Below are 139,073 nucleotides of genomic sequence, written 5' to 3' on the forward strand. Positions count from 1 at the left end.
AGCTTTTGAAGATTAACTTTTTTCCAATGTTATGATTGTGAAAAACCTTAAGGTTCCACGAAATCTTGGCTGGTTGCCATCAGAAGTTTATGGGTATGCTTTTGAAGCATTTGGGATGATTCGGGTTACAAAGGATTACCCACCTTTTACCGTGCCGACAGCAAACAACGAAATTGTGCCGCCGTCAGCCATCGTTCCCCCTAAGCCTGGCTTGGTGACTTTGGTTGAGTGTAATAAAAGTATTGTTTATTTTCAAACAGTAGTTTGTGACTTTCAACCGCACCGCGATACTTTTATTAACAGTAAGCCAGTCATTTTAGATTATTCTTTAACACAATTTTTTGGTGATCTTTGGACGAAGGATTCTTTACACGATTTTATCATAGTTGTATCAGACCGCAAACGATTCCAATGATAATGATGACCCTAAGTTCCTCCAGTGGCATACTAATAAATTTTCGATTTTGTTATTGGTCCGGGTTGCGGTTTAGGCGAACATGGAAGCTTTATGACTCCTCATAATAATTGATGGTGCTATAAATGTTCGACCCACATGTGGCAAAGGTAAGCGAACAGCTGGGCACACAGGGCACGCAAACCCGTTTTATGTGCCCCCGTGAAACACCGAAGGTAGGTCCCATCTGTCGCCGGCAATGGGAAGCTGTAGGATATTAAAGTGCATCTGCGGTGCACTTCAGGTCCGATGAATGATGCCTACGTTTATTACTATTATATGATTGTTTAATAATTGAACATATTTGATGCCCAGATTGAAACAACTTTATTGGCTGATAAGCATGTCATTTCATAGATAAGCACAAGAGACTAACATTTTTTCATTAACAATGTTGCCGGACAACTAAACGCACTTATACACAGGTTGATTAAATGTTATCCATCACCACGGAGCGCTTCCCGTGTTGCAATTTCATCATCATGATAAAAATGAAAACATTATTTCCCATAATCATCCCCATCTTTAACCGGATGAGGCGGATCAACGGGGGCAAGCGGTGCCAAACGTCAGGCACTGAACCCCACATACCGTAGATCAATAAGCCGTACGCTGCAATCCTCCTACTGACCATTCCGGACGCAGCGGGCAAAGCTCAACCGATGGCCGATGCAATTGAAACCTAGCAAGCCGGATAGCCGACCCACCGATGTCTACCGTGTTTATGGATTCTCTTCGTTACTGGGTCGCCTGGGAGCTCCGGCACGGCGCTCCGGATAGAATTACTATAAAAAGAACCCCCACGGTGTAAAGTTGTGAAAGGATTCTCCTGGGGAGAGGCTCACTCCGTTCCGTATGCTTCAATCGGAGGATATAAATAACTTCCTTCCCACGAGGGATTCCGGGACGGGTTCCGTTTGTCCGACGTACGGAAGCTAATACCGTGCCTGTGCCTTTGTCTAGGGCTTATTTTTTTCTTATTGATTCTTTATTGAAGAACCAAACCGGCGATTGAGTCTCTATTTCCACTTCCACTGTATTCCACAGGCTGCCCATCAGAGAATATCGTTACGCATCACCGTCCTTGCTGCCGTCATCAACTGATGATTTGTTCAAAATTAAATTTGAAAAGAAATGTCAATTGCGGCCTGTGACGACACATCCATCACCCGAAGAGGTTGAAAGCGGAGAGCCTCAATGTTGAGGCTAATTATATTTATTGAACGTCGTATTGCTGATTATGCTGTCTTCTCACTTTCCATCACTCTTCTGTGTGTTATCCGATTGAATTCTGTCAGCTGTACTAACTTATTTGTTTAGCTAGACATGTTTGAACTTCAGTTTTTAAGACACATTATTGCAACACTGGAAAAGGCTTAAAGCAACTCCAACACAAGTCCTTTAGCTAATTAAATTTAAACAGAAACTTTGAGAAAATGTTAAGATAAACTTAAGAAAGCGATGCTCCGGGCCAGATGAACTGTAAGATGAACTAGTTAGAGAAAAAATACTTTAATTAAAAATGCAGTAACGCCTTTCGTGATAAGCTTAACAATGGACTTCGGTAGCATAAAAACATATGCCTTACACGATGGCGAGAAAATACCACCCAGAGAGCATAGAACGCAAATAGCTCATACCGCCCGCGGCAAAAGTTATTATGCAAATGGTGGCCCTTCTCGAAAAGGGAAATGGCCAATCGCTTCTGTTGGTATAAAAAGAGGCAACGAAAGCAGAAAATGAACGCGCCCATTTACACGGAGGAAAAACTAATTTGAAGTTGCGCGAACGGTAACGTTGTGGAGTATTAAAAGCACCAGAATCGCTGGGAACGATCCGCAACTCAATCTCCGTAAATCCAATAAGCAGAGTTGTAAAATGAGAGCAACTAATTCGCAGTCCTGCTCCATCCGCTTCTGTGGGATGACTTTGGGGCTTAAGTAAACGGTTCTTATGAGCATTTTTTCACCGAATCGTAGAACTGGCCTCTACTGCATGACTCGAATGGGTACGTGCGGTTCTTGGAACAGCCCCACACACTTTAAGCTGACCTACACCATCACGATACGCGTAACACTTGGAAACAATTTCAACCAGCAACAACTAATAGCTTAGGGAGAAACCAAAGCCGCTGTCAGCAAGGCAGGTCATCAATCATCATAATGGTGGTGGGGCTCTGCTCCGTTGCACTTGACTTCCCGGGGTTGCACCAGGCTCCGGAGCACCGACCGAACTGAATTCACACACAGTCCAAGAATGGGTTGGCAAGGATTAAGACGTCGGGTCGTGAAAACGGTTCGCTCTTCAGTCTCACCGAGGCTCGGTAAGGACTTTCGCACTGATTTGCTGCCCCGGAGCACGGTTTGGCTCGATATCGATTGTTGATACCATGCTTCAGCTGGCAAAGACAAGCTTCAAGTAGGTGCGTATGGTCGTGAGACTCCAACCATCTGCCAACCCCGGGCCGAAGGTCCGCCGCGGTTCTATTTACGTTTCCCTTCCGGGGGCTACGATACGAACGCAAGATAAGCAGGAAGGCGAAAAGGTAAATGTTGGTTGGTCCTCCGATGACTGTTCCCGGGACGTGCACCACCAACAAAACGTTTCCTCGGACAAATTAGTTGCTAATTAGTACCTCTTTTATACGTTGACGCTGCGGTCATCCCTGTCTGTGGCAGCCCCCTTTCGCCAGCCGAGCCTTGATATCTTAGCCTGACAGTGGCAGCACCCCCGTTATCTAAGGATGTAACTTCACACACACACACAGGACGGCGCGCGGCTATGTGCGTCTGCCAATCTTGGCGCAAGGAGCCCACGACGCAACATTTCTCACTGTCGTCGGCACGTCTTTCTACGGTCTTGGTCACCACCACACCGCGTCACTACCTCGCCCCACAGCGGGAGGTTCCAGAGCAGCGCAAAACAGGGATCCAAGAACTCCACACAGGGTCTTCAGGGGCTTCGAAAGGAAAATCCACTCACGGAACACGGCACTTCCGGCGACGAGCACGGTTAAACTCATACTGGTTTCGGAAAATGGGAAAATGTAACAGCCACACGTTGCTCGTAATGTTTTGATCCTGTCTCTCACGCGTAGGAGAGAAAACCCAAAGAGGAGCTCGTTATCATCTGTTCGGTTTGGGGCCACGGGCTTTCTCTCTCGAGAGAGAGCTAGAGTTCTCTGTTGAATACGAAGCTTGGTCGGAATACTTTGGTAGTTCCGCTACCGTGCAATAGGTCGAGCCAGGCAGTGCTGAACTTTAAGCGACATTTCAAATTCGTCCCATATCCGTTAGATTTACTTTCAAATGAAACAACAATTTACAGGACACACGCCACACGCGGCGCGAACCGCAAGATGTAAAAGTGTTCGTGAAGGAACTCAGTTGGCATGCGATGCCACGCGATCTTCTTATCAGCGCAACTTGGCGCCGGGATCGACTGCGGAGTTAGTTGAGCCAGTATTTGACCGATACTTGCCGAGTGATGATGAGTGCGCTGGTTGTGCTATTGTGCCTCACGTTGGTGTCCTGCTCAACGGAGAGCGAGCCGCAGAACGAATCGGAGCCTTTCCAGGAGATCAAAACCACACTGATGCTACAGTAGGTATAGCGCGATCCAAAATCGTCGCGTCCTCAATCTGGTAAAGGGTTTAATCGGCTCGACCTTCGGGTGGTAGGGTACTGAGGCGTCTGGACGAGATTGATCACCGAATAAGTCACCTGGAGCGCAGGTCTGTGTTGATGGGTGTCCGCTGGCTAGGCACGTCATTAACTTCTCATCATCCGTAGGATACAACAGAACCACCTTGTGGCGACCGCGACGATCAGCAAAACATTAGAAGGGATCGGCGGTAAGAGAGAACGTTTTGCGTAGCCGATGAAATGAACTCACATTTTGTGCGTTTTTTTTCCATTTTTTGCCCCACAGATAAGCTCGAGAGCATCAACAAAACATTGCGTCAGAATGGTAAACAGAGCGTTTGGCGGCCCGCGTGAGTCGGAAGTGATTATTTTGCATTTACGCTCCCACCATTCCAGTGGGCACTTATTACGGTTCCTGCCAGGAGGCGCCGGCCATGGTGAGCGACGTGTACACGATCCGGCCACCGGCTTCGAGTCTGGCACCGTTCCAGGTTTACTGCGAGCAGAGCTACCGCCAGGGAGGCTGGATTGTGCTACTCCGACGGTTCGATGGGTCCCTGAACTTCACCCGCAGCTGGACCGACTATCGCGACGGGTTCGGTTCGGTTGAGGGAGAGCACTGGCTGGGACTAGAGCGTATCCACCGGATCACCTCGTCGGACTACTATCAACTCCTGGTGTACATGAAGGACTTCGAAGGAACGGTCAAAACGGCACTCTACGATGAGTTCGAGATCGGCAATGAGGCCACCGGCTACCGGTTACACCTCGGGGCGTACGTGGAAGGAGCCGCAAACGATTCGCTACGAGCCAGCGTCGGGTCCAAGTTTTCAACCATCGATCGCGATAACGATCAGCATCCCGGATCATGTGCGGCGTTTTACGCGAGCGGTTGGTGGTACTGCAACTGTATGAACGCGTAAGTGCCGCCGTAACCTCTACCGTACGGGGTAGCATTTCACTTATTACTTTTCCGCAACAATCGACAGCAATTTGAATGGACTCTATCGAGAGAACGACCCAAACAATGCGACTATGAACTGGTACGGCTTTCACAACGATCTTCAAGGACTGAAGCAGGCAACGATGATGATAAGAGCAGTGTCCTCGAGGTAGTTTAGTCACACTTTGGAGGCCCTTCTCTGAGTTTTGGAACAACTCGGCTGATGGGCTTAGTGTAGGCTGTAAACACGTGCAACTTACCATTCTGTTGTGCTGGTGGTGTTTGTGAATCGCCATTTTGACGGATGCACGTGAATCGATCGCATAAATTTTTACGGTAAGAATATTAATAAACCATTAAAGTACTACGCATCGTTTGGCACCTCGATCTACTGCATCTGACAACGGTGAGTTACTTCAACACTTTATTTTTCTGCACATTTGAGACTTTTCGGTTGCCAAATCACAATCTCACCGGAATCCATCCATTATCAGGCGAGAAGTTCAAGGTACTCCGCGTGTTTCTGACCGGCACCGCGCGCTACGCAACACTGAGCACGCGAGTCCTTGAGCATGACGTTGCGCGCCGGCCTAGCGTGTGTGTCGTTAGCAACGGTTGCCAGGGTCCGGAGCCGCACGCTTAGCCGAAGAACCAGGCAACGCAAACATAAACAAAGCAATACAAACTCGTACTCGGCAATCCGTGGTGGTCCCGTTACAGAACCGCCGTAAGGACCATGTGTCCTTTTGGACCCACGAGGGGGGTGACAATCACGTACTGTGCTGATGTATCAGGTGGGTCAATAAGTGGTTAAGCAAGCATACAAATTTATGCTTTAGTTTCACTGGAATACGTTGAAGGTAGATTATGGTTCAGTTTTCATGTTTTCACCATCCAATAGAATTGGGCTTCGTTGGGTATTGCTTAAAAATGTTACGGAAATAAATTTAGGATATTTACTTCATTACTCATTGCAACACAAACGAGGAATCAGGTTGAATTCACCCCTCCATATGGGCTAATTATTACAGGATGCTTTACCCTGGGCGCTTCGCTTCGGAACGTGCAGCGTTTCTGATGGGCAACATGGTAAACCCCTCGTTAATCCAACTACCGTTCGCTGCCTTCATTGTGTTTTTAAAATAGTTTTTGAAACAATGGCAAAAGCTAAATCATGCACCGTAAATGCTGTGCCGTAGGCTAATTCGCGAGGTTGAGGAAATTCAATAAAACCCATTCTGGTTGATCAAACAATGTTTACATAGTCACCGGCCGATGTTTTATAACCATAACAAATTCATCATGCGCACTTGCACATCCAAATTTTCCGGTTCCGGTCGGAACGAGCCGAAAAAATCACGACATCGCGACCTATATTTGGCAGTAGTTCCCGCAAGTCACCAAATTGTGATGTTCAGTTGCAACTTTTCCACCGACCGACTAACGAGCAAGGTGTGTGCGTGTGAAATGGATGAGAACAAAACGAAATTGATTTGACGCCACTTTTGAACCATTCTTCTTCGAGTTGTGACGCCGGAGTGACGCGATAGTGTTACACAGGATGCGAGCAAATTACAGGGGCTAATTTTATTTACTTTCAACTTTAGTGTTTCCGTTTACAATTTATTTGTCCATTCTCACGTGCCTTTTTGGGGCCGCGTCAGTTCCGTATCATAAAGCATACGCCTCTTTCTCGCGCCGTGGGAAATGTTGTAGTAAACGATCTCGTGCCAGTTGCCAGGACTTTTATACATTCTGCTCGTAGATCGTACGTCGTAGAACTTGAAACGGTGATCCTATTTTCGGTAATACTCAGCTCGTAACGAAACCCTTCGATTAAGGTTGGATTCGGCATTCGGGGTTGGGTATAGGGATGTTTTATACATTTCTTTTCGCTTGTTGCGTTTTTTTTTGCAGATTTACATAGTTTTCAACAACGATTTGTTCTTTGCCTTGGTGGCACAGAATATATTTGTGGGGGCCTACTTCGTTAAACTATGAATGAATTATGCTTCTGTTTAATAACTATTCTTAGAACGATGTAGCGTTCGACATTGAGTAGAATTAGCGCAATTTACGTAACTAGAAATGGTGTTTTACTTTCGGCATAAACGGTCATGTTCTCCGCGAACCATGGGTGTGAAAATTAATAGCTGGAGCTGACTAGTAATGTCTTTCAAAATTATTTTTATCAAACTTAATAGCTTTACGGCACGGGTCTGCAACCTGTAATTTTCCCCTCCATTTTGGCACCGATCGAAATCGAAAACAATTCGGAAACCAATTTACTTTGAACGAATCGGCGACAACTTTCCATATTTTGTTTTTCACATGTTATAAGAAGAGAATAGATTTCATATCAACACACTAATGCACACCAACATTCACGTATACACATACATTTTAGATATTCTCTTTCAAATTTAGCGGTATTTTGTTTTGATGATGTTGGATTTTCGGGTTTCCTCATTTTTTCGATTCGATAAAGTATGTGTATCCTGTTTTTTTTAAATGTAATGTCGAAAATTGCGAAACGCAAAGCGAAAACCAAAACAATTATGATGGGGACATTATTATTGCAACACACGTAATATTGTTATATTGATCTCTCGCACATGTACACTTGTTTTGCTGAACCAATATATGCTGTTTTCCTTTTCCTTTTTCTCTCTCTCTCCCAATTCTCCTTTTGAAAACTCTATGTCTCGTTCCTTCCCTTATTTACCCGTAATTTTCCACTTCAATACTTTACATATTGTTTTCGTACATTGTTATGTTTCGAGTGAGCAAACTAAAGACCAAACTTCGAATGAAAGAAGAAAGCACGAGTCACAAGTCTAAATTGTTTTACAGTTATTCGAATAATTAGAGCGGATTTCGCAAGGTGTATAAAAAACACGTAAAGATGGTCTGTAGACCCCTGTTGTTTTAGCAGTTTGAAGGAAACGAAAAATGGAGGAATGTTTTTAAGTTAGTTTCAAGTTTGTCTCCATTTTGCACAACTTAAGAAGCAACAGTTATTAGCGATACGTTTGTGTTTTGGTTAGATAAAATCTGATGTCGCAACAGACAAGTACACACCGATCGTTATCATATTTATTGCGCGATGTTAGTTATATTTCCAAGGTCCAATATGTATTTTAAAAAATTCCTCACCATCTCACTATCTCACAATCGGTTTTTGAATGAAATTTTCCGGTAACGTCGAACAAGAGCGGTTTGATTACGACAGAATGCACGAATTACGCTTTCCGCCCAAACTTTTGTCCTGAATCTGCTGCAGGTGCTGTAGTTGTGCGACGGATGGAACGTGGACACTCGGTGACGCTTGGGGTGTTGCTGGTGCCGGTGAACTTCCGGTGCTGGTTTGCTGCGGAAGCGACTGGCGTCTCCGGCGTCGCAGCGCAGGACTAAGGTTGTACGTTATCTTCGCCTGCACCAGTAGCTCCTTGAAGATCTGTGGCGGAGAAAGACAAACACAGATCCGCGGATTAGGACGAAACGAGTGGAAAGTAGGGTAGAAAGCTACCAACCTGCGATACGTTTCGGTTAAGTTTGGCGGAAGCTTCGACGAAACCGTTTTCCCAGTCCACTGTTACCATGGATTCCGTTGTGTCACGTGCTATCTGTTGAATGCAGGGTCATGAAATATTTCAACATGAAATGTTGCGCGTGCTATAAAACAGATTTGAATCGACCTTTCGAGGAACCGTTTAACGCTGTTTCCTTTCGGTGTAACAATCCACAATCAAAACTTATGTTAACTATTTCCAAATAGTTTGTTCAGTTAAATGAAATTAGCATAATTTGCCAACCTTACTCTGATGACTAGTAACCAGATAAAACAACGACTAAAATCATCAAGGGTGCAAATGATCATGCAACATCTCCAAACAATCAATTTGATCCAGTCTAGAGTCAACCAGACTGAAATATCAGCTTCTTCGAAACAATTCACTCCGTTCGTTCAGCTCCATCAAGATCCCCGTTGATAAGGACCTTATATTGGACACTCAACACTCAAGAGCCCAGCCGCCGTCGTCAATGATACTACAGAACGAATCGTCGAATGATCCGGAAAACAACTCGACTTGCCACACTTAACGAAACTTTGGAATTTCCGATTACAGCGAGCCTTCGCGGGGCACAAAACCATTATCTGCGAACAACGAAACACTCGCGAGAGGCGCCTTCGAGAGCAGTTCGAGCATTTGTCAGAAAGAACCCCGCGGTCACAATTGAATCTATCGGAGAATTAAATCAATCAGATAAATTCAAAGAAGAGTTTTTCTCGAGAAAAATCCGGTCCAAAGAAATATCGGTCCACCGTCAACATGCGGCCGTAGTCCTGCTTCTTACCTGCCGCAGGTCTTCATCATCGTCGCTGAGATCGGTTTTGTTGCCGACGACCACAATCGGTACCGCCGTGGTCGATTTGATCTCGTGAATCTGCTCACGTATCGCTTTCACCTCCTCGAACGTGACGCTGTCCGTGATGTCGTACACCAGGATAAACGCATCGGCGGACGAGATGGAGAGCGCCCTCATGGCCGGAAACTGTACGAAAAAGAATGAAGCGGGATAAGAGAAGCAACGACGTATTAGATATTGAAAAGGGTAATTACGAAACAGATTAATGTAAGTCGGCGTGCGCTTTTGGGAGGGCATCGTTGCTTGTAATTTAACCATTAAATGGATTCCGGCTTAGATTGTTTGCTTGTAGCGAAACGAAGAAACTTAACCATGAAAGAAACTTCGCAAAATAAACGGACGCTTCTAGACAAAGACCCGACACAAGGGCCCTGTGCCCTGGATGGGCCTGTCACACGTGTTGTTTCGCAATTTGCACGCATTTTGGGCGAAACTTTTATGTAACCCCATTAATCTAGCAGAGCGTCTGGGCACACCAGGCCAGCTGTACGTTCCCAGGCCTGCTGAAACATTCACCGGGCCCGAGCAGGGCATTAAGAAGGTGTCCTTAAATCATGCCACCGGAACCTGTGGCCCGGACGATAAACGGCGACTTAGATTAGGGCTAAATTTTTAATAGCTTCGTAAAGCCAACAGCCAAACTTCATTCATCCCCAGCAAAGGAAGGACATGGGCACACACACACGCGGGGAGTGGCGGCCCGTTGACCAAGGGTTGGTGTCCGTTCGTAAAAATCGATTGCGTCATCGTGGTACCATTTTTCCCGCGGCGAAAACCTCCCTCAAGGAGCGCCCCGGTGTGCGGTCCCTTGTTTCGGGACGTAATTTTGCGGATTACAAATTACATCGCACCTTTTTCTCTGGCTTATTACCTTTTTTTGTAAGGAAGCGAGTGATTTATCTGCTGGTCGCCGGTGGGTTCACTTGCAAGGTGGGTCTGCGTCCATTTTCCGAATTCACGCGCTATGACCCAGGGCTTAGGCTAGGCGCTTTGATACGCCGGGAGCGACATCAAAGATATAACTTCGAGGATAATATTTTTCCCTCCGTAATGTGGGCTCCCAGCATAACCTGAGCCGCCCGAGAAGCGCCCTCTCCAAAACATGATCCTTTAAGGTCCGGCGCCTAGGCAAAGTTGCTCGAGACTTTGTTGCATCCACCGTTCCCTCGGCTCGGCTAGAGGAAAGCTTAGTCACAGCAGGGCTGGATCGTAAAAATAGTAAAACGAAAGTACATCAAATATGAACCCGACAGCTTCTCTCGGACAGCCGGCCCGGTACGCACAAATGGGCGCTGGAGTGGAAAAGAAAAGTTAACACCAGCGGACACCAGCAAGCAGGCTAGGAACAAATCGCGACGGCAACGGCTGTCACGGGATGGGGCAAATATTGGTTTTTCTGTTCCGGTTCCGCTCGTAAGCGCGGCCAAAGTTTCCGCGCAGAAAGCGCCCCGAAGTGACGGACCGAGAGGCGGGAAAAGTGTTAACCAGCGTGGCCGGACTATCACTTTTTACGCACCAAGCCGTGTTTTGCGTCGTGCACACGGGCCCCGGGCTAACGGCTCGGCTCGGCTCCGGGCACTGGACGTTGGTTTCGCTTTCGTTTTTCTTTTTTCATCATTTTCACAAAAAGCACTCACCGGGCAGAAATTGGAGCGGTTTTTGCTCGACCGGGCTCGAGCCATTGTTTCGCGCCTGGGTTGCGTGTCAGATGCTATGGCTATTGCGAAGGCGGTGCCCGGGAAAGGTGATAATCGTATCTGATGCTACGACTGCGCCAGAAAAATTGAACGATTTTACCGCGAAAGGATCAGCTTTCGAGCAGTTGCTTCTACGGAAGGGTGCGGCACGCTCCGACTTTGTGCAGTCACTGGTAAACAGTAAGCACCTCCATAGTCAAATCGGCGGCTGAACACGTCAATCAATGACGTCCCTTATAAGCCGGTAACAAACTTTCGTGAGGAACCAGCGCTTTCACATGAGAATTCAACACTCTTTATAGGATGGAACACTCTTTATTGTTTTCACACTTTCGAGAAGAGGACACTCTTTATTGCATGTTATATTCGATGCCTCTTATGCCTCTAATTCGATTCGAATGTTTACAGCATATATACCTCAACTCAATTAACATTCTACAGTGCTCATAACACGAACGTTTAGTTTAGATATTTAAATTCCATTGTATCTTTTATTCGAAGAAGTTTGTGAACTTTATTCAAATAATGGCGTTATCAACACATACAATTAACTGCATAAACAAGTTGGACAAACATCACGGTGAAACATCAAATTGACGACCGCTTCCATTTGCACCGAACTCTCAACGTTGGGCGCCTAGGGACTAGAACTAGTCCCTAATTAAACTGGCAAACAGATTTTAATGAAATTCCATAGGGTAATGCTACAGCGATGGCCACGCTCCGTATTGGAATACACTCGCATTCTGTTCGAATGTCTCTCTCTTTTTCTCTCTTTCTCTCCTACTTTCTATCCCTTTCCGGTATTCAGTTTGAACTCCGTTCAATACACATCCATTCTAAGGAGGAGGGCAAGATCAAAGACCGACTCCCGGCGGACACAACGGAGACAACCCCCCGTCGGCGAGGTGAGGTGAACGTTACAGTGGCTTAAAAGGGAGCAGACTGCACGAATCGGTACTTACCTCGTAGGATCCGGAGGTGTCCAGGATGTCGAGTGTGAGATTTACGCCATTCACCGAGAAGTGGCCATGGTGCATCTCCTCGACCGTGCGCTTGTACTTCGGCGAAAAGCTGCTGTACAGGAACTGCGTGATGACGGAGCTTTTGCCCACCTTTGCCGCACCCATCATCACGATCTTGTGACGCACGTTGGAGTTGATCGAATTTTCATCGTTCTTGATGGGTCTGGAATGCGAGATGAAAGAAATGTTACGGTGAAGAGCTACAGAGTCCAAATTTTGGCCGACCATCGAGGATTTCAACGCCACGATTAAGCAAACAACGGTGAAATCTTCGCCAAGGACTCGCGTAAATCCAGCGTCTTACCGGCGGTCCAAAGCTCACGTCAACCTTTTCATTACTGACACTGATTTAATATGAATTTTAAAATATTAATGGACGACGTCATGGCGGAAAATGAGGTTTTCGAATCTGAAATAATTCCCTCGAAAAGGAAAATGAATTAACGTTGCTTAATGCCTCAAAGAGGATAATACGAGCCGGAATGGAAGACAAAAGTAATGTTGCTGATCTTTTAATCAAACGAAACACCAAAGAAAGCAAACTCAGACATTCTTAAGCGATTTTTTGGAAATGATTGATGGAAAAACTCCTATCAATCACTCGGTGGGATTCGATCATTTGGCGACAACTGCTTCCGAGCGCGCTTTGGGGAACGTCCTGCAGTTGCTCTCTTAACAAACGGGAGAGCGAGTGTAAATGACGAACTTCTGCTCCGCACACAGACACACACAAGCACAGGCAAAATAAAGGACAGGAAGTATAAATAAAGGCTATTCATGTCCCAGGCGAGTTCCGACGAAAAATGCCGACGAGCGTTCATTCGCACGATTTTCTTTTCGCATTTCAACAACGTCATCATCGGAAGAAGCGACAAACATGCGTTTAAAAAAGATCCATCCATTCCCTGTGGGGCCTCGCAATTGCTTCTAATGGCAATCAGAGCCAAGTGAGAGAAAAAGCGGCACAAAGATGACTCGGCCAAGTATCCCGTGGGAACATGGCCAGCACCGGATTCGGTGTTTGCGCGATAAGTTCGATCGGCCAATCGATAAAAACGGAATCATGCCCCTCCCGTGGGTGAGATCTCCATAACTGAAGCGTAGAATAAGTAAATTCCAAAATCAGAACACTATGGCCACCGACTAGAAACTGGCCTGTAAAGTAAATAACATTACGTGAAACAAAATTGATTGGTTTCGGTTTACATAACTGCCCACGATTTTCCATTTCTCCGTAGCTAATTGTAACAACACGCCATCAGTTTGTTTCGTGGTGTCAAATTATTAATTTCCAAGTATCAATCAAAAGCGTAAGAAACGCCAATTTACATTTAAAATCAAACGACTAGCACCAAACGGTATTCGTTGTAATTTATCCACGATGGCGTTGGAAGTCCTTTGCAATACAAATAAATACGATTCGCTCTTTGGGAATGAATTACAGTCATTTATTTGACACCCGTCATTTGTGTCTCTCGGCTGACTATGATTTGATACGTTGAACGATACGTTGATACTTCTTCACACATCGAACTATCAAAATATCGTGTCAATATTTAACATGTTTTCTTCGACGATTAAAAGCTTTTGGTATATTGTGCTCCCATTTTCTGAGAGATTACGCAGTTTTTGGCTTTAGTCCCATCTACAGAAGCGACGAAGAGAAAACAGGATGCGGTTTCTTAAGCCGCATCACTTCATTGTATCCCATTTGCCACAGCTGCTCCGTGACGATGGGGCCGTAATCTACTTTCACCGACTTGTGGTTTAATTTCAAATTTTCGCGCAGAGCCACTTTACGTGAGCTACGTCGCGAAAAGCGAGCAAAAGCCCCCGGAAATAGGCAATATTTTTAATCCCACTTCCATCGCGATACACGACTCGTGGTTTGCCCTGCTCTCTGTGGCCCCGTCACCGAATTACACGAAATACACTTCGATCCTAATAAATAAAGCCCCTGGTTTGGCTGCCGGTGGTGTGCCACCAGAAATGTCACGTGACGTGACCGAGCGGGGACGTGGAAATATTGCTATAAATCCTGAAACTCCTCGACGATAACCTACGCCATGATTCATGTCACCCCCCAAAACGCGCCAGCCGCCTCGGCTTTCTTTGCGATTATTTATGTGTTTCCCGCTTCAAATGGCGTCGTTTCATTTAGATGATCTTGGGCGCTCCGAAGTCGGTCCTACAGTTACATGCGACCCCAACAGCCCACATCTTCCTGGCTGGACTGGACAACGGTTGATTTGCGATGGCCTTGATCGTCGGCTAGTCTGGGCTTCAATTTAGCAACCTGACACCAGCATTCCAGTGGTGGCCCAATGAGCCTAGGAAGCCCCGCGTGTACTTACTTTTCACGCTTTGGCCGATCCTCGGTGGAGTCATCTTTCATGAACGATGGCTGCAGGCTGAATCGCCGCCGAAGATGTCGGCCTTTCATTTTTCACGACTTGCGACCCGAAAAACAGTGGAGCTTTAAAGGACGAGGCGCGTCGCTTGGGCCGTGGAGCACTCCGTAAAAGTCCAATCAAGGCGGACCGAGGCGGACGCAGCCGTTCGCCTTGTGTAGGCTGTCTCGGTAATCGCGTCCGGCGCGCTTCAGATGGTTCGCGGAAAATCTGGAAAAGAAATACAAGAAAGAAACGGTAACCCATGAAACATTGAACCGCGCTGTGTCGTTTTGTCGGCACTTGAAAGTATCCTTGTGCCATTGCACCCACTCGCCGACAGCAGCAGCTGGCGTTAAGTGCTGCGAAGAGAAGGTGCTTGGCGATTGAGAGCGAAACGTGCCGGACGTGACGGTTGCCCGAGCACGACGGTGGACAGCCAAACATTCGTATTCAAGTGGCCGGGACCACATTTGGCTGCCGGGGACGTTTCGAAATTAATATTCATTCCAGGGCACCAGGGCGTCCAACCAGAGCACCGACGCGACGCATCAATGAAAAGACGCACGTCCCGGGAGAGATAATCCTTATAAGATATCCAGCCAGCCAGCCGTTGGTCAGTCGGGCTTAAGAAACGGTGCCAGACCTGGCACGGCCCAGGAAGTTATGGTGATGAAAAACTAATGACTAATTTTGCGCTTGAAAATTTGATTTGAAATCGCTTTCGGGAGTGTGCAACTATTTCTATTCGATTAAAATGTGGCGTACGCTGCTTGAGAATTCGGATTACGAGTTTTAGCAGCGGCAGCACCAGCCAACGAAGAAGGATTCAGCCATTCAGTGCCCGGTGGTTTTAATGAAATGGCTGAGGATTACAAGCGGAATTAAAAAATACTCAGCAAATGCTTCAGAATTATAGTATTAAAAATAACATTGCTTCACGTTTTTGAATCAAGACAATCGTCCTTCGGTCCTTCGTTTCCAGTGCCTGAGAAGGTACCGGCTCTCCGTGGTAACTCAACTAACAACCCCTGAGACTCCTGAAGTCTGCCTAATGCAAATCTATAATCAATAGCTCACCTTCAATCACAAACACCCCAACAACTAATGCGCCACATGTTGCATGATGAAAAGAAACGCGAACGGAGCGATTTGCACACATTTGCATAAGCCCGTTTGTCGATGGTTTTGCCGATTACGAGCCCACATTATGAATCAGTGCAACAAAGAACACCTCAAATGGCATAAATTACATTCCGAATCGCAGCCCCGTCGTAACCCGCTCGACAGGGCACTTGAGCCGACGAACCACAAAACACTCCACAAGCCGAGCAGCAATCAGTAACGATCAGGACGGCATCAGCGTCGAGGGTGCAGATAGTTGTCTAATTCCACACGGCTCCGACCGACCCAATCCGGCACTGCCAACCCCTGCAACACTCTAATCGAATTCGCCCGCACAGCTGTCGGGTATTAATTGTACATAATATTGCTACAGATCGGTGTGCTTTTTACGTGTCGCCCGTTCTAGGGCAATGCAATTTCATTACAACCGTTCCCTCGTTGAAGGAGACGAACCAACGGAACCGGGCAAAACGACAACGACAACGACGACGACGACGTGTTTCAATTATTCATCCTATTAAATTCTCATCATTCCGTAGCGCATTTCAAAGAGTGTGTTCACCTTCAAATTAGCTCCCACTAAGTATGCATCCACACATTGGCAAGCATTCCAGAGTTCTTGGGCCGGTGGAATGCTCCACAGTGGCATAATCGGATGCTGTTAATATGCACCACACTTTATGGAGCTGCCAACCGAATCGGAATCGGCCATCGTTATTGGTCTAAACTATCAAACTGGAAGAACAGTTTAAAATAACTAACAAGATGGAGGAACTAGTTAAGTGTAATTGGATAGATAAAGAATACATTTACTGCGAAAACCTTAGAAGAGTAAGTGCATACATTCTCTAGTTCCCAACTCAACGTTATAGCCGTCTACATGACGCATCCGCCCCGGGGGGAAACCAGACAAATTACACGCCCTACAACTGCTACTAAGTACCGAACACTTTTCGTCTTAATTTCGTGACCCAGCAAGTGGTGGCGTTGGCCAGTAAAAAAACGCAACGTCCCCCATCAAATATCCTTTCAGCCGCACAAACGGAAAAACCGATACCGCATTACCGTCATCAATGCACTCGGATTCCAATTTCCTGTCGGTAATTGCTTTCTTTTTTATGACCCTGTAACCTTCTTCGGACGGCCTCGTCCGGGTGATGAGCGCGCTTTCGAAAGCTCGTGCCCTCGTTAGGGTTTCCCTGTCTCTCTCTTTCTTTCTCTCCAGTGCCATGTCCAAAAAGGACACGCAGGACACTGGCGCAGGATGTTTCGCTGATCGTGCGTCGCTTGGCTTCGCCGGCGGTGACGGAATGAATTATTTGCTGAATTTTAATTAACCTTCCGAGTGACGATTTCGATGCGAGAGTGTTTCAAATACCAAAAGGACACCAGGATGGCCGTGACGCACGCTCCAGTGGCCAGGCCAGGATGGTGAACGGTTTCGACGAGAGACTGAACGAAGGGATTTTATAATTAATTTATGAATTATGCTGTCGTTTGATGCTTTATCGTTTCTGTCGTACCGCTTCCGGCGGCCGGGGCCGAAGCCGAGGGTCGTGAGCAGCGCTAATGAGGGGTAATGTTTGTGTTGGAATGTACGTGGCAATAAGCGGTGGTAGCGAGGTTCCCGATAGGTTCCGTTTGCAGTTCAATCATGAGAATGGCCCACTTTTCCGAATTGCAAAATCATTCTGAGGTCACCAACCACAACCGGACAGAGCTGGGACCAGATATTGCGTGTGGCCCCACCGGTGTCCCTACTGTCGGTGTGCCCGAGATGAACCCACGATAATTGAAACGGGTGCCGGAGCTAAAAATAAACGGCCCCGTGAAGCCCGCCAACAAATTAACATATTATGAAGCACAACTCGGTAAGCTGCAGAAAGCCACCCCGGAGATCAAGGCCGTGGGTTCTAATTTGGGGCACAAGTTTGTTTTATCATTGCCCATACCCTCCATCCCCGAACTAACCCCGCTGGAAGTCATTCAAACAAGAGACGAACGGCTTGGACCCTTTACGGGTCCCTTTTGAAAGCACGATTAAGATGTTTCCGGTACCGCTTTTGTGGTTTCTGAGGATGGATGTTCACGACTCCCGGGACACTGTCTTGTGTTCGCCAATTCGACTCAGAGCGTGTCAGGTAAAGAACTGGCACGCTTCAAAAAAGGTCTCCGGTTTGCGGATGGATAGTGGGGGCTTCGGAACGCTGTCGGCCGGCGGGTGGCCATGATTAATGAACGTAGCTTATGATCTTACTTTGCTCGGACCTATCGGACGTCATACACCATATCGTACTGTGGTCTTCGGGTTCACCGTGAAGGGCGCCCAGGAAAACGCTTTAACTCCACCCGGAAATACGCTTCCGCCACCGGATATTTGTTGGTCCAACGCCAATGTATCTCGGTCGAAACATTTTGCACTAAAACAGGATCAGTTGCGGTGGCACATCGCAGCCATTTAAGATGGATAAAAATCATAAGTTCTTGAGGTTTCTATTCTTTACGGTGGTTAGTCTTCAAATGAATGGTATCTTAATAACTTAAGACGACAAATTCACACGAAAAGCTGGCATTATTTTCTTCGCTTTTTTGCTTACAGTTTTTCTGTAATGCTGATTATAAAACAATGTTGCTGTCGAATATCAGTCAATTAAGAACAACACACGATTGGGTCTTACAATAGACCCAATCCAATCCACAGAAAAGGCACAGTCACAAGTACTGCACTTGAACCAAAATAGACTTTAAACAGCCCCAGACAGCCAGACATCCACCGCGCACGTGCGACAAGCAATCATCCGTGGCCGTGGATTGGCAATGAAACGTCCAACATTCAGCTATCGTGGTGCACTGCGGTGGGTTTATGGCGGGAGCCCCGTTCCCAGCCGGGCAATCCGATACGCAGCACGTTTCCAGCACCAAAGTCTCACGTGATTTGACGCCGAAAAGTGTCTACCATTTGTCGATCCAGGGCCTCGCGGCTCGCGTTTCCGCCAGTCACGAGTGATACGCGGGCGAATAAAATGTATCACGCCCCCCGATGATGGTGATGATGATGATGATGGATGACATGTGGGCCCGTGGGGTGGACCTCCCGAAACCAGATTATTGACAAATCCAAACAATCATCCCACGGTCGGTGGGTAATCGGACGTTCGGTACTACTGAGGGACGGGGCCGGCTTTTACGATCCGGTCCACAGACTATTTATGGTGCATTCCTCTTCAAAGGCCCGCTCAAGTGTCACACACTTGGCTCGCAGAACTGGGACGCTCAGTGTGCCAAGGGCTTCGGAACTTGAACAACGTTGCGCTCGCAGGCTCTTCCTATTACCAAGTACAGCGATGGGCCGGTTCTTCCTGTGCGTTGTGGTGGCTATCGTAAGTGTTGATGTGTCGCTCGCAAACGTGATCACTGCTGCTCGCCGCAGATTCGATGCCGATCAACGGCATCCCCGGTCGGACAGCCGCGCTTGGAACAGTGTGCCCGTGTACGATGGGCTCGAAGAAACGTCCGAGTATTGGCGCAACAAGGCCCAGAATACCCTGCAGGATCATGCATCCCGGGCCCGTGACGAACGAAAGGCGAAGAACGTGGTGTACTTCATCGGCGACGGGATGTCGCTACCGACGGTGGCCGCCACACGAATGTATCTGGGCAACGAAAATGTGTCGCTCTCGTTCGAGCAGTTCCCGTACTTTGGCCTCTCGAAGACGTACTGCGTGGATCGGCAAGTAGCGGACTCGGCCTGCACGGCCACGGCCTACATCTCGGGTGTTAAGACCAACTACGGCATGATCAACGTTGGTGCCAGTGTAAAGCGCAGTACCTGCGAGTACGACCACGAAGCGACCGAGTTTCTGGGACTGCTCCAGTGGGCCCAGAAGGCGGGCAAGGCCACGGGAGTCGTAACGAACACGCGCATCACTCACGCCACGCCGGCCGGAACCTACGCCAGCGTCACCGAACGGGACTGGGAAGATGACAGTAAGGTGAACGCCGACTGTTCAGGAACGCCCGCCGAACGCAGACCCCGTGACATTTCTCACCAGCTGGTGTATGGAGAGACTGCGAGCAACCTGAAGGTAGTGCTCGGCTGTGGACGACAAACGTTCCTACCGAAGGGTACGCTGGATGAGGACGGCGTGACGGGTAATCGGGCGGATGGTGTCAACTTGATCGAGGAATGGAAGCGGCTCCGGAGTGAGCGTGGCCGAGCGGAGTATGTGTACGACAAGAAGGGCCTACTGGCGGCCGCCCAAAGCAAGCAATCGGACTATCTACTGGGACTGTTCGACAGCAGCCACTGTCTGTACAATCTGGAGATCGACGAGCAGCAGGTGGGTGATCGGAAGCCAAAGCTGTCGGAGATGGTAGAGGCCGCCCTGGCGGTGCTGGAAGACAGTGCCCAAGGCTACGTGCTGTTCGTCGAAGGAGGCCTGATCGATATGGCGCATCACGGGAACCGTCCGCGCCTGTCACTGGAAGAAACGGCCGAGTTTCATCGAGCCATCGCGTTGGCAAGGCAACGGACGAACGTCAATGATACGCTGATCGTAGTATCCTCCGACCACAGCCACACACTGATGTACAACGGATACCCGGTAAGTACCAGCCCCCCGATAGCGTCTTCGGATCGCAGACCTCTAGACGGTGATTCTTTTGCTTCCAGACACGCGGTAACGATATCCTGGGTATCGCGGACGTCAGCGATATGGACGATTTGCCGTACACCACGCTGAGCTACGCCAACGGCCAGGGATTCTACCAAACGTACGAGGACGGCAACCCGACCAAACGTGCCAACATTAGCGACTACAATCTCCAGAACCACCGGCAGCTTTATTTGGCTACCGTGCCGCTCTCGTCCGAGACGCACGCCGGTGATGACGTCGGCATCTTCGCCAGCGGCCCGAGTGCTCATCTGTTCGAGGGCAGCATGGAGCAAAACGTGATTCCCCTGCTGATCGCCTATGTGGCCAACATCGGTCAGGACCTCGGCTGGGCGCCCGAAGATATTTCAGATCCTATCGATGACAGGGGTAGCGCCGTCCGGACGTCGCTATCATTCCTATTGGCGCTCGTCTCTAGTTTGTCTCTAGTGGTAGTCCCACTCATACAGCGGCTGTAAAGCTGAACGTGATATTCGATAATAAAGGTTAGGTTTACGTATGTAGCCCGTGTGTATGATTTTCTCCTACGGGGAGGCTCCTTGATTGGTCGTCCGAGATGAATTGTTCCATTGGGGTCATTTTATCTCCCGACAGTGCATTGATAACGGCTAATCGACGACCCCCAGCGCTGTCCAACGCCTTACATCATGCAGCGAAGACTAACCACGGTTGCGGCGACGCAACGATGGGTTCAGTTGACAATCGGACAATAGTGACACTGGCTGCGACAATACTGAGCTCGGTGCATCGATGGCTACCCTCGGGAGGTACTTTTACTATCTTCTGCTACTGACGGTGGTTTCCTGCGAACTTCTCCCCCACGGTGGTTAGTATTCTACGGGTGGGCCCTGTACTCCTCAGGGTGTCATAACATGCGCCATCCGCAGGTCGAGTTCGTGATGGACACTCGCGACAGGACAAGAAAGCCGGCCACTCGCCAACGAACCAGAAGCAAAGCTCCGAACCGGAGCAAGGGTTCGAGGAACGCGAACGGGAGAGTGCCTTCTGGCTCGAGCAGGCCCAGGAAACGTTGGTCGGGAAGCTGGAGGAAACACGAAACACTAACCACGCGAAGAACGTGATCTTCTTCATCGGCGACGGCTTGTCATCGCAAACGTTGGCCGCCACGCGCATGTACCTCGGTAACGAAGCAAACACCCTATCATTCGAACACTTCGAGGCCACCGGCACCGTGCGGACGTACTGCGTGGATCATCAAGTGGCGGACTCGGCCTGCAGCGCCACGGCCTTCTTCTCGGGTGTTAAGACCAACTACGGCATGATCAACGTTGGCCCCAGTGTAAAGCGCAGTAGTTGTGAGTACGACCACGAAGCGACCGAGTTTCTGGGGCTGCTCCAGTGGGCCCAGAAGGCGGGCAAGGCCACGGGAGTCGTAACCAACGCTCGCGTCACTCACGCTACTCCGGCCGGAACCTACGCCAGCGTTACCGAACGGAACTGGGAAGATGACAGTGACGTGAACGGCGATTGTTCCAGTACGCCAGCCGAACGCAGACCGCGTGACACTGGCCATCAACTGGTGTACGGAGAGACGGCCAGCAACCTGAAGGTGGTGCTCGGCTGTGGACGAAAAACTTTGCTACCGAAGGGTACGCTGGATGAAGATGGTGTGTCGGGTAATCGTGAGGATGGCGTCAACTTGATCGAGGAATGGAAGCGGCTCCGGAGTGAGCGTGGCCGAACGGAGTATGTGTACGATAAGAAGGGCCTACTGGCGGCCGCCCAAAGCAAGCAATCGGACTATCTACTGGGACTGTTCGACAGCAGCCACTGTCTGTACAATCTGGAGATTGACGATCAGCAGGTGGGTGATCGGAAGCCAAAGCTGTCGGAGATGGTAGAGGCCGCCCTGGCGGTGCTGGAAGACAGCGACCAAGGCTACGTGCTGTTCGTCGAAGGAGGCTTGATCGACATGGCGCATCACGGGAACCTTCCGCGTCTGTCGCTAGACGAGACGGCAGAGTTTCATCGAGCTATCGGGTTGGCAAGGCAACGGACGAACGTCAACGATACGCTAATCGTAGTATCCTCCGATCACAGTCACACGCTGGTGTACACCGGATTCGCGGTAAGTGACCGCCCTCCGAGAACGCCTTCGGATCGGAGACCTCTAGACGGTGATTCTTCTGCTTCCAGAAGCGCGGCAACGATATCTTGGGCATCGCGGACGTCAGCGATATGGACGATTTGCCGTACACCACGCTGAGCTACGCCAACGGCGAGAGTTTCTACGACACGTACGAGGACGGCAACCCGACCAAGCGTGTCAACATTAGCAACTACAATCTCCAGAACTACTACCAGCGTTATCCAGCCACCGTGCCGCGGGAAGACGAGACGCACGGCGGCGACGACGTCACCATCTACGCCAGCGGCCCGAGCGCTCACCTGTTCAACGGTAATATGGAGCAAAACGTGATTCCCCTGCTAATCGCCTATGTGGCCAACATCGGACAGGACTTCGGCTGGGTGCCCGAAGATATTTCAGATCCTATCGATGACAGGGGTAGAGCCGTCCGGACGTCGCTATCATTGCTGTTGGCGCTCTTCTCGAGTTTGCCCCTGGCGGTGGCCACACTCATACAGCGGCTGTAAGGCTGTACGTAAAATTCGATAATAAAGGTTAGGTTTATGTCTGCGGGTCCCGTGTGTGTCTTTCTTCTGCGGGGAGGCTCCTCGATTGGTAGTCTGAGGTGAATTGTTTCATTGGTGCCATTTTATCTTCCGCCGTTGATAACGCTAATCGACGGCACCCAGCGCTGACTAGCGTTTTACATCACGCAGCGAAGACTAACCACGGTTCCGGCGACGCAACGATGGGTTCAGTTGACAATCGGACAATAGTGACACTGGCTGCGACAATACAGAGCTCGGTGCGGTGATGGCTACCCTCGGGAGGTACTTTTACTATCTTCTGCTACTGACGGTGGTTTCCTGCGAACTCCTCCCCCACGGTGGTTAGTATTCTACGGGTGGGCCCTGTACTCCTCAGGGTGTCATAACATGCGCCATCCGCAGGTCGAGTTCGTGATGGACACTCGCGACAGGACAAGAAAGCCGGCCCTTCGCCACCGAACCCGAAGCAAAGCTCCGAACCGGAGCAAGGGTTCGAGGAGCGCGAACGGGAGAGTGTCTTCTGGTTCGAACAGGGCCAGGAAACGCTGGTCCGGAAGCTGGGCGAAACCCACAACACCAACCACGCGAAGAACGTGATCTTCTTCATCGGCGACGGCATGTCGTCACAAACGTCGGCCGCCACGCGCATGTACCTCGGTAACGAAGCGAACACCTTGTCGTTCGAACACTTCAAGGACACCGGCACCGTGCGGACGTACTGCGTCAACCGGCAGGTCCCGGATTCGTCGTGCACGGCCACCGCGTACCTGTCCGGGGTTAAGATTAACTACGGCATGGTGAACATAGCGGCCTCGGTGCAGAGGTACGCCTGTGACTACGATCAGAACGCGACCGAGTTCGAGGGACTACTCCGGTGGGCGCAGGACGCGGGCAAGAGCACCGGCATCGTGACGACGACGAAGATCACGCACGCGACCCCGGCCGGTGCGTACGCCAGCAGTACCAATCGGTACTGGGAGAACGACGTGGAGGTCGGCGATTCCGGGTGCAACCCCGAGGACGTGGAAGACATCGGCGAGCAGCTGGTGGGCAAGGAGCTGGCTCTGCGTTTCAACGTCGTGATGGGCGGTGGCCGCGGTAACCTGCTGCCGGAGGAAACACTGGACGAGGAAGGCCATCACGGGTACAGACGCGACGGTAAGAATCTGATCGAAGCGTGGAAGCAAGCGCATCAGTCGATGGGCAAGTGGGAGTACGTGTGGAACCGGGACCAGTTGCTGGGGGTCGACGTGAAGAACACCGATTATCTACTCGGGTTGTTCGAGACGGGCCACATGAAGTACAACCTGGAGGTTCAGGAAAGCGCCGAAGCGATGGCGCTCGAGCCAACGCTGGAGGAGATGACCCAGATGGCGATCCGGATGCTGGAAAAGAACCCGAAAGGGTACGTGCTGTTCGTGGAAGGTGGACTGATCGACGTGGCGCACCACGAAACCTGGTCCCGGTTGGCGCTGGACGAAACGGCCGAATACGCGAAAGCGATCGGCACGGCCAGAGCGGCGACCAACGAGCAGGACACACTGATCGTCGTCAGTGCGGATCATACCCACACGCTAACCTACAACGGTTACCCGGTAAGTATCCATCCGGAAGTGATCTCTGGACCGCATCCTCATCTTCTGCATGTTCTGTTGTTCCACCAGAAACGTGGTAACGACATTCTGGGCTTGGGAGACGTCAGCGACGAAGACTTCCTGCCGTTCACAACCCTGAGCTACGCCAACGGGGCCTCCTACTATTGGACGTACACTCCGGAGAACCATGGGGTTCGGGAAGACGTGTCCAAGTACGACTATCGGCAGATGAACCACCGATACATGGCCATGGTTCCGCTCGATGCCGAAACGCACGGTGGGGACGACGTAACCTTTTGGGCATCCGGTCCAATGTCGCACCTCTTCCGTGGAACCTACGAACAGAACACCATCCCGTTGCTGATCTCGTACATCGCCCAGATCGGTGATTACTTCGACGACGGCTCCAATGCCGGAACCGCGCCGTTGGCATCCGTGCCTATCTTACTCATTAGTGCCATCGTGGGAGTTTTGCGACGTTAATGGAGTGTCCGCGTTCATCCTTGGGAGGACCATTCAAGCAGCGTACTTTGATCCCATTCAACGGGTGATTGATTGATTTGCGCCGTGGCGCTCACGGACCGTAGTATCAACCTACTGATACTGTGGCTCGCATTTGCTAATAATAGTTTATCGTACGGAGGGGCCATGACGTTGTAAATACCGCCGGGGGAGAAGGGAGAAGTTAAACCGAATGCATAGTAAGTATGTGTCATATTGTTTTCGAACCAAGGGGCGCCACCAGGGGCACTCAATTAGCCAATAAATGTCAAACATTCGGTTTCGTTGTCTATCAACTGGTGTCTGCCTGATAAATCGCGCTCAAGATGTAGCCACCGACAGCGCTGGGGGCCATCTTTATCAACTCCAGTATCGTGGGGGATGTCATAAACAAACGACGAGCGAGCAAGTGGCTTCGTACCGCTTTTTACGAATAATGCCAACTAAATCAGGTAATCTCTTGGAAGCCATATAAATTCCAGAAGCGCCATAAAAGACTAATTCATTATCCGCGCAAGGCACACGTCTAGTTGTGTGATTGCGCCACCTTCGTCTCGAATCTGCTCGATCTCGCCCATTGTTTTTTCGGACCAATTCCAGGGTTATCAAAATGTCGACACCTCAATGGCGATCGTTTGGAGCCCTCTAAGCCCGGGCTGAGATACAATTTATTCTACGTTACTTTTTGTCACAAACTGTAAGACCTTTGCCGACGCACGAGGCGTACGCCATGATGTGCGGGATTACGTTCTGTTCGTAGGAACCGGAAAACAGGTGCGACCAGGGACCGGACGCGTAAACTCCGACGTCTTCGCCACCGTGTGTCTCCAGGTCCACCGGAAGCATGGCGGGAAACGGAAAGTTGTCCTCGTTGAAGTTGTCCAGTTCGCGCACGTCGGCCCGCGAGCCTTTCTCCGCGTCGACGTGCGTGTAGAACCCACGACCGTTGGCGTAGCTAATGGTCATGTACGGCAGGCCATCGCTGCCCGTTCCGCTGGTGCCAAATATGTCGTTCCCACGGTTCTACAAGGAAAAGTTTGGTACCCCACGACGATAAGATTTCCTGGGCCGGGAGCCACCTTCTCATGATCTCACCGGATATCCTGCGAAGCTCACACTGTGCGAGTGATCCGCCGTGACCACTATCAGGGTGTCCTCTTCGCTGAACTTGCTGCGCGCCAACTGAATCGCCTTATCAAACTCCACCGTCTCGTCGATGGCATATTTGGCCAGATTGTCATGGTGGCCATGATCAATGCGGCCACCCTCCACGAACAGGAAGAATCCGTTCGGGTTCGTGCTTAGAATGTCCGTCGCTTTGTCCACCATCTCGGACAGGGTTGGCTCTTCGTGCAGATTCTTATGAACCCGGTCCAAATTGTACGCACAGTGACCCGGTTCGAACATTCCCAGCAAACGATCCGTTCGGTGTGGATTCACCGCCAACAGATCCGAACGTTTCCACACAAACGTCCGGTTCTCCCCGACCGGCCCATTTTTCATCCATTCGTTGATCAAATTCCTCCCATCCGATCGGTACCCAGGTCCTCCGGTCTCGGGGTCTACACCCACGTTCCGATCTAGGAACTCTCGACGACCACAGCCCAAAATGACGCGAAGCTTCGGTGCGGTCTCACCGTATACCAGCTGCTCGGCGATATCGTCGACCGTATCCGGATTGCAGCCATCCTGCTTCACCCAGTAGTCGTCCTCCCAATCACGGAACGCAATGTGAGCGTACATACCCGCGGGAGACGCATGCGTGACCCGCGTGCTGGTCACGATGCCAGCGTCCTTTCCCGCATCCATAGCCCACTGCCCGATGGACGACGTGTGGGTCGAGCGGTTCCGCGCAGCTTCACAATCACGCACCGGGACGTGCGCGTTCACGCCGATAGTTTCGTAATTGCCCTTCACGCCCGTCAGATAAGCGGTTGCCGTGCAGGCCGAGTCCGCTACCTGATAATTGACACAATACGTCTTCGACATACCGACGAATGGGAATCCTTCGAAGAACAACGGTTTCTCCTCGCCCCCGGCGTACACTCGCGCCATGGCCACCGTCGCGATGGACATCCCGTCCCCGAGGAACATGATGACGTTCTTCGCGGTGTTCCTATTCTCCGTCTTGGTCCGCAGCCGCTCGACGGTGGCCTTCGCTTGGTCCCGCCAGTACTCGATGGTCTGCTCTTGATCTGCAAGCCTGTGCCTCGGCTTCGGGTCCAGCTCGTCCGGCAGCCGCGGATGTTGCCGTTTGTCGATGTCATAATCTAGGGAACCGAACCGAAAGGACACCCGTAACAAACCACCACACTCCGTCCCCTACAATCGGTCGCATACCACCGCTAAGAGATCCGCTCACCAACCCAAACACTGCTGCCGCTATGAAGAGCGGAACGGCCCAATGTCGGAGCATCTTTGTTACTGTTCGATTGTCAGCTAGGTACTGACGAGACTTGTCTGGTCGCCCTGCTCGGATCATTGCAGCAATCGTGTGGCATTACGATAACGGACCCGCTGGTCTCGTATGATGGACCCGCGACAGTCGATAGTGCTATCAAAAACCGGGCGACGCTAATCACCTTAAGTGGCACTAGATGAAACGATTCCAATGCACACTTGATCAATCGTTTACTGCTCCCTGGCTGCCGTCTGTCTGTCCGCGAAATACGCCGTGGCACGGACGAGTGGAGCAGTGTCTTACGGCGCGTAAGGAACCGTTATCGCGGGGGGACTTTTTGGGGGAGAACCAAATACAATGTTCCATTGACATCTGATAATCTCCGATACCGGTGGCACTGCTTTCTGTTTCTGAACCAAATAAACCAATTATCAGTCTGTCTGTAAAGTTGTATATTGATCGGCTTCCTTATATCTATCACTAATTGATTCGAAGTCTATAAAACCTTAATTATGTTCAAGGGCCGGCAGCTCGTGGAGCAAGGATCAAACGTAAATCCGATTGCCTTATGCTGACCGCAACAGCCCATCAACTTCCTAATCGCTATCCTTACGGTCTATACCAGTCAACTTCCCGGGCAAGCCTTCGCTCCCTGGCCTATGCAGGCGGCATAGCCCATAATGTGCGGGATAACGTTCTGCTCCAAGAAGCCAGTGAAGAGGTGTGCCCACGGCCCCGACGCATACATGACGACGTCGTCTCCGCCGTGCGTTTCCGAGTCCACCGGCAGCATGGCGGGAAAGTCGAAGTTGTTCTTATCAGTCTTCATATCACGCACGTCCATTCTTTTGCCGGTGGCCGCATCCACGTGCTTCTTGTAGCCCGGCCCGTTGGCGTAGCTGATTGTCATGTACGGCAAGCCATCGCTGGCCGTTCCGGCGTTGCCGAAGATATCGTTCCCACGAGTCTGCAACAATGATTCGAGCGAGACATTGATTGCTCGGTCCTATCGCAGCGCCCGCGCCAACCCACTTACCGGATATCCTGCGTAGCTCACACTGTGCGAGTGGTCCGCCGTGACCACTATCAGGGTGTCCTCCTCGCTAAACTTTCTGCGGGCCAACTCGATCGCTTTGTCAAACTCCACCGTCTCGTCCAGCGCGTACCGGGCCCGATTATCGTGATGGGCGTGATCGATGCGACCACCTTCGACAAACAGGAAGAACCCGTTCGGGTTCAGGCTCAGAATGTCTGTTGCCTTGTCCACCATCTCGGACAGGGTTGGTTCCTCCGCCAATCCGTCGCTGATTCGATCCAGGTTATAGGCACAGTGACTCGGTTCGAACATTCCCAGCAAACGATCCGTCCGGTGGGGGTCCACCGCCAACAGATCGGAGCGCTTCCACACAAAGGTCCGGTTCTCCCCGACCGGCCCATTCTTCAGCCATTCGTTGATCAGGTTCCTTCCATCCGTTCGCCGGCCAGCTTTACCCGTTTCGGGATCGGTGTCTACTTCGCTATCCAGAAACTCTCGCCGACCGCCACCCAATATGACGCGCAGCTTTGGAGCAGTCTCACCGTACACCAGCTGTTTGGCGATGTCGTCCACACGGTCCGGATTGCAACCATCTGCCTTCACGTCGTTGTCGTTTTCCCAATCCCGGAACGAGGTGTGCGCGTACACTCCAGCCGGTGAAGCATGCGTCACCCGCGTGGTGGTCACGATGCCAGCGTCCTTCCCCGCATCGATAGCCCACTGCCCGATGGAGGACGTGTGCGTCGAGCGATCCAGCCCAGCTTCACAATCGCGCACCGGGACGTGCGCATTCACGCCGATAGTTTCGTAATTGGCCTTCACACCCGTCAGATAAGCTGTTGCCGTGCAGGCCGAGTCAGGCACTTGATAGTTTACGCAGTACGTCTTGGACATGGCCAGGAACGGGAATCGTTCGAAGAAGAAAGACTTCTCCTCGCCTCCGGCGTACACTCGGGCCATCGATAGTGTGGCAATGGACATACCATCGCCCAGAAAGAGGATCACATTTTTGGCAATATTTTTGTTCTCCCTCTGGGCAATCCGATCCGCAACCGACGCCTTCGCTTGCTCCAGCCAGTACTCGATGGTCCGCTCCTGTTCAACCGTTTTGGAGCTAACGGTTAGGTTCGGCTCATCGGCCAACCTCGGATGATTACGTGTGTCATCGTCTGTGGAACACACGAAAGCGTTTGTCTCTTTGCAAACCAGGCGGTTCGATCAAAGTATGCTATACCTGTTGCTGTTGCTGCGACAATGCCGCAGGTTAACAAAACACAACTCAACCGGAAGAGTGTGGAACGCATTTTGGTGACCGCAGTGCTGTACTTCTGACACCTTTGGCACAACTGATGCAGTGTGCACCGAGGGTTCGCCTTATAATACTCCCAAATCGTAATAATCACTGTTCTACTATTCTCATTCCATCAGCGCCGATCACGGAGCAATCGCCGTATCAAACACGCCTACTCTGGTCTGCCGACAACGTGGTCAGCCGACGGCGTGAATTGCCGTTATTGCCCCAGTCAGACGAAACGTCACCTCACGCTTAATGACCGATTTGGGGGCCGGAGGCTAAAAGTGTGTGGACTTTGGCGTTATCGCCAGGCCCCGAAAAGGCAGACCCTTACGCTAAACGTACCGTATTGTGGCGCGATAAGTGCTGCGCGGCCATGGACGACGAATTGAAAATGGCACCGTAATGGCAATTGTACTAAAACAATATACCACACACAGGCTCGGTGCGAAAGCATGCCAGGACCTCGGGAGTTCCGTCCAGTAGTGCATGTGATGATGGGTTTTAGTACACGTGCCCATTTTATCATTTAATACACTCTGAAACAAACCCCAACATTGTATAGTGGGAATGATTACTTTGAAGGAATGATTAGTTTGCGTCGAATGATTAATCGATTAAATGTTTAAGTCAACAACTGACAACAAAACAATCCGGTTCTACGAAATCATTCAAAAGGAATCACGACTAAACAGAACCTATTAATAAGCACAACAGTTTGGTGGGTAACAACTTTTCGTGATTTATTAGGTATGTAAAATCCTCTGGCAAAGGGCCTCAAACTGTTTAAAATTCAAAATTAAACTTCTCTGCGGTACGTAGGCCAGGCAGTGCATAAATTAGGAATTGTATCTTCTTGCGTTCTAACTTCCAACTGACAGTCTAAGAACTTCACTTCGAGTAAACCCTTCACGGGCATCCTGAAAAATTCTGTTGTAAAATGGTAATGGTAATGGTCCCTTGTAGATTTGAGTATTTTTTTATTTATTTCTTTATATGTACGTTTTGGAGTTATAACCTGTTGTAAAATTCGAGTGTCACGCAATCAAGGGCATGTGTATAATTCTAAATCCTACAGTTCTAACGTCAGCATCAACAGCCAAACAAATTGCTGCGGGAACCCATTTAAAAAAGCCAACGACACCGAAATTGCCAGAAAATAATGTACTACCAGATTGGTACTAGACGCCCTAATCGCCGTAAAACCCTGTCGTGTTTGCGTCCGTGATGGCACACCACTTACGACAGTTACGGAGCAGCAACTTCCAGCAGATTCGAGTTAGCGCTTGCGAAAGAGCTTTCCCGGAGTCTCCGATTGCCGGGGTGTACGGTGTCGTTTCGTACACCGCATTGTTCTGACTTCTGTGCCGCTGTTTCTGTCCCCCCAAATCCCATCAGCCAGCCCCAATCCCGATGCTATGCTTGCCCGTTGCCCGTTCCGACCCTGCCACCACTGCTGCTGAGTGGCTTAATTTAATCTATTAAACAAACTGTGCCTGTGGAACACCACACCGACTCGGATTGGTGTTCCGACACGGTCGCCCACCTGATCCATGTAGTGCCTCCTTTGTAAGACGGGCTGTTGTCACGTCACGGCACTGTCACGACGATGATGTCGTAACGCCCAGCAATTTCCACATTCGGATTTGTGTCTCGCGGGTGTCCGCTGGTGAATATTCTCATTACCTTGATACAAATTGAATTATCCTGCATTATTGAAGCACTGGAACGTCGTAAAAATGGAGGTGGCGCGAGAAGCGCTTGCGAGCTTTGTTTGTTCGCAGCCCAAATCACTCAGGATACGGTCCCAGCTGAATATTTAAACCGCCAATATTAGCGGCGTGCGGCGAAAATATATTGCAAGAAGTAATAACCAAAGAACTAATTCACGATAATCGGCCGACTAGGAGCTTCTGGAGCAAATTCTGCTCAAATCAAAGTAATTGTTCCACAATCGTCCTCACCGACGGCAGACGTGGTCGAATTGGAGTGATTGATGGTGATATTAATGCACAGTCTGTTCCGTGAATAAGAAGCCTTCCCTAATTGCCTGTTCGATTAATCACTATCACCAATTCAACACTTTACCACGAAATTCCACTCTCTACTCCGTTTCTTTAACAACATCTAACATTAGATATATTTTACCTAAAACAACACTTGAGAATTTAGATGAATTTTCTTATTCGTATTTATATAAAAATGTTCGTGTTCGCTGACCGATTGTTTCATCGCAAAGGCATACATTGTGCCCATTGTGCGGGTTCAAATACTCTCCTTTCGAGCTAACCTCGTTCGTGTTTCACTAACTTTCTGCCCGAAACAAACTTATCCAGTGCCAGTCCTCCCAGAGGGTCACCAGCACCCTCCAGAGGTTAACCCAATTAATGACCCATTGCTCCTGGCAAAGTGAATTACAGTGATGTTAATGTCGTACGTTTGGCTTGCTGTCCGACACAGCGGACGGGCAATGTTTCCGCAAGTTCCCCACTGTTCCGGTGGGTGGATCTGATGCTAGTGAACCTGTTTAGTGACGCCCTTACACAGCCCTCAGTTTGCTCGCTGGTGATTGAATGCGTTTTTAGTCCAACCCAAAACATAACCTTATTTAAAAGAGCATGCAAACTTGAGCCATTTTGTGCCACAGCGCCCACCAATCTGGGTTCGTTTTCTGGGTTTCTGCAAACCAAAGTACTGTTTTTGTCGGAAATTTTGCCCTTTTTTAGTCCGACGGTGGTTGAATTAGTTTGAGTCGGTTGAGGGTACTGGGCAGAAACATGCGGGTGTGTACAGGTGAGTGTTACGGGTCACAGGCCAAACATTGTCGCTCCAGTTTGGTATTGTTTGCGGGCGATGGTTCACCTCCGCACGGATACCGCCCAGAAGTTAGTCGTCAGTCACCTTGCATCCTGGCAGTTTTCTATGGTACACACAATGCGGGCCATGGTGACTTTGTGTAGCCATGTTTTGCCCGAAACAACTTTCAATGGACAACTAGGCAGGCACAGGTGTAGCCCACGGAAGACCCTGAGGCGCGCTTTGCTAGACTTGTTTCCTTAGCCCTCGGTTGCAGTAGCTCGGAGACTTACTATGAATGCATCAGCTATTGTATGGCCCCCATTTGGTTGTCAAAAAATGACGAGACCAATAGAAAAAGTATGACGCACGCGACTGCCACCATTTCGATCGTAACGGTCTGTGTATGTGAATATGGAAAAAGCCGGTAGCCGGTACTTTGTAGCAATTCCTGTGCACGTCATCTTAATCCCCGTCGCCATGTTTGTTGTCGGGTCCGTCGCAACTCTCGCTCGAAGCAGGCTCTGACATCCTGACATACGATGCTATACGCCATCAAGTACTTGCACCACTTGGAAAGTGTACTTCGCTGCGAAGTGAGTGCAAGGTGCCCGGCGAACATTTAAATCTTGTAGTTCAACATCATGCCGAAGAGCATATGGGACCGAGTAATATTCCACTGCACACACACACTATTTGCATGAGCCCCAGTACTCGAACTGCTGCCGAAAGTGGTCGTCAGAAGCAAAATTAAATTTCATAAATCATACTCTACAGCAAGTGCAAATATCTTGTACCTTGCAAAAAAGCTGATACCCTGGAACGAACACCCGAGGCGGTAATTTAACTCGGCGTAAATTCTTTCACAAACTTGCTAACCAAAATTGAATGTCCCCTCCCCGGATTCTCTGGGGCGCTAACCGCACGCCCGAACCAACGCGCCGTAGCGATCCGGGAGCGATGAGTTAGTTGCAAATTAAACTACACGAAACTTTACCACCGTATCCTGCGGGATTCACCGTAAAGCTTTCCTCCCGGAACCGTCCACGGTATCTCACCTCACCACACACGCGCCGTCGTCGTCGCCTCCGTTGATTAAATATCGAGAGCTCATAGTTTGAATTTTAATCAACTTTGGTCCCGATAAGAAAACCGATAAACTTTCTTCCCCAGATCCTGGCGGATCCGGGCCAGCAACAAGGTTTCTTTTCTGGCCGCGCCCCTGCTTCCTGCTTTCCAAATTATAACACAAATTTCCTTTTGGCATGCAACCGACCCGGGGCCTGGGTCTTTTGCCTCGCCAGCACCAGGTCCGAGCACTTCCGCTTTCCCGTGCAGCGGAAGAAAAATCGGCTTCCCGTGAGCAGATTATACGATCGGAGTCGTGTAGCACTTGAAAAACCGGGCGCTTCCGGTGGAAAGCTTTAAAACAATTACCGTTTCTTTCGTCTTTTCGCCATCTACGAGCTTCGGCCTACGGCATTCGGCAACAGACTCAGCCGGCGGGACCATGACAAATGGGTAAGACATTATTTGGATTATCGTCTAGGATTTTCCACACTTTAGAAACGGTTCGGTCTGTACCTGTGTGTGTGATGAAGACATAATGGGAAAAAGACGCCCCATGTTGACCCCTTTTTCGGCTCCCTCGGCTTCTAATGGTCGTGTTAAGCAAAGCGTGTTTCGTTTTCGGATCACGGATTGTTATTAATGGTCTTCGGGTTCAGCGATAGGCTTCAGATAGCCTGAAAAGGAAGTGCAGGCTACAGGCATCGAATTGGAAGCCAATACATTAACGATCTTTCTCCGGTTGGGTCAATCGTCTTGAGGGTGAATAAATGTCCAAAAAACCCTGGCCCGCATAGTGCGGTGGCGACGGCAACCAACCTCAGCAAGTGAATAAATTATGCACCCGGCATTTAATTCCCGGCGAGATACGCTCGCGTCACGCAATTCTGAAAGGACCATACAACTTTAATGCCAGCGGGCCTCTTTTATGAAGGTGAAGTTAATTGGACGGTGCGTACTTTCTATTAATTGCCTCCGTAAACTGCGACGACCGTCTGCGACAATTGTTTACGACAGCAGTGTAGTGGCCACTTCTCAGACCGCCGGGTAATTAAACGAAACGTCCCATTGGACTAACATCGCTTGACTTATTCATCTTCAATTACGCGTATCGGCAGCAAAAGCGACGGTGATGGGTTACGTGATCGATAGGTTGAAGTGCCCCAATTCCGTGGTCCGTTTCGCTACGGTGCAGGAATGGCCGATCGGCTCCTTATCTACAAAACACACAAGTTTCCTTTAAGTGTTTGATTTATTTTTGAATAAGACATAACCAATTCATCAAACGTCCCGAATTGTGGGTCAAATTGTCGGTAGTTTATTTTGCGCCAACCGAGTAGGCCACGGAGCAATCTCCATCTCATCAGCCGCAATTACGGACAGCACCACAATTTGCCGTCCTAACGAGAGTTCCAATGAAATAATCTTCATCATCTGACGATTTCTATTTTTTATCGCAACGGTTTCTTCCTTTTTGTCCACTTGAACTCGTTTTTTCGCTTTATTGCGCACACTTTCCACCGGCAGTCCCACTGGGCCGGGCCAGGCACTTAAACCGCCCGGGGTCCATTATCCTGCTCATCTGCTGCTGCGGGGATTAGATTACCCCCATTAACCCATAGTTTTATCATTTGATTGCTGTCTGCTGTCTGCCTGCCTGCAGCTGGGGACGGAAAAGCTGAGCCAGCGCCACTCGACGGCGCACGTTTTTAATGTGTTTAATATTTGAAAAACATCACTCCAGCCGCAGCCACATAAGCCACACAGGCGCCCTGTGTTTAGTGGCGAATAGTGCGAATGTTTCATAAAAATGTCCATCAAAACCGTTGGCACCTCAAGCCTCGGGGAGCACCCATCATTCCCGGAGCATTTACGGTCCATCGATTCCCGGTTATGATTGAGTTTGGTACAATAGCAGGGCGTGCAAGTTATCCGTTTTCTCGCCCACCGACAGACGATAAACATTTAATAATCGCCCGAGGACACACGCCGTTGTTTGATGGGTTATTTATTTTCCTGCTTATGAATCACGCCCCGGGGGGGGCGCCTTTTGCCAATATATAGTCCTGCCGATGCCACGTCATCAAGCGGAACGCGGATTTCCAAAGAGAGCAATCAAGCATGGTGCCGCACCGCGGACGCTTTGTTGCGGTTAAGCTCAGTGCAAAAAGAAACGGCAATGGCAAGTCTCTCGGAAGGTCTCGCTTTTCCGGGCGCCAAATTCCCGCGATGCGGTTTCCGTGGGAAGTACTCAATTGCAGAACACTGCTAGTTATCTCATTCGCTACGCCATAAAGTAGACATTCGAAAAAACCGACCGACCGGCTGGCCATCCGTTCCGCAGTCTCGCTGGAGCATGGCTGAGTAGCGCCCTGGTTTTAATATCGTTTCCTTCTTCTTTGCCGCGCACAAATGAAAGTCTTGTCGGGATTTTTATGGCGATCGTGGAAACTGATATATTCTGCTTTAAATTAGAATCATCATCACTCTCTAGTGCCGGGTCCTGCAGCCCAGGGACCAGGAATCAAGGTTTATGTGCTTCTGCGCTGCTCGTAGAATATGCCAGAGGAGTCGCTTCGCTTTTCGCCCCACGCTCGTCCACCAGCAGGGGAACAGTTTTGCTGTGCTCTTTCAGTTTATCGCTGGTCCCTGATGTCTTAATTAATGTCTTACCGCTGAGTTGTTCACCACTCAGCACCACATGCACTCGACGGCGGGACCCCAAATAGGGACGAAACTTTCACCGTCTTGAAGTTATTAAAGCCCGAAAGTCAAATTAGTGCATCTTGTTGATTAGGCATTTTGTAATAATAGTCTTAAATACGTTTCGAAAGGGACATTGTCCTTCTGTTAGCCGTAATAACCGAAGAACTGGTGTGCGTGCCTTGATTACTGTCACAAATTTCTAATGACTTGGGTTTCCTGGAAACTCTTAAGTACCATGGCCAGAGGCCAACCGATTTACAGATGAAACTTCTCGGAAGGTATGTCTTATAGTACGGCTTGGAATATTCACGTTGATGAATATAATTATCCTTACGATTGCATTACTTTCAACGGAGGTTTTCGGAAGCGATGATCGCTAATCATCGGACAGTTAAAAGGACACAAAGGGTAAAAGTTAGGTCGAAAATTAATTTAAAACGATTTCAAATCAATTTCAAACACAAAATCATTCAGATACATAATTGCCTTAAAACTAAAACAAAAAAATCATAACTATCGACTAGGAAAGTCGTTAGACATATTAATGGCGTGGACTAATCGAATAAATTCATCAAGTTTCGTGTGGCGCGTCATATCGAGTTTCGCTTCGTGTTCCCACCTAACGAGAGCTACTCAAGCAGCTACTCACCCCGTTAAGTGGCCTTGGTGCAATAGTTTTCTGGCCGCCGGCTGTCTCCTGCAATAAAAAAAGAACGCGCAAACCAATATAAATGACGGATATTAATAACGAAGCCCAGCGATAGCGCGCCCATCGCCCTTGCCGCTCGCAAGGTGTCGGAAAACTGATATCAACAATAAAATATGATAGTCAAAGCCATTTACAACCATTAGCGCCCGCCATCGGTGTTTGGCGATGGTGATGGGCTGAAGCTGAAGTTTGCCGGGACTCGTTGCACAACGATCCATCTTTCTGCGACGTGCACCCGTGTGTGTGTGTGCAGATAGCAGCACCAGCAGCAGGATCATGGTGAAAAATTTACTGCAATTCATTCATCGCCGTGATCGTGATTCATCGAACGCAGTACGTTGCAGGTACGGTGGCCAACCCACCCACCGGAAGCTAACATTTTGGGGGCCAACATTCAGGAATATCACCCTGAATCGATGGCGATAAATCATCGCGCCCTACTTTCGAGGCTAATATCATCGGCGCAGCTTAGCTAATGCGATGCACCATTTCCCAGGCCGTATACTGAACGCACCCTTTTCAGTGGCCGATTACTGTGCCGATGAATTGGCGATTTAGCAATACGAAAGTCTGGTGCAGTCCCCTAGTGGCGGCTGTACGAATAAATCAATTCGCTTCCATTTTGGTCGTGCCCATGTTGTCTACCTATGAACTCGGAATGGCTTTATAATTTTACTGGCAAACACAACCGTTTCAATATGTGAAAAGTGTGCTTCAAACAAACACATCAACCCACCGCTGCCCACTGGTGAGGAGAGTGAAATGCTAATGCTAATGGAATGCCCCATGGGCGGACACTAATTTATGAATGGCTCAAATTTGCACACCAACCGAGAACTTTGTCGGGAACACACTGTTTACACGTATAAAATGTAGCAAACAGTTGTACATCGAACGATCGGTGGTACACCTATTTTCCCAACGACGAACGATGGTGTCGCAGATCGCTTGCTTCGGGGAATTTAAGCGAGCCAACTTTGATGCATCCAAAGTTTGTGGTGCCTGCTATTGCAGTTTGTGTTTTAACTACAAACACAGCATACTACGCAAAATGCAAATTCCACTGCACAGCGTGGTTTGTGCCGTGTTTAGAGTGTTCCTTTTTTATCTCCCCAGTGCCCAGTGTTTCGGAATTGTTGGCTCTCGTGAGTGAGCAATGTTTAAATTTTCACGGACCTCGGTTGTTTGTATCAATTGGATGGCATTCGGTGAGCAGTTCTACTTCTCACGCTGTTTGATTGATTTCTGCAAACTGCAGTATGAGAGTGTAACAAAACATATCCAAAAAGCATTTCATAGTAACAGTCCACAGGAACTAAAATAGGGTAGGCACGAGAAAAGAAAATAGGTTGAATCCACGATAGGGCACTACGTAATAAATGTCCCAATATAACATATCAGTGGACCATATGGTATGCCTACACTATAACAAGTTTTAATAATAGAACCAGGGTGCATAAAATGCATCCCATCCTTCATAATCTTTGAAGCTTCAATATCCATTACCACACGCATTGGGCAAATATTTTTTAATTATCAAAAAACGGTCAAATTGGCGAGGGTCGAGAGTTACTACATACTTCTCAAAACAATGCCAAATGCCGGAATTTGCGCGAATTTGCAAATCCCAAATGCCAGACTCGCAGATTGAAAATTGATGACCGATGGCATTCAGTTTTGGTATGCACTCCGATTCCAGCGAACTACACAACGCCCGTGAAAGTTATGTTTACTTTCACGAAATTCCAACTAGTGTACGAATTTCTGATTTAGATTTTCATTGACCGCCGTATTGTGGCGGCGCCTTTACTTCGAAATCATGTTACTAGCACCCAGGAAAGGTGTTTAATTAGTTGGCCCATATTGATCGATCTCTGTTTGCATGTGGATTGTAAGAGGGCTTGACGGAGCCCCACCCAGTCAATTGCGTAAAGGTAATTTTTGCGCAACTCAACTTTCAACATTTTTTGGGCGCTCAGTGTGCATTACGCTTGATCCCTCTTAGCGAGTACACAACTCTAAACTCAAATAAAAGCACCGTCGCCTTGACATTGTTATGATTAATTATTCACGGGCACATTACATCCACACGGCACAGCGCCCGGCGTACCTCGGATCCCATGAATCCCATCCCGCTTGTTGGCTTATCAAACACTTTATCACCGACGGGCTTCCGAGGGCTCCACCAGTTTACGGGTTACACGGTACAGTACAGCATTAAAGTTCAGCAGTAAAGCATTCGGTGGGCGGTTTAACTTTGTAACACTCATTAATCTTACTCTTCTTGTTCAGACTTTAAGCCGGGCTGTGCGGAGGCCCTTTACCACACAGAACAAAGTTACGTGAACGAAAAGAAAAAGTGCAGAAAATACGGAAAAAGAACAAACCCGACGTGAACATTGGCTACGCAATCCAAAATGGATATCCTTCACAGCCGTCAGCCGTTTTTTATTGCACCCGATACACGTACCCAAGCTGTCCTGCCAGTTTCCGGACACGAGACAGCGATGGAAGATGATGAGCTAAACTTTCCAGAATTGTGTTTTTCATTTCCGCTTTCAGTTAGCCCTCCCATCGGCTCCATATGGTCCCCTTTAGGTCCTCGTCCTTCGGTCAACTGTCCCCCTTTCGCGTTGGGGGGTTATAAGAAGAAAAATATGCTACAATCACTCTTCGGCGTTAAGCAAAACTGGAACTGGCGCGTCAAATGGGCTGTCATTTATCTTTGGCCGCAGCCATTTCGATTTCCCGAATAGCTTTCCACTACATTTTTTACAACCTCGTTCGAAACACCGTTCGGTTCCCTCGGGAATGCGAATGGAAAATGAGCGTTCGTTAGTGGAAAGCAGCAGAACCCGCAGCTCGTAGGATCCCGTCGTGGAGACCACCCTTTTGCATCGTTGCCGCGGGCGGTTGTTGAATTCTACGGTCGGACCCTTGTTGCCCCGCGAAAAGAACTGCTGTAATAATTTGCATTTTCGATGGTAAACTCTAAGCACTTCGATCAGCACTTTATGGTCAAGAGGTTTTTTCCTCCCTAGGCCACGGATCCGGTCCTGAGGTGGAAAATCATCATGCTGCCAGTACCTTTGAGGAATGGCAAGCAAGCTCCCGAGGATATTCATTGGGGTTTAAAAATTTAATTAATACAAGTATTATCTTAATAAAAAAAATTTAAAACAACAATTTTGAAAATACGATATCTGCTTATGCTTTTCCCTTGCTAGCCCATTCAATCGTAAGCCACTTTAAACAATCGTTTAGGACCATTTTTATTGTGCACATTTACTATCTACCGTTACAGCAGTCAGTTAGAGTGTTCCTCCTCGTTTCATTCGAGTCCGTGACTTTTTGTTGTCACGTCCGCGTCGCTATCACACGGTAACATTGCCATGCCATTTGGAGCATAATCCTTTCTGTGCTCTTGTTTGCGTTTTTCAACATGCACGTAAAATTGAAAACTTCACCCAAGCGCCATCCTTCGAAAGTGCTTGCCTTGCGCTTGCCTCTGAAGTGCGAGAGAGTCGTTCCGCTGGGAGTCCAGCCGGGAGAATCCATTCCACAGGGTGTCATTGGCATCCAAATATCATGGAAAAGATGAAGTTGCATCGTACCCGCTGCAGATAATTATGGTGGTGCCTGCAACGTGTCCGCCCAGTGCCGGCGCAGAATCATGCCGGATCGCCAAAAAGTGGCCATGAAAGCGCGAAGCAAATTTTGGGTAGCTAGCACGAAGTGGAAGTAAAAAAGCGGATCCGCTTCGAGAAGAGGTCCTTCGCCACCATCGGTAAAATCCAGCCGTTCACCCAACAGGGATCACGTACGAGGTTGTCTGTTACCTAGAATTTCGATGGTCCACTTGAATAAACTTAACTTTCAGCCGGGTGGAAGCAATAACGCTAGACTAATTTATTTCGGTTCTCGAACTACGGTTCTTTCCGCTCCGAAAAAGTTCCGGTCTGTAGCGGACCGGAAAAGGGCAAGACGTTTTTTTGTTAAAGATAAATCTGTTCTTCAATTTAATTTAAAGTTTTTTGTCCCACAATTTTTATATGCAATGGGGAGCGCAAGATTTCGTGAAGAGATTTAAAACTCCGGCGCACAATAAAACGTTTAACGGCTTCGAAGAATTTTTGTTCCTTTATCTCCGTTGTTGTCTGTAAACTTTACGCCCTATTATTGCCGCAAAAGTTGATCAGTTCCCGCACCGCAAGAACATATTCGGCGAAATCGATGCCATAACGATTGTGACGCGTTACGGCACGGAACGCTATATCGTTATCGCGCTCCGTTCTAAGAGCCAATAATGGCAAGTCGGAAGTCAGTGTGCAAGGTTAATATTAGGTGCAGTTACTGGCGGTATGGCAGTTTTGAAAGTGCTTACCAAAATTTGCTCTTAGCCGTGATGCTTCGAAAGCAGCTCATCGAAGGTAAGTTAAGAGGAAGCTCATAAAACTTTGGCCATATGTTCAATTCCCATCGTAATGACTGTTGGTACACTCACTTTCGAGGTGTTTCCGGTCCCGCTTTCCGGTTTGTTGCGGTGAAATTCTAGGTCATTTTGGTAGCGTTGTGCAGTATTACGAATTTCATACGAAAAATGACTATTCAAAGAATCCAAACATCGAATTTATTTTACTGTTTAAAAATGATACCTCCACGACTTCTAATTCTTCTGCCATGACACTTCATCATCGGCTTTTGGCTGTCCGCCGGCATTGAATACCCATAGCTATGGGCTCCATTAGTCTCGTTTAAGCACATAATAAATGTCGTTAGTTTAAACAGCTTCTGACGTTTAAGCTCGCATGCTTCCGGCGATAGTGACCACTACCATCATCAGCCACAGGATCTAACGGTTCCACTGTTCGCATATGCGAGAAAGCCACATGTCATTTCATCGCCTTCAGCAGTTGTGGCCAACTTTTGCTAACGGCTGCATGCATTCATTAGTCTTCTCGGAACCGGCGAAAGCTCCGTTTGAAACTAAAAGCCGTCGGCTGCAATGTAGAAGACTTCATGGTGAAAAATGGAGGGAATTATGCTTTGTCTCAGTTCGCTTCTTGCTGCCGGCAGATTCATAGGAACACTTTGTGTTCTTTGTATGCAAAGCAGTACTTACGTGTCAGGCTTGAAAGAACTTTCATGTCACGCTCAGCTAACTGCATTTTTAGTTGAGCTGCATGACAAACTCATAAACCTATTATTTCCATTGTTTTCTTAAGTAATTTATCACAACATTTGAAGCACTGCAGAAAGTCACCCGTTTACTGGGATCGAATTTAGTTTCGCCTTAACGAATATCAAAAGAGATTTAAATTAACTTCGCTTTAGTATAATGTCAAACGAAATCGTTTTTAATGTTGCTGGGTGTTGAGAACCACTTCAGTTCTTCGAACTTATCGAACTCTTTCAGTACATTCACTTATTTTGCATCTCCATCACGCGTCTACCTCGCGTGTCATGCATCTTTTTGTGCTCTTATTAAAACTCTACCCAGCCTCCAGTAGGCTGTGATTGGCATTGATCTATGCTGTCAGTCAATCCACCGGTGGCCGGAACATACGCTATACGCTGTCCAGTAACCACCAGCTTCCGGTATGTCTTGGCCACAACGTAAGCAAACAAACCTGAGTCCACAAATGACCGGCCTGCCAACCGGGCTGTTCGCCTTTTTGAGTGTATTTAAATGTTTCTCCATGTCCTTCGTAGCGCTCCACTTTCGAACCACGTGTAGCGTCACGGGCCACTTTCACGGTCGACGTTATCCGTGCATAAGTTTTTCAATCTCACCTCCATCCGCCGGTCTCCTTAACTTGTTTCGTTGTATTCAGTTTTCCTTTTTCTCCTCTTAACTGCCCGAATGGAACTGTTGCTCGAGTATGGCGCGCAGGTGGATATAAATAGAAGAGTAACGCTTGATGTCATTACGCTGCGCTTTTTCGGCCAAAGTGTGCTTCATAAATCCATTAAAAACTTGGTTTTATTCAATCCCATTGCATGTATCTGTTTTTGGCGGGAAAAAGTGATATTTTTTTCTAGCGCTCTCGTATCTTTGAACTCAGAATCAGATTATTCACGGTGTATCACAGTTAAACAAAAACATTACAATTATCTATTTATGCCTGTCAGTTAAGCGGCGAGAATATGGATCTGCCCGCTTAACTGTCGGAACGACTGCGCTACTGGCCACGGGAGAGCGATCTCGCTTCGAACGCCGCTACTAATACCACCAGGCCGACCGGGTGAATGTCCTTGCCCGATCGGCCTGCGCGCGAGAAATCGTCTCGGGACAAGCGCCTAAGTGCCAGCAACGAGCGGTCTTTTTGGATTCGCACGCGATAGCGGGAAGACACGAAACTTTTAACCTCTGTGAATAACTTCGTGAATAAAGCCTCAAAGTTATAACGTGTTATGCAAGACGTGTTCTTAATATTGAATTATCTCCCGAGCGAAAGAATCCAATAATGCCTTTTGCCTTTGTTGTATTTTATAGTATATCATCCATGGTTTCTTTAAAAATTAACTGTCCCTTACCAAGCCAACCTTCCTGGCATTACAGTTTTATCTATCCCGAAAGATTACTACAATCTGTCTGCCTCGGAGCTGGGAAATGATCCCAACAAACAACAACTCCCACTTCAAGTAGCACCCACTTCAAAGGGACAGAAGACAAACCTTAGTCGGACAAAAGAAAAATAACGGAGCTCAGCAACTGCCAACGTAACACACTCCCGAGAAATGAAAGGATATCCTTTTTCAAGTTTTTTTCCCTTCATTTAGTTTCAGTAAACAATTCATTCCGAAAATCACGTTTTCCATTTGACCCTTGATGCTGCCGGATAACAGGCCGCCGATCCCATCAATGAGCGCGTGTGTGTGTTGTAATCCACGTTTTTTGTGAATGTTTTCTCGAAATATCAGGAAAACATTTTCCGATTTCATTGTGTTTGTCAAAAATGTGGCGAAAAGGATAATGCCACACATGTTTTGGTTTAACAATAATAGGCACCATAGATAACGGACAATACAAATAGAGGTTCGGGATGACACACTGAATCGGAATGGAATGGACTTGAACACTTTTTAATACCATGATAAAATACGTATTCCAATGTTTATTCCTCCTTCAACAACACAGGAAAACTTAGCTAAGTTGGACTATTATTATATTTAATAACGTACAAAAGGTCCCAAGTGACAAAAAGATCTTGCTGAACCAATACTTTATTCTATAAAATGGTTTGTAAAAAATCTTGCACGTTTACTTAACTGTGCGCCATTAATCTATCGACGTCTGGCAACAGACGCTTTAGTCCTTGAGCATTATTTTTACTCTAATTACATCATCAATAACCAGCTCTTTTGTTTTAACGTGGCAACTGTCCTTTCGTACAATGCAGGATATTCCCGTTGCTGTTTTGCTTCGATCTCGATTGAAAAGGACGAGCAAACGTGGGACGAGAAACCAAACCCCATTAACTGTTGCCAAATTCCACCAGCAAACGATAACGGCGTAACAGTCCGGCATCACGCCACTATGGCTTAATTCTTTCATTTGCTGCCAATAGCGCGGTGATTTATAGAAAGCGATATTTTCTTTGATCACCGTACTTGTTGCCGGACGTCGACGGTACGTAGTGTGTACAGATGCTCCAAATTACGCTCCACACAAAGCGGACTGCAGCGAGGACTTATCGTTTTCCCGAAACTGGCTCCAGCCGCAGGACATTCGGCGCTGGTTCTGCCACGTGCACCAGCGGACCATAAATCTGTGTTGCGACCCTCCCCGCTGATGGTGGAGTTGCCATTTGCATAACAAAATCACAACTCCCGGCCAGCCCGGCGGCACCCAACATTCTATTGACAAAAAGAAATCAATTCATTCGAAATTGCGAAAAGCTCGGAACGAGGGGTTGTAAATTTACTTTTCATTACAAAAACCAACACCACTTTCTCTTTCTCGCTCTCTCTTTCTCTTCTTCTATCTCTCTCTCTCTCTCACACACTTTCTGTGAATTTTATGTTCCCGTCGGGTGTTTCTATTCACACCGTTTCGCCGAAATTCGCCGGAGAGTGCGAAAAAGCTAGTTCGAGCCGAACGCCCAAAGGTTTGGCTCGGTCCGCACGTTCTTTTCCTTTTTGGAGCTTGTAGCCCAACACAGTGATAGCATTAGAATCAGACACGCTTGAAGAGGTGCTCGTCAGGGCCCCCGCCGGTAATGGAACAGGGTGTGGCTTGAACGACGTCTCGCTTTATTTTGCCCCCGAAACCAGAAGCCGAAAAACAAAACCCCAAATAAATGAAACAGTACGCTCCGGGTACGTTGGTGGCCGACGGTCGGTGCCCTGAAGAACCTAGGCTTGCCTTGCGTGAAAAATCGAGCAAACTCGAAAGGTGTGGTGTGAAAGTCGATTCCGGTTCAAATAGGATCAACACGCCGATCCGGTGCTTCCCTTGCGTGCCAGCGCGCACGGAGCTGGGTGCGGCTCATGGATTGTTCATGATTTTTATGTTCGTGAAACCCAAGATAGCGCCACGCCGCGCCGCGCTGCTTCCCGTTTCCCCTATCTCGTCTCCGAAGCCCGGAGCCTTTCCCTATTTTTGTATTTCAATTTGTTCTCAACTTCTTTCGCTGGAAGCGAAAAACATCGGAGAACATTGGCTCTTCGGGCCCGATTCGCGCGCCACCGACTAACCGCGAGGTGAACCTGGGCGACTGGCGACCTGTAAGCGATATGCTGTAAGCCACGGTTCCGTTACAGGCGACTTATAACAAAGTGCGTTGATGCGGATGGAAGGCCACCAGCCAGCTTGTTGTAAGTTGGATTCACATTCAATCATCGATGTGTGTGGGCCGAAAAGTGGTCCCACCAAACCCAGCAAACAACTCCTGCCGCTGCTCCCGGCTTAAGGGGGGACATCCACGTGGCGCCCACGTAACGCTCCGGAAAAACCGCACCGCACGGTATTAGTGTGCCGGTGGAACAGTTTATCTAACAGCGCCCCGTGGTTCGATCCACGATTCCATTCACGTTCCATTCACGGCAAAAGGAGCGCAACCTTTCTTCACGCGCAACCTTTATGCAACATACACAGAGAGTAGTGGTAAATTTATTGACCTTTGATCGAACCGGTTCACCTCTGGGCGCTTTCGTGACGCTGCGACGACAAATGGTTGATTGGTTTCTGCTACACAACGATGCTGGAATGGTGGACCCATTACGAAGCACGACGCTACTCATGATGGCCCGAGGGAATAATAAATTAGAAATCATTGCCCATTGCTTTGAATGAAGTGAGCTGAATCCGAATCGGTTATAGAACATTATCTAAAATACATTAACTTCCAGCAGCGGACTATCGAACCAATTGATCTTAACAGGCTGCGGCTACTAGATGGACTTAACAACTATTACTTTACTGACTATGGAGCTGGCCCAACAAGTTGACAATATTTTTCATTGATTTGACAACAATTCCAATTTTATTGAGTTTACAACATTTTTCAACAATTTTAGACAATTTATGCTACAAAAGAATGCCAGATTTAAAATATGCCTATAAACCGTAAATAAGACTCAATTTGTTCGTTCAACGAATATGTTATGCAAAAAGCGTAGTTTTAAATAAAAATAAAAGATGAAACCACTTGTTGCTGTAAAATCAAGCCCAAAAAGGATTAAGTGACTGTATCGTCAATGTGTGTCGAAAGGTAACTTTTTCCTCATGAGAGAGCTCATTCTTATTCGGAACGCAAGTCACGGCCCGGCACTGGAAGTCTGGCCAGCGTCGGCAATGGGCAAAAAGCCATCAAACCGTGGGTGGGAAGTGAAAATCTGGCTCAGAAAATATTATTATAAAAGCCCACCGAAAAAATTGCATACCGTGCTTTCGCAAATCGCAACCACGATACTGCACGGCAGGCAAAACATCGAATTTCATATGCAGAATATTGGCCATGAATATTACTCTCGGACCAGATGCAGCTACCAGCTACCAGATGTGGACGTGGGAATATTCAAATATCGAGCGAGCCTCACAAACGGAATATTTGAATATTTTTTTTTTTCTTTGCGCCTACAAGTCGTCCGAAAATGGCTCTGGATAAGGTACCTACGGAAAGCGGTACCACTGCCAAACAGTGGCAAAGAACATTCGACGCATTGCCAAGCATCTCCATCGTCCTTTGATACTCCCGGTTGCTGCAGGATCGTTGATACTTGTGGGTTTCTTACGGCGAAAGCCATCCTGCCATCGGCTAAATCGTCTTTGAGGAACGTAAGCAGATCGCCGCTATCTCCCAGGTTAGTATTTTGTTAAAAGCGGTATCCAGCACCAGGCGTCTCCATCGGTCGGTAGGACCGAATGGCGGTCACCAGGCGCCTCCATCGAACCGAACGAACCAAGGCACCGAGCGTCTCCTTCATTATCTGACTTTTGTTTGATTATGCGCCGGGTCCTGCTCGTTTACCTTGAAGCCCTGTTTCCCTATTCCCTGGCATTCCGTGTGCGTTTCTTGGGGTTTACCTGTTTTTCCTAATATGTCAACAAAGAACATATTAAAAATACAAATTGGTCTATCGATCCAACGGAACGTTGCACGAGGTTTCTTGACGTCGTCGGTCAGTTTTCCCATTTGAACGAAACGGGATTGACTACCCGAGCGGAAGACTCAAATCCTCGGTCCAACGTCCACAGCCTGCGGCATCTCATGCTTGTGCTTGGCAGCTTTATTTGAAAAAGTTTATTTGGTCTGTATAATGATACTCTTCCATTCTTCGGAAGACATTTCAAACGCCTTCCCGTGTTCTAGTCTGACTATATTTGAGCCAACAACGGGTTCAGACATTGTCGATGTTTTCTATTGCTTTTGGTATGTATTAATGTTTAGAAACATAATAGACGACTTTCGTAACCTTCAACGCAACAGACGACTCTGCTGTGTATCACGAAACAATTGTATTTATAATCATTTAAAAGCTACTATCTTTCAGACAGACAGAGACAGAAAAGCAAATACTCCCGAACTAAGCTGCTTACGTACATTCGCGCCCCTTGTCACGTACCCAGTGTCTTTGAAGACGGAACATAAATGAAATCGTTTTTCGAAATAATGATAGACGAGCTTAATGCACGGGCTCAGTCGTCATCCGGCACAAGAACGTCCTCTCGCAGGAATCTGTCACAAGATAGCACGACCAAAGCTTGCGTAATAACCGTACCACCCATTAGTGGTGATTCATATTTAGTCGCGTGGCACACCGATGCCCGTACGGTGCCGGTGCTTGTCGAACAGAACGAGTTAGTCCCCGGGTGCTATGATACCACCACCGAATGTCACTCGGCGTGCCGGTACAAGAAAATACGGCATCGGCACGTAATCAACCACCGATGTCGACAACTTCCGCCGGCCAGCCCGACGCCCGGTGCGGCGCGAACGTCAGCGAAGATAACGAACGTCACGACCGGTGTCGGTCGGTCGGCCGACACTACTCAGCATGATTTGGCCCGCAGCACGGGCGATTATGATATTCCACGTGGCGCAATCATTTCTCAGCACTTCCTAGCCACCGCGAGCCTGACCCCGGGGACAGCATTAACGGTGCCCCATCGGAGCAGCTGCAGTTAAGCAAAAATTGTGTCGCCCCGAAAGAAAAACTGCCCAAACGGCCCAAAACCTCACATTGGGCCGCGCTGTTGCGATAGATTATTGTTACGGAACACGTTGACGATGCCGCATATCTGGTGCCCACCAACCAGTCCCAACCCCCTTTACCCACCGATAATCTGCTTAGTGAAGATCCGGTCTCCAAACGAAATGGCTGTCATCGCCGTCGTCGTTGCTTCTTCCATTTCGTGACCGTCGCCGTGTGTCGTCTGGCCTTTCGATACGCACTGACCATGTGAGTGACAACTGCGGGACCAACTGGATTTTCCCTCCCACACACACACGAGGACGCAACAGGTTTCGGCCCGCCTTTAGGCTTGGCCCCCAGTCGGTGAGTCAAGCCTCGAATCGTGTCAAACGAGAGCTGACGGCCCAATCAACGAGAAGATTACCGGGACAGATAGGGACAAAATTTCATTTGACACCCTTTCGGTCCGGGACGGAGAGACGCGGCCGCCACGCCACACGTTCGCCACCACTGATCGGTGGCCAGCCCGTCGGCGGACGTCGTGCAGCTCGTGTGGCTTGCGGTAAACCTGACGGACTCCGGTCTCGTTTGCGTTAGGCCCGTTACGACCGGTATGACCTCTGTCCATTGCGCCGTTTCAAGCTGGCCAAGCTGGACGTTGACAAATTGCTTTACACCCACCTCGTAGGGAAAGTAATTTTTACAAATAATTTATCTCCCATAGCCTGGTTCTGGCCTTAATTAACCACACACCTTTACCGGCGGCACTAAAACTTCGTAATCACTTAACACTTAGTATGGCAACAATTTTAGCTAACAAAGATAGTATACCAACGAAAGCTCTCTTACGGATTACGCACGAAATGAAACATGTTTTTATCAACCTTGATTACATTTTCTGATTGCCAAACCTCAGTGCTCAATCTGTACGAATTCATCAACAGAACCAGCGATTGGCGTCGTCATTGGGCGTAGGCCCGATAAGTAAACTGTTTGTGACAGCCCGAAGTTCGCAGGCAAACGAATGAAAGTTCATTCCAAATAATGTCCACGGGCGTTCCGGACGACCTACAAAATGTCAAAGTTGTCACAGATGCGCGCGTGGCAGTCGCAAAAATAATTTCAACGACCATCGTAACCCGACCAACGTTAATGGCCTTTGGCGGAAAAAAGGATGCCAACAACGATACCGGCCATTGGCCGACCGTTTGCCTGTTTGTGAATGTAATCTGTGTGAATGGTTGTTTTCGGAGAATTTTAAACAACATTTGGCAAACGTTTAACCTTTCTCCAGCAATCCAAAGATCCTGAGCGATCTGGATGACCCTTTCGCCTCCTGCAGACGCGTTTGATGAGCGCATAGTTGTTGTGGCAGTGTTTAGCATAGTTGTGCTTTTTGCCGCTTGTCCGATGTTCTTCGAAATTCTCCTGCTTACTTCTCCATGAAGTACTTCGCTTCCTTTTTGGCCATTCATTGATGTACACATTTGCAAAAATAGCATCGCGAAGAACCCGCAGCAAAGTCTGTTGTGGCGCGCTTCGCTGAATCAGATAACTCTTGTTTGTGCACGCGGAATTCTTCAGCAAACATTAGCCCCCCACCAAAAGATAACTCCGGCCTACGCCCGGTTCTGAGTGGAGTTTTTCATTACTTACCATAATCAACACAAAACGCCAACGGGCGGGAATGGAAGCAAAACACGATGAACGCAACACTACCACCTACGCAACTGCAGAACAGGAATATGGCCAAAAATGTGTGAACCTCTTCGCTACGTCAAGTGATGATGATGATAATTGGTAAACGATCACTTCATTTTGCGCCCAGCACCGGAAACTGTGTGCCCGCGCGTGTGTACGTGGGGCAATAACAACAATCGCGCATCGCCTAGCGCGAATCGATATCCGTTTCCGTTTCCAATTAATTTATCTAGCGCCGTTGCTCGAGAAACGGCGGCACTCTTGAAGGACTTTCGCTTCACCGAAAGGTACTGACTGATAATGATTAATGAAATTAATTCAACCTCTGTGTGAGCGAAAAGGCCATCTTCGCGGTGCGTAGCAGCGTGCCAATCAGCGTCCCTTCGAACCCAAACGTGGCTCCTTGCGCTGCCGGTTCCGATTTCTGGTAGACCAACGGCGGGGTATCGTCGTTAGCCGGAATAGCGAAATATGAGGGCACCCGTCCATTAACCGATTGTTTCCCGGCTTGTCTCTCTCTCGCTCTCCGGTGGATGGGTAGAGGTGAGGTGTCGAATTTCTTCACGCCCACTTACCATTTCCGTGCACAAACACAACAGCACCCGGAGCTATGCAACGTGACGGTATGTGAGAATGGCCACTTGCCACAATCGCGCCCATAGAACAGGTGATGCTTTTATTGGCATAGAACGCAGATATTACGCCAATCAATGGGTGAATTAGTCCAATTAGCTAGAGGCTTCCTCGACTAAGATGCTACGCATCAGCAGCATCAAATGAAATACGGCAACCGTAAAAGCCTATTTTAATTCCGAACAGTGTTTCGCCTCATCAGTGCGATAAGCAGAATAACTAGATACTCGAGCAAATTGAACGAACACATTTTCTATCCATTTTGTTCGCTGATTTTCAATGAATCGCGTGAAAAGTGCTATGCTATCTAAAATACGGCTTAGAACTGCTCGAAACTGTTCGAATCATAAAGTAGCGAATCTATTCCAAAGGAATGCCTAGTGTAGATGACTTTTAATCAAAGATGGCTTTTCTCCATTGAGCTGCTGAGACGTTTTCCGACTACTGTGCTCGAATTTTGGAGACAACTTCAACTGGTGCTTAACGCTGACATCTATTCACAATCTAAACCACGACGATTGAAGCTCATTTCTCAAGTGACTGTAAGCGACGGAAACACCCAACTCTGTTTCCGCTAAGCACTTGCGCTGCTTGGAATTGTAAAACGTTCACTTTTTAACCATTAGCTCCAACTCATTTGAAAGCAAACTTACTTTGACACTCCTGACACATCCTGAGGCGTAAAATCAACTTTGAGCCGAAGATTTATTCATTTCGGTTCCGCTCGCCACGCACTGGTACTGGCACTGCCGGCCTTCATAAAGTAGCAGCGCTCCCGCGATGGCCGTGGCAAATGAATCCAGTACCGGTCGCCACACAGACGGCGGTGGAACAGAACAAAGGATCACAACCGTCACGACCGCCGGCAGTAGCGTAGCATATTTCACACATAAATCAACGTCCACGGTTGACCCCGCTGGGAGTTGCTCCGCTACGCGACGCTCTCTGCTTCTCTGGCGAATGCTGATTGCAGTTTTTGACCAATGTCTTCGTAGACCGCACGCTGGCTCACTGCGACAAACAGTGCCCCGGTAAGTCCCCGCTGATCCCGAGTTGAGTGGAAAATAAAGATATTTAAATGGAAAATGCGGGGCAAGAACAAACACGACTCTTGGGCGCGCCCCGACCGCCATTGGTACTGTGGCTGACGACGACAACGACGACGACGGGAAATGAATGAATAATGGTAGAACGCACGGCACAAAAATGGCCAAGAAGTTGCTGGGTTTATAATAAATAAATGTCATGCTTTCTTGGCAAGCCAACGTGTCACTTGCACAGCCAACAACTGGCCGGCGGCTAGCGGCAGCAAAGAGGTGGAAGAGCGAGGTGTGGATCATTTCAGTCCACTCTAGCCACACAAACCGAAAGAATAGTCGGCTCTCGGTTTGGTTAACCGCAAAAGTTTACGCTAGCCCCAAATGTCCGTGGGCCGGACAAGGACCGACCGTGCGGTCAAGAGACAGAGCGAGAGAGGGAACGTGGAAGTGGGTGGAATGCAAACAAATGACCGTCGGTTGTGCAAATGGCCGCAGGAGGAAAAACTGCAACCGGATGCAGTGCGCCTGTTGCATCCACCTGTTGTGCGGTGGGTCCTTTCTGTGCTTTGGTCCTTGTTCGGTCGCTCCGGCTCTTTGTTGGCACTGTATGTGTGTATGTGTGTGTGTCTCTGTTTTTTATTTTACCGCAATTGGTTTGTTGGCACCGGCACCGAGGGAAATTTGTGCATCCAACAACAGGCCAACATAATCTTACTCCCTCAACGGCACGCAGGCATCGTTGCACACGGAAATTGGCAAACGGCCAAGAGGCGCCTTGACGAGGGTGAAAAATGTGCTGGGTGTTCCGACAACACAAGGCACAACGAAGTGATAACGGGCTCTGTCGAGAGCGGCATGCCCATAAGCGGAAGAAAAAAGATGGCCGCCTTTTGACCGAGTACACACTCTGTCAAAAGCAGTAGGTGGGTCCATAAGTTGCGAGCAGTGCGTTACTTTTGAAACGTTTTTATTGAAAACACCCCGACGGCTGAGTAAGCTGAGGAACCATTGATGTACTAGAGTCCCTTTGAAGAGTGGTACTAAAAATTGTACTAACAGCGTACAGCTACTTGGATGGGCTAAGACACAACAATGCGCTTACATTAGACGCAACAAATAGCCTGATGGGAATTCAGCATCGTGAAGGTTTTAGATGGCAATAACGTCATCTCCTTCAACACCGCAGAAACGGTAAAAATGGTTTCCATCTGTCACGACACTCCATTTAGAGTCAAACAAACTTACTCCTTTGCAACTGTTCCATCTTTTGTAGACGCCACATTGTGCTTTATAACTTCCCGCTTGACGTAATGCTGTTCGAGCGAGACGGCTCGAAGTACTTGACTAAACTTTAAGACTTTTTCTTCTCAGTTCGCTCGGAAAAAGCTGAAGTTTGTAGCAATGCAAGAAAAGAACGCAAAAACTCGCCTGGTGAACAACAAAGCCGCCGTGCCCCGCCATCGGAAATTAATTCCCAACAGTAATTTTCTTCGCCACCGATGCGCTTGCGACCCAACGGAGTCACCGACGGTTCTGCTGGCGCTGTGATTATCTGCGCTGCATATCGAGTGCTGCTGCTACTGGGGAAGTGTGCGTATTTTTTTGTTTTTCCCAAAAAAAATCCAGTGGCAAAGTTCTTAATATGGATCAACTCTGAATAATTAAACTGTGCCTAAAGGGGCGTATTAGAAGAAATACTAAGGCAAACTTGAAGCTAGTATTTTCGCTGTGCTAAAGTCGTCGTCCAGTACTAGTAAGATGACGTCTAGTAAAGATAAGCCTTTTTTTTAAGTCTAGTGCCTTTTACGATCTATCTAACTTTAGGGAAAATCTATAAACTCTCTGTCAAAAATAATGAATAGCCAGTGGCAATCAATTAAATGTCTTTTATGCTTATTACAAAACTAAACCATTAGTCAATAATATTCAAAGGCTTCAACGCATCTCGCAGGCATACCGAAGGTTTTCATCTCCCAAACATCAAACAGCATCTACCGGAATCGCTCCGGAGCTTACGCCCGACCGAAAGACCACTTCCACAGAAACAATCCCCACTCGACGTCACTTCTGGTGGCGTCGGAAAAGCTCCGAAACTAATTATTTTGTCTACCTCACCCCGGTGTCCATCCCCGGTTCGCCGTAACGTTTGCTTACCTTTACTCAGCTAGTTGGATTACGGAGACTCTGCGCGCATTAGCCTCTTCTGTGCAAACCAGGGTCGGCGGGGCGGAGAGGCGCACCACCGGAAGTTATGATCACACAATGAGAGAAAGTTGGTCCTACCACGTCACGACGTCGGCCGTGGTACTGGATGGTGGTGCTCCCGCTGGTCACTGATAATCGCACCAATCACCGGCACTGATTGGAATTCATCACCGCGCACCGCGGACCTACACAATATCGAATGGGAAATTACTCGCGTGCGCAAGAGGCTGAGGTGCCCTATCGTCTCCAACAGTGGCGTCAAACTCGTGCCGCGATGCCCGGTTCCAGTGGTTCGATCCCGCACACGCCGACCCCGTCCAAGTCGAAGTGTTTTGGAAATCTTTTTCCCAACTTCGAATTGACGCCGTCGAGTCGGAAGTTGCAGGGCAGCAAAAGTTTGCCGGCCCTACAAACGCCTGCGGGTGGGCTGCTTCGTGTCCGTGTGGCCGTGGGAAACGGCGCAACTGGCACCGCTGCCGATGGCAACATCAATCCTCAAACTTCACCCGAAACACAAGTCGAGCGGAATAAACGCGGAAAAAAACGCTAACGGAAAGTCCGGGCCCAACTCCCGACGGTTTGTCGAACGGCGGGAGATCAATATTTCACGAAGAACAATTGTCTCGGTTCTGTGTCCGCCCGTCATCCGAACAAAGCCGGGATGGGACGGGAAATGAATCTTTAAGGGACGCGTGCTCTAGACAACCAACGCTGAATCGAAAGATGTTTCCCGGATCTTTTACTTTCTTTTCCCACGTTTCCAGAAACGGTTTTGCTTCTACGTGCCGCCATCTTGCACGTTCAAAGTGTCCTCCCTTCTGTCTTAAAATTAGCTTCCTCTAAACTTTGCTGGGGAGTTTTTGCTTTCCCTGTCTTTTGCTTTTGTTACCAGCACCATAATCGAGCAAAAAGCTTCCCGGGTTTCGTCCCGGGAGGGTTTGAACAGAATGGACTAATGAAAGGACGCTTTCTGCAAGTGACTTAGGAAAGCGGACGCCGGTGAGCGGCAAGAGCGCTTATATTAAATTTCATTTTCGCACATTTATCGTACAGAAATGTCCCCAGGCTGGCCTTGTGTGAAGGGTGAGGCTAATTTCTGTGTGAAAAGCGTTTCTATAGCCGCGGGTCGCTGTTAGGCGGGCTTCCCAGACCCCGAGGGCCAATGATTTCAGACTTATCGCCGAGAACGGCACCCGCGCAGCTTCGCGATTGTCACTCACGGCAAGCCTTATCCGGCATCTGAAGTGCGTCAGCGGAGTTCGCATCGTACGGTGGCTTTCGGTGGGCCAAATCCTACCCAAGCCAGGACATTGTTCAGAAGACTTCTTCACTCTTCAAGTCTCGACGTAGCGAAACCACTTCTGCCGTACGCCCGGATAATGATTACCGATTTCGGCCCGAATCCCAACAAATTCAAACGCAAGGGATCCCCCACCAACACACACACACACACCGTTTACAATACAATCGATTGGATTTCCTGCTTGGGCCCGAAGAAGCGCACAACTTGACGGGATTCTTTTTTGTGGTTATCGGCCGGGTTCGGCCGATGCAGAGGCAAAAAATTGGCACCGTTCGGCTCCCGAGAACCGGAAGGCGTCCCTCTAGTTCCTCTGCCTTTTTTCTCCTACCCCCCACAGACGCCGCCGATCGTCGAAACTCTTGCCGGAACACAGGCACAGCACATCCGCTAACTTCACCGTCATCAAATTGAGGTTAGGTTGGGCACCCGAGCCTGCGTCGCTAGATCGGAGTGCCGGGTGCTCTCTAGCACCCTGACGAGCTTATCCCCCGCAGCCCAACCACCGTTCGCTCGCAGGGCCGCCTCAGACCTCGTCAAAATTTCAAACTACACACAATGGTGTCCGTTGATTGAACAATTGCGACGATAGTGTCACAGATACACACTTCTCTTTCACAAAACCCGGATGTACACCGTAACTCTGGAGAGAGAGACACAGAGGGTGGAACTTCCGGTGGGACCAAACCGCTGTCCAACCGCGAACCAGAAGACTTTCGCTGACCGCGCTCCGAAGCCCGAAGACGTCCAACTCAACGGGCGTCCCTGGAAAAACTGAACTGATTTCAACCAACCGGCACACCACTCGACATCGACTGTCTCGGGTACCGTGCCCGACCGAACGCCATGGCAATAGGCCAACGGACAGAGAGAGAGAAAGAGCGAGAAGACAAAGAAGTCCCGCTCGCCGTCGGGAAACCGAGCAAGGATGAAAAGCTCACTTGTTGACTCGTCCACGGTCCGGAGCTTCGGAGCTCGAAGAGCTTTCATGTTCGTGGCTATTTCGCGTCTACCGGCAAGGCTTCCGTGTCCGTGGAGCTGGTCGGCGTCACCCTAACCTACTACAAAACACCACCGGCATGCTGATAAACTAATCGAGCACGCACGGCAGCGACCAACGGCGGGTTCCGGTACATCTCGAGTTCGGGTGGGTCGGGGACTGCAAACGCAAGTGCGTGCCTGTCGCGCTGCATACCATCATCCAATTACGGTTGCGCCGCGAGTGGATTATTTTTAACTGGCATCCGTCCGATGTACGAGCATCAAACGTCCAACGTGAACCGTGTGTGCAGAAAATAAGCTTCGTATTGTTTCCTGGAAAATCATCAAGCATCAGCCGTTGTTGTTATCGGTGTCCACCACAGCGGCCATGTTAGGTGTAGGGAATTTTAAATACATTCATTCAAATAGTTTATATAGGGAGTCGCACGTGTGGACCCACTTACAATCGGAATTAATTTAGCCTATGCAAATAGCAGCAGGACATGAACAACAAATGAGTAATTAACAGTTCGCTGTAAATTGAAAATTAAACCCGAAGCTCTGTCGATAGCGATGGCGTTGTTTCCTAAATACTCTCAAAGGCACCTCTCCAATTGAGCTGAAATGGTCCAATTGACATTAACCGAAATCGTACAGCGTACAGCAATACTCTGCTAAGCGAATGTTCCATCAATGACTTCCTCAAACCAAAATACAACCTACGTAGTTACAGGCCCAAAAGAACAATCTGTCCAATTGTCAATCTAAAACGGGACACAAATTAAATTCTCGAGCATTGTTGTGAAAAGATATTTTGAAACTCCAATTTAAATTATCCATTTTGCGATTCACTTCCAACTCACCAATTTTAAGCGCCCACCAACAATTGCGTCATACGCAGGCTAATGAACGCAAAAACGAACGAAAGAGACACATTTCGTTGGCGTCTTCAAAGAACGGTGGCGCTTTCACGCGCCAATAAAAACCCAACCATGAACCATGGCAAAATGGCACCATTTCCTCGGAAACGAGATGAAACATTTTCCCCACTTCGGCGGGTGTCCCATGACCCATAAATCAGGGTAAAAAGTTTACCCTTTGGTGCCGAACCGGGGAAAACCTAGTCGGCTGTAGCCGTTCTATTAGCCACCAAAAAAAGAAGGAAACGAATCGTCTACGACAGCATATGTATCATCGGCCGGGTAAGGAAATTCCCTTTGATACCGGATACGTGGCGGTTTGCTAGCTGTCACTGTGTCACCAGTATGCTTTCTCATCGTAAATACATTTGCGGTCCAGCCATCTTCCATCGGTGGGAAAGGGGGGGGGGGGGGGGGGGGTGGATGCACAGCGGTAACCAGATTCGCTTATGACCACCCCCTTACTCCCGAACGATCCAGCTTTTCCTGATGCGGAACCGTACTGAAATGGGAGATTAATTTTCGAGCATATGATGAATCTACTTCACCAGTCCCAGCGTTGCGTTTACTTCGACGCTCGACTCTGCCAGCAACACTCATAAGGCTCACAGGACACAAGTGAATACCAATCGAACATGGGAGGATTTTAATTTTCATCCTCAAGACTCGTCCGTTTTGGGGGGTGCAATTGCGCGAAGCTATTACCTACTCCAATCATCTGCTTATTATGCATCCGGTTTGTGTATCCTTCACCAACGAGAGCTTAGAATCCAACGGAGGGCGGAGGGCGCTAAAAATAGTACGTGCATAAAAGATTGATTTTCTGTTTAAAACTTGAATCCGTGCTTCACATCCATCTCATCCGCACGGTGTAAAAGCAAGGTGTAGGGAGTACAGAAAAAAAACGAAATCGGAACACACTTTGGCGTTGGGATACTCCAATTGTAGCACCAACCAGGCCTCCTGCTCGAATCTGAAATCGATCCGAATTCTGATTTACCGAACACTCTGTGCTCATCTGTAGAACGGAGCTTTTTTTGCCCGCTCCAGCTCCATGCTGTCCCAATAAAATGTAAATTTAGTTCATTTCGTCTCGCCAACTTCATCTGAAGAGGAGCCGGTTTTCAAACTCCTGATCCATCTGCGGAAAGCGGCTGCCTCCACGGACACCAGGGAACATTGAGTGGACCAATGTGTAACAGAGCTAGTATACGTTTGGTTAACGTTTCTTTTAATACGAAGTGCCTATGAACCAAACTACCGAAGTAATAAGTACCAGCTCGCCTTCTGTTCGTCCGTATTAACCTGTCCCAGTTCCTAAACTTCCTAAATCTAAAAATTATATTCTGAAACGCAGCTTAACAACTTATTGTGCCTACGTAATACAAGTGTACCCTACGATTGGAAGTGAAGGCCGCGAAGCCTACAAATCTAAAACCGTTCCCTATCCGGTAATCACATCGCCATTTTATTTGCTCCCTCCGCCACGTTTCGCCAACGTCTACTACGCCAAGAGGCAATCAACCGTAACTCGCGTTGTTTCGCTAGGCTTGCTTTCTCTATCTCTCTGTCTCTCTGTCTCTCGATTCAATTTGACTGGCGCTTCAATCAGTAATGGTGACAAGTGGTAAGTTGTAAAATTTAAATCACTTTCGTGGATTTCACTTACTCACGCCAATCGCTGCAGAGGCCCAATTGTTTGTTCATCATTTTTGTGGTTCTTCTCCTTTTATTCGTTAGTGATCGTGTGGTATCGATTAATATTGGATCGATCTCACGATAACATTACGAGATGAATGCATTAATTTATCAATTAAATAATAACTACTGTTATCGAAGTTAGTAAAATTTGGAAAGCCATTGAAATGATTTCGTAGCTGCTCGTTTGACTGCTCATATTCATGAGCTTATTAACATACTTTAAGGTGACGATATCTTCTTCCAAGCAAATGGTGCACATTGAAGTGAGACTAAAGTGTGCAATTAACGTAATTGCTTAGGGTGGCTCACAGCACTACACTGTTTGCATTTACCATGCATGGTTTTCCTCCTTAATCTGCCAAAAACATGGACTCTGGGGAGAAAGTAATTTCCTCTTCGAAACTGGGCGGAGAAAACGAATAGATTAGCATATTTCCCAGTATTCGAACAAGCTAATAACCTTTAAGATTTCAAGAAACTTCTATTAGAATTCTTACTTACAAAAATATAATTGTCATGGATGTAGGAGTCAAAAGTTCTGTTAAAAATATAAGAAAAGTTGGAAAACTCTTAATAAAATATGTTATTCGTCCAAATAATACAGGAAAATTGCGAGAAGATTTTGTTGTTGCTTTCTTTGTGTGGAGCTTATAGCCAATGGACCCCAAATGACTACTCGGAGAGATAATCTCTTATGAATACGTCCTACTCCGCCCGGCTGCGGAATGTAACACACGTGTCTCTATAGTTGGCTGGACATCATCCCTAATCTGGTCTACTTCCAGATCGAGGAAACTCAATCAACAGGTATCACCACTAAAGCTGTCCTATATTTTGTTTTTCCTTGCCTCGGTTACCGATATTTCGACGCCTGGAAAAAATTGAAGCCGTTGCCATCGCGAGCCGTCGTAATCCAAACGAATGTCCCCGCAGCACCAAACAGCAGTAGACATTCCGCTAAGCTAGGACAAAGCCAACAAATGAACCGTAATATATAATAGCGAAACTTTTATTTAGATCATAACTTTAGGGCAGTCGGACCTACGCCTGACGAAACGAACACTCACAGCGCTTATGGTGCAACGTTGGCCTAGATGTTTTACCGGATACCACATGAACTTGCAAACTTTTGTTAGCAAGGTCTGGCCTGAGCTATGGATGAAAATAAAATCGATCGTTCTTCTTTCATGCCTAGAGCATCGTCACAGTGACCTTTTACCATTTTATCTTTAAATACCTGGTCAACAAATTGGCATTTTAGCTTCTACCAAGCCTAACGTGGCTCTAATCTGTTCTTTTTTTGGGTGCTGTATCGTTACAGATTGCCAAAAATGCATGTATCATTTTTTTTTTAACACAAAACAACTACAATATTCACGTTTGGAGCTAGAGAGAGAAGATATATTTTCCATACAAATAATAAGGCAACTGGTTGCAACTGTCAATTTAAACTGAGGCTTTCCAATTTTATAGGACGCAGAAGGGAGTTATGAAAAGTTTATAGCAGTCCGAAATGACAGCGATGATTAGTCATTTGGGTTGGGCTTGTTTACGTTCATCACAAAGTTTACCTGTAGCATTTTTTGTGTTTTATCTTTGTTTTCCGCATCGAAACATTCCAAAAAACGATGAATCTCACTAAATCTTCTGTAGTTTTAGCTAGTTTGTGTCTGCTGACGCTGTTCGTTCAATCAAGTAATCATCTCGTCGCTACTGATTTCCCATACCGAAGGAGACTTACGGATTTCCCACTTCCAGGCGAAGCAATCTGGTGCTATCGGTGCAACTCGGCGACCCCCGGGTGCGGTGACAAGTTCAACTGGCGCGGAATCGGCTACCTCGGTGATCCGTGCCCCGAGGACGATGATATTTGTGTGAAGGTGGTCGAACGCAAAGGAACGATGGAAACCATAACGCGCGATTGTCTGAGCTCGCTCCAGGGCTTCCGGACCGACATACCAGCCGACAAGTACGAAGGATGCCGCGTAGCTGCCAAAGACCCCAAACTGGCCCATTACGTTAACACGTCGATCAGCGAGCTGGACGTAAAGCGCGATCACTTCGATTCGACCAAGTTTTGCTTCTGTTTCCTAGACCACCGGTGTAATGGTGCCACTGGGCTGGGCAAGGAATCTCCCGGGATGCTAATTGCTTCCGTCACTTTAGGGTTAGTGCTGCTACTCAGACAACTATTTTAAGCGCTATTGCGAGTTATAACGTGTTAACGCAGCATTCCATAGAGAGCCGTCCATATAGACTAACAAGCAAAAGTATTTGTTTCGCTGTTAGCAAATGAGTTTCTTTTTGTACAAACGATCCTCCTTTGAGGTGATACTATAGTTAAAGAACCATCCATTGTCGATAACGTAAGCGAAAAAGCACAAATTCAACTGAGCATTTCAATACCGTCCACGTGAAACTCAAGACACATTTTTTTAATAAATCTGAAAACGAAACCTTTTAGTCATACTCATTTATGATTGTATTTTTCTATTACATGCCTTGTTAGTCACGTCAATGACAAGAAGCGATACTGTAAGCTTCCTACAGGTTGTTTTTAAACTCTACTTATTTCCCAGAACACTGAAAGATCAAAATCATCAGCCATGCTATCTCTTAAGCGCCTATTCCTGAACATTGCCACGATTATTGAGCCACTCTACACTATTTCCTCAACTAAACAACAACATTGTATCGTCTAATGACCTACTGGATTGGTGATGTGGACATGAATAGGATGATATTTTTAAGCAATCCGTCTGAACTTGGTTCAATATCTCGTCGTATAAACGGTGGAGGAGTATATTAAGGCTTTATTAAGGTTCTAGGGTAATGTTTTAGAGTTTTGTCATCAACTTTCACTTTTCCGATTTCGAAACGAATACCGAGATTTTGGGAAAAATTAAGAAAAACAGAACCATCAAACCGTTTTTTAAAGCATCTACAAAGTATATGCTTCCACTGCTGCTCTTCGTTACACTGAAACCGACTACTTCGATTGTGCGGTGCCCGACTGCTTCGATTGTGCGGGCCGGATGCTTAGTAAGCAAAAGTGCGCTCCATCGGATAGCCCAGCTTCTCAAGGGCGGGAATGCAGGCGTAGTTGACCATGGGTGGTGGACCACACATCAGCACCAGGGCGGACGGTGTCGCAGGGAAGAGCTGTGCCTTTATCATCTCATCCGACACGAAACCCTTGCCCTGGTTCCACTCTGGTTTTGGTCGGTCGAGTGTATACCAGAGCTTGAACTGTTCCGGGTACCGCGTCGCAAGATCGTCCAGTTCAGGCTTTAGCAAGATGTCGTCCTCCGTCTGCGGGCAAAAAACGAAGAAATGGGACAATGTGTCAGTATACGGCAGCAACACACAGAACTCGTGCAAGATTCGTACCTGATTGGCAAAGATGAGCGAAAGCTTCGTTTTGTCCGTATCGGAATGTTTCAATATTTCGCGAACAAGTTGCAGCATTGGCGTGATACCGGTTCCGCCTGAGAAGGGCAAAGGACAGGTATTGTTAGCCAATGTTGTCTCTTCAAATAATGCACGGTTCTACGCTCGGTTCTGAACCGATAGTGGCAATCGCGATTTTAAAATGCATCTTATCAGGAAAACCACTCTGACATCAGCATCGGGCGATAAGCGCGTGCACCGCACGACGAAGTCCGCACCGACTTACCCGCAATCAGGCTAACTTGGTTGGCTTCGTAGATTTGTGCCGGATCTTTGCGCAGTTTCTTGATCGAGAAACGCCCATTGCCGAGGTACTGCAACCGGCCCGATGGACCCCGGAATGCAATCCGATCACCGAGCGACAATGCCTCCAGATGCTGGGACATCTTGCCACCGTCCGGGAACTTGGGGTGTACGTTCTTTTTGTACACCTTCACCACCAGATCGACGAACCCGTGATCGTCGTCGCACGAGACGGGCGTGTAGGCTCGAATCACCAGCTCATCGTTAATGGTGGCCGACAGGTGAATGTGCTGGCCAACCGGAAGCCCCAGGATGTGTTTGTCGCTCGGCAGCCCAAACCGGAAACGCCGCGTATCGTGCGAAATCTCTTCCTTCTCCACTAGAGGCAGCATGTACTTCTCCTGCGGATCGAGCAGCGTTTTCGGTTCCTTCGAGCTGCCCCCTCCGGTGCTCTTTGGGGAAGTGCGCGACGATTTGTCCTTCTTGTTGTTCAGCAGATAGTTGGCGATGGCCGCACCGACCACCACCACCACTACGCCGATCGCAATCGGAACTACCTGCAAAACATGAATAAACAACACTCATTTACATTCTTGCAACGCAATAATATTTGCAGTGATGCTCGTCGTTTGGACCATATGGAACGTCTCGCGAATGAGCAAGTCCACGGATCGGCAGTATAAAGTTGCAGTCGTCGGCTTAAATTCAAGGACAAACGAAACGTCTGCAACGCCTGAGAGCACTTTAGAGTGGCATTCTTTTAATTTAAAACAGATGTAAGCTTCCTTTTACATGACTAAGGCGATCGTTAGAAGCTGGATCAAAAATCAGAGGATCGTAGGTTCCGCTTTTCTGACACCTAGTCTGAGTCAACCTTATCTCAGTCAACAATCAGTCGTGCGCTAAAGAGGTACCATATCACTCATCGTCTGATGTTGAACTGCTTTTTGTCTACTCTTTATCGCTCCCACAACGACCCAGCAGATCGAAGACAAAATATGGCCATATTGTTATGAAATGTGCGGAATCATCTCCATCAACTGCTGGTGATGATGCGTCAGCAGCACATACAAAATTATGTAAGGAGATGGACGGCGGCTTGTACACTACACCTGCACCTCTCGCTTCACTGTGGCCATCCGCGTACCGCCATTAGAAACGGGCACACCTTTGTCTCACGAAAGAGTTGGACGGAGCAAAACAATAAAACAACATGCGCAAACGTGGAACTTACGTCAAACTCAAACATCTTTCGTCTCTCCCGGTCGGACGTTCACTGATTTGGCCCAAGCGGCCCGAGACTATCAAGAGCGAATAACAATAAAACCGGCAAACACCAACACATTTCAGAGAACCGCGGAAACGTGAGCGTGAAACGTTAGCCGGCTGCTGAAGGGTTACGCGGCACGGGAGATATTTACGTTCGGTATTGGACCCCACTCTCCAGTTTGTAGGCCTCTGTCTAATGGCTGTTCATTACAATGTCAAGGCAGACACCCTCGCTACTTTAGTCCTCATGAGGTGCATCAAAGGATAAACTATGAATTATTATTCGCGGTGTTGAAGTGGCCGAAAAAATATGTTGTAGCATTGTCAGCATACAACCACCACAACTCGGCTGCGTGCGTAGCATGTGATAAGAGGTGCCGGCCTTTTGCCTTTACTCTTATCTCTTGCTGCTCGGGGGTTCTGTATTTGTGTGATCCTTTCCTAAAAGGCTACGACAAAAAGCATCTCTAGGGTTTGGTTTACCACACAGAGAGAGGGTTCACCGCGCAGTATCGATTCACAACGTACCAACACAATCGTACGGGCGGCAGCATTGCACATTTCATGATCACGCCCGCCAAGGTCACCAGGCGTCGACGCGCGAAAAAAGGCCAACGAACAGCTGACGCGCCCTTTCGCCGCCGATGGCGCACGAAACGGCAGGAAATGGTTTCACTTTTCGTGCCGTTCCGTTCTGATTCTGGTCGCTACGCCGCTATGCTGCTACGTCTTTCGTCAGTGTTGCATAAATAAAACATTATTTGCAAATAATTTAGTTAAAAGTCTTAATAGAGTCAATATGAAAGAAGGCATATTTTTGATGACAGAGCCATTCTAGTCTACTACGATTGCAAAATGTATTTCGATGTTTGAAAGGAGTTTTGAAATTTCCATCACAGTAAGCTGGGAAATAGTGTTTTAGTTGTTGATCTATTTCGAATCAAACTTAAAGTTGATCCAAATATTTAATACAAAAAACTCTGCTAAACCTGTAACATGGCAACAAATTTAAAAATCATTTTCTTAGATGGTTTTAGAGTTTTCGCTCACAAAACGCTCCCAAAGGGGTAATTCTTACATCACATCCTGTCATCCTGCCTAATGGCCACCGTGCGTGATCTATCGCATCGAGAAATCTGTCTTCAAGAGTCGGGCATATTTTATCGATTTTTACTTCCGTTTTACACCATTAACCTTGCACGCCAATGCGCCAAGCAATCACTTACCTGGTTGGCCGCGAATCCCATGGCTCCAATACTCCGGGCCGGCTTTCTGTGCTGCTTTGCCGGAAGAGTACTTTACCGAACCAAAAACCGTCGGCTAACTATTGCGAGCACGAGAGGTAGATAAAATTGATTCGACCTGCAAAATAAATCGAGCGTTACCAATCACGCACAAACACCCACGGTCGGAAACCGGTTTTCAAAATCACAAGCAGATAACGGTCCGATGTCTTGCGGAGAAGGGTTTGCTACGTGCAACTCCGGCGGCAGCGAGCCGTGTTTGGAATTGTACAGCTTCCGACGGACACGCTGTCTCTCCTTACCGGGATTATGGAAGACTTCGTATGATCTTATGTAATCCGGCGCAGCACAATCCGGCAAAAGTGTACCACACGAAGGAACGGTAATGGAAATACTACAATGCAAAACGTAAGAAATTACCGCCACGCAAGCCACGCATCCGCGAGGGCGTGTGACGCGATTATCTATTTTTACTATACACTGTTTTAGTCGACACGCGATGCCAGTGCAAAAAATGCTGTTGGTCTTGCGTACCACGTAAACAGGGAACCGCGGGGTTGCACTTTTCAGCCGGCTTTCGGTTCGGGGCTGGGTAAGAGATACTCCGCGAGGATTTACTTCTATTTCTGGACGAGGGCACAGAACAACAAACCTTTTCTCTCTAACGTCCAGGTGGAAATGGTGCGTTTACCATTCGAAAATGGTCGCAACAATTCACCGAAAAACTACTATTGATTCGCAGCAACCGGTAAACACCCGAACTTGTTGGCAGTGTTTGGCCAGCGCGCCCCGAGCGAGACACCGGGAAGCGCCCGGTGAAATTGCTACGATCTTCAACCTCCAGCTTGACAGCGCGCGTCAGTTTTTAAATTGAAGCAGACCTTTGGAACTTCTAACGGTTAATATTTTTCAGATAGAATGTTTGGACAAATAGTATAAATACAAGCGTTTTTTTCTTTTGGCAAAACAGCTGACTAGCGAAGTTTATTGGGATACAACAATAAAACAACTAACACGCGCGTGTAATACTCACTATATGCTTAGTCCTCCGCATTCTCTTCCGGTCGCTTTGGCGCAAGAATCTGGTGCAGTGTGATAGCAACAAACACTATCGCCACGGCATAATTTAGACGGTATACATACACTTGGCAATACAGAACGGACACGAAGGCGACAACCACCAGCAGCGCGGCCAACAGCTCGTACCCTCGTACTTGGCGCGGTGTATTGAGCTGCCAGAGGACCGCAAGACATGCGAGCACAACCAGGGCGGGCACGAGCGACGGGTCCGGTTGCAGCGTGTTCGAGTAGTGATAGTTTTTGGCCCACGTAATAACGCTCGGAACATTCAGCATGGCCTGCAGAATCACCAGTAGGAACAGTGGCAGATGAAAGTTGATTACCATCGGTTCGTCGCCGGATTGTTGTGAAGGCCACCAGCGTGGTCGCCGTCCTGGCCTTTGCTCTCTCGGTTCCCTTCCGGCCGTACCGAACAGCCGGGCCGCGATTCTTTGAGCCGTACGAAACACGAACGCTTCCAGGTAATCCTCGTACGCCTTCGACAGCAATACGAAGTACACGGCGGCCGCACACAACAAACTGACGCCACCGCACGCGGTGAGGGCAATGGCCACGAGCAGCACGGCAATGGCCAGCGGAAACCGGTGTATGCACGAGAGGAAACTGGACGACATCACCGGTATCGGTAGCGCAATCAGACGCAGAATGATTTTGTGAGCGAAATTGGCACAGAACGCAATGGCACCGCAAAGCGCCAGCGTCATCACTATCAGCAGGCCCAGCGCCACCAGGTGAATCACGATGGAGATGGCGAGGGGCGTACCGAGAGATTCGATCGGTGGTATGGACTTAAACAGTGGCAGAAACTTCCCCAGAAGGGAACTAACGGCCAACAGTACGACCAGGGGAGCCGGCTTCGTTAATGATGAGCGTAGCTTTCCTACCACAAAGGCCGGATCGTCGGGTGTCGTTTGAGCAAGCTGATCCTTGAAGGCCAACAGTAGAAGGGCCACACAGTGGGCAGGAACTACGACCCAGTGCTGCTGCACTATGCGCGCAATGCTGACGCGCAATGATTGGGCGTACTCGATCCGATAGCTACATCCGGGTGTTAGGTGTACGTCAACAGTAATTGGCAACGGGGTGTTGTCTCCGTCGGTCGCCCCGGTGAACGGATTTTCAATCGGTGGGTAAATGTAAACGGTGGTTCGGTTGAGCTCCTCGTGGAACGCGTACCGGTCGTAACCCTTCGCCCAAGGAACGTGGACCTTCACAGCGACCGTACCCTGTACGGCATCGCAAGCGACGGCCTGCAAATCGAGAGCGATCGTTTGGTGCGGCTGTGTCATGCCATCAATCTTGATACGATAGAAAGAATCGTCTACAGACGCGTCCCGCAGGATGGTGTGCTTCCGGTAATCGAACCAATACGGCATAGCCAACCTTATTTCACGCTCCGCCGGGTTGAACTGGTCCACGCTAAACTGAACGGGTTTAAACGTGCGCCGGATCTTTAGCAGCACATGTGTCCAGCGAGGGTTGCGTTGCATCAGCTCCTGAAGATCGAGCAGAGCACCAAAACGATCAAACTTGGACGATGGTACGGGCAGCGTGTAATTGGCGAGTGAAGTTGACTGGAGACACACTCGCGAGTTGGCAAAGACATCCACCGCGGCGCACACCGACAGCCAGTCGTCTTCCTGTTCGGAATTGATGACCTCCAGACGAAGAAACCGGTGCATCGGTTTATCCGGCACAAGACGTATCATTTGTACGCGCGTCCGACTCAATCCGGCCCGGTGCTGCTCGGTGAATGAACGGCGTATATCCTCGATCCACTCTTCCTGTTCCGGATGGTGTACAATCGGTTCTGAGGGACGAAAATCATGCTCCCCGCCGGATTGCACTAGGAATCGGTTCGCTTTGGCAAGTTTGGTGTGTTTGTCCTCCACGAACCCGTAGCTGTTGCGTCCCAGCGGAACCAGCATGCTGTACAGGAACCGGTTTACAACGAGCACGAACTGGAGGCACCACATCGCGCACAGATGGTCCACCGAGAGCCACACGTTCGGGATGTTGTGTGTCATGGCGTGAAGATCGGCGTAACGCGATGCGGTCAGTCCATCGTGAACGATGATGTCACGTATACCTCCTCCGATCGTGATGAGCAAAAGATCATCCAACGGTTTCCTGGGTTCAGTGGCCAGCACATTTTGATCCCCGATAATGGACCTATTCGTTTGCCATGCATTCTCAATGCGATCGTAAAAACTTTGATGGTAATGGTCGAGCAGGACAACCGGTTTGTCCACCGGGGCCGATAGGGTAACAATGCCGGCTACATGACGATCAATGCGGCGCCCGCCGCCCAGCGCAACGACGGCCTGCGCAAGCTTCCCTCCGACGGAATGGCCAACGATGAACATTCGCGTCGATGGGCCACGGGCTCCGTACAGCCGCGCGATCTCCTGTACGCATAGCTCAAGGAAGTGGGTCTGGTCCTGCAGGTACCCACCGTAGACACCGGAAAGTTCCTCGTTCAAATCGACACTAAAGTAATCCAGGTGCGCCTGCCAGTTGTTGTCGATTCCTTTCCGCAGCGAAACCGAGGCCAACGATCTGACCTGCTTGTACGAGCCGCCGCTTCCGGGCACAAACAGGACCGGTGCGCCCGAGAAATGGCGTTGCTGGACGCGCTGCGTTATAAATCCTTCCGAGTAGGCGTAGAGGCCGTACTTCGGGAATCGATCCCCGCCCTGCACCGGAATGCGGGTGTACTGCGGATGTTCGAACATGTACGTCATGCGGCACCGGTTCTCCTCGATGTAGCCCAAGTTGACGAGTGCACCGTACAGGAAAAATGTAACCCCCGCCATGGGAAAGATGAGAAAGATGCGCAAAAACATCTCCGGATCGGCGTCGATTCGTTGCGAATTTTAAAAGCACCCTCGTCTCGTCTCGATTTGCTGCTACATTTATTGCACTTTTAGCAACAGTTCTGTGTGTTGTGTGTTCTCCCACTGGGAAGTTGACAAACAAATCGTTAACCGTGGTGCCAGCAGATCAAAACCAATCGAAATAAACAATCATTCCGGGAACCACGGTATTTGGATTTGGGCAGAATCTCTGAAAGGATATTAACAAAAATTAAATTAAGTGTCCACACAATAATACCTATTATTGTTAGCGCTGTTTTAAGTTTTATTTCAAGGCCACGAAATAGGGCTGTGACAATTATAGCACGATGATGTTTTGACAGCAGCTATAAAACTAATGCATGAGATGTCAAGCTGTCAAACACGTTTCCGGAACGCACGCGTAGGTTATTCTTTCCTCTTGTAATCGTCGACGGGATCAGTCGCAAGTGTTGCAAAAATGACGTGAGTTTTAATACTTCTTTAATAATATTACTCCATTTCGATCAATTAACTGATTCAAATCACACTGATAACAGTTTTGTCCGTTAAATGATGAAAGTTTCGGCGAAACTGTAGAAAAACGAAGAATCAACCATCGTTAAATGAGTGAGGTTATGGTTCAATCTGTGCCGTACTAATGCACGATTTTTCTCTCCTTGCAGTTCCAAAGTATCGCGAGACATTCTCTATGAGTGCGTCACCGAAGTGATGAAGGGCTCGAAGAAAAACCACCGCCGCTTTCTGGAGACGGTGGAGCTGCAGATCGGCCTGAAGAACTACGATCCCCAGAAGGACAAGCGTTTCTCCGGCACCGTCAAGTACGTTACCACCTGATGGTCGATACGCGTGGAAGCCGAAAGGTTTCCGTTCGACCACTCAGGAAGCTTTCCACGAATGGCGTGAAAGCGGACCTGCACTCAGGGTCTTAAAAGCAACTGAGGAGGCAACCATAATTCCGAAGTCGCAAGACAGAATTATAGTTCGCCGAACAGATAGGGTTACGTTTAATTAACACTGCCTAGACTCTACCGCTGGTGGTGAGTTGCGATAGCGCGAAAAAGATAAAGAAGATGGGTCCAGTAAAAAGAGGAAGGAAGAACCGCCACACAGCAACGTTACAAATGATCCTTTTCGTCCCTTGCAGGCTGAAGTACATTCCGCGCCCGAAGATGCAGGTGTGCGTGCTCGGTGACCAGCAGCATTGCGATGAGGCAAAGGCCAACGATATCCCGTTCATGGATGCCGAAGCACTGAAGAAGCTGAACAAGAACAAGAAGCTGGTCAAGAAGCTAGCCAAGAAGTACGATGCTTTCCTGGCTTCCGAGTCGCTGATCAAGCAGATTCCGCGTCTGCTCGGCCCCGGCTTGAACAAGGCTGGCAAGTTCCCTGGCCTGTTGGGTCACGGTGAGTCGATGATGGCGAAGATCGACGAAGTCAAGGCCACCATCAAGTTCCAGATGAAGAAGGTCCTCTGCCTGTCTGTGGCTGTTGGCCACGTCAAGATGTCGACCGACGAGCTCGCACAGAACGTGCACTTGGCCATCAATTTCCTCGTTTCGCTGCTGAAGAAGCACTGGCAGAACGTGCGCTCGTTGCACATCAAATCGTCGATGGGTTCGGCCCAGCGTCTGTACTAAGTATGGTGCGACTTTCGCATTTTGCCGGAGGAAGTGCCTGAATAGGAACAGGCAAAACAAACACACAAACGCCACCGCTTGAAATGTAATCAAGTCAACACAATAAAAGTGGGGTCAGTGAAGAACAACAAAAGGATCAACGAGTATTATGCATTTTGTGTTGTAATGGAAGATATTTTCTTGTCGATTAGGGGTTTTTTGAGCTTGGTAAAGTTTGTTCTTTCAACGAAAGATTCAAATCAACAAAACAATGGCTGACAGCTCCGTTCGGGGCTGTCAAACTGACGCACGATGCTATTGGGACACACGCACACGCTGCCACAGTGTAATCGTCTATCTCACCTTCGCCACCGCAATTCTATCGACGGAGTGACTTCCTCGATTGACGAAGAAAAAGAAATCGCCAAACACTCGATTCGCACCAGCACGGCGCAGCACGATTTTCTGCCCATACTCCGTTCTCTGGGCAGCCTGCTGCTATACGGTACAAGGGGCCTCGACCAGCGCTGGACAGCAAAGGTAGCGCAGAGCGGAAAATCGATTCTATCGAAACGCAGCCACTAGTTTGCTGGTTTCACTCGTTCGGGAAAAACGCAAAAGCGTTGTTTCGTACGTTTCACCCAAAATCGGGCTGTCCATCGGGGGCGAGTGCAGTGTTAAAGCACGCAAAAGGAGAAAAACGCGAGTGAATACGCACGGGCCCTCGTTTGGTGTGAAAATTCACACACGCACGCTTTCCTATCCTTCCCGTGGCAAAACAAAAGGCGCAGCGTGTGTGATACAGCTGCCGAAAGGCGCTCCGGCTGTCGGAAACAAATAATTGGCGATATAGAAATTACGCCATTAGTGTTGCCACCGCGCATCGCAACACGGAAGCGTGTTGCGGAAGAAGCAAAAGAGCCACCAGAAAGGGCTCGAGGTTTTTTCTGCTGCAAACAAAGTGTGCTACGAGAAACATATCCCAGGCAATACACGAAAGTGTTGAAAAGTAAAACACAGCCACAGGATTCACGCGTGAGCAGGTGAGCAGGGTGAAGTGAGAAAGTGTCAGTGAAGCCCATCCTCACCGTCATCATTGCTCATCGCTCGGTCGGCGCACCACCGTTGTTCCTATCGATTTCACGAGGAGAATTTGGAGCAGTAATGTCAATCTGAAAATCAGCAACACCGTGAGGACGGAAAATCGGAACCGCCAGGTAGATTTCCCAGCACCCCGGTGGGGGATCAAGCAAGTAGTAGCGTGGAGAAAAGAAAAACACCCCAAAAGTGCTGCCAGAATCTCGCAGTGCAGTCCGGTACGGAAGTTTCGAAAAGTTCTGGTACGGAAGTTCTTCGGAATAGCGGCCACCCTTTGCGCACCGGCGAAAGCTGCAGTGTATCTTGAAACCAATACGCAATATTGTTGAAGTGAATTGTGCATTCAAGCAAAGGGCTACGGGGTTGCGTTGTTCCTCCGGAAAAGCGTCAGTGAAAACATCACGACCGAAGGAAGGGCTGAGAAGAACGACCTCTTCCATCCTCCTCGTGCCACCAGCTGCACCAGATTTCGGGTGTGTGTGCTGTAGGTAAGAGTGTGTGCGAGTGTCTGTTATCTCTGAAATCGCGCCCCAGAATCCGGTGAGGGCTGGCGAATCGCCGAGATCAAAACAACGACGGCGACGGAAACGTTGGATTTGTTGTGTAGCGCCATTTCCCACCACCCAACAGCATGGAGATTGTTGGGAACTACGAGTACAACAGCAAGGAACTGATTGGCCACGGGGCGTTTGCGGTCGTCTTCAAAGGACGCCACCGTGAGGTAAGAGCGAAAAGAGGACATAGTAGGCCACTCTGGTTGTAAAACATATTGCTTTACTCCTTTGCCTAACGTTTCAGCGGGACCAACCTAAGTTCACTGCGAAAGCGAAGCGAATTGCGTAGTACACCGTACGAAAAGCCCCTTGCCCTTTGCGAAAATCACGAGTGCGCACATCACGATCCCGCTAGTGCCCGCCCGCGAAAGCTTTCCGAAGGGGGACTAAGGTTGCCACCAATGTTTTGATATGATAATGCTCCAATCGAAGACCGCTTTGGGTGATAATTTGAGAGGAATTAGAAGCACTGCTTTCAAGGTCCTCGCAGTAGGTCAGAGAGGGATTTGTTCAAAATCAATTGACCTTCTGACCGGGGCTTTGGGCTTTTGAGTTCCAAGTTAGTTCTGTTGATAACACTAATTGATTTTAAATACAGATCTTGCAGGACAGCGTGTCTGAATACTGCTTCGACGATGTATCCGCTTTAAATAACTCGAAAGCTATTAGTTTGTGAATTTCATAACTTGCCTTCACACGCTGACCGATGCTTTGCAGTGGCTGGTTAGATAAACGCTAAGAATGGAAACGCTCAATGAACAGTACAACTTTTAATGGGTGATAATTTTAGCACCCTTATCTTTCCTACCACCGGCTGAGTAATCTGCTTGCAATACGGGACACCGGAGCGTGTTTACCAATATTTACCGTCTGGACAAGTTCGAGCCTGTCTGTCTGCGATTTTGTAAAGTGCATGGAAACAAAGAAAACAAAGTCCTTGTTGCGATGGATCACCGGCAAGTGGCATGCACAAAGATGCATTTATTTTTCTAATTCGGTGCGCTTATCAGTTAGCTAACCCGTAGTTCCTTGTTGTCTTCATACAGGAAGTCTACGGGAAGAAAGTGTCTTGGTGAAGTGAAATGCATTCTACGCTCGAAAATGTTATACCTAATCGGGTCATATTGCAAAATGCTACGCTTATCTGCAGCCATTCATCATCCGGGGGGTTGTTTACCATGGATAAGTTGCGAGCGTGTTGATTATAGTTTGATAAATGAATGAAAGCTATCACGCCAACATATCTTGGTAAAATTAATTTTATCGATCATCGCGGGATTCACAGGATAATCCCGCAGGCAGCTTTTGGCACAGCTCCCATAGGTAGTCTTTCGGACGGCAGGATTTTTCATGTAATATCTGTCCATGTTTCGTGCCTCTCGATATCCTCTCGTTCGTCCCCGCATGCCAAGGTTCGTGCTTAATCCTTACCCGTGGGGGGGGGATGATTCACAGAATGTCCCGCTAGGGGCCGGATTTTATCTTTCTATTCATTTCCGCTATTCGGAGTTTCCTGTTTCTTGTTTTTGTACCGTTTAAAACGCCTGCCCCCTGTCACATTTCTTTTCACAGACCCACTGCCCGGTGGCAATCAAAAGCATCACGAAGAAAAGCTTGGCCAAATCGCAGAGTCTGCTCGGGAAGGAGATAAAAATCCTGCAAGAGCTCAGCGCCCTGAAGCACAAGAATGTGGTGAAGCTGCTGGCCTGCACCGAGAAGGATCATAATGTCTACCTGGTGATGGAGGTGAGTACTCGACGCGAAGAAAGGACACCCCACGGTGGTGTGATTATGGCCGTTGCCCGAAAAGGCTTCCTACTCTCTTTTGTGTTTCTTCCGTTCGCCATGAAGTGTCACTTTTGAAAATGTCGATGAAAGAAGTCTCGCAGATGAGGAGCTGCCCAAGGATTTAAGTGGGGCCATTGACATGCTATAGAAGAAGAAATATTATTCATATCTGGGGGGCCACACGATTCGCCGATGACAGAGCGTGTACAACACACCATGCAATAATAACTTGCTCCCCAGTTCTGTTAGCTTGCAACAAGGTATCAAGCAGCAGCAACTAGCAAGCGAAACCAAGCTCAATTAATCAATAGACACAGTAAAAATATCTAGTGTAACCAAAATGATATGTTATTATATTTTGTAACAATCACAGTAATTTCAATCAGTCAATGATCTGCATACGCATATCTTTCGTAACAAATGAAATGACGGTCTCCAGGGCGGCTTGCTGGGCAATCGCGTTATCGCGTTAGTGGAAAGTTAGTCCTACCACTGTGCTCGATGACATATTTGGCGTAAATTTTTCGATGATGGAGCTGCTGGATGCTGTGGCAACACTGACGGATAAGCAGTCGATGCGTGTATCGTTAAAAGGAAGCACAAAAGGAGCGATAGTAGCAGGGTCCGGCACATATCTTGGTGGTATGCTAGCGGGACCGATCGGATTGCTCATTGGCGGTACGCTCGGAGGGCTTGCTGCATATGCGATGAGCAACGACTTCAATTCTGTTAGTCATATCATAAAGCATGAACTGACCGTGCAAGAACAGGAACGACTTAAGGAACGCATCCTCGGTGCTCTCGCGGAATTTGGTTCGAGAGATCTGGTTGTTATTTTGTCATTGTTTATAAACAACAACATAAACAACTAACTTCCACTACTGTTAAAACAAAGAAAAAGGTAAACACAAATTAAACGCATTTCAATCAAATGTGATGTAAAGTAATGTAAAGGACAAAGCTACATTACAACCTTTTACAACCTACCAGAAGCTTGCGATGCGATGGCGATGGCGAACTGGTTCGAACTGGCGATAAATGCTGATTACTACTGATTGATATATTATTTTTCGTTAAGGGCTACTGCGACTAATAATGTGTTCGTCTTTCAACTCCCGTAGGAAGCTCTCCTTCCTTCAATCGCTACAGTCGCTCCAACGGAAGCCAATTAGTAACCAAGGTTACACAAATCTCCCAAGGTATAAGCACATTTCGTGGCACACTGTAAGCAAGGAAATTTTGCAAGAACCATACACGAAAAGTGTACCTAATTATAACACAAGTACGTGGTTCCGAGCGTTCATTACCTTGAGTGATTGGTATTATCCAATTATCCTTCGACTCTGCAGTTCCTAGGTGTTTGTTACGGTATTTATATGTTTTTTGTTAAACGGAACCTCGCGAAGTCTAGGGCGAGCTTTTGCGTTTCAACGCACTGTGCTTGTTTGTGCCATACAAGGCCAGCAAGTCTGTCGCTCTCTTGTTTACCTCGGCGAACGGCGCGGCGCGGTGAGAGCCGTTTATCGTCGCTTAAACCCGTTTCAGGTTAAGAATAATTGTCAGTTCCGATACGCGCCGATTCTCTTGTCCGGTTGCATAATTAACTTCCTTATTTTGTTCCTGTTTAGCATAAAGTGATAGATTGTTCCGTTAGATCGCAGTATGCTTACGTGGTCGCGCAAGGTACACCATCTGTGACGCTTCAGACCCAAAACAAGACGAGCTAGCAATGCAGAAAATATCCTCTGCATGCTAATCTACTCTTGTACACAAAATGGCGATGGCATTAGCAACCATTCTTTATTTTTCGGCGAGCTTTTCTTTCGGCGAAATGCATACGGCCCCAATTTTCGTCGTGCGGCTGGCACAAATAGATGATCGTTTATTTAGCAAATATCACCAACCACCCTTAGTACTCTTGTATGGGTGTCGTGTGGTTAGGTTTGTGTTACGCAAAAAAAGAGTTGTTCTGTTGGATTCCGTACTGTTATGAAGAAACACTACCAAAACCGACCGTTACAGACTAACATTTTTCATTGAAAACAAATATACTACTACTGAGCAATCTACAGTGAGCTAGCTTTGCTAAATTATCGTCCCCAAACGTTTTCGGCTTCGCTTTCCTTTTCAAAACCAGCCTTATCTCCTCCATCTTTGCTGGCTGGGACACACATTGTCACGCTCGCACGTGTGCTCCGGGGAAACTAACGGTGTCAAACTGTACCCCGTTCGGAATTGAAGGAAACTTAACCTCTAGTGCTCGTGGATTACGTGTTTCTTTTAAATGCATTTCACTACGTGTGGCTCTACCGTAGGGAATTAGTATTTCTAGTGTTTCTGTTTTTCTTGTTGCTTAACACTAATACACAATCGTGTGCCATTTGGTTCTTTAACGGTGATTCGCTCTCGTGGCCTTAGGTCAATATATTAGTATACGCGCACTGTTCTGTCCTCTTGTTATGGTTTAATTTTGTCTCTGTGGCTCACCCTATCGTGTAATGCTACAGTTTGATTGTGAATATTATGAAAAACCAAAACCGCGTTGCATTCGGTAGTGTTCTTAGATGAATGTCCCGTCTCTACAAAACGAGCACAGTGTTCGAAAGGAAAATACGAACATACTGATGAAAAGCAATATTTTCCCTCTATTCCCTCGTATTGCGAAGTTTTGCGAATGAGTTAAGTTAAATTCGTGTCGCGCTCCACTTTCGGCAAGCGCCGTGCAATATTTACAACAAAAGTATTCCTAAACAATGATCACCGGCAGTGAGACAGAGAGAAAAGAAGCACTGCCAAAACTGGGCCCAAGTTCTGGCAAGTGTGTGTGGTGTAAAAAAGGAACAGGTGAAACCACTTCCTTTCCTTTTTTTCTTCGGAACCCTTTCACAAAGCCCTCGAATATCAGCCTTCGCGAAAGCTTTCGAAGAGGATGTTACCTAATACTTTGTAAGTAATATCACATGCTAGGTCCTGACGAGTGTGTGTGTGCGTTAAGGGTGTGTGTTTTGTGTCACGTTCCATCGACCCGATCGATCGTGCGAATCGTCTCCCCGTGCAATTAGAGAGATTGTCAAGACACCCGACACCGCGGCGCGCACCAGGTTCTCCTCAGGTTCCGCTGTCTTTCTTTCTCTACTGTCCGATCTTTCCGTTCTTCCTTCCTACACCTTATTGAGTGGCACCTCCTCGGCCGGTCGCACCTGATCGGTGGGCGCTGGCCGTCGCTTGGTGCCGCACAGTTTGCCCTTAATCCCGGTTCGCCGGCAGATGAGTCCAATGATGAGCCCTAAAACGGTCACTCCGATGATGGCCATCAGCGACTGCTTCATCGTTTCGGAAGAGATCGACGAAAGGAGTGACTGGTCTTGGCCATCCCCTGCCTTGTTGGCCTCTGTCGCGGAGGTTTTCACAACCCCATCGTCACCGTCCACCGGCGAAGCACCGGTGTGCGTGATCGACGCGGACGCTGGTGATCCGGAAGATTTGGCGGTCGCGTTACTGCGCACCGGTGGCGCTGGCTGGGCGGTTGTAGTGTGCAGGGCCAGATCCGAAGCCTGCAGCTTGGAGGTGGACGATTTGTAGTGCTGGCGAATGTCGTTCGCATTCTTCTTCGGAATCCTCGTCGGCCGTGCTGTTGTTGGCTCTAAAAGAAAGCAAAACGAAAATCAATCATCGAGAAAGGTCTTGCCTCAAGGTGTTGGATTGCTCACCTCTGGTTGTGCTCACTGGCATTGTTATCGGTACGTCCACTATGATGCTGTCCTCGAAGGAAGTTTCCGATGCCAGGAAGAAGCAGCTAATGTTGTGCTTCGTTATGTCGATTACATCGATCCGTTGCACCTTATCGCACAGGTCACGGACCGTGCTCTCCGACAGAGCGGGAAGCCTCAGTCGGATCAAATTGCTCAGTGGCTCAAACACATCCACGCTCATATCCTGAAAGATTAAGGAACGGAGTGAGAAGAAGGTCCACATGGTCCACCGGTTGAACTGTTCCCGCTTACCTCATCGAACTGATTGCCGAAAAGATCGAGCTGGGAGAGGCCTCCGAGTTCGCTGAACGTTTCATCCGGCAGCTCGGTCAGATTGCAACCGACCAAAGACAGTTCCTCCAGTTCCGGTAACGACAGGAACGGCCCACTATCCGGCAGCACCAGCGGATTATCGCTTAGATTTAATCTGCGGAGCGATTTGCTGACCTCGCCAAAACTGTCACTATCGAGATGCGACAGTTGATTGGAGGACAAGTCCAACAGACCTAACCGATCCATCTTCAGCAGCAGCTCCTTGTCGAACTGCTCGATGGCATTGCCGGCCAGCAGCAGTGCCTGGAGCGCCGTACAGTTCTCGAGCGCCTCCACGTTCAGCCGCTTCAGATTGTTGTGGCTCAGGTCAAGCCGGACCACGTTCACTGGCAGGCCAGGCGGGATGTCGGTCAGGGAGCGATGAGAACAGTTTAGCAGCTTCGTGCCTTCGGAGCAGCTGCACTCGCTCGGACACGCATACTGGTCCCGATCCATAAAATTATCTGCCAAGGGTGTGTGAGAATCATTAGTGTCGAAGCACGGAAGACGAAAAATGAAATCCTTGCCCGGCCCGCCCCGGCCCTGGTACATACCGTCCACGTCACCGAAGTTAACTGCTGCGAAAGGACCCGCAGTACCGGCGCTACTGGTGGTGCTGGTCGTTGTGGTGGTAGAAGGCACGATCGATTTGTCACTGTCATCACCATTCCCGGCACTGAGCCCACCTTCGGCGGGTGTGCCGCCGTCTTCGTCGTACGTATCGTCGTACTCGTCAGCGTACGTATTTTCCCCGTCATCATCCAGCACGTCGTAGCCGAGGTCTTTACTGTGCACCAGGCTGCAGCGAAAGCGGAAAAGGACACCGGAAAGAAATGAGTGCGGATTAAACTCTCCCGTACGGAACAGCTTGATGCTTTTGTTCAAAGGCACCCTTCAGACTAGAACTGGATCCTATCGGCACCACCAATCGCCACATCCTTCTTTCAGACGTCAATCCTGTAGGGCCAAAAAAAACCTCAATTTTTGGATTTTTGGGGTGTTTCAAATTAGGCCAAATTAGGGGTTTGTAGCAGAGCCCGTACGAGGGCATACCCTCGGGCGCTATCAAGGCAACCGATAGCGTCCGCGCGGTGGACGTTGGACTCGCATTTGGTTGAGTCGATAATACACAGTGCAAGCCCCGCGGCGCAACCTTGAATTTTATCACTAATCTCCGTGACGTCCGGTGGACCAGCCCTCAACTGTGGCGCACCCAAGAAACGGAGCGCAAGCAAAGAAATGGGCAGTCCGGACCCAGCCATGTCCTTAAGCCGAACAGATAGTAGAGCTGCAAAAGAAAGCCTTCAAATCTTAATACTTATCCAGCGACCAGGGGACCAAGTACACTTCGCGGTCCGTAAACTAATTGAATTACTCTCCACACAAGGCGGAGATATATCACGACGGTGTAGCTAACAATATATGACGGCCACCGGCGGCTTCCGAACGGTGGCCTGCGCGGTCAAAAGGGTATCCGCGCCGCGCCGCGGATCTGTTCGGTGGTGTCCGCGTCTTTGACAATTCCCCGCCCCGTATCGGTGACCGCGAGGAGACGCATTAGAATAATTGAATTAAATAAAACACTGCGCGCGACATCGCCGGTTCGCACAGGCCCTGCGCGCGGCGCACACCATCGTGTCCCCTTGCGGCATGATTTCCTGGAACCATTATTATTGGAATCGAGGTCAAGGGTGGTGGCGCCGCGGCACCATGCTTCGGAATACTGCCGACGGTGCGCTTTACCGACAGAGTGTGCCGAAAAATAATCGTGTCCTGACGCAGCGCTTGTTGACGACGATGGTGGCCGATGGCCAAACTTTGCTCCGGACCACCGTGGGTCGGGGGGTGAGTCACCGAAAGGTGGCCGGATCTCGGTCAAACTTTAATCTTGTCCGCGTGTACGCCGATACGAGGCAATCAATCCGAGGAATTCCGTGGATTGCAAAAGTCGTGTCCGTGTGTCGTCGTGGTCGTATCGGCCGATAATGTTACCACACCACGTCAATATTTGTCCAAACACTCGCTCTCCAGTGACGCCATTACCCGCCGGCGCCGTGATTTCTTGTGCGTTTATTTGCTGACACATTCCGGTCCGGGTCGGGTATTTCGTCATTTTCGTTTTCGGGACACAGCAATCGATTGGCCGGTTTTAGCTCCAAACATTTGCTGTATTCCGAGCAACGCTTTTGGAGTCATTCTTGCAAATAAAAGGAAGGTCCCCTAAACCCTTCTGGCTGAAAACGACGGTGACATAGATGTAAGATTGTTGCACAAGTGGCACGCACACCGGCGGAGGGTTGAAAACTCAACGACAGACACCCGGGAGTCGGGCTTCTCCAGACACACCAGACTCCGAACCCCAAACGTCATTCGTCGGGGGTTGTCCCAAAGGGTGGTGGTCACGTGCTTTGATGCAATGTAAGCACAGGTTTGCGCAGTCACAACCGGTTTCTCCTTTCCTTTCCGCATACTGTAACGCGCCAGGATGGACAGACACCGGGGTGCGTAGTGCACACGTCATGTCGTTACCTTACTCACCCGATTAAGTTTAATCTTGTTCGTGTTTTTTCCTTGCCGGCAGGGCGGCCGGTGTTGGTGGGTTTCGCAGTGGCCGACCCCACCGAGAAGAATTTGCGAAGTGGCCGACGCAGGCTAGGTTCCCGATCTATCGGTACGTGAGCATTACAAAACCTGGCTCACCGAAAGCCGATGAAAGTTGTTGCCCCTTTAAGACCTTGCGGCCCGCCCCAACACCGGGCTGATGCCCGGGGAAGTTTCGAGAAATAGATAAATGGTTCGTTTCGATCCGCCAGACCACGGCGCGGACAGTCGGCTCCTCCCAGAAGAGGACATCGCTTTAAGACCCACCGAGGACCTAATTAATCTTGACCAAATAAATCTGCTCTCCGGGTCCGTGCTCATCACGTGGCGTCAGGCCACCGTGAGACAGGCTCCCCATTGAATCCCGTAATTATTTCAGCGCACGCACGCACGCCGTTCGCTCTTCAAGTGGAGAGACTGACGGGCACGCCGCTGTGTTCTTCCCTATAAATAATACTTCTCCCGGGCGCGACTGTGTACTCAAGCGGGTTTAATGAACTTGCACCCGACGGGCACCTATTGCTTCAGTTTACATTCTGCCACACAATCTACGGCCCCGTCGGGTGGCCCCAGAGGGGTTTTCATGAAACAGCCACACAGCACCTGGCGTCGGGTTGATCTTTGAACTTTTGGGGTTCACTTCTTTTTTTTGGGTCGGTTTTCGAGTGGCAGAATAAGTGCACCGGGGCGGCGGTCACGTGTCACAAGATTGGGTGTGCGTGTTCTGTTGGCTGTTTTCAGTCGCCGGGGTCGGTTCCTTCCCGATTATAGTGCGCTTTGATCGTTGCAAGAGCTTGTTCTGCTAAAATGGTGTAAAAATGAGAAAATGGCGATATTTGTCCATCGGCTACTTGTCACCACACACAGCCAGCCTGCTCAGTTTCCGTTCATTCGAGGCGTAACCAGTGATTGAGATAATAACATGCGATCGGCAGTGTTTAAGCCACAGCACACTGAGACCATTCAGGTGTCTGGTGAAACACGTCGTAATGACCCAGACGCATTCGTAAATGCAAGTTTAATGCACTTCACTTCTTCAAAAACCCAAATGGGTCGGTTTGGGGGCCCGTGTAGTTGTCTAATCGAATGTGTGGCGATGGTGAAGACAGTTCTGGTTTCACTGAGGGACTGAAACGCAACGCAGTGGCCGCGCACAATCGGCGCGCGGTAGCTTTCCGTGTGGTGCGCCGCCGGTTGGCGATGATTGGCGTTGATTACGTCCTGATTTCCTGACCCCGTTCCACGGAACCGCAGGGGGCGCAAACCATAGCAGCAGCAGCCGCAGCAGTGGCGTTTGGTCTCTTACCTCGACGATAGAAGCAGAACCGACAGTAGCAGGGCCGGGACCAGCCAGTCCCGTATCAACCGTTGCTTCATCGTTTTCCGGGTTGACGCGATAGACTCGACTTATTCGGGACACACGTTGGACGACACGTTCGAGGGAGATGGCTCTCCCAACTCGCTCCTTATCACGGACGACGCACTTCTGCGTAAGGCAATCACACGAAAACAAACAACGCACGACGCTGGACACAAGAAACGTTCACACGACTTTGGTTTCTTCTGCTGTTCGGCACAGCCTACTGCGACGCACGAACTCACGGGTTTCACGGATCTATTTTTTCCGGATCCAAAATCATTCACGGGTCACGGAATCGACGAAAGCGGGAACGAACACAACGAAAACGTCACTGAGAACTGCTGCGGGATCGTGCCGTCGGCAACTCATCGGTGGATCGAAGCCCGCTTGCTGGAATACAAGAAAGGATTTCGAGGTTAGGGCGCCAAGGACACTCCTGTTGTGGACCGACTGATAGCGTGAGTCTCGACGACGACGACGGTGGCAACGATGACGAAGTTAGTCCGGGACGCGATGTTGCCTCGTGAGCGGTCACCACGCAAGTGAAAACCGGTGCCGATAAAGTCCGATTCGCTCGGGGGCCCGGTTGTTCCCGATGACTCCGTCATTCGTCGTCACCGTCGTTGCCGTCGGTCGTGGAGCGTGGTCGTGGTTTTTGGAATCTAATGGTGTGCCTCTGCTCTAATGGCAGTTTTCCCCGCTAGCGGTGCGCCGTCGGAAAATGCTTGCATTCCGCCCGGTCGTCGGACTTTCAAAGTGGCAGGCATTTTCCTTACGTTCTGCGCAGAACCGCCTGAATGGTGTGTGGCGAGGCAAATGAATGCGCCCGCCGGTTGGAAGGAACGATTTGTTATGTCTTCGTTTGCCGGTCTACGTTCCACCTCTTCAATTGCAAAATAATGTGTCTTTGGACGTCCAAAATAGTATAGCTCAATATTTAGTAGAATTTCATGTTTTATGAACGCAATATGAAAAATTTTTGTACAGCTTTCGATTGATTGCATTGTCTTGCATTTTTGTGAACGAATGCTAAGTTACTGTTTAGTAATTCAAACCAGAGCGACTCATGTTCACGATATGTCCACGGAAATAGTGCTCGTTTGCCACCGGGTTGACCTTTGCGATTTGCGTAGGTTATTTATTAACATGCTGGGCTTCTGTTTTAACCCTACCGGCTTCCGGATGTGTCACGAAAGCATTCCTTGCTTTCGGCAAGAAGAGCTAAGGCTCTCCAGCATAATCCGGCCTCGTCGGCAAATACAGTTTACGGTAGACTCGTTAACTCGTTGCTTGAATTATGGTGCATCCTAATGCAAAAAAAAATTAGATTATGACACAACCCTAAAAACGACTTATGCTTGTTGGAGGAGCCACGTTTGTGGCTGAGTCGCGACGAAGCAATATTAAGTCACCAGACGGCCAGGTTGAGGTTTTTTGGGAACGCTAATTAAATTAATACCCCCCAAAGGCCCATCACTGCTGCCGTTCAAATATGTTTCTGGTGTACACCGAGCCATTTGGTACTTGCACGAAAGTTTCATGTTTCTTTTTTTTACATTTCTTTGGCCGCCGGTACACTAACGAGCCACGTACGTCCGTCACAGTAGATGTGTGTCGTACAACATCTGCCGGGGTTTTCATGCTGGAATACAAAAATAGGCACCGCCGAATAACGCACGGCCAGTACTCATTAACCTAGCAGCAGCTTAACCACTTCTGGCGGCGTAATTCATGGCTTGCTATTAAAACTAAACGCTTTCTCTCTAATACTTTCCCGGTGCGCCCGGTGTGTCCCCACCTTTTTTTCTCGCGCGATAATAATGAGCCTTGAAGTGTGCCTTCAGAGTCCGCTTTAGATTGCACCGTTGCCCGTTCACGCATCATTCTCGAAATCGATTGGTCTTCCGCCGCCGCCGCCGGTTTAGTTTCGCGCCCGGAGAGAAGCTTTCTGCTTGCCGGCGACAAGCCGGCATAAATTGTGTCACTTTAATTGGTCGTTTGGTGCGAATTTATTGTCAGTGGGTGGGCGCGCAACATCGATTGGAAAGCACGCATTCTCCATCTGCAGTGGGTAATTGAATTGGTCCCTGAAATAAATGGCCACAGATTGACGGCTCACTCGCAAGATGAGCGCGCGCGGTAATGGTTCTCTCCGCCAGCAGACAGTCGCCAATTAATATGCTGCTCATCGTTCAAGACTTGCGTTAGTAGGCTGTGTGCAATTAGATTCGTGGTTCATACATATGTAAAGTACAACACAGCAGCACACAGTAGGCAGGATGAGCGAAAGGAGTGAAGTCATCTCGCGCAGCATAAGTCAGTTCCGCGAACAAATCATCATTCTCTCGATCTCGATCCTCTCTCGCACACACGCGAAACTGCTTCCAACTATCGTGAATTTCGGAATTTTCCAAACACACACACACACACACACAGGTTCGGTGATGTTGCAACTGCAATGCACATCGACTGTCCGACGGGCACACGAAGCTGAATTTCTCCACAATTATCTTGCGTTGGCCGCGGGGATTCGGAGCCGGCTGTGTGTGGTGAACTCAAAATATCAAACCCAAACCAGCCCAGCGCATATGGGCTTGGATTCCCAATCGAAGCGGGCCAAAAAATTTAATGCACCAAAAATACCGCCGGACGCCGCGCCACTCCTTGTTAATGCTATTTCTTTTCGTGCATTTTTTTTGGTAATTCTCTTTTTGGGGCGCACCAAACCATGTGATCCACAAAGCGCATTTAATGCTCGCCCCGTGGCACAGACGCGATGGTGCGTTGCCTGCGGGAGGGAGGGTGGTCCCGGGACGGGTGTGGGGTGGTGCGCCTTGTCACTCGCCGCGCCGCTTTCGTTTCACCGATGCCGGCGATGCCGTGTTGTCCGGCAAAACCTGGTTTGCGTTTATTTTAGTGTTTTCATTTTTGGTGCCCCTTTTTTGTGAGACGCACCTTTCTGACGCCAGTCACTCATTCGCGTCCATAACACACGAACGGGAACCGCCGTTGCACCGTGAGCACGGGGTGTGGCAATCAATTATGCGACCCTGCGCAGGGTGGGTCAGCTGGCTGGCTGGCCTATGTTCTGTCCATCAAAAAATCACCCACATCCTCCCGTGACGGAACCGGAACACCTTCGCTTCCCGGTGGGAATTTAGCTAAAAACAAACCAATGCGCCTCGTTGCTGTGGAGGTCCACGGGAGTGCATTCCGAAAATGATATTTCGAAAATTGTTGACAGTACAATCGGTTTACGCGCTGCGTGCTGCGTGAATGATTATAAATGTACTTAGACAGCGTTGCGTGTCGAGGGATGGCCCCCGGAGCGTCGTAGCGCGTGTGTGTTTTATGCTTCTCATTGTTCAAAAAGAAAAGCGTATGGTGAAAGTTAGAACAAATAGATTCGCATCCACGCAATCACCCGGGACCATCGGGAGACTCGGTAGTGTGGCGGTCATACGCATTTTATGCTTTCGCGCGGGCAGAGAAACCTTGGCACGATTATTTGCCTTTTGCCAGTAATTTATTTGCAAGCCACCACCAAGCCGATGGGGTGAACAAAGGTTATCCATTGTTAGCGCTGGATAAAGAAGGAGCAGTCTCGCGCGCTTCGCGGCCGTGGCTGATGAGGTGTTGCTGAGGTTCAAGTGAATATGAGCTCGAAAAAAATCGCACCACTTTGCAGCAATTCGCACTAGCGAGAAGCCTTTTAGCTGCACCACAACTCATGTACGATAAACCGATCGTCCGAAGGTGTGATTAGAACCCAGCACCAAATGACGCGCATGATTGCCGTTTGGTTTCGCTGCCTACTAACGGACGGATGAGTGTCAAAGGTCACTTCACTGCAGCAGCGGCCGCATCGTTCTTCGTTCAAAGATATGTAATAGTTTCACGTTCACGCACACGATCGGTTCGGGAAACAATGGCCCCCGACAAGGTGAAGGAATCTTATCAACCTTCGCCCCTGATAAGCTCTCCGGCCCCGATTGGAGGGCCCCGGTGCGTTGTGAAATACCTACACCACCTCTCGCCATAGTAACCTTCAATAGCAACTCTCGCCTACTGTGTGTAGGAACTGCTTGGGCGTGCAAAAATCGCATCCATCGGATGACGTTTCCCGTTAATTTTCACTTTCCGTTCCACGGCGACGGACAGGTGATCACGCCAGCCAGCGGCCATCGATGCGCGCCCCGGAGCGAGCGAGACCACCGCGCCGGAGAGAAGACTAATGGCCTGTCTGGGGGCTCCTCCGGCCGCATACCACATATGGATTGCATTATCCTTGCACACAGACACACACATGGGTTGAGCCGGATGTGGTGTGGTCAACTCGTGGCTCGTGGGCTGTGTTGGGCATATTGTTTTACACCTCCGTGTGAGACCGCATTCGCCTCGTTCGTGCGCCATTCTAGCGGCGCGCGCGTGTTCCGGTTTTCACCAACCTACGGCAATTAGTGGCGCGGGGTGATCTTCTCACTTTTGTACGACACACGCCAAAACCACAAGGGCCATCGGATTCACGGATCGGAGCTTCTCGTTTTGTGATTGTCGTTTCTGGATGATGTTCCAGCTCTCCTTGAAAACACTGCGATTAACCCGTTTTCCAGTAGAAATCATGCGGCGGCGGTAAACGTACGGCGAAACGCCACAAACTCACATTACGACTCGATCACGGCCCGAACACAACTACACGTGCCGTGCCACACCGGGACCGGAGCAGACGTGTGCCCTCGCGCCGCAGATTCATCCGCGTCCGGGTGAGGGAACAAGACGAAAAATGGTGGTGCTGCACCCCTGCCGCCGCCGCCGCGTCACGACACGCACTCAAAGACACGGCGCACTATGGGGAAAAGGCGGTCATAAGTCAACCTTAAAACTGAGGGTTTTAGTTATATTAGCCTAAAATAGATAAGTTATCTATGACAAATCCGAATTTTTAGCCTTCCATGTTGCGCAGATGCCGAGAATTCATCTGTCAAAGTCGAAAGAGTGATAAAAATGGCTCGACCAACCCAACTCAAACCAACTCAAACCAACCAACTATACTTGAACACTTGTATTACACATAAAAAGTTGAATTTAATCAAAACACATGCAAAAAAACAAAAACGTTGAAAAAGTCCGCCTGAAACAAATATGTCCGCCTGTTTAATACAAATTCTCTACTGTGCGGCGGTGCTGGCTTCCATCACTCATACCAGGAAACGGCCGATCTTCGAACCGTTCTCCGGGTCGCGGGTTGTGCCGTGGCGTGGTGTGCGGTTACATGCTCGTACCATCATGAACCAGGCATGATGCGAGTGAATCGAACGACGCCTTCACCGATGAAACGGATGTCGAACGCACGATTGCGACTGCCAATGCGAAATGAACTCCGGATGGCCAGACAGAGCGATGAATTTCGGAAATGTATGGCTTGCGAATTGAATTTTCACTTTCCTCGGAACGTTGGTTTTTTGCCCGGCGCTGGACGAACAGAAGAACGTATGTTTTCAGTTGTTCGATATGTTACATGTATGTTGCTACAGCACCAAGGATCAAGGCAGGCGCGGGCATTGCTCTACGGGGAAGAAAATGTATTTTGTAAACTATTTAGACGATCATCTTCTAATTTAATTACACTTTCACCGAAGTAAATTAAACGTCATCCACTAGTCCTTCGGGGGTAGCTAATGGTCTTAATTTACATTTTTCGCCTATCATCTTCCTCTTCGCCTATCTTCTACAAAAGCTTATGATGCAAAGCGCCTGTCAAATCATCCGTTTGCAGTTGACATTCAAAATGGACGACTAGATGCGCTTTCTCCGAGGATAGGATCAATACAATCCACTGCTTGCAAAATTAAATAAATATTTCCCTTAACTGACATTACCTTGCCGCCTGTGCGCATTGTAAGCCCCTGTGCATCTAAATATTGCTGCACTGCCGCGCATCGTCCTCAACGCGCTCTGCTAATGAAGCGGAGAGGTGCCTACGAATGGCTCCCCAGCTTAATGCCGGGATTCGCCCGAAAGGAAGTTCCTGTGGAGATGTGCTTTGCATAATAACAAAACAAAAACTGCACCGCTCAGCCAGTTCCCAATCGTTTAGGCAGGCGGCGGCACACCTTTAAAACCCAGCTCACCCCAAAACCGCCACTTACTTTAGGCACTACTTGGGCTGGGTAAGTCTCAATTGAATTGTAACCGTAACGAAATTTATTATAATCCTCTCACTCTGCCGTTCTTTCGTCCCTTCGCTAATACGGTGCCTCTATTAATTGTTATACCATCACCGCAAGCAAATTGCGAACAGGACTCACGGTTCGGCACGGTCAGAGCAGAGAAAGAACGGTGGTCTGGGGACCGTTTTATGGCGTGAGGGGACCTTTGCCAATGTTATTCGCTATTTTGTGCCCAGCGGCCATTTTTTTTTTGCTTTCCGTTCGCTGGGCAAATATTGTCCCGCGGGTGTTGTTGGAGTTCGATCAGGCGCACGGCGGCACGACGTTCCTTCCGATTTGCCGTTTGTAGTCGTCCCTGCATCACGTTTTAAGGTCGCCTGAAGTGTACTGTTTGGTGCAGCTAATTCTGGCGCACCGCAACGAGGGAGAAAGAATAATACACATTCCGACGACGCCGAAAGGAAAGGTTGTTATAATCTATCTTCTTCTATATATATAAAATTCAAGTTCTGTCTGTATGTCTCAAGTAAACTCCGAAACTACTGGACCGATTGACTCGAAATTTGGTATACAGGGGTTTTAGGGGCCGGGGAGTGTCGTTATCATGGTTAGAAACCCCTCACCCCCCTCTTTCTTTGCCCTCCCATACAACTAACAGTTAAAAACATCAATTACTCCACAAGTTATGAATCGAATTTCATCAAAACTTGCACAATGGTTGCTGGTCACCTGAGAAACCATGTGACAAAATTTGGTCCTTGCAGGACGAGGGGAAGGGGGGGTCCCCATACAACCCCAATCCTTAAAATACGTCCTAGGGCAATATGGGTATCGTTTCTTAGGTTTTGGTGGTCTCTAAATCGATTGGTTTCCCTTAAAAGCCTTTTCCTTCCTTCTTTCACCTATCACCACTCTTCATTCCATCCATCTTGAAGTAGTGTGATGTTGGGGGGAACTGCGTAGTTTGTGTTTAATTTTTAAAGAAGGTGAGAAAGAGAGGAAGAGAGAGATAGAGAGGGAAAGAAAGATAGAGAGAGAGAGAAAGAGAGAGAGAGAGAGTGAGAAAGAGATGGGTAGAGAGAGAGAAAGAAAGAGAGAGATAGCAACGGACTGCTACAGCCTTCTAGATTTCAATTAGGATCATACGTATAGTAGAAAAAGTACATTTCACACCTCCCGGGAGAGGGGCTCTCATACAAACATAACAAAAAATTCAGCATAATTCGGGTTATTTTCGAACAAATCGAACCAAATTCTGCAGGTGGGAGTTTTTGGAAAGAGGAAATGTTCTGGTGAATTTTTGAAACCCTTCGCCACTTTACAAAGGGTGGCTCGCATACAAAATTAGGGTAAATTGCAGCAAAATTCGAAAAGTGTTCAAACAATTTGAGTCAAATTTAGCTGGTGCGAGTTTCGCCATGTATCCAACGGGAAGCGGGAAGGAAAGCCAATCAGATACACCACCGGGAAGCCCTATCATTCGGAACAGAGTAACGGGAGGAGGAAAGGGAAACTGAACAAATACGTCATCGGGAAGCCCGATCGTCTGAAAAGTAGAAGTAACGGGAAATGCAAAGGGAAGCTGATCGGATACATCACCAGGAAGTCCGTTGAAACGTCGGATAATCGAGAAATGAGGATGAAATGAGGCGTGGCAACGCGCGCCGGGATCAGCTAGTTTAAATTATAATTTTTGAAATGTGAAATTTTGTACAGCAACTTCAAACAGTTTCAAACCAACAAAATGATACTTTTTATAAAAAGGATCCAACATATTGAACTCCTCTGGCTCTGCGGAATACGTTTGCAAATTTCGGTTCCCTTCGCTGGGGCTGCATTTTATGGCTCATCGCTACACTCCGCTCAAGGATTCGCTCCTAAAAATATTCTTGCGGATGCGAACTAGCGTGGCCCTCACACGACACTTTAGTTTCCTGTTCGGACCGGAGCTCTCTAGTTCGCTGTGCCGCATGAAAGATTCCCGCCGGACGTGGTCCTTTTTGCGTCTTCCCCTTTGTATTTCCGATATCCTGATAGGGAAAATCAATTTGCACGAGAGTTATGCACCCGGGGCACCGGGCCAAACCAGACCAGACCAGAACTAACGATTATTTTTTTATTCCGCATACCGAAATAAAAGAATGTCGCACCCCCCCGGTATTGGTGCGAAAAAACACGGGAACACTCCAGAGAGCCGGACAATAGTGGTGTTCGATCGAGCAGTGCTTGTGGATCCTTTCTTCAACCCACGGAACAATCCGGGTTCTGTTGTGGTCTTGTAGAACTACTTTGCTTTTGGAAACTACTTGCGCGTGAAAACAATACCGTCTCCTTGTTTGGATGGTGTGTCTGGAGATGGGTTCTCGCCCGCTCCGGCCGGGTTTGCGCGCCGTATCGATCCAGTGTCTCGTTTTGAATGTCAACCGTCCACAGGAATAGGAACAAGGTTGAATTTATTTAGTCTTCCCGCTGCCCGTCCGTCCGTCCGGTTGATGACGGGGCGGTGTGTCCCAGGAAACAACCTGGGTGTGGCGCCCTTCGGAGGTTCGTGTTAAATTATTGGCATCTTGCGATTTGTGCCGCGCACGCCATCATAAAACGCCAACACCCAGGAAAACAGGGGCCGATGGTAGGATTTGTTTTATTTTTAAGGACAAATCCCCCAAAAACTATCGCCCAGAACGGTCGGTTCGGTGGCGGCCATATTTCAGGATGTAAATACACACAGACGTTTCGGGCGTTATGTGTCTGTCTGGCCAACAAAGTTGCCTCGGAATGGAGGAAGCATCGAGCAAAAACTCTACGATTCGCGGGTGTGCGGGCGGCTTCCATCCAGACTCTGCTGTCCCGAGTTATGGTCCCGACCTTAGCCTTGGCTCACCACCGTTCTCGACGGGTGTCGACTGGAAGGAGTTGGATGGATGTACCAGCAAAAAATGAACCAATCTAAGGGGAATTAAGAGGGATGGACCTACTTCGGCGGTATTATTTCCTGCACGGCGAAGGGTTCCAAACGACGCATCACCAGCAGAAAGGGACGGCTCAAGAGTGGTCGTCGGTCGGTCCCCCTCCGGTTGCTTATCGCGATGCGCTCTGGTGTTAGGGTGCTAATGTCGATTTTCGCTAATGAGTACGGACGATCGTTTCAATTAAGTTAAAGTGTGATTCCTGGAAACCTAATGCCGACCATGAAGTTGTTGACGTCCGACCGACTCTCTTGACGCCCGGCATGACGATGATGCTGCGCCCTCGACTTCCTCCATTGTGTGTCCCTAACGGACAGAAAACTTCCATGGCATAATGTGAGGGTCTCGGACGCCATTTGTTGTTTTTCGGGATGGCCTCGCAGCGGAATGTGACTGATCTTTTGCCCATTCGAAAACAATCATTTTCGTGCCACAAAACGCGTCGGGGAGTTTGTTGTAGTTCCCAAACTCCTCGAATCCGGCTTTGTTTTGGGTTGTTTTTATTCTTATTTCGGACGGCGCGTGTTTATTGAAATGAGGCAAACAATGGGCGCTCTTCAAAGGGGTCAACAGAGAGGGGTCGCTATTATTTTTCAATCAAAAGTTTTTATTTTATGCCAAAAGCTGCCATGGGGGACCCGTTTCCGTTCTTTTGGTGCGAATGTTGAAAAGGGATATGATTTATGTTATGCGATTGATGAGTGCTCCTCCGGAGTGTTGGCCAGGTTGCGTGTGCAGCAATTATGGAAATTAAAATGAAACTTCGAAAGACATTGTTGAGTAAGTTTATTGATGTAAATTTCAACCAATTATAATGTAAAAACGATAGACTTCATAAAACAATTGTCTTACCGTGAACTTAAAATCGTGTGCGATCTTCTCGGCTACAAATGTCCCTTTTACGGTCGGCTGAATGTAAAATGTAATGAAATATTATTTAAATTTTTACCAAACCTCTTCTGCCAGTTCGTGGCCATACCGTAACGTCGTTCTGATTCCTGCAAACGATTCCACGTGTCGTTTACCATATTGTGTCACGGCCGGAGACATATGGGGCTGGACATTACGACCCCTTTTTTCACGCTCCAAAAGGATTCTCTCCGATTGACGATCTGCATCCAATAGCAGCAGCAGTGGCAAAAAGTCATAATTGCCGTCACGACCACCGTATGTGACAGTGGCAATCTTTTCCAATATTTATCATTAGCCAAGCATCGATTTCCGACGGCGGCACCGTTGTCGGTGTTGTATGGTTCCATTCCAAACGCAACCAAATGGCCAATTCCAGCCAATTGCCCACATCGCCTAGCGTCTCGTGAGCTTCATATGCAGAGCATCGTCATCAGCGTTATGATTTTTGCCTGGCCGTCCCGTGGTTCATGAATTTTTCAATCGATAGAGTCAGACACCTCTCGGTCGCCGGTGGCACCACCTCCACCACGGTCGAATTCGGAGGCGAAGCCGCAGCTCTGAAGTCGGGTTTACCGGCGCGAACTCCCTCGCCAACACGGTCCCCGCGCGACCAACCGAAAACCTGACAGATGTTTGTTTAATTAGAACATGCTGGAGAACCGGCTGGCGACTGTGAGATGTCCCCGTGTGGGCCAGCTGCCGGTGTGTTCCAGGATAACCCTGGCCGATTCGACACCTCCTCTTGAATACACTCTCTCCGGTCGAAACGGATAACCGGAGACCCGCAGGATGTCGTACCGGATGAACTTCATAATCAACACACACACAGTGTGTGAGAGACTCTCGGTCCGTGCTGCTGGTTATGGCCAACCCCCACCCCAAAACATCGACAGGGGAATCCAGAATATTGTTTCTATCACACAGCGATAGAGAGAGAGAGAGAGATGGTGGGAAGTCAATTGTGTGTCCGCGAGTGAACCGCTTTACACTCTGGCCACCGGAAGTCGAAAGCCATTGCGTATGAAAGGAGACTGCACTCCGACTCTCTTCTCTGACCCTTTTTTGACTCACTTCTGGCGAGGGTCTCGAGGCCGCTAATCGGCTTTCGTCGTTGTAGTTGGACGGATTTGTTCCAGCACAATTGCTTTTGGAACAGCAGGATACGGCGCGAGGATGGCGTTAAAGACCTAAGGTGTCGAAGGGGCAAAATTGAGCAAATTATCGTGCTTAGGTTTAGGTAATAGCCGAACGTGGGGAACGAATATGGTTGTGACCAAGACCCGCGGTTTTGTGGCTAAGAAGCGAGACGTATGTCGTTTCTTGGGAAGGAACACTTTCCATGAAAGTTTTTCCGGACGAAGACAAAGAGTAATAACTTACGGACTAACCTGGACTACGGTTGCACGATAGTTTGATCTTGAAAACTTACCCAACCCGAAGAGCTCTTTGGTTTTATTTGTTACTCAAACCAGGAAAATGGGCCATTGTCTGAAACTGAAGTTTTATCCAAATTTGCTAGGCTACTATGATCGCTTTTACCTCGCCTTGGGAACATCTTATACACGGCCCTCTCGTCTTATTATAAGCTCAATCGGGTTAAAAGCAAAGTAAAATGTCATGGTTTTATGGAAGCAGCTGATTTCAGAACCATAAATAACGCTCCTGATGCGAATCTGAAGACATTTTTTCACGGTCACGTCTATCGCATGTCATTGACAGCGGAAAACAAGAGTCAGCGATTGCTTGTTGAATCGATACACTTCTTTCGCGACGACAGCGACAAACAAGGACACCGTGGCCGTGGCTTCTTCGTGCTACAGCCGTTCCTCCCTGTATCTCCCAGAGCCCATGCAGCAAAAGCGTTCAAAAATTAACCCTTACATCTTTTCTTTTCGATTACAGTACTGCAATGGTGGCGATTTAGCGGACTATCTGGCAGTGAAGGGAACTCTTAGCGAAGACACGATACGACTGTTCCTCGGCCAGCTCGGTAAGTCGGCGGGGGGAGGGGACCAAATCACGGTAAACGAGTTGGAGCTATAAAGAAACCACAGCGGTGAACAACGAACGTACGGATAAAACTTCCACCCAAAAGCTACAAGCTCTGGGTGTTCCGACTTTACGACCACTAACCACCCCACGTTCAAGGTGTAAAGCTAGCACCACAAACCACTTAACGCTGTTTACGATCCGATCCTTTCGATGGGGAGTTTTCTTTTCCACGGTTGGGTTTTTTATTCAACAAAACCCAGCATCCTCACGTCTGTTTCGCTTCCGCATTTTCAGCCAATGCAATGAAAGCCCTCTACCAGGCCGGTGTGGTGCACCGGGACTTGAAGCCGCAAAATATCCTCCTGTCGCACAACTGCGGCAAGGGGCTGCCAGTTCCGGCCAAGATTACTCTTAAGATAGCCGACTTTGGGTTTGCACGGTTTCTACAGGATGGAAATATGGCAGCAACCCTGTGCGGATCTCCGATGTACATGGTGAGTTGATGGATACAAGAGTGTATATCGATTTTTTAACCGTCTTTTCATTGGTTTTAGGCTCCGGAAGTGATCATGTCACTGCAGTACGATGCCAAGGCGGATCTCTGGTCCCTGGGGACCATCGTTTTCCAGTGTCTCACCGGGAAGGCACCATTCCAGGCGCACACGCCGCAGGAGCTGAAAATGTTCTACGAACGCAATGCCAGCCTCGCCCCGAAGTATGCTTTGGGACGCCACTAGGCTGGATATCATTTTTTTAATTGTCTGACCCCCTTTCCCTCGTTCCAGGATTCCATCCGGCACTTCCAACGAGCTCACGGACCTACTGATGGGGCTGTTGCGGCGCAATTCGAAGGAACGTATGAACTTTGATACCTTCTTCAATCATGCCTTCCTGCCGCGGGCCCAGACGCCGCAAAGTCACAATGGTTAGTGGACCTTGCACCTCGGGTTGCCACAATTGTACAGTCGTCTAATCATCGTTCTTTCCGGGTTCTCCGCTAGATCCAGCTCAACTACCCGGTACGACTACGACTCATTTTGCGGCTGCAGGCAAACTGAACAGTCCCCACCAGAAGACGGCACCGGTAACACTGCAACAGCACCAGCAACAGCAGCAGCAGCAAAAACATCTCCAGCAAATGAATCAACCACCACAGCATCATCAACCACAGCAGCAGCAGCAGCATGACCAGCAACACATAACTCAGGTGCAGCAGCAGCAGCAGCAACAACACCATCAGCAGCTGCAGCAGCAGCAAAAGCAGCTGCAGGAGTTGCAGAAGCAGCAAACGGTTGAAAATAACAACGGTAAGCCGCATGCCTTTATGTTTATTAAGATATGCGCACGAATTTATCTATAGTTAGCTAACTTTTTGCAGCAATTTTGAACGAAAATTTCGCTAATTTTAATTGAGTGACGATTGAAGATGACGTCACAGAATCTCGCGTTTTATAAAGACCCGTTCGGAGACTGAAGCCAGTGCTGGGACGCCTTACGATTCGTTAATGAATTTGAAGCGCACGTGCACAAAGTACGTCCATTCAGTACTTGGCACTTGGGTAAGAGGGCGGTTTTTCTCTATCCCGAATTTCTTGCTACGGGCGGCGACGGCGGGAGGTGTTACGAATAAAAATAGATCTTCAAGTCGAGTGCATATCTTTGTGCAATCTGTCACTGGCGTACTGCCTGTCCGCTCATATTCCGTCGATGCGGTTCTGACTTTCACCTTTTTGCTGGGATGCAAGTAGTTGTCTTGCGCCCGTCCGTTTCGTTGTCGTTGTCAACGAAGTGCAACGAATACGGTAACCCGCAGTTCGCCTTCAACCATCGACGGTGGTTTGTGAAAAGTTCCCTGTCTAAGGGCCCGTGAGCTTGAAATAGGGTCGCGAATCGAAGTACGACGATTAGATTATGGTTGTTTTTCATTGTTCCGATCCGGATTCTACGGCAGTTGAAGCTAAAAGTTAACCCTCCTATTCTGTTCGGTAGTGCCGCTTGCTGAGATTGACGACAGTGTGGCAACGCTCAGTGCAAACAACACATCCAACAGCAGCCCGGAAGAGTCGGATGATTTTGTCCTAGTGCCCAACAATCTCCCGGTCGATCCCTGCCATGGTGGTGGTGGCGGTAGCTACGACAAGAGGTAAGAAATATTGTCCCACTTTACCGAGCACCAGCTAATGGGATCCGTTTTCTTTTCGCCGGCAACAGTAAACCTGCTCGAGTGCCTCAACCAATGTCCCAGGCCCAGGCGAGTCCTCCCCGACCAAGCACGCTTCTGATCTCGGAACCGAAACCCGTACCGACTGCTGCGCGCAAAGTGTCCCGTCCTCAGGCGCAAACACCACCAAAGGTAAGGAAGCTGCCAAATACCCCGCCGAAGGTGGTCAATTAATAGTCCCCACCCCCCTTCCCCACAGAACAATTCCATACCTCGATCGGAGCCGATTAACATGAAGCGATCGGAGCATCGAAGTAGCAACTGTGATATCCGATCGATTTCACCGCCGGCGGTGCAGTTTGCGATCGGGACGCCACCGTCGTGCGGGCGCCGCCGATCCGCGTCCGGTGGTTCGCTCTCCGAAACACCACCACCGCCCAACTGTTGGACCGTCAGTCCGGCCTCGCACCAGTCGCCTCTGCGTCGCTCCGGAACCAGTTCGCCCGTGCTGACGAATGCACTGTCGAAACTTCCGGCGCTCGGTAGTCCCACGTTGCTGACCGGTACGGATAATAACAACCACCATCGCGCCACCGGCCATCCGTTGACGGCGCGTGCGTTCACGCTACCGGAAATGGGCGCGACTGGTGGGCTGCAGAGCTACCTAGACGATCACAACATGGACGATCATCCGATCAACTTCCACGCACCGGAGCTGCATGCGGAAACCCTGCTGGACGTACGTAGACCGAAATCCCCATGTTTTACGCGTCCTCTATAAACAGCGCTCCCCGCATTTTCTTCCACAGCGCGATCACAACGAAACGCTGGCGAAACTGAACTTCGTCATCGCGCTGACCGACTGCATACTGGAGGTGGCCGATTCGCGCTGTGCGCCCCTCTCGGCCCTGATGTCTGCTGACGCGCAACCGATGGTCCCTCACCCGCCGGAGCACTGCAAGCGGGCCGAGCGGCTGGTACTGCTGGTGCGCGCGCTCCATCTGCTGTCGTCCGGACTGAATCTCGCCTCGTCCCAGATACAGGCCGGGCATCTGAAACCCTCCAACAGTGTTAAGAACGGTCCGTAAACGGAGCAGGAGTGCACGGAACTGCCGCCACCTTTATGATGAATCCGTCAATTATACTCCGTTTTGTTCCCTTTACAGCGCTGACCATGATGCACGCTAAATATCGCTCGACGCTGATCGAATCGAAAAAGCTAAACGGGACCGGTTTGCTGCAGCGGGCCAATGCAAGCAACATTACCGCCGATAAAATTCTCTACGATTACGCGATACAAATGGTACGTAATTGATGGGACGAGTATTAAACACGTTACCGTAACCTTCGCCTTTTCGCCATTCCATTTTCATAGTGTGAGGCTGCGGCTCTGGACGAACTGTTCAACAAACCGGCGGAGTGTTTCCCACGGTACCAGTCGGCTCAAATTCTACTGCACTCGCTGGCGCAGAAATGTAAACATCCACAGGACAAGATATTGCTCTCGAGATGTAAGTGTTGTACGCCCAGTGCGCAAAAAGGCGTAAAATTATCGCCATTTCCCGCCATTGCTTTCAGACAAAGATGCTGTCGAAAAACGGCTGTACATATTGAAAGGGCAAGGTTACATCTACACCACTGACGAGCTATCCTGAATGCAGGCTACCAATGGCTGGACCCTCGATGCCAATAGCCCTAAGTTCGATTACGTATGCTGCTGAACCTCGGCAAGCCTCGGCCACATCATCAGACTTTACTTTGGAACAAGGAAAAACAGTTAAACGTTTACCCCCACGGCTCATGATCGGATTGTTTTACTTGCATTTGATCGAAAAAGTGGAAGCGAAGAAAGGGAAAAGAACACATTTGTTTCACACACACACGATCGATTCGATCCTGATTGAGGTTGTAAATACTGAGAAGAGTCCCTTGGCCCATGCGTTACGTTAGTTTTTTTCGGCAAAACCCGCAACGACAGATGATGAACAGTCCATTAGAATCAGTAACTGATTTCTGTTGCTCCAAACGCCGAACCGAAGGCGCACGGACAAAGGAGAATACAAACATTAGGTAGATAAAGTGGTTCTGCCTTAGATTTGTAAATAACAGAGTTTCTTACCAGCTTTTCCGATAGTAATTTTCACGCTAAGGGGTCACGCTAAGGCGCAGTATTAAATGCAGAGAGAAGCTACATCTCCCGCACTACACACTGTGTAAGCTATGTAATTCGCAAATGTATTTTCTTTCACTGTAAGCGATCGGACGTGTTCTGGGAAAATGTTTAAACATTATTGGAAAGCCAAACGAAAACGTTGAAATAGTTTCGCTGCTCTAGAAACCACAAATAATTATCTGGGTCAGCTCAGTCGATGTCAAACTTCGAACGAAAAATACGTGAGTCACTTTACCATCATGTACGGCTGGAGATCGAGGCTGTCGAGTCTCGACTCAGAAGGACACCAACGTGTGATAGCAGTGCGGCGCTCGAGATCGAGATCGCCAATGGAGCGTGTGGCGAAAGTGATAAAAACGGGATGGAATCGTGCATGCATAGATAAGGGGGGCAGTGTGTGAATGTTGGCGGAAATTGCGCTTTTTATTCTAATTTGCTGCCTTTCACGACCTACCTATAGGGATAAGAAAACAAATATAATACTAATAAAACCCCCAGATACATGATAGTACCTAAGTACAAATTCGAGAAAAGGTAAACACATAAAATGGGCCCCCCGATAGAGCAAGGCTGCGGAATAGATGGCGCAAGACAGGGCCGCTAACCTGCGTGTAGCATTGTGTACTCATGGATAATTCCACTAAAATGCCCTCTAAAGTGTAATGTTTTCTAAAAATCGTGACTCGGCGGATGAAATTACATCGCGAGCCCATCACAACCTGGCCATGGAGTGGACTATGGATGCAAGAACGAGAAGAAGGACAAATAAACATTATTCATGACATCAGATCAGAAAGTGGCCGAAAAAGGGTGTGGAGTCGTTCACACAATAAACGTCTATATATAAAATGATGTTATCCATCCGGGTGGAATGAAGTTTAAAGCTAACTACCAACCAACTGAAACACACCTAAGCCAAACTTCGTGAATCGGCAACGACACTAAAGCTCACCACCTCAGCAAGCTATGCGCGATAGGTTCACTTCGACTTGGCTTTGTCCGCGTCCTTACTGATCGATGATCTTAGGCGGGGACTGTGCAAAGTGCAAACAAGGATAATCCTCACGGCGGCCGCTGCAAGCTGGCTGCAGTTGCGAGTAACCTAGTCTAATAAGGTCCTACTGTCGACAGTGCTCACAAAAGATCACGGGCGTCGCGCCAGCGGTGTGTCTTATGCGGCGTGTCACGTAAATAAACCAAATGCAAGAAACCTAACAAAAAGATGATGAATAAAAATGTATAATCAAGTATAATAAAATCATCCAATTCTTTTCATTCATCGTGCTCCTACATTCAAGGGTCAGAACATGTTTTGGCTATCCATGCCGTTGCTGGATACGCTGGCTTTGTTTTGCTCCATCGTTCTCGCTGATAATGCGGCAGGGCTTTCTGATAAAGAGAACTTACGTTTACAACGCCATTTCTCCGCGTCGTGGGTGGGCGTTTCGAGAAGCTATCAGACGAACTCGACCAGACGGTATGGCGACGTGAGGCAGATGGATCGTGCACTCGAACCATCGTGTTCCAAAGCCGGTTGTATGTGCTCAAATTTGTTACAAAGCCCAACGTGTTTATCCGTTAAACCGTTGGAAAGATGATACATACGCAGTTTAATAATTTACCATGATCCCCTGCAACGATTGCTCAACAACAACAAGTGTGATCCGAATGTTTGTAATTACTTTAAGGCTCTTCGCGTCACGAAGCCGGCCGAAAAAGCAGCGGATCGCGCTCACTTGCTGGATGTGCCGCACAATTTGATCCCAAGCATGGCTAAGTTTGATCTTAAATCAAACGTTTTAATGTTCCGTTTCCCAGGCCCAAACTCACACACACACATCGCACTAGAAGGTTCACTTCCTTGCACAATAATTTATTGGTGGAACGAATTCGGAGAAGCAAGTGTTTCGTGAGCCGGACGAACTGTAAACACGGACGACCGATGTCGTAAACCCGGAGCATGAACATTTCTAATTTTCGTTGATGCCTATCTTAAAGATTTGACACATTCGGGAACGCATTTGAAAACGACCCTTTGCCCTTTTTTGTGTTGGTTAGTGAAGAGTCGTAAAATTGACGCCGGCTACGAAACCCGTGTCGAATTTGTTGGCCTTTCTCCACAGGGTCATGTTTCGCTGTGGAGCTTACAGACAAATATAGTGACAATTTGGTTTATTGGTTGTACAACTATTGCTTTCAAACTACAAAATTTATATTCCTTAAGCTGAAACTAGGCGAGAGAGTAATAAATTCGGTAAACAAATCGTATGCCACACGAACTATTTGCGTATTTTGCCTTTTTTGTGATTTTCCCTCAAATGTTGTGTGTGTTTTCAAGTTTTTTCATTCTAATCAGCCAACACGTGTCGAGTTTACGACGGAATCGCTGTATCAATATTTAGTGTTAGTTCTCCAAACTTCCACGAAAGGTTGGCACGATGATAAGGTTGGCCATCGGGACACCTTTTGTTGTTGGCCATTCTTTCCTTCCTTCCTGCCTTTTGTTTTGCTGTTGGCCCTTGGACACTGTGTGTGTGTGGGTTTCCGGCGAATGTTGCTAAATTACTAGCAGACGAAGTCCCTGGTGGCGAAACACCCAACCCGGGAACCCAACTGTGCGTCCTTTGGCCAGGGCCAGGACTGGTCTGGCTTTTGTGTTGCGCTCGCGCGTGTACCGCCCGTCGCCGTATATTTACCCAACTGGTGTCTTCCAGTTGGTCTCGCCGGCACCCTGCGCTTATCACCACCCGCGCCACGCCGCGCCGTGTCCTACGCACACGTGTCCTCTGTTTGCCGGGGATGATTTTCTGTTTATTTCTGCGTTCCGCGCACTAAAAAGGGCAAAACGAAACACGAAATAGGTGTAAAACGGTGGCGCAGAAATCGATCGGCACCGGACGGGCGGCGCCGATCCGTTTCCGACGAAGGCGAAGGCCAGACGCGATCGTGCACGACGACGCGAGCGGCTCTCTCTCTCTATCGCATTGCATAGAACTCCACGCGATCCTGTGTCGCTTTTCGAGATCGTATGCGAGTGCGAGAAAAAGCAAACAAGGATTGGGACGGCGCACACATACACACACACACGTGCGCGCTGTTGGTGGCCGTGTTGTTCTTTGCGCCTTCTCAGCAGAAACCCGGCCTCGGTTTGAAAGCCCCGATGAATGTTTTCCTTTTGTTGTGTATCGGCATTTCGTTCGGCGCTGCGTTCGGTTCGGTCAGGTTATAAAATATGCCGGCAGTTCGGAAAGTTCTGTTAGTTGTGTGTGAGTCGTGTTATCATCGGTATCGTGCGATATCTGCCGCCGCCGGTTGATCTAGTGCTGACTAGAATTCGTCAGCGAGGATTAGGACATCCGTATTTCCTCCCCAAAGCGTGCCAAGTGAATCGCGAACTCCAGTAGGATCTGGTGCAATACAAACGCCACTCGGCTTAGGTCAGTCGGGTCCTGAATGAATCATGTGTGTGCCCTAAAAAGAGCAGTGAAATGCAATCGAAATGTGTCAGCGGTCCGTTATCTTTGCTTGCGCGTTAGACGCCCGCGATGTGTAATATTAGACAACATCGTAAAGTGAGTAAATTGCCGGCCCGTATCACGTCATAAACGTGAGTTTGGACCCACAATCACGGTCTAGGCTCGGCCCCATCGCCGCCGCCATTAGCAGGAAGTGTACTGCGCGCGAACCCCGCGATTGCTGAAAAGAAGACACGCTACACGGCGGTCTGACTGCCCAAAGAGTGACTGGCACGGGCTCGGCGGCTTTGCAACCCTTTTATATTGGCCCGGGTCCCGGGCTGTGGCTTATCAGAAAAAATAGGCGGCGAGGAAAATAAATGTGCTGATATGGGAGAAGGAACGCCACAGCGCGCGGCGAAGGCACAGTGACACTGTGACATGTGGAGGTTATCATCATCGCCTACCCGGACCGGGGCCAGCTTAGTAGAACCGTTGATTTGAAGGCGAGCGCGTGGTGCGCATAGAACGTAGTAGCCGAGCGTAGAACGTAGTGTGCCAATTGAAGAGGATCGGCCTAATCCGCCCCACCTCGGTGTGATCGACGAGTAACGGGATACTGTTTTGACACTAACCGGCCAGTGATATCGGTTGTCCCGGAGCCCCGGAAAGTGACGGCCGCGTCATGTTGCAGCGATTTGCACAGTCAGCAGCACAGCGACCTGGGCGTTCCGGGAAAAAATACGCTCACAAAGGACCGTAGAAAGGAAGTGTTCCGTTATTTGCAGCAGTGTTTTGTCGAGGGCCACCCACAGGTTACAAAAGAGCGAGCAAACTACAAAAAGCAAACGTGAACAATCCTGTCGCTCCCCCGGCTAATACCCCGAAGTGGTTCTCATCGCAAATCCGGTGCTGAGACGATCAATCACGATCGTACAGGTATGTTGTCACTTGCGGTGCGGTAATAGCGGCAAACATTTCGCCATTGCCCTGGCTTTGACCCTTGTTTATGTTTATGTTTGTGCAGCACGTGTTCTTTGACTTTTTGGGGCGTTCGCGGGGCCCGGCACTCGTGCCATTATCACCCCCGTGTCCCACGATTGGTTCACCGGTGTTGTTTCGGTGGAAAGAAGGAATTGATTGACTCGGGAAATGGCGAGCAGAACGCGCATTCTTATTCCCCCCGGTCCCGGTGACGCATTCTCCGGAGGGCACACGCGGACACACTATCTCCTCTGCACTCTGTCGCCCCCGGACCACGTGCTCCGGCTCCAGAATATGCTCGCTCAGCCTCTAAGCCGATGCTGAAATTTCTCGCGCTTATCAGTTCGGCAGGGAATGCGTGTCGCGGGACTGCAACTCAAAAAGAAAGAAATCATGTAACGTCATTCAACGAAGGGGAACCATGAGCGGGCCGGGGCGTACGAATTTAAGGGATGGCCGAAAATGATCGCTGCGTAAATTTCAGAGGCCGCGATCCTCGATCAAACTGATCAAACAGATACTAGAGCATACGTTAAACAAGGCCAAGCCCCCCTTCCAAACAGTAACGGCACGGCACACAGACGGCGCGCAGGTACTGCATTTCCACGTAGTACGAAAAGTTTGAAGTTTGGTTCAATATTTACACACGCCTATTCATCATTAGTCGATATATTTATAATTCTTCCACATGTGTTCCATGGAAACCCCTCGATCGTTGATCGCTGTGTCCGCTCAACATGGTGTTTCTGTTGTTGGAATGCTCTTAATGGTTTCCTGTTTTCTATTGTTTTCCTAGCTTCTTGTGTTTTGTTTTCACCAACCTCTCTGTCTGCATTTTTGACGCACACGCAAACTTCCTTTCCGGGCGGACGGAAGCATTCAATCTTGGGTATCATTCCACGTGACGTTTTTGGCGACTTATCACGACGAAGCAAAAAAAACAAATCGGTGTATGCAAAATAATATTTTGGAATTTCGATCAATTCAATGCAGAGAGTGAGTTATCTATAGTTCCCGCGCCGCTGATAAGATATCGAAAAGTCATTGCGCTGGTGCGCTGAAAGATTTGGGGCGCGGACCGTTGCATATAAAGGGTTTCCGCACGGGACGTGCTCTCTATCGGGGTCGGATCGCAGGAGTGTACCGGACCCGGTCCCGGAGCGATCAGCAAAGACCATATCCAGTGGGTCCACTGGGGAATCGTTGTGATTCATCTATTGCTGGTAGATAGCACCTAGCGCTTTATGGTGCACAACTGCTGAAGCAATACACTAATTTTAGACTCTTTAATAGTGGTTCGTTTGCCCTTTTTATTTACCCGGCCGCAGTAGATAAGATGTTAATCTTATCGAACTGAACAGCCTCTGGCTAATAATACTTTACTAGCACACTAGTTTAGGAAGGGCGATTTGCTATTTAAGGCCATTTATGGCAAATATCACCGCGCAGGTCAGGTTTGTTATGACTAGGGGCTTTGCGTTGCGCAATGTCTCTAACCAATGAACAATGTTGTTGTGGCTAAGCAATTATAGAGACGCTGGAGCGATTCATCTCTGGACCGATCCGAGTGTCTGAGTAATGACTGTCCTTGCCACCTCTGCCGTACCTATATATATGTTACCTTCTCCATTTGGTTACCTCAGTTCTTCTACCCGTCATTTGAGGTATTTTGAATGTCCCCGGGTACCGTTTTTGGCACACAATTCAAAATGTAACCGTGTTTTAACGCGATTTTAAAATCCTCCAAAAAGCGTTGATTTTCTAAAAGACGAATCGTTCTAGCTTCTTTGAAATTATCTTAAGATTTGGTGAACATAATCTCATTGTAAAGGACGATCTAAAATGGTCCAGTTGAGTTCGATTGTTGTTCGGCCAGAATTTTGCCCGCTATTCACCCGTTATTCATTTTGCTACCAAACAAAAAAAACCGAAACCGTTTTAGTGCCGTCTGTTTTTCCCGTACCTCGCTAACATAAATATTACCCCGGAACATGTGTGGGACTGCAAAAAAGCTACCCAGTTTTTCTTGCACCCTTCCGAAGAGGAAGCGTCCTATAAAAAGCCAGCAGCCACAATCGGGTTCCGATCATTTGCTCTGAAGAGACGAATGTTGAGCTACTGCAGCTCAAAATCTGCAGATTCGGGAAAAGTGTGGCCGTGTTATCGTCGTCCGTTAAGAGAAAAGTTTCTTCAACTAAAATGTTACATTTTTTAAATATTCTTAAGTGTCTAATGCTAGAACGATCGTAAGTTTGTTCATTTGTGACAGTGTGTTGGCAAGGAAATTGATTTGTGGCACTACAACGATCGGAGTTCATCATTCGCTGGACGTATTGTAAGGTAAGTTGGGTTGATAGTTTCTCTCAAATTATTTACACTGTTACGGGCGAGGAGGAAAGTTACTGAAGCTTGTGCTCTAACACTTTGAATTGATGTTCTTTGACTGGCTGGCTGACCGATCGATCACAGAATCACTTTCGGTCGTCCATCCCGTTGCCGATGGCAAGGCTACCTCTCGATCGCGAAAGGTACCCACTCCTCTAATGCCATCTGCGCCGTGTCTAATGGCCGTTTTTTATCCCACCATAACGAAATACCCTTTTCGAACACTATACCCAAGGTATGCTAATTTTAACGGTTATGATCCTTCCGAACGAAGTGGACGAACTCGAATACTCGCAAAACGCTAAGGTACTCGGCTTTTATAGGGATTGCTAATAGACGAGCGTGTATGACCGTGAGTCACGTAGAATATGAACCGAGCACACGTTGACGCTTCCGCACTGTGGCGATGAATTACCGATAGCCGCTGAGGTCGCTCAATGTTCTGGGATTCCTTTCTTACGGTGCGTTCCGTTTTTGCTCGCGACTCGCCGAAAACGTTTCTTTGTTACAAATTTTTCAAACGGTTTAATACGTTTGATATTAAAGGGCGACGTGCGTTGTGCCGCTGATTCATCGCGTTGTAACGGTCTCATCATTGGCTAAGTCAAATCTTATATTAGACCAACTTCTCATATTGCTTCGGTTTTATGGTCCGCTTGGAGCACAGTCCAAATTCCTTTCACACGGACTTTTCCAGACACGGAAAATATTTCTTACGTTTTCTTGGAATATGTGTTGAAGTGCTTGAAGTGTTCTAGCTCACGCGAAAGGTATATCCGTTGTGGGTGGAACCTTTGGAGTCGCTTCAGAGATCAATAAAGAAATGTACGGGTAAATTATCCCGGCGACCCGAAAAAATGTCCTCTTGATAATTTGGGAAGAAATTGTACCGAAAAAATGTGACTTGACTGAGAGAGTGTCAAGTGTTTGGTCTAGGATCCGCTTGGCATCCTTGGCCACACCCGAAGACTGTGTATGTAACCTTTGCCGGACAAATTGTGAAGCTAATCTTGGCACTTGAGATTCTCATCCGCCTCAAGCTCTGAAATCAATCGCGCTCTCAAGAGTCCAGTACCGAACCGCTTGAGAAGAGCGCGCCTTCACGTTTGGGCAACGTTTGTTTCAATGGGAACCAGATGTGAGCAAAACATGGCGTTACGCCTCAAAAAGGTCCTAGAGAACCGTCGGACAGGGGAAAGGACATCGAAACAAAAAAGGCAAACGCGGCCTCGTCTCTTCAGCATCTATCGGCGCTTTGCCTCCTACGTAGGGAATCGAGCCCTTAAATTTGTATGGGCTAAAGAAACACTCTTTTTATGGTAAATATCATTATCAATTGAGTAAACAAATAAATGGAGAGTGAAGTTCAGACTCGTAAACGTTCATTGCGATATTAGGTTCGATCTCAGAACGGTTTTATGGCACTTATTATTTGTTGTTTCGATTGTAGCTTTCTCTTGCTGCCAAATGTTTCGACGTTAAAGTGAAACGTAACGTTTTACAACTCAATTTGTTTGCTTTTATAATTCATTTATTTGCTTCATAAATTTTAACAACCATTCAATTTTGCTCTCGTTACACTGGAAGACGGTATACTGATGCTGGTGGTGGATCCTTCCGTCACAGAGCGGTTCCCATGTTAGTTGCGGCAAACGCAAACGGCCTTCGAGTTGCAGTAGCCGCCTCGGTAGCGGCGGGCCAGGCAGTGGGCGGCGCAGAGGCTGCTGCCGACTCCGAAGCCACTGGCCAGATCGCAGGTCGCCCGCTTGGCCCGATAGTTCTCGAGGGCTGCATGGTGGGTCTCTTCCGGCAGCTCGTCGACTGTGGAGAGAAAGTTTAGCGTGGCGCAAAATTATTTTACTGTTCTCCTCGATCGCAAGGAAGATCTTCCCACTTACGGAGTGTGTTGAGCGCGGGGTGCTCGGCAATGGCCGCACTGGCAGCAGCGGCAGCTTCGTCGGCGGGGGTCGCCTGAGCCACGTTGTTGGCGAGGGTGGCCGACAGGACGACCACAACGGCACAGATGATCGATGCGCACTTCATGATGATGCTGCTGGGTTGTTGTTGGAGTTGCAGTGGCTGTAAATGCTGGTCAAAGATCGGAGTTGCTTGGCTTGGTACCTCGCAGTCGACTGTAGAACACTTTCTGAATGATCCTACCGTGCAGTGGGATCGATTATATACCCTGGCAAAGTTTCGCGCGGCGACCCCCATTTGTTTACGGTACATGGGAATTCCCCCAGGAGCTGCGGCGGCATGTTCATCTTTCGCCGGGGAGACCGTACCCCGGGGGGATGCACCGTAAACATTGGAACAGTTGACCTGGCCGGTGAAGTACCCGCGCGTCTCCTTGACGGCTACGCTATCGGCCAACGGTTACCGCCATCGCGCGGACGATGTCTGCTCCCCATGTTCCCCATAGAACCTACAAGTTAACGGACAAGGATACGGTACATATTCCTTTGTGGACAATACCTATCTCAGGGCAAGGAACCACGCGCGGGTGGGTGCTTAATTTAGAACAAGACCCCTTTGTAAGCGTTATTTGCGACAAGCAAATTGAATTTGTTTCTCACTGATACTCGAAATGCACTTCGGAACTCAAACAACCCGAAGCGCGTCAGATGTTGCACCAGACATTAGGAAGCAAATGTTCTAATCATACTAAACTTGGAGATCTTTGCTGAGCTGAGTTTGAATATTTTAATATATTTAGCTATTTCAGATTACATTATCAATATGGAACACACAGGGTGTCAGGCGTAATTATTTGAGTGCAACCCGGCAGCCTGGGAACTATGATAAGAGACATCCCTGTGCTGGATTTCCCGTCCGTCGGAGATTATTTCGTTTTGCCATTTAGTAGAGCCTGCAATAATCAACTCCGGATTCGAATACTAAAACCGTGGGCAATAAGATTTATTTTTAGTCGCAGAGAAGGTTTGTTGAAATGATTTTTTAATTAACACAGAGAAGGGGCGTAATGATTCTCTCTCAATTCACGTGTCTACTCAAGATCGAAGTAAACAATGCATAAAAACGAGACACACAATGGACAAGCAAACGCGTTCGACAAATCAATTGCTATCAATTGTGGATGTTTGGCAGACAAAGGAGCGCAACTTGGTATCATTTTATCAAAGAAAATCAATTTAAACAAAGAAAGTATCAAAGGTGAGGGTCAATACACGATTAGCATTATTTTATCATATTACTAACCGTTCCCGGCGTGCATCACTAGGCAAGTACGGCAAGTACGCAACTTTGCATACATGTTTCGGGCTTCAAAACTTGCATGCAGCGTTGTGTGTTTTGAAATGCAGAACTTGTATGCAATGTTGCGTGCAACATTGTATGCAAGTCACTGATGCTACCTACCAATCGCTCCTGCCCCCCTAGTAAAATTTCAGATTTTTCAAGTTTCGGCGGGAAAGCTGACTACACTCTGTCTACACACAGTTACACTCTTTCTTTCAAGTTATGTTTGATCATTTCTTCGATCAACCCCTTTCTTAATCCATTTTTGCTTATTCCACCGTATTGTTTTGCATATAGCTCTGGTTTTTATCAATGTCCAACTTTTGGGCGATTCGTAGACAACAACACCGTAGCTTTGTTTCCAAAACCCCTTTGACTGCCTTTCCATATATCGTCCACAGCACGCGGTCCACATGCATTGATCGTGGTGGGCCGAGCAAAGCAACCTATGCTCTCGGTGGTGAGTGAATCAATCTAAATTATTTAATCCTTCGGTCGGTCCAGCAAAATGTGGCTGGCAAACCCTTTGCTGCAATCGCGCCACATCAGCCGATTATTAGTTGTGTGTGCACCACTCGGCCATTAAAGCCTTTTCTTATTCATGAAATATCGTATTCCTGCCCTGTGGTTACATATCGGGTGCGGTTTGGCATAAGACCTTTGGTCCTCCTAGCGAAACCAACCCAGGCAGGGACGCGAACCCCTACACTCCTGGATCGCGGGGTCCTTCGGGTGAATCCCTGTTTCGCCTCCAAAGCCCAAACCGCAAACTTACGGGGACTGCGCTGACATTAATCAAACTTCGACAACACTTTTGTTGCATAATGTTGTCGTCGGAGACAAGAGGACCTCCGGTAGCACGGGAAGTAGGTGGACTAGGTCAGTAACAAACGTCCGGTGATCGTTCGTGTCGCGTGTTCCGTGCGTATTACACATTCTCTCAGCATTAAACGTGTGCGGCACGGCAATTATCTCCCGACCGCGCGCGTCCATTTGTTTCCCGGGAGGTCCATCGTCGGATGGTGTGGTGGTGGAGCAAAAATAACCCGATGCAGAATAGCTTGCTGCCGCCGGGAGTCAAGTTGGGTCTGACGTGGCGCAACCCTGCTGGCGGTCGAGGCACAACAGAAAAAAGGACACGTCGTCGGCATATCGCGTCTGCCGGCGGAGGCGAGTCAATCAATACCACCACGGCGGGCTCCATAAATCCGGCTCCCGCGGATGGTAACGGATTGGTCGCGGCTTGTCTGGATTTATTCGGATCGCGCGCGTAGGCTGTACATGTTGTGCTCCGGTGCCGTCTATGGTGGCCGACAGTAGACCACCAAGGAGGGGGAAGAAAATAGAACCTGAACCGAGAGCATGTTTCCGCCGTCTCGATTCCGTGTATTTTCGGTGCAGCAAACTTTCTCGCCCAAATGAGTGGAGGTTGTGAATATCAATAAGCATTGCAACGGAAGGCGATGGTAGTTTTGTGTGGCCCCATCGATGCTGCCAGACGGATCGCTGGTGCAACCACCCAACGGAGAGCAGTTCGTCGGCTCCACCAAGGTTGGTTAGTGACCAGTTAGCAGTGCAATGTGCTCTGTGTATTAAGCGACCACAACATAATTTGTGCCATTAGAGAGTAACAGTTTGCCATAAAATCTCAGTTTTCATCTGGTAAAGTTCGCATCGTTGTCTGTTTTGAACCAAAAAGGGTTCGCGAGTCGGTGAATAGAGTGCCTTATCCGATGATGGCACCGCGCTAGGATGACGCACGACCGAAGTGCGTAACAAAGTTTAGCGTTTCGTGCGCCTCACAACATCCGCTTCGGTGGGGAATCCGGATTCGAAGCCATACGGAGCGATACTCGACTCGACGACAACTGTTCGAAATGTTTACCGTCAGTGAGTGAGTTTTGCGCTGTTCCAGTAAATGATCAGTCAATGATCACTTATGCACCACTTCCGCACCGATCGATGGCCAATCGGACACAGAAGTGTCGAAAAACCGGCGAAAATTTTTTTAAATTGAATTCGTCTGCTGCTGTGCTCTGGATCCAGATTTAACGTTCCGAAGGAAACTCTGTTAGACTGGACAAAACCAACGAACCCCCCTGGGGAGAAGGCAGGCCCATGCAGCAATGTAGCCGCGCGAACACTGGGACCACCAGAACTGGCCATCTGAGCAGCATTAGCATAAACATTGGACGGGATCGCGCCATCCGAGCGACGATCGTTTGCAGCGGCCCTCCGAGGGCAGTAATAAAAATCAGTAATAAAGACCGCACATTTGGGGTTAAGTGAGAAATTACATTGAGAGTTAAGTAGAAGTGAACAAATAAATACAAGTGAACAAAAGCTATGAAAAAGATGTAACAGTGTTAAGTTGTTACATTTCATCCCTATCAAGTAAGCCAAGAATGGATTGATAAGTGTTTGTTCACTTTTGGAGCCTGAAATTCAAAGGTAGTGTTGGGCTAATAGATATTATTTTTACGGTTCAATAATCGTTCCTTACTAAAGAAGGAATTGCAGAGCATATAAAAGTAGTGCGGTTATTTTTAATACTTACTGTGAACATAAATGCACAAGTCGTAAAGCCGTCCGTTACGGAAAAACGGATATTACTGTACGTCCTAGTCGCCGACACCAGCGCACCTGGTGGACTTACCAGAAACTGTGGCTAGAGCAACAGGACGCACGCACATCTAGTGGTCCCAGAGTAGATGTCAAAACGAATAGAGAAGAACGGCGACAGACAGTGGAGAAAGAAAGACTTACAATTTTTGGGCTCCTCTCACCAGTCCTTGTTGGACTGCATTTATATCATCTCCGGTATTCAAGTTGAAATGTTGCATCCGTATTGCTTCAGTTCGTTAGTTTTCTCCGCGTTACTTTTCCGTTTTACGATTCCCCGATACCATTTTCTTTCGCATCTGAATTACGTTTAATAAGCCACCACCTTCAGTGTCCGTTGAGCGACGAATCGGTTTTATCTATTCCGTTGGCTGCTGGTTTTTGTCTGTTTTACGACCCAAAGCGGGTGTTTGATCGTGGTCTCGCTTTTGACGATTTTCTGACTTTCGGGACGCGTCGGGTCGCATCTTTGTACTTTCTCTTTGCGTCGTGACGTCCGTTGTTAGAGGGACTTACTTCGTTTTCTCCCACTCTATTTCATAAGTTGTCGCGTGGATCTCGTTTACCGAACTATGACCATCTCTGGACTAAATCGTTGGTCTGGGTGTCATGTCGTGTACTGTGGTCTTTGCATGGGAAGCTCTTCCAAAATCCCCACGGTGGCTCCAGCAAGGCCTCTCTGACAAGCTTATCCCCAAACAGATAATACCGATAAGCTCATCATCTATCTTTCGATACACACAGCTCGATAAAGTATCTGTGATCCGATTTCCCCACAAAAAAAGACAGACCAGGTATCTTATCGCTCCGGTATCTATCACTTATCATCTTGTGACTACTATTTCTGGGTGGCTCTGTGACACCCCCCAGTCGCGACACTACAACCCGTTTCGATGCGTAACACCGCCAGTTAACCTCCACTGATGTTGCAGAGGACACTGCCTTGTCAGTGTCCTCACGGTAGGCTCATTTTACTAACGTGACCAGCGTGTGAGGTAGTCCTGTGACCACCATTCAGAGGGAACAGAGCACGATGAGTGGCGTGACCGATGGAAGACACCGCCATCCAAGTCGCTACGGTGTGGCAATTGTATCCGCCGCCGCAATCCCTGATTCATGTGTCATCTCTTGTCATTTGCAGAACTCACCGTACGCAGAATGCGTAAGAAGTTTGTGCAGCCCCTGGCCGCTCGGCAGCAACTGGAAAGATTTGGCCCTGGAGGCTTTATTAGTTATTCTGGTGCCATGGATCCGGCGGGTCAATCGCAGCTACAGGAGCACCCACTGCCGCCGCCGCCAGATGGCGAGGACGAGATCATCGAGATACTGGACGACGATCAGGAGATCGAGCTGATGATGGAACGCCACCGGAAGTACCATCCGCGGAAGTACGTCAACTTGCAACAGCCCCCGTCCAAGATTTACTACGATAAAATCGACAAACTGACCGACAAGTCAACCGGAAGCGGCGACGTCGAAAAGGAAGACCTGCTGGAGGATGAAGATGAGCAAAATCAGCTGGTGATTGACTTTATGGCGCGAGAAGAGGCCACCGATCTGACCAGCAGCAGGAGGCCGGCCTCGAGGGCGATGGAGAGAGAGAGAACCGACCTGATGCTGTATCGCCGGTGTGCGACACCAGCACCACCGACGGCAGCACCACACTATCGGCGTGCGCAGGACCCGTACGCCAACCACCTGTTGGTAGAACCGGGTCACCGGGACAAAGACTCGTCGACGAGGGTTGCCACCGTAGAGAGGTGGAGCGAGAGTTTAATGGTTCTGGGCGGCACCGGCGGTTCGGTGCCGTTATACCAGCCCGCGGGGTCCCGCGTTGACGGTCGCATCCGGATGCATCCTTACGATCGATTAGTAGCGTACGATCGGGCCGTTCCACCGTCTGCTGTAAGACATTACGAGAGTGGAAAGGATGAGCAACGATTCGTCGCTCCAGGGCCTGCGGCACCGCCACCAGCGGAAGCGTCCCTACGCTCGGTACCGAACAGCACCCTCGAACGGAATAACGCCGGACAAAGGTAGGTGGTGCGCAACTGGTCCCAGTTTCTTCCCAGACAGGTGATCTGATTCCGCTTTTCCCACAGAAGATCGGCATTTTCTCCGCCACTCTATCGAGGACCGAACGGCGGTGGTGCCGTAGCACTGCGCAGCCCCCTTTACTACCAACAGCCTTCGGTTCCGCTGTCACTCCATCAACTGTTCCTCCTGGAGGAGTGGTACCGCTCGAAAGGGCTTCCGCCACCGGGATTGCAGACGGTGACCAACGCGTCCCATCAGGCTCCGGTCCCGTCCGAAGTGCAGTCCATGGCGTACTATCACCAGTACCACCAACATCAGCCCGTTGCGCTGTCCCCGATTATGGGGACTGCGATGGGACCGCATGGGACCCTACAGCAGCATCCTTACCCTCCCTCCTACCCTCCGCCGCAATACGGTTTTGCCAAACCTCCGGACCATCACCACCATCATGCGCCATTGTACGGTGCGGCGGCGTCGACTGGGCAACAATCTCATCTCGGCTATCCGCAGTTCCGCCCGGCCAGTCTGCCAGACGCTGGGTAAGTAAAGGCGACCAGTGGATGGCACGAAGCATGGTATCTAATTCTCCGTGCTCTTTTAACAGACCTCCGGCGATCGTCACGCAAGCGACAGTGCCACCGTCGACGACGAGATCACCATCCTGTAACACCACCGTACCGCCCTCGTCCGCTCAGCCAGTCCGCTTTGCTCGGCCATCGGTGATCACTAATGGAGCGACGGTGCCGGTAATCATGCACACGCCGCCGGCCCCTCCCCTGCCCCCATCGTGTGCATCTAGGCCGGTTCCGATCCGACCTCCGGCGCCTCCACCGCTAGTTTCTTTCAATGCACCGGTGCAGCAGCGCCCAGTGATCGCGCAGGGGCAGGGGTCGCCAGCCGAACTCACCATTTCGACCACCATCTCGACCATCATCTCGGCCACCATCTCGGCCACCATCCCGACCACCGTTCCGACTACCGTCCCTACAACCACCCCGAACATCCCGGCACCACTGCCTGTGCCAGTCGCTGCGCCCCGGAAAGCCAAGAAACCGAAGGCGGCATCCCCGCAGTTTAAGACTCCCGTATCGATACCGCCACGACCGCGACCAGCGAAGAATCGCAAAAATGCTGCCAAATCGATGGAATCCATAGCTAAACCAGCAGCACATCCTGCTTCTCCATCGCAGCCTGCTGCTCCACCGCAGCCTGCTCCTCCACCGCACAGCAGCAGTAACACCACGACGACGGCCACAACGATCACTAACAGCACGGCCACTGACAGCAGCGCCGTCACCGCAGAAAGCGGAACCTCCGCCGGTGACGCCACCCGGAAGGTGCTGGTGGAGCACATGCGCAATGAAATGCGATCCTTCCTCCAGGGTCGCCGCTCGGACATCGTCACCACGATGCGGCACTACTTGCATCCGCGCTTCGAGTACGGTGCGATGCTAAAAGCGATGCAGGACCACAGTATCACCTACCAGGACTTCCTGTCGGTGGCGATGACAGTGCTGCGCAAGTGCGGCCGGGTTGGGTTCGCCCGGGAACCGCCGCCCAAGCTCGACTATCGGTGGCCGGCGGGGCCCGTGCAGGACTTTTCGCAGTACTTCGCGCAGAACGCGCAGTGCCGCAGCAAAGCGTATGTGGCCGATTACTTCAAGCTGCTGGTGCTGATCGTCGACCAGCTGGTGCAGCAGTTCGCCGATCCGCTCGAATACTTTCTCTCCACGTACGCACTCGGATTGCGGGCCCCAAACCATGCCACACCTGTGACGGGCTGAGGCAGAAGTGATCGAGTGTGTGCGCGAGGAGTAACGATCTAGTAGGCTCTCTTCGTTGGCTATGACATTTAATTGATAGTGACAGACACCAAACCAAACGAACCTAAGGCTGCGGAATCGGAAAAAGTTTGAAATCGCGTTTAGAAATACACCACCCCATCGCGCGGGGTGGTCTTAGGATTATGCTTGATGGAACTACTTAGTGCGCGCCGTGATTGGTCGGCTTTCATCGGCGCTGATTAGAAGGAGAAAATGCTCATTTAAATTACGTTATAACGGTTAAGTATGAACAACCTATTTGGTTTAAAAGTATCGCAGCAAGCATTCGTTTGTTGGCCCCCACTACGCGTGCCATACTCGACCAACGTAGTACTGCGAGGGAACACACGACCCGTAGCTTCTAAGAGATGAATTAAGATACCAACCATTGCATGCTGAAGGGGTAATTTATGAATTATGTGGAAAAGAATAAAAACTCTGTTTTCGTAGGTTTACTAGATTTGGCATCTGGCCGAGTGCCAAGAAAACGAAAAGTATTTGCGTCGATTCGCAAATACTTAAACGTTGTGAAAATCAGCTATTAAATGCCAAAATATAACACGTAGAAACCCGTTGCTTACACGCCATCGTTTTGTTCCTTTCGCTTCTTTCGATCGATTTGTCAGGCGCACTGAAACGATTAATGGTTTTAGTGTTTTCCATTTATTTCCTCTTCCGTGTTCCCCACCCGGTGGCCGGTGGCAACCACGTTTCTGAATCGAGTTGTTTTAGTGTGTTACGCGAGTTGTTCTTTGTCTATCCTAACGGCGCACTTACTGCGCACCCCCCTTTTCTCGGCTCGTTTGTACCGTGGATTCGCTCAACCGCACCGCAATCGGGTCTACTAATGAACTGTTCGTTAAAAGGTCTGTGGGCTGGGCTGATCCGTGTGATGCTTTCAAACACTTCTGACACTTGCTGCGACTCCAGGGGTGCTATGATGTCGCCGTCATTGGACACAACGCAAAGTACTTCAAGGGAATAAAATTCGCAAAGTATAACGAACGAAGAAAAAGAAATGCAAAAAAAGACGCTTGCTGATGCTCTTCATTAAATGCGAAAAAATAATCGTAAACTCAGCGGGCACAATCAACGGCCATTTTGTGACCTTCCAGAAACTAAAGGTAACTAAGGAAACGAGCTAGACGAAAACTGAAGGAAAGTTGCATGATCGAAGTAAACATTGAACAAACGAAACCAACTGAAAAGTGCCGGAAAATCCATCCAATGACCCGCGCCTCATCATTCCATTACACCAATGTCCTGGAAGTGTCCTTCATCCGTGGTGGCAAAGAGTGCGCCGTACCGGTTACGTGCTCTTTGTTACGTTAAAAACGGTTTTCTATAAAGACGTTTGAATTATACTCGGGTAGCTCTAGTTAGTTAGTTTAGTTGCACTCTACTACGCTGCGCTGCGGCATCTTTCTAATCACAGTGTGTGTTTGCTAATAATGCTAGTGGTTTGCTTGCGATGCCAAACTGTTGCCGGAGTTTCCTGAATATTCGAACTGGCGATCACGCTGCTCGTTGCCGTGGAGCTTTACTGGCCGAACCGCGCAACGAAACTCTTTACTCTAATAGCTCTGCGTTTCTGCTTGTGATCCGTTTAACTGTTTTGAACGCCAACCTTCGTGATTGCGGCACAATCACACAACCGGGAGAACTAGACTCGGGGGCTAGAAATGAACCATGCGCCCTGATAGCAACACTAATTTGATCTCCGGTCTCTTCCTAGAGCTAAGTAAATATATGTGTGTACTCATTAGTAGTATATCTGGATCTCTTATGTCGTAACGAAACAAAAAAAAACATGTCGGCACCCCCTCACGGAGGGAAGAACAAAGGCCACGGCTATCCCCCTCTTGTGGTGCTCCACGATCGACGACTGTCGCGTGGACGAACCTTTTACAATATACTCTGATACCCAACCCTTACAAACTGTCCGCGTTTTACATCGACATCTTTCGCTTCAGTTTGACCACGGCCGATTCGGCGCGTGCGGTAACAACGGGAAGCTCTGCACCGGCCCCGGTTGCCGAGGCGACCGAGATGGGCGTAAGAAGGTTGGTGCCGGCACCGGCACTGCACCCCTCGCTAAGGTACGTTGGAAGCGCGTACATCGACACGTTGGCCAGTGGCAGCGGATCGAGCTTTTTGAACATCTTGATCGTCTCCCGCTCGTTGGCCGGCGATGCGGGCGACGCGAGCGATGATCCGGAGTGCAGGTAATGGTGCGGCTGGTAATGTTGGTGCGGCTGGTGGTGATGCTGATGGTGTTTCGGGGTCGTTGGCAAGCTGCTAAACCCGGTGGCCGCCCCGGTACCGTGGTCGCCAGAGGCTGGTGACGTACCGTTGTCACGTGCCTTTCCGAAGGTGCCACTGCTCCGTGAACACTCGCGGAGCATCATCAGATGGTCCAGCTTGTCGACCGTCGCATTCAGCTCGTGCTCCCACACGTCCTGCTCCTGCTGCTGACCATCGCCACCCTCCACGGGACGCACGGCCAAGGTGCGCACCTTCTGCCGCAGTAGCTCCAGATTGTGATCGACGTCAGTGGCGCCGCCGCCGGACCCGCCGGCCATCATCTCACCGTCTTCGTTCAGCATCGGGTAATCGTAATCGTCCTCCGTTGGATCCTTCTCACTCACGGCCGAACTGGTCGCGACGGACGCACTGCCGACCGAGTGGATCTCGCATTTGTCCAGCTCGCTCGAAATGTCCGGCATCGCGGCGCTACTGCTGCTGTAGGGATGATGGAAATGGCCGGTACTGTTGCTGCCGCTGACGCAACCGTTTGCCGTCGGTACAATGTTGGCCAGCTCCGCTCCGACACCCGGTTCACGGGGACCGGATGGGGCCGCTTGGCTCAGATCACCGCGCTGCTGGTGGATCTCTTCGCTGATCTTCTCCAGGTTACGCAGCGCCGTATTGTACGCCGACTTGGCCGCCTGTATCTGGTGCTCGAGCTGCTGGATGCGGCCCTTCTGCGCCTCGAGCTGCTCCTGGCAGAGCTGCTTCTCGTCGAAATAGGGCCGAGATTTTAGAATACTTCGGTGATACCGTTCCTCCAGCTGTTGTACCTACGGAGAGAAAAAGGGAAGGAATTAACATCGGGACTACTCCAACAGTTCTCTTCCGTTCCAGAAAAAACGGCTTTCATTACGCAATCACCGTCGACAGGTTTTTAAACGAGAAGCACGCGGAACCGACCGATCGGCGGCTGCAAACCTCACCACACCGGAGACGCGGTGCCGCCACCATTGTCGACCGTAATATGCTTGGGAAAACGGAATTGCGGTCCATTTCAATCATTTTCACTCCCCATGCCAATTAGTTCCACGGGCGGAAGTTACGGTGACGTTGCTGTCGGAGTGTTTGGTGCGTTAAATTGAGCTCCCGTTGGGGCGCCATTGGGAAATTGGCCTGGAAGTACCGGTGCAAGCGGCAGGCTTAATAATGGTTATTTTCTGTCCTCGCCCCGCAGATTAAGCCGCGGATGTGCGCGACACACTTTGGAGACATGCATCAAAGCCACCGGCCGCCGGAAAAACCGAACCGTAAGCCGGCCCAATCGAAGAAGGAAAGCGACAGAAGCGACACACCTTTTGTGTGGTCGTCTCCGTCGACATAATTAATATTTTAGCTTTGCATTTTTCTCGCCACCCCGCGCGCCGGGCTTGCGCAACACGTTACGCGTTCCGGGGAAGGTCTTCTCGGTGTGGAATAGTGCCGTTCAAAGAAAATGGAAACCGTAACACAATGCCAAAGGAACATGCAGTGACGCGGTGGTCGTCGTCGATCGCTTGGAAAATTGGGACCGACCTTCATCCAGTTTGTCGAACGCAAATTATTGAATTTTACGTAATTCAGCAGAGTCATTAAATGTTCCATAAGAGCATCCTTCCATCCAAATATCCAATTGATGATAAAACTTATCGATAATTTCAATTGTTCACCAAAAAGGTCGTTAAAATATGCTAATCACTTTCAGGCCACCTGGACCGCAGAGAGTAACGGTAACGCAATTGGTCGGATGCAGCGACACGGAACAACATCTGGATTTTCCTAAACCCCACTGCCCATTGCTATTGTGCTGGCCACGCGCAATACTCCGCCCCGGTGCGGTGCGCATAAGTTAGCATATAAGTTAGAATTGAATTGCATTTGAATGTATAATTGCGTCGTCTAGTCTGGCATCAGCCGGCGGCACCAGGCCGTTTGGACGCGTTGCTCTCGTAGTTCCACAATGAAGCTCCTAACGAAAGCCGCCCCCATTCGTAGCGAACCGTGACACACAACGCCGCCCCTCCCTGCCCCCGGGGGTGCCCGTAGAATTTAAGAAACGAATATGCCACCAACAAGCTTTGTCCATTTCGAACGCGAAGGAAAAGTGCTACGCATTTTGAAGCGACTTCTGGGCCGCCTTGGTCGACCAGCATAAAAGCGGAGCATGTGGTAAAGGCAATTTAGTGCCGATAAATGGGAAAAGAAGAAACGTTATCGTCCGCCCTGTCTCACGGTGGTGCTCCGAAAACCTGCTTTTTTTGGGAAATTAGCTCCATCATCCGGTGGAACACGGCACAGGTGATCGAAGCAGCCGCTGATCAATTCATCACCTCAGCGATGCGCGCGCCGATTCTGTTTAGCGGGGCTGGCTTTTCAACAGTGAGGCAGATATTTAATTTATTAGAGAAAACACAACAACTTATGCTTCGAACGCTGTTTTTCACGCTGTGATGTTGCCACCAATTTACGGGGAACCACAATCCGGCATTAATATACGAGGTGCCCACGAGTTTTGAAGAATCGCCGTTGCTATGGGCTGAACACGAAAGTTGCAAGTAATCAGAGACGTGTTTCGTTGCTAGAGACAGAGAGAGAGAGAGAGCTGAGCATGGGTATCTTAGATTGCATTATTTTGTCAAACATCCCACCATAGCACAGAAAGGTCCACCATCCGAAAGCCATTAGTGGCCTCACTTGCCAACATGTGCGCCCGCGCGAGCGAGAGAAATTAAAAACTAGTTTTCGCGAAACGCCAAACCTTGGCACTTGGCCCGTTGGATGGGAACGAACCGATCAAAAGTAATACGGTGAAGCCGGCTCCCCGAGTAAGGCGGTGCTCTCTGTCCCGGAAGAGATACGAAATATCGGAAAGCTCGAATGCATTTCGCCGATGGCAGTCGGGGTCCGCCGTGGCGGCGTGGTTGCCTAGAGCCGTTAAACGAAAATCACTTTCACCCGCTGTCGGTCGGGCGCAACATATCGGAACGACGCCGGCTTATTGTTGCTGGGGTAGGTGGTGGCCAGGTGGCGTTGATAAGCAAACTGCCTAAGGAAAGGTTACCGACGCAGTTACCTGTGTGTGGTGGGGCAGAGTTACAATGAAAGCACTCGGGCAACGCACATTTATGTCTGAAGCCATGTGAAAGACTTCACCCATCGCGCGACGGCCAATCGCCCTTCTTCGGCACTTCGGATACATCATACCACCCCGTCGCCGCATGCTTTGCTGAGTATGCTTTCAATCGCGAGGACGGCCTTAGGGGGACTCTCTCTCCTTGTCTCTCCCTTGGGTGCGTTTGAAAGTGCTGGCCACTTGCTACATTCTCCGGCGCTGGAAGCACCCAGAGTGCCATATTTTACGTGCCTCACGTGTAACGACACCGCACGCCGGGTGTCTCGTTTCCCGTCCAACAAGAGAGGTCCAACCGAACAATGTGACTAACGAGGTCGCCTGTGACAACATGCGACCGCTAGTCGTCGGCACCATCAGTGTGACGCAAGTTATCTTTGTTTCTTTAATATTCTAAACTGAACAATTCTGAACAACGAATTTACAGGGTTCTTCGGTCCTTTACTTACTTTCTTTTCCGCTTCTTCAAACACCTTCGCCTTTCGGTGGTGTTCGGCGCCACTTTCAGCCTTTTGTTTCTCTGCATCCATAACCTAAAAGCATAGAGCGACAGAAAAGAGTTAATGGGACACCAGATGCACAGAGGAATATAACCCGCCTGCGTTCTGCGTAGCAAAAATTGGCAAACGCAGGAATGCGGAATCCAGACCCGATGGGACCGTAAAAACGATCATCGTAAAACTCATACGGTATGTGTGTAACATTATTTTGTAAAAACATACTTAAGACCCAGCTCACGTAGCCGAAAGAAGCACGCATCGACTGCGCAGCCCCCCATCGATTGCTACGTTATGTTGTCTTTGGCAACACACGTTTCAACTAACACTCGCCTAAGCCGAATCGACTAAGCAGGCCGTTTGCTTGAATCGTAACGAGAAAATTACCGGCATCTAAGCGACGACCAATTAACATACGCGCCGCCTAACCGAGGTCGCCCGAGTTGGCCCATTGGAACAATATTGATTTTTTCAAGTGAGGTGCCGGAATTTCTTGAGCGTTGTACTCTTTAACAGAAATGGAAACATAATATGTTGCCATTAGAGTGAACACCTTTAAGACAACTTAAATCTTCACGAAACCGACACCGTACCTTGATCGTGGCGTGGTTCAGCATTTCTTGCCAGGCATTATCGAACTGCCATTCGTGCGAATTGCTCATGAACCGCTGCTCGGCAAGGGCCACCGTTTCCTTGGCGGCCGCATGTATTTCGTTCGCCCGCTGGTACTTGAGCGTGGCCGCCTGACACTCCAGCTGCGCCACCTTTGCCTTCTCGAGGGATTCATAGTACGGCCGGGCCTTCTCGATGCAGCTTCCGAGCTTTTTCGATGACAGTTTCAGCCGACGGGTCGACTCGTTCATCAGTATTCGAAACGTGGAGTTGGCTTCCTGCAAGTAGAAGAGAGTTGGGTAAAATTGTAGATTAATTTGAAACTCATCAATACTGCTAAGGGTGTTTAGTGAACGGGTCAAGGGTTGCTATGACAATCACAAAGACATAGCGGTGCTGTATACAAAAGTAGGCTAACCACTTGGCTTAGCTTTTTGACGTTACAAAACCATCGGAAATCCTCAGGATCTCAAACAATAGATAAATTTAATTCCTTTTTTCTTCTTCCAGTTGTTCTGCCCCCTCATTCTGGCGGTAATTATGTTTCTGCTAAGACCGGCGCGACACACGGCTTCGTTCGACAGCACAATAAGCCGTACGACGCACCAACATCTACACTTCCTGTTGCGAAGCGGTCCGTTTCTTCGGTGCACTTTCTGCCGGTGCAGATAACGTGAAAAAATGGACAAAGAGGAAAACAACAACGCAAAACCCCGGTGTAGCGACACGGCTTACTGAACAGCGGCCACCACCCCGTTAGCATCATGGTCCACCAGCCCAGCCCAATTAAATGACTTTTCCTTCCCCACACGACCCAGCCGAAGAACATGCAGCCGAAAGGGGTGGCCATACGCGCCATGCCGTGCAGAATGAATGCTGGCTGGGTGGCTGCGACATGGGAGGATGCAAAAAGGTTTTGCAGTAGCCGTGACCAGAGCGCGGAAAAAAGGTGCCACAAACAGGAAACTTGGCTTTCTGCTGTTCGCTCTCGGCCCTCGGCGGCGTTTGAAAATGTTTTTTTTTGCCACGGTAAAAAATATGGCGTCCCGGCAGATGGCGGCGGATGTGGACCGGATTGTTCCCGCCGCGGGTGCCACAAAGTACCCCCACAGGTGTGCGCTGTCGTGTGTTAATTTAGATGGAAAAAGGCGCGTAGAGAGGAAGGTTAACTCAATTTTCTCCGACCCGTTCAAGGGGCTTTTTTCTCCGTCGTGTGGCCAGCACTCAGCACTCCCTCACGGAAAGGGATGTAAAGTGTTAACCAAAGCACTGAGCAGTGCAAGGTTACTTCAGGGAAAATAAGTACAAAGCCTCGGTTCTCTATTTTTGCTTCATTTAATGAACAGCCGGACATTAATAATGCGATGCGCAGAAGCTTGCGTAACCGTTTGACTCATCCACGATACGGCAAAGTGCACGGTGGCGCTTTTGGCCGACTTCTAGAACTTGGCTCCACCCGATCGACAGTCACTTGCCCGTCTCTGACTCACGACACACACTTCCGGAACAAGAAATATTGTACAAAACCAACTGTCTATCGATTTTGGCGAACCATTATCAGCTGTCGGTTGGTATCAGTCGTCGGAATGGAAGAATTCGATACGCCGAAGCTGTTTATGCTTGGGTTTCTTCTACAAATCAAAGCCAGAAACATTTAGAAAAAAAGAAACAATAATCCAAAGTATGTTTTATTTGGCGTCACTACTAATTGACCGCCCGGGACTTGAGGCGACTGCACGTGCAGCAGCGCGGGTTGGGTCGGAACGTGAGCGTACGTCAAACAACTTCTCCTCTCAATGTGTTCGGAACAACGCACATCTCGCGGAACATGATCACAGCGCACAATGGCCAACCCCACAGATGGCGTGTGTTTGTGTGCAGGTGCATGGCCGCTGATGAGACTGTGGTTGGCATCCGATTAGCACCGTTTACAGGCGCGTTGTCTCCACCACAACGCGCGGATGTAGCGGACTGAGAAAGAGGCCACCGTCCCGCGTGTCCCCCCCCGGGTGGAGGTAGCTGCATAATCTAATGATATGTATCGCAATGGGAAACCCGCGGCGCGTAAATGCCCCCTCTGTACGAGATAAACACACCCTATCTACATACGACGCGGCCGCACATGGCGCAGAGTGTGATATTACATCCCGTAACCTTAATGGGAAGGCTAGCGGACAGATTGACACAAATACAGCAATTGTTTGACCGTTTTACGGGCTCCTCCATTCAGCAGCACGTTAACCGGATCGTTTAAACTTCGAAAGGAAGTTTGAGGTTTCGTGAGGGCCGTTTAAATTTCAGCAACCTACTAAGAATCCGGTTTCGCATCCTCGTGGGAACTGTCCTTCTTTTGTGTCACACAACCATGGCTCCAATTACTGCATCCTGTCCCGATGCAATGCGCCGATTTCCGTTCCCGTGCTCCGAGATAATATTACCTTAAAGTACAGACTATTAGAGGGTCGGTTAAAATGTTGCCTCAACCTTTACGAAATAGCCCATTCGGATCGGTCAACGTGTCAACCCATCAACAACACGAGGCCGTAGGCCGCAGACCGTCATTCTCTCTACATATCGATTTGCGAAGTTGTAACCGAGACACGGAATATACTGCTCCAGGCAGAGCGTGTCCCACCGGGGGGGGGGAAAATTACAATCTTCTCCGTCGATCAGCGGAGTGCCACTAATGTTCTCCTTCGACCAACGAAGAAAGACCCGGCTTGGCAGAAGACGAAAATTCGAGGCCATAATGAGTTCGGCAAAGGGCAAATTATGACGCGACTCGAAACGAACGGGGAAAAAGCTCATACCGTTGGTCCTTCTGACTCATGAGGGACTACCATTTCGGAATGTTTGCCAAAGTGAGTGCCGAACGAACTTACCTCTAATTCTATTTCCAGCTTGTTAATATCATCTGTCGACGTGTTGAGATTCTCCAGTTCAATCTGTGAAGGGTAAAGCAAAAAGTTAGAAGGGATTATGAAATTAGGAAGTTTCAAAAACTTTAGCCAACGATTGAAAAGCAGCATCTCTCGGCCAGAAATCTGTGCCGATTTCGATCGATTCCATAAGTACGACGGAAAATTAAAATCGCATAGAAGAATACTTCGTTAGCCCAGTTATGGGGCTGGCAGTGCGCCAATATCCGAGCGTAGCGTGAATGAAAAACCCATCACTAGTCAATTGATTCGTCATAAAGTGCTCGATAACTTTTGTTCCAAATTGCATTTTGTACGAATTTGGAACACGGAAAGCCCCGGGGACCGGTTTCGAACTATCGATCGTGCGTTCCGAACAATTGATCCTTCTGGCGGGGCTCGCGGAACCCGCAGCCTTATCATTAGCACCATCATCGCTTGGGTCACCTATTTTCGAAGCCTATTTCTACTAACCAGTGCACTTTCGTTGGGAAACATCACCGTACTCGGTTCATCACAATCGGACTTTGGTGGGTTCATCGTTAAACTCGGTGCAGTCTGTCTGCCACAACGTTACGCACCAAACTGAAGGACAGTCCATTCGGTTTGTGGAGCACGTTTCCTCTCTCGACTTGACACTTAACTAACTAAACTAAAGCTACACGAGAAAGCACTCGACTGCCGTGTGATTGCGCGGTCATCTTGTACAAACCAATCGCTTTGAAGCACCGGGGTGTGTCCCCATCTTCTGGGTCCGATGGCGCGACACATGTATTCGAGGCTGTCGTTGTGTTGTGTTCCGTCCGTTTCCGTCCGAAATGATACGGTTCACAAAGATAGGGGTGACTAATGCCTCCTACCTAAACAGATGGTGGCCGCAGAATGATAGCAGCGTGCGACCCACCTGCGAACACGCAAGATAACAAAACCGGCCTGGCCAATGTTCAAATCGTCATCCAAAAATGGTACAAAAAACAAATAACGCAACCGTATCTCGCTGACACGCGCTGTGCACGGTAAAAAGCACGACAAAAGACCTCAAAAAAATTCCGCTCTTAGTGATAGGACGCCGGAGGAGTAGAGTTCCTTCAGAGATATAGCGACAGAAACAAATTCCCAGGAAGCCAGAAGAGCTTTACAAAGCTTTGAGATAATATTTATCAAACTACGGTGGGGAATTTTCCACGGCGGAGTGCATCCGTAATGCCAAGAGGCGCGGACAACGCATTTTGTACCCCGTAGGCTGTTCCAATCATGATCATCAACGTGATCGTGCGCGGTCTCTGAACCGATCGAGGGCTGATAGGCGGAATGGCGATTGGGACGGCGGTCACACGTGGGAAAGGCGAACACCGAGAAGCAGGTTGCCCTTTTTGTGTGGTCGAATGTCGACGAAGATGTTGCGATCGTACGATGGATTGGAGAAAAAACCGGTTTGCGCTTGGGGTTACCCCCCGAAAAGAACTGATGAAGTCGAAACCTTCGTTCATTCATCTTCCACGACCGAACGGAGAGCATGGGGGTTGGGCTGTAAACATGGGCCGCCAGTGCGCCGCAGGGCATTTGGCCTTTTCCTTTGGTGATGTTTCTTCTGGTCAGATGATTGACCGAACGGACGGGACGGGTTTTTACCTTCCACTTCTTCTGTGCCCTTTGATTCTGCTGCTGAGAACGCATGGGAACGCAAAGCGGCCATTAAAGGGTGGAAGACCCGAGAGCAAGAAGTCAAATCAAACTTGTTTTTCTTTTTCAAGAAAAGCTCCACGCGAGACACCCCCCGGCTTGCCTGCGACATTCGGCCAGAGGCCATTGGCTTGTAACGGAATAGACTCCGGCGATGCGGAGAAGGAGAATCTAAGGCAAGTCCTCTATGTCCATTAGACGGCACCCTCCTGGTGCCTTTCTCTTTAGAAAGGTTGTGCAGCCGAGGCGTGTATTCATGTCCATATTCAACGGACATGCCAATAAAAGGTCTTTCTCCGGCACACGTAACAAGCGGGGCGGTCGAAACGTTAACCTTAAAAGTGGATATCGGAACGTCGCGTCGTCAAGGGAACCGCCGATAACGGGCATAGGAAATGTCCAATCGTTTGGTCATCAAACTTGCGTCAATGAAACGCGTGTCCGCTCGTGATCCCGGACCATTGTGCAGGAAGCAAGCCCCACATATCTTATCGCTTGACGCAGGAAGGTGTACTTCAAACAGGAATTGTTGTTTTTTCTTCAACAACCAGCTCGTCGGCAGTTTTATAACATCCACCACTCCACATCAGCTGATAGACTTGCCCCTAGCGCGGCTCGCTCGGTATTTCCAGCACACTGTCACTGAGTGCATTTCTTGAATTCCCACCGTGACATAATTCGAGGCCAAGTGATTTTCACTCCACAGAACACTTGGATGGCTTGGATGGCTTGGATGGCTGTAAAGAAGATTGTGAGACTGTGGTGGTCAAGTGAAAGCCTCTACCTGAATCCTTGGATCTAGCTCGGTGTTGTCCTCCGGCTCTTCCATTTCCTTCTTTGCCGTGGCCATGACGCTCGCCCCCAACAGCCAATTGCCACAATCGGAACGGATTTATTGTCACTACTATTTCAATTAATTTCGTGTCGTGCCTACTCTTTCGCGGCACCACACACCGCCGTTCGGTGTGCCTTAGTTGATGGTGATGATGACAAGCGAGCATCAAAGCATGCTTTGCTTTCACTCGTCTGGTGTGAAACGCGAACAACAAATCACACACACGCTCATGAGCGCAAATACTCAATAGAAGATCGGGGGTTGGCACCGTGAGGCAGATTATTTGGACATCTCGTCGTGGGAGACGCTTTAAAAATAGCACCAAAACGTAACACAACAAACACTAACACACCAACCAACACAACGCAGCGATGTGCGAGATGTGGTTGTCTAACTTTTTTGCTTAGCACAGGACGACCCCCCTTCGTTATGGTGATGCACCGTCGTCACAGCAGGCGATGCACGAAATGCAAGCGAAACCCTTATTTCGCTGGCTCTTTTCCCTCCACACTCACTAGCGCGATGTTTGTATTTTCTATTTTCACGCTTACGCACAAAGAAAAAGGTGCGTCATGCGGGCGCGAGAAGAATCACTTGCACTTGCACAAAGCACACTCGAAGGCGAACAATTTGGCAGGCTGTGGCCGAGTCGTGAAACAATCACACCGACTTTACGTAGGGATTAAAATGCGTTTAGCCCCAGCCCAGCCTGTGTGCCCTCGACAACAAGGAAGTGCAGAAAAATGCCAGTGTTATTTTCTGGCACCAGATATTGTTCCTTGTTTCGTCGAGAGCCAAAGCAGGCGGAGTAATGACAGCGGGAGAGCAATCGAAACACAACTTTTGTTCCCAGACTGCGCTGCCACACGGTGCATAACTATAACACGTAACACGTAACTTAGTGTCAAATCTGTTATGCGCCCTGTATAACGTCGTGTTCTGCGCCCTGTATAACGTCGTGTTATAGGGTCTGCTGAGCCACAACGCTTTTAACGCCTGGTCGCTGTACTATCAAAATTGTTATATCTGCTGTTATGCACCGTGTGGCAGCGCAGAGAAGAGCGAGTCGGCCTTTGACGGTCCGACACTGACGGCTGCTGTCAACCATCTCCTCCGACAAACATCGGCTATTTTCCCTTTTTCACTCCTGTTCATCATTTCCACGCGGATTTACGGTGGTAAATTAAATTTCAAGTAAAGTAACATTTATTTTTTGAAATTATGATAAACACCAGCCAAAATTGCTGCATGCGGAAACAGATTTAAGCGATTGTGTTGACCCTGGCCACCGCCGCCATCGGTGGGTAACTTTTCGCTTCACCATCCGTCAGAATACTGGCCAAACTTTGGGCTATCGATCCCTGTCAAAGTGCCTGTGCAAAGGAACCGTCTTTCGGTTTTTCGATGGGCGGTCCACTGAAAAAGAAAGGTCCCTGTTTACCATAAATGCACACATCACAGACGGATGCTCGGATTCGCCCTGCCTGCCACCGTGTACAGTGTAGTGGAGTGCATGAAATGTTCCCACCATTCGGTCCCGCAAACTCACCATCCGCCATCCGAGTTCGCCAACGCTAGCAACCGTGAAGCACGCAGAAAACGAAGAAACCGAATCCTCTGTCCGGCAAACAGACCCCAAAGCCAGCAGGTCCGACGGGTGAACCACAGCGCAGCATAAAACACGTCCCTGTAGTACGCAGGGAGCAAGTATCGCCCGGAAACAACACATCATGAACAGCACTACAGGTGTCCTGCCGTTTGTGCGTGGAATTGACTTCACCAACAATGACTTCAGCGTAAGTGTTCGTTGCCGTGCTGCATTTTGCAACCGCGCCGTCCCCGTGGGTCCGTTTTTCCAAACCATTGCGCCAGATTCTTGGGTGCCGAAACCCGAAACACTACCATCCGGTGGCGAGGAGCGTGCACAGCATGCTCCGTCACTACGCACGGTTGACATACTTCTTCCCACCTTTGCCTTTTTTGCTTTGCACCGCACCACCACAGAAAATCTATTTTCGTCGTAGCCGGCTTTGTTTAAAAAGAGACACCGTGTGGCACAATTATCGGCGCGCTCCTATCATTTCCGCGCGAAGGGTTACATTTTTGCGATGCTTATCGGACGCACCCCGCCTGCTTGATGCCAACAAAATGCCATTGACAGTTGTTTACCCGATTCGATTTCCTTGGTCATGGTCATGTGCCATTTTCCTTTTCTGTACCGTTTCAGGATGAAAAGTTTCCGAAAAACATCCGCCACATGTCCGGCGTGCAATGGCTCAAGCTGGATCGTACCCGCATGGAGGCGATACCGGAGGAAATGGGAAAGCTAGTCAAGTTGGAGCACTTGTCGATGAAAAACAATCAGCTGGAAAAGCTGTTCGGCCAGCTGAGTGAGCTCAGCTGTCTACGGTCACTGAACGTGCGCCGCAACAAGATCAAAAGCCATGCGATTCCGTCGGACCTGTTCGAGCTGGAGGACCTCACGACGCTCGATCTGTCGCACAATCGACTGAAGGAAGTGCCGGAAGGGCTGGAAAAAGCGAAAGCCTTATTGGTGTTGAATTTGAGTAACAACCAGTGCGTCGATCGGACCTCGTCCGGAACCTGGAACACCTGGACCACTGACTGACACGGGCCGTTTCCCGTTTTCGTTTCAGAATCGAAGCCATTCCACCGTCGCTGTTCATCAACCTGAACGATCTGCTCTTTCTCGATCTATCGGCCAATAAGCTGGAGACGCTGCCACCGCAGACGCGCCGGCTTTCCAACCTGCAGACCCTGATCCTGAACGACAATCCGCTGGAACTGTTTCAACTTCGCCAGCTGCCTTCGCTGCAAAGCCTCGTCTGTCTGCAGATGCGCAACACGCAGCGCACGATCAACAACTTTCCCGCCTCCTTCGATAGCCTGCTGAACCTGCAGGAGCTCGACCTGTCACAGAACGAACTGTCAAAGGTCCCGGCGCCGCTCTACAGCCTAGTCAACCTGTGCCGGCTCAAGCTGAACGATAACACGATCGAGGAGCTGTCGCCACAGATCGAGCTGCTGACCAAGCTGGAAACGCTGAACCTGTCCCGCAACAAGCTAACCGCCCTGCCGGCCACCCTGTGCAAGCTGCAGGAACTGCGCCGGTTACACGTGAACGACAATTTGCTCAACTTTGAGGGCATCCCGTCGAGCATCGGCAAGCTGAGCGCACTGGAGGTCTTTTCGGCCTCAAACAATCTGCTGGAGATGGTGCCGGAAGGCCTGTGCCGGGGCTGCGGTTCGCTCAAGAAGCTCAATCTGAGCTCGAACCGACTCATCACGCTCCCGGAAGCGATCCATCTGCTGACGGACATGGAGCAGCTCGATTTGCGCAACAACCCGGACCTGGTGATGCCCCCGAAACCGCTCGAGGCGCAACGGGGCGATGGGTTGGCGTACTACAACATTGACTTTTCGCTCCAGACGCAACTGCGGCTGGCCGGAGCGACCGTGCCGGCGCAGGTGCAGGGTGCCGCGAACGGGGCCAAAGATCCGATCGCACGCAAGCTGCGGTTAAGGCGGGGCGCCCGGAACGATTCGACCGACAACCAGGACTCGGCCAAGATACTTAAGGGCATGCAGGACATTGCGAAGGACAAAAACTCGGGCCTCGGGTTGGGCGAGCTGGAGAAGGTGGAGAACCTGAAGCCGAAGCGATGGGACGAAACGCTCGAAAAGCCGGCCGTGGACTACTCGGAGATTTTCGAAGAAGAAGACGGCCAGTGCCCGGGTCTGACGGTGTGGGAAATCGAAAACTTCCTACCGAACAAGATCGAGGAAGCGGCGCACGGCAAGTTCTACGAGGGGGACTGCTACATCGTACTCAAGACGAGCCACGACGACAGCGGCCAGTTGTCGTGGGAGATTTACTTCTGGATCGGCACGAAGGCCACGCTCGATAAGCGCGCCTGCTCGGCGATTCATGCGGTCAACCTGCGCAACTATCTCGGTGCCCGGTGCCGGACGATCCGTGAGGAGCAGGCGGACGAGTCGGACGAGTTTCTGGCGCTGTTCGATACGGACGTAGCGTACATCGAGGGTGGCCGCACGCCGACCGGGTTCTACACGATCGAGAACGTGGTCTACATCGTGCGGCTCTACCGGGTGCACGATGCCGGGGCAAACATTCACCTGGAACCGGTGCCCGTGTCGCACCAGTCACTCGATCCCGCTCACGTGTTCCTGCTCGACACCGGCCTGCAGCTGTTCGTGTGGTACGGGGTGCGGTCGAAGAACACGCTCAAATCGAAGAGCCGCTTTACGGCGGAGAAGATCAACAAACACGAGCGCAAGAACAAAGCGGAGATCTTCCAGGAGTACCAGCGGCAGGAGAGCTTAGACTTTTGGCGTGCCCTCGGCTTCGCCGACGGCCAGGGACCGCAAGACGAGGAAGCCGAGCGGCTGCTACTGGAATCGCACGTCGATCCCGACTTTGTGCCCGTCCCGCCCCGGTTGTACCAGATCCAGCTCGGCATGGGCTACCTGGAGTTGCCGCAGGTCGAGCTGACCGGGGACAAAAAAACGCTCACGCACACGCTGCTGGTCAGCAAGAACGTGTACATCCTGGACTGCTACCTGGATCTGTTTGTTTGGTTTGGCAAAAAATCAACGCGTCTGGTGCGGGCGGCCGCGATCAAGCTTTCGCAGGAACTGTTCACCATGATCGATCGGCCGGACTATGCGCTGATAACGCGCGTCCAGGAGGGCACCGAAACGCAGGCCTTCAAGTCGAAGTTTACGGGCTGGGAAGAAATCATTGCGGTCGATTTTACGCGCACCGCCCAATCGGTCGCCCGGACCGGGGCCGATCTGACGCAGTGGGCCAAACAGCAGCAAACGAAGGCGGATCTGGCGGCCCTGTTTATGCCCCGGCAACCGGCCATGACACTGCTCGAGGCACAGCAGCTGGCCGAAGACTGGAACTACGATCTGGACGTGATGGAACCGTTTGTGCTGGAAAGTAAAAAGTTTGTCCGCCTGCCGGAGGAGGAACTCGGCTTGTTCTACACCGGCGAGTGTTACGTGTTCCTGTGCCGTTACTGTTTGCCGGTGGACGATGACGAGGAAGAGGACGGTGACGGTCAAGAGGACGGCGAATCGCAGCCGGGCGCCGTTGACGGGCTGGCGGGTGGCACGAGGGCGAAGCAACTCTCAGCGGCACCGGCGCCCGCCGAAGAGATTCAGTGCGTCGTGTACTTCTGGCAGGGCCGGGAAGCGGGCAATATGGGCTGGCTGACGTTTACGTTTACGTTGCAAAAAAAGTTTAAATCAATGTTCGGCGAAGAGCTGGAAGTGGTGCGGATACACCAGCAACAGGAGAACCTCAAGTTTATGTCCCACTTTAAGGGCAAGTTTGTCATCAAGAACGGGCGGCGCAAGGAGCGGCAGCGCACTCCGGAGGGCAAGCTACCGGTCGAGTTCTATCATTTGCGCTCGAACGGCAGTGCACTCTGTACGCGCCTGATCCAGGTGCGGCCGGAAGCAACGCTGCTCAATTCCGCGTTCTGGTAAGTGATCGCTCGGGTTGCTGGAAAATCGGATCGACAGTCAACGGCGTGTCTTCTTTTTAGCTACATTCTCTTCGTGCCTTTCGAGACGGACGATGACTCCGAGTCCGGTATCGTGTACGTGTGGATCGGTTCGAAGACGACGACCGAAGAGGCACGCCTTATACAGGAGATCGCCGAAGATACGTTCAACAATCCGTGGGTTAGCTTCCAGGTACGGGAACCAGACGCATTTACCCTCGCAGCCCGAATTCTTACACTCTCCCTCCCCCCGGCAGATACTTCACGAAGGCGAGGAACCAGAAAATTTCTTCTGGGTTGCGCTCGGTGGCCGCAGGCAGTACGATACGGATGCGGAGTACATGAACTACACGCGCCTGTTCCGGTGCTCGAACGAGAAGGGCTACTTTACGGTGGCCGAAAAGTGTTCCGACTTCTGTCAGGACGATCTGGCGGATGACGACATTATGATACTGGACAATGGCGAGCAGGTGTTCCTGTGGCTCGGTTCGCGCTGCAGCGAGGTGGAGATCAAGCTTGCCTACAAGTCTGCACAGGTGCGCCACCACGCCCCCACGGTGGTTCTGGTAGAACTAAGTGTAACTCATTGCATTTTTTCATTGCACAGGTCTACATTCAGCATATGCGCATCAAGCAACCGGAACGGTCACGGAAACTGTTTCTAACGCTGAAGAACAAAGAATCGAAACGATTCGCCAAATGCTTCCACGGCTGGAGTGCACACAAGAAACCCCCGGAGTAGAGGGTTTTATAGCAGAGATTAGATAGTTCGGAACTGGCTGGGGCGGTGGCCCGGAACCGCCCGGCATCCAATTTTGACCAACTTCAAGCACAATCGTTACTCGATATATAGTGTGAATAGCGTTATATATTTTTTTATCTTTGTTGCTTCATTGCATATTTTATTTCATCAAAGGTAGCGTCGATTGGTGCTACGCTACATGATTGGTGTATCGCGAGCGAATCGTGTAAAAAGGCAGCATAGGTTACTTTGCTTTCCGTCAAACCTAATCGTGATGAACTTTAAAACGTCCCATATCTCGTGGACAACGCCAAATCCGTTTGTGGTAGTCACTGTGTTTATGCTCGTGCGTGCGTGCGTATTGTTTTTGTACAGACTGTACATGTTTCGTAGTTTTATAATTTCCCTATTTTACCTAACACACCCTCGGTTCCTCGCTTCCGCTCACCGGAGCAAAAGTAGTATTTTCGTAACGCCCTCCGAATGGGATCTAGATTCTGCGGGCGTGCGGCGGACTGTGCGACGATGGGAGCTCAAAAGACAGTGTAAATAAATCAGTGGAACGTTTCGAAAAGGTAGTGGACGCCGTTGGTAGTGGACTTAGTCAAACACGCACACTTGGATGTTGCTCGGACCGGTCGGTTGCTTCGGAACAGTGGCCCCCAAAAAGGAAGAACAGTAGTTTGCTTTGCGTTTCTGCTTTGAAGATACTTATTTATTCGCCTCAACGACTACTCGGACCGTCAGAAAACGTTCGCTGGTGTTATGTTCGTTTAAATCACCCCCCGCCACACAACTGCGCGTGTGAGGGCGAAAATCGCAGCAGGAAAATGTTCATAAAACTATAAACTTACTAGCAAAATTATGTACAAATAAAAATCTACTGAAGAGGGAGATTGAACGGCAGAAGCGACAGGTTAGAATTTGTAACAAATCACAATAATAACATGAAAATTGTGTAAAGCGTGTTTTGTATCGGTCTTTCTGCTGGTCTGGTGCTCGGGGCCCACAGAGTGCGTCCCTGGTGTGCCGAAAGAAACTCTCTTCGATACTCCACAACAATAACAACAACAATTACTAATAGATTAGTTTCTACCCTCATCAGAGACCGCTCAACGGCATCAGAACGAGGGGGCCATGCCATTTACGATGTTAAAAATACCACCTAAACAGGAGATGATCCGGCCAGGTGAGTGTGCTCGAGTAAGACCCTTAAAGCGAACGAGGAGCGGAAAGTGTTGGGGATTATCTGAAACGAAAAACACGAACATGTTGGTGTGAATAAAAAGGGCGTCGGAGAACGATTCATCGCCGGGAAAAGGTCGCTGCGGGTGGGCACGCAAAATTACCTTATGCGAAAACATTTGTTTCAATTCTAAAAATATCGATCCCGCCCGATGGTCGGTGCTGCTGCTGCTGTTTGGGGACTGGTCACCCGGTTCGTTCCGCTTCGCTCAATCGTCATCATCGTCATCGTCCGACGGTACAAACAGATCGTTTTCTTCGAGAAAATTGGCCATATTTTTGCTGATGGTAGCACCAATCAGCAGCCCCGGAACGACCGTGCAAAGAATACCAAACAGGCCGAACGGGGTGATGTCCGGCATGGGTTTCAGCGCACCACTTCGATAGGTGTACTTCCGGCGCAGCGGAAGCCGCAGAAGCTGAGCTCTAGCTTCGGCCGTTGCGAGGCTGCTCGAACGCACGACGCTTTGAAACACTCGTGTAAAAACCATTTTACTTCGTATCGTAAAACACCCAATAACTTAATGTTTTTTCGTGGACAACACACGCATCACCCGATTACAAGGACTATGCGGGGATTTTTTTACTCGCTGAGCCAGGCGTCAAATGTCATACGGAAAATAACCTGGCATGGTTGCCATACAAGTTTCTGGAAGTGGTATCGCTTTCTTCATTTCATTGATAATAAGCCCGACAAAAAAGCGCAAGCCGTAGAATAAAAAATATGTAAAAATTTATCGTACCGTGTTGCAATAAACAATCGAAAATTGTTGATTCAATAGCGATCGTGGCGATCCCATGCGCTAGCGTCCTTGATTTTTGACAGCAGCAAAAACCGTTTGAAAACCGTTGGATTAACTGACATCAACGAACAAGCCATTTTGCATCAGGAAGCGCCATTCGATAGGACGCGAAGTTTTCACCGAGTTTTTTATTTTTATGTAGTTATAGTATTTGTGTTAGAAATAAGCATCATGGAGTGTAAAAGTTTGTACAAAAACAACTTTGTGAAGCCGGGCACCAAATCGAAAGCTGCCGCCGATTTGTACCACAAAACGCAGCGCCAACAATCGCGCCATGAAATACGGCAATCGTTTCGCAATATGCACGATTCGGACGAGGAGAACGATGCGGGGCCAACCCAAACCGACGATCCTCCGCGTGCCGGTGGCCGCGACAGACGTAAACGCCCAAAGGACAAAGCCTGCGGTGATCGGCTAAAACGCTTGCTACTTTTTCGCGAGCTAAGAAGAATGCAAAAGCAGTTGCAGCAAGCGAGGAACAATAAACCATTCATACCGGTGGTTTCGCAAAGCGAAATTCTTGCCTTTGCCGAATGGGAGTACAAACTGTCTACCGACGTGCTGCGAAGATTGGAAGCACAAACACAAAAGGAAGCACCAGCGCCAGCGCCAGCCTGTTCGTCACATCACAAGCCGGCAAAGCTGGCTAGTGCGCTAATGAGCACAACGCCGCGATTGCAAAAAGTTGCCATCGGGTCAAGCGGGGCAAAGAAGTCTAGTGCGCGGAAGGCCATGACTCCTAGATTCGAGACCGTTGTCACGGGGTCCTCATCAAAGAACCATGCACCGAAAAAACCGCTATCGGAAAACAACAGGACGCCCGTTCCGCACGCTCCCAGAGTTGCAACCTCTCGGGTAGACTGCTGGCGACGCGATAATCTGCCGCCGGGAGTCACGAACAGGCGTAAACAGCCGCAAGGGAACACCCCTACCGTCCCGTTGTGTAGTAAGAAACCCCAGGTTGGCGGCACTGCGGATCCTTCATCGCTCCTGAAAGGGGGCATCAAAAAGCCTTCGAAACCGCCAAAAGACGGTGTTCGACAGAAGCCATTGAAAGCATTGGAAAACGTTCGTCTTGGCGTTGTAAGTTTAACGTTTTACCCTGCGAATGTATCACAACTCATGTATTTCTCGCCATTTTTTTAGGCACAGCAAACTCGGCCACTGGTCCCGAAATCGCGCGAATTTAAATTTACTCTCAAACCGACCGATGGGAAAGCAAACCAAAACTCGAGCAATCCAATGGTTACTTCGACGATTAGGAAGCTCAAGAAACCGCTGCCATTTTCGATCACACCAGCGGATGGGTACGTTTTAAATGTTCCCAGTTCGGAGACGTTTTTCGATGGCATCAGTCCGATCGAAATTGAAACACCGCTAAAAGAGCAACCGGAAAAGGGGCACGGCCAGCCAAAAGAGCACAGTCTGTGGGAGCCTCAACCCGTAGCGTCACTGCTGGAACCGCAACCGAATCAAGTAGTCGACCGACCAGAAGAGCACAGTCTGTGGAACTCTCATCCCGTGGGCGAACCCGTAACGTCGGAACAGCAAGGGAAGAATGCGTTTGAAGGGCAACAAGAGCACAGTCTGTGGGTCCCGCAGCCCGTGGCTTTATCCGTAACGTTGTCATTGGGACACCAACATGAGATAGTGGTCGATAGGCCACGAGAGGACAGTGTGTGGGCAGCTCAACCGGTTGCTCTACCCGTGGAACCATCGTTAAACTTGGACCAGCAACCGGAAAGGCGAAAAGGAGACAGTTTTTGGGAACCTCAGCCCGTAGCGTCGCTTTTAACGGACTCCTGTGTTGGTGACGTCATTAACCTAGAGAGTTCCAACGCGAGTGATGCCGGTAATCTAGAGCTGCAAAAATTCGCAATAGAGCCACCGAAATGTGACGCTGATGGAGCGTTCGGACAACTCAAGAGAAAACCCTCGTTGAATGAATCCTATACCGTCAGCGATGATGACGAAACGGTTCCCTTATGTGACGCTGATGGAGCGTTCGGACAACTCAAGAGAAAAGCATCATTGAACGAATCCTATACCGTCAGCGATGATGACGAAACGGTTCCCTTATGTGACGCTGATGGAGCGTTCGGACAACTCAAGAGAAAAGCATCATTGAACGAATCCTATACCGTCAGCGATGATGATGACGAAAAGGAAAATTCGGTTCGCACAAAGGACTCCAGCGATGCATTGTTTGGTTGCCGACCAACAATCTTAATCAACGACGAAAAGGCACCTTCATCCCCGGTTAACGAAACAGGAAGCCCGTCCTCAGCAGTTACCGTTATTCCGATCAATGACGATCTCGCACCAATAGAAAGGGATGGAACTAGTGCAGTTACAAAAAGCCGATCTTCGAAAGTGGTATTTTTCGAGCACGAAAAACCAAGTTCACATTGCGCAGAAAATTCGTTCCAAATTGATCAAAATGACGAGCAGCAACCAAGGGCTTCTTCGATTGTGCCACAGAAACGAGGCTCCCTTGTATTTGTCGAAACAACAATGACGACACCAATGGAACCGAGTGATTCTAATATTTTGTTGCAGAAGCATCGATCATGTTTAGTCGACGTAAACGATCTTCACATACCGAATGACGTTAGGGAGAAGACGAATTTCTATTACAGTAAGGTTGAATGCGAACGTAACCGACTTGAAGCGCTGTGCAATCGTTTTGAAGCCTTCTTAGAATCCGAAGAGCTCAACGATCATTGCAAAGGCTTAATTCTTGCCGCGCAGGGTCAAACGCACATTTTGATCAACAAAAAACTAACCAAGTTCCGTGAGCTCATTGGCCACTACGAAACGAACTGGGACGATCGCAAAGTGCGCAATGACGATCTGGACGGTTTCTGGCAGATGGTGTCGCTGGACTTGGAAAATCTCGACCAACGGTTCGCTGAACTGCATCGGTTGAAGGACAATAATTGGGAGGAAGAGCAAGAACCCATTGTGGTGGATCCTCCGAAGGTTAAAAAACTACAAGCGGGCGGTGGTGTCCGTAAGCGCGAGAAGAAAGGTGCAACGAAGACCTCGTCCGCCATTGCCGATTTGATCCGAAAAGCACGTGAAGAGCAAAGAAAACAGAAAAATCCTGATTTGGGACCGCTGGCTGATACAGTAAAATTGGTCACGACTCCTGTTAGGCGATCGATGCGTATCGCTGGTACCCCGAAGAGGACCAGCATTTTGAAGGAACGGTCGCTCGTACGCACATCACCAACAGAGGTAACTTCAAAATAGTTGATTGGCGAAAATCGCAAAAGTAACTTTAATCTATTCCTTCGAATCCTATAAACGTTGCAGGTTCTCACGGGACGTAACGAATGCACTAAGTCCCCTCCAA

The 139,073-nt window shown here is 49.2% G+C and overlaps 16 protein-coding genes across 16 annotated transcripts; 8 read left to right on the top strand and 8 right to left on the bottom strand.

Moving 5' to 3' along the window:
* The first annotated feature begins 3,928 nt into the window (after nt 1-3,928).
* On the top strand, nt 3,929-5,223 carry LOC128267355 (ryncolin-1-like). Its single transcript, XM_053004172.1, has 6 exons — nt 3,929-4,056; nt 4,134-4,187; nt 4,246-4,307; nt 4,385-4,423; nt 4,495-5,017; nt 5,088-5,223. Exons 1-6 carry the CDS (start codon nt 3,941-3,943, stop codon nt 5,212-5,214), a joined length of 921 nt encoding a protein of 306 aa, XP_052860132.1. The 5' UTR covers nt 3,929-3,940; the 3' UTR covers nt 5,215-5,223.
* Nucleotides 5,224-8,001: 2,778 nt separating this feature from the next.
* Nucleotides 8,002-14,637, bottom strand: LOC128267417 (ras-related protein Rap1). The gene is made up of 5 exons (XM_053004248.1): nt 14,549-14,637; nt 12,135-12,357; nt 9,401-9,598; nt 8,575-8,667; nt 8,002-8,498 (listed from the first exon to the last, which is right to left on the bottom strand). The coding sequence occupies exons 1-5, from the start codon at nt 14,635-14,637 to the stop codon at nt 8,265-8,267; spliced, it is 837 nt and encodes a 278-aa protein (XP_052860208.1). The 3' UTR covers nt 8,002-8,264.
* A 4,416-nt stretch (nt 14,638-19,053) lies between these two features.
* On the top strand, nt 19,054-20,840 carry LOC128269255 (alkaline phosphatase-like). Its single transcript, XM_053006664.1, has 2 exons — nt 19,054-20,313; nt 20,382-20,840. The coding sequence occupies exons 1-2, from the start codon at nt 19,054-19,056 to the stop codon at nt 20,838-20,840; spliced, it is 1,719 nt and encodes a 572-aa protein (XP_052862624.1).
* A 227-nt stretch (nt 20,841-21,067) lies between these two features.
* LOC128269257 (alkaline phosphatase-like) lies at nt 21,068-22,998 on the top strand. Its single transcript, XM_053006666.1, has 3 exons — nt 21,068-21,149; nt 21,270-22,471; nt 22,540-22,998. Exons 1-3 carry the CDS (start codon nt 21,068-21,070, stop codon nt 22,996-22,998), a joined length of 1,743 nt encoding a protein of 580 aa, XP_052862626.1.
* Nucleotides 22,999-23,219: 221 nt separating this feature from the next.
* LOC128269261 (membrane-bound alkaline phosphatase-like) lies at nt 23,220-25,097 on the top strand. The gene is made up of 3 exons (XM_053006671.1): nt 23,220-23,223; nt 23,422-24,614; nt 24,684-25,097. Exons 1-3 carry the CDS (start codon nt 23,220-23,222, stop codon nt 25,095-25,097), a joined length of 1,611 nt encoding a protein of 536 aa, XP_052862631.1.
* Nucleotides 25,098-25,745: 648 nt separating this feature from the next.
* LOC128267895 (membrane-bound alkaline phosphatase-like) lies at nt 25,746-27,385 on the bottom strand. The gene is made up of 2 exons (XM_053004845.1): nt 26,211-27,385; nt 25,746-26,138 (listed from the first exon to the last, which is right to left on the bottom strand). The coding sequence occupies exons 1-2, from the start codon at nt 27,207-27,209 to the stop codon at nt 25,794-25,796; spliced, it is 1,344 nt and encodes a 447-aa protein (XP_052860805.1). The 5' UTR covers nt 27,210-27,385; the 3' UTR covers nt 25,746-25,793.
* A 756-nt stretch (nt 27,386-28,141) lies between these two features.
* LOC128269262 (membrane-bound alkaline phosphatase-like) lies at nt 28,142-51,771 on the bottom strand. Its single transcript, XM_053006672.1, has 3 exons — nt 51,753-51,771; nt 28,553-29,721; nt 28,142-28,483 (listed from the first exon to the last, which is right to left on the bottom strand). Exons 1-3 carry the CDS (start codon nt 51,769-51,771, stop codon nt 28,142-28,144), a joined length of 1,530 nt encoding a protein of 509 aa, XP_052862632.1.
* A 7,388-nt stretch (nt 51,772-59,159) lies between these two features.
* On the top strand, nt 59,160-61,713 carry LOC128269263 (uncharacterized). Its single transcript, XM_053006673.1, has 2 exons — nt 59,160-59,172; nt 61,005-61,713. The coding sequence occupies exons 1-2, from the start codon at nt 59,160-59,162 to the stop codon at nt 61,442-61,444; spliced, it is 453 nt and encodes a 150-aa protein (XP_052862633.1). The 3' UTR covers nt 61,445-61,713.
* Nucleotides 61,714-61,782: 69 nt separating this feature from the next.
* Nucleotides 61,783-65,555, bottom strand: LOC128268139 (NADH-cytochrome b5 reductase 2). The gene is made up of 4 exons (XM_053005161.1): nt 65,435-65,555; nt 62,923-63,496; nt 62,637-62,734; nt 61,783-62,558 (listed from the first exon to the last, which is right to left on the bottom strand). The coding sequence occupies exons 1-4, from the start codon at nt 65,453-65,455 to the stop codon at nt 62,286-62,288; spliced, it is 966 nt and encodes a 321-aa protein (XP_052861121.1). The 5' UTR covers nt 65,456-65,555; the 3' UTR covers nt 61,783-62,285.
* Nucleotides 65,556-66,492: 937 nt separating this feature from the next.
* On the bottom strand, nt 66,493-69,378 carry LOC128269269 (GPI inositol-deacylase). The gene has a single exon (XM_053006681.1). The coding sequence runs from the start codon at nt 69,376-69,378 to the stop codon at nt 66,493-66,495; it is 2,886 nt and encodes a 961-aa protein (XP_052862641.1).
* Nucleotides 69,379-69,787: 409 nt separating this feature from the next.
* LOC128269323 (60S ribosomal protein L10a) lies at nt 69,788-71,163 on the top strand. The gene is made up of 3 exons (XM_053006763.1): nt 69,788-69,852; nt 70,053-70,208; nt 70,535-71,163. The coding sequence occupies exons 1-3, from the start codon at nt 69,848-69,850 to the stop codon at nt 71,025-71,027; spliced, it is 654 nt and encodes a 217-aa protein (XP_052862723.1). The 5' UTR covers nt 69,788-69,847; the 3' UTR covers nt 71,028-71,163.
* Nucleotides 71,164-72,586: 1,423 nt separating this feature from the next.
* On the top strand, nt 72,587-98,817 carry LOC128268329 (serine/threonine-protein kinase ULK2). The gene is made up of 14 exons (XM_053005387.1): nt 72,587-72,825; nt 74,231-74,404; nt 94,422-94,509; nt 94,806-95,005; nt 95,066-95,226; nt 95,297-95,436; nt 95,513-95,818; nt 96,501-96,654; nt 96,723-96,864; nt 96,932-97,411; nt 97,482-97,752; nt 97,839-97,975; nt 98,048-98,183; nt 98,251-98,817. Exons 1-14 carry the CDS (start codon nt 72,736-72,738, stop codon nt 98,325-98,327), a joined length of 2,556 nt encoding a protein of 851 aa, XP_052861347.1. The 5' UTR covers nt 72,587-72,735; the 3' UTR covers nt 98,328-98,817.
* Nucleotides 98,818-107,184: 8,367 nt separating this feature from the next.
* Nucleotides 107,185-107,808, bottom strand: LOC128278135 (defensin). Its single transcript, XM_053016803.1, has 2 exons — nt 107,568-107,808; nt 107,185-107,490 (listed from the first exon to the last, which is right to left on the bottom strand). Exons 1-2 carry the CDS (start codon nt 107,710-107,712, stop codon nt 107,309-107,311), a joined length of 327 nt encoding a protein of 108 aa, XP_052872763.1. The 5' UTR covers nt 107,713-107,808; the 3' UTR covers nt 107,185-107,308.
* An 8,385-nt stretch (nt 107,809-116,193) lies between these two features.
* On the bottom strand, nt 116,194-127,523 carry LOC128277654 (SH3 domain-binding protein 5 homolog). The gene is made up of 5 exons (XM_053016146.1): nt 127,320-127,523; nt 124,817-124,879; nt 121,916-122,212; nt 121,275-121,358; nt 116,194-118,489 (listed from the first exon to the last, which is right to left on the bottom strand). Exons 1-5 carry the CDS (start codon nt 127,383-127,385, stop codon nt 117,359-117,361), a joined length of 1,641 nt encoding a protein of 546 aa, XP_052872106.1. The 5' UTR covers nt 127,386-127,523; the 3' UTR covers nt 116,194-117,358.
* Nucleotides 127,524-129,048: 1,525 nt separating this feature from the next.
* LOC128269058 (protein flightless-1) lies at nt 129,049-134,676 on the top strand. The gene is made up of 6 exons (XM_053006405.1): nt 129,049-129,166; nt 129,598-129,947; nt 130,028-132,904; nt 132,968-133,118; nt 133,183-133,461; nt 133,533-134,676. The coding sequence occupies exons 1-6, from the start codon at nt 129,101-129,103 to the stop codon at nt 133,665-133,667; spliced, it is 3,858 nt and encodes a 1,285-aa protein (XP_052862365.1). The 5' UTR covers nt 129,049-129,100; the 3' UTR covers nt 133,668-134,676.
* A 38-nt stretch (nt 134,677-134,714) lies between these two features.
* On the bottom strand, nt 134,715-135,488 carry LOC128267687 (essential MCU regulator, mitochondrial). The gene is made up of 2 exons (XM_053004577.1): nt 135,017-135,488; nt 134,715-134,916 (listed from the first exon to the last, which is right to left on the bottom strand). Exon 1 carries the CDS (start codon nt 135,401-135,403, stop codon nt 135,122-135,124), a length of 282 nt encoding a protein of 93 aa, XP_052860537.1. The 5' UTR covers nt 135,404-135,488; the 3' UTR covers nt 134,715-134,916; nt 135,017-135,121.
* Nucleotides 135,489-139,073: the final 3,585 nt, after the last annotated feature.

This window comes from Anopheles cruzii, chromosome 2 (genome assembly GCF_943734635.1).
Source record: "Anopheles cruzii chromosome 2, idAnoCruzAS_RS32_06, whole genome shotgun sequence".
NCBI lineage: Eukaryota > Metazoa > Arthropoda > Insecta > Diptera > Culicidae > Anopheles > Anopheles cruzii.

Excerpts from the sequence above, each read along its gene's own strand:
- LOC128267417 (XM_053004248.1), bottom strand. The coding sequence starts at position 14,637 with ATGAAAGGCCGACATCTTCGGCGGCGATTCAGCCTGCAGCCATCGTTC. Across the intron at positions 8,668-9,400 it reads ATGATGAAGACCTGCGGCAG|ATAGCACGTGACACAACGGA; the intron begins GTAAGAAGCAGG and ends TGCATTCAACAG. Across the intron at positions 8,499-8,574 it reads TTAACCGAAACGTATCGCAG|ATCTTCAAGGAGCTACTGGT; the intron begins GTTGGTAGCTTT and ends TCTCCGCCACAG.
- LOC128268139 (XM_053005161.1), bottom strand. The coding sequence starts at position 65,455 with ATGGGATTCGCGGCCAACCAG. Across the intron at positions 63,497-65,434 it reads TGGGATTCGCGGCCAACCAG|GTAGTTCCGATTGCGATCGG; the intron begins GTAAGTGATTGC and ends CATGTTTTGCAG. Across the intron at positions 62,735-62,922 it reads CCAAGTTAGCCTGATTGCGG|GCGGAACCGGTATCACGCCA; the intron begins GTAAGTCGGTGC and ends TGCCCTTCTCAG.
- LOC128267687 (XM_053004577.1), bottom strand. The coding sequence starts at position 135,403 with ATGGTTTTTACACGAGTGTTTCAAAGCGTCGTGCGTTCGAGCAGCCTC.
- LOC128269269 (XM_053006681.1), bottom strand. The coding sequence starts at position 69,378 with ATGTTTTTGCGCATCTTTCTCATCTTTCCCATGGCGGGGGTTACATTT.
- LOC128268329 (XM_053005387.1), top strand. The coding sequence starts at position 72,736 with ATGGAGATTGTTGGGAACTACGAGTACAACAGCAAGGAACTGATTGGC. Across the intron at positions 97,412-97,481 it reads ATGCGGAAACCCTGCTGGAC|CGCGATCACAACGAAACGCT; the intron begins GTACGTAGACCG and ends TTTCTTCCACAG. Across the intron at positions 98,184-98,250 it reads CAAGATATTGCTCTCGAGAT|ACAAAGATGCTGTCGAAAAA; the intron begins GTAAGTGTTGTA and ends CATTGCTTTCAG.
- LOC128269058 (XM_053006405.1), top strand. The coding sequence starts at position 129,101 with ATGAACAGCACTACAGGTGTCCTGCCGTTTGTGCGTGGAATTGACTTC. Across the intron at positions 132,905-132,967 it reads CTGCTCAATTCCGCGTTCTG|CTACATTCTCTTCGTGCCTT; the intron begins GTAAGTGATCGC and ends TCTTCTTTTTAG. Across the intron at positions 133,119-133,182 it reads ATCCGTGGGTTAGCTTCCAG|ATACTTCACGAAGGCGAGGA; the intron begins GTACGGGAACCA and ends TCCCCCCGGCAG.
- LOC128269323 (XM_053006763.1), top strand. Across the intron at positions 70,209-70,534 it reads CGTTTCTCCGGCACCGTCAA|GCTGAAGTACATTCCGCGCC; the intron begins GTACGTTACCAC and ends CGTCCCTTGCAG.
- LOC128269255 (XM_053006664.1), top strand. The coding sequence starts at position 19,054 with ATGGGCCGGTTCTTCCTGTGCGTTGTGGTGGCTATCGTAAGTGTTGAT. Across the intron at positions 20,314-20,381 it reads TGATGTACAACGGATACCCG|ACACGCGGTAACGATATCCT; the intron begins GTAAGTACCAGC and ends TTTTGCTTCCAG.
- LOC128267895 (XM_053004845.1), bottom strand. The coding sequence starts at position 27,209 with ATGTTCCTCGGGGACGGGATGTCCATCGCGACGGTGGCCATGGCGCGA. Across the intron at positions 26,139-26,210 it reads TGAGCTTCGCAGGATATCCG|AACCGTGGGAACGACATATT; the intron begins GTGAGATCATGA and ends TTTTCCTTGTAG.
- LOC128269262 (XM_053006672.1), bottom strand. Across the intron at positions 28,484-28,552 it reads TGAGCTACGCAGGATATCCG|ACTCGTGGGAACGATATCTT; the intron begins GTAAGTGGGTTG and ends TCATTGTTGCAG.
- LOC128267355 (XM_053004172.1), top strand. The coding sequence starts at position 3,941 with ATGATGAGTGCGCTGGTTGTGCTATTGTGCCTCACGTTGGTGTCCTGC. Across the intron at positions 4,057-4,133 it reads AAAACCACACTGATGCTACA|GGTACTGAGGCGTCTGGACG; the intron begins GTAGGTATAGCG and ends TTCGGGTGGTAG. Across the intron at positions 4,424-4,494 it reads CAAAACATTGCGTCAGAATG|TGGGCACTTATTACGGTTCC; the intron begins GTAAACAGAGCG and ends CCACCATTCCAG.
- LOC128269257 (XM_053006666.1), top strand. The coding sequence starts at position 21,068 with ATGGGTTCAGTTGACAATCGGACAATAGTGACACTGGCTGCGACAATA. Across the intron at positions 21,150-21,269 it reads TCGATGGCTACCCTCGGGAG|GTCGAGTTCGTGATGGACAC; the intron begins GTACTTTTACTA and ends CGCCATCCGCAG. Across the intron at positions 22,472-22,539 it reads TGGTGTACACCGGATTCGCG|AAGCGCGGCAACGATATCTT; the intron begins GTAAGTGACCGC and ends TTCTGCTTCCAG.
- LOC128277654 (XM_053016146.1), bottom strand. The coding sequence starts at position 127,385 with ATGGCCACGGCAAAGAAGGAAATGGAAGAGCCGGAGGACAACACCGAG. Across the intron at positions 124,880-127,319 it reads AGCTAGATCCAAGGATTCAG|ATTGAACTGGAGAATCTCAA; the intron begins GTAGAGGCTTTC and ends TACCCTTCACAG. Across the intron at positions 121,359-121,915 it reads TGAACCACGCCACGATCAAG|GTTATGGATGCAGAGAAACA; the intron begins GTACGGTGTCGG and ends CTATGCTTTTAG.
- LOC128269261 (XM_053006671.1), top strand. Across the intron at positions 24,615-24,683 it reads TAACCTACAACGGTTACCCG|AAACGTGGTAACGACATTCT; the intron begins GTAAGTATCCAT and ends TTGTTCCACCAG.
- LOC128278135 (XM_053016803.1), bottom strand. The coding sequence starts at position 107,712 with ATGAAGTGCGCATCGATCATCTGTGCCGTTGTGGTCGTCCTGTCGGCC. Across the intron at positions 107,491-107,567 it reads CCCCGCGCTCAACACACTCC|TCGACGAGCTGCCGGAAGAG; the intron begins GTAAGTGGGAAG and ends TTCTCTCCACAG.